The 144,179-nt window shown below is 46.6% G+C and overlaps 3 protein-coding genes across 10 annotated transcripts in view; 1 reads left to right on the top strand and 2 right to left on the bottom strand.

Annotated features, from left to right (window-relative positions):
* WNK1 (WNK lysine deficient protein kinase 1) overlaps window positions 1-5,677 on the bottom strand; it is a 72,677-nt gene extending 67,000 nt beyond the window's left edge. For 6 of the 8 annotated variants that reach the window (XM_077267019.1, XM_077267020.1, XM_077267024.1 and 3 more), the window contains exon 1: window positions 4,870-5,677. In XM_077267019.1, the coding sequence (XP_077123134.1) occupies window positions 4,870-5,403 (534 nt within the window). In that variant the 5' untranslated portion in view covers window positions 5,404-5,677. The remainder of the gene's footprint in view (window positions 1-4,869) is intronic. The other 2 variants (XM_077267025.1, XM_077267029.1) reach the window with 1 other exon arrangement.
* A 28,082-nt stretch (window positions 5,678-33,759) lies between these two features.
* Window positions 33,760-61,445, top strand: NINJ2 (ninjurin 2). Its single transcript, XM_077267031.1, has 4 exons — window positions 33,760-33,908; window positions 58,865-59,102; window positions 59,493-59,675; window positions 60,868-61,445. The coding sequence occupies exons 1-3, from the start codon at window positions 33,876-33,878 to the stop codon at window positions 59,657-59,659; spliced, it is 438 nt and encodes a 145-aa protein (XP_077123146.1). The 5' UTR covers window positions 33,760-33,875; the 3' UTR covers window positions 59,660-59,675; window positions 60,868-61,445.
* A 1,115-nt stretch (window positions 61,446-62,560) lies between these two features.
* Window positions 62,561-132,875, bottom strand: B4GALNT3 (beta-1,4-N-acetyl-galactosaminyltransferase 3). Its single transcript, XM_077267018.1, has 20 exons — window positions 132,560-132,875; window positions 114,404-114,504; window positions 88,429-88,476; window positions 86,940-87,035; window positions 78,670-78,760; window positions 78,447-78,547; window positions 78,164-78,231; window positions 77,742-77,820; window positions 76,291-76,357; window positions 74,479-74,607; window positions 73,965-74,074; window positions 72,472-72,572; window positions 72,010-72,071; window positions 70,009-71,617; window positions 67,411-67,712; window positions 67,149-67,302; window positions 63,949-64,021; window positions 63,652-63,805; window positions 63,429-63,555; window positions 62,561-63,321 (listed from the first exon to the last, which is right to left on the bottom strand). The coding sequence occupies exons 1-20, from the start codon at window positions 132,696-132,698 to the stop codon at window positions 63,201-63,203; spliced, it is 3,732 nt and encodes a 1,243-aa protein (XP_077123133.1). The 5' UTR covers window positions 132,699-132,875; the 3' UTR covers window positions 62,561-63,200.
* Window positions 132,876-144,179: the final 11,304 nt, after the last annotated feature.

Here is a 144,179-nt window from a genome sequence, read left to right as displayed (position 1 = left end):
TTCCTAATGGCTCCATGTTCTCTGTCCACCAGTAATAAAAGGCAATTATCGCTTTTATAAATTATCCTAACGGCGACATAAAGAGGCAAAATGAGGAAGTCGCAGATACAGATCTGAAAGCTTAAAGTTTATGGCGCGAGGAGAGGCCTCCGCTCACCTGAGCGGCACAAGGGGCCGACAGCTATGGGAAAGGTGCGATTCCACGCCTGGAAACCCCCAGGAAGGGGCCAGTGTCCCCCATTCATGGGCCCCAGGACGAAGGTGCTGCCTTTAGATTTTTCTATGCAAATCCGCACGGAGCTGAAGGAGCGAGCGCCCTTGTGGGTCCGGGCCCTGAAGCCGTACTGGTAGTCACCCGGCCGGCGATGCTGCACAAAGCCCCGTCTGTGTGGAGACCGGTCACGCTGGGGGCAGAGCCCCCATTACCTGCGCAGGAAGCCGCCATTATCCCGAGCACACGGATAAGACAGGGCGATCATTGTCAGGGAGGAGGAGAAAACAACCACCATGTCACTGGCATCCGAGGGAGGAAATCTCTGGACTGGCGTTACCCCCCGGGGACCACCAATCCATGATGTGACCCCGCAGGATTCATCGGCACTCGGCCGAACGCCCCGGGATTTGGGGAATCTCTCTGCCCATGTCTCCAATGCGCCCCCCAATGCTGAAGGTGATCGTCATGTGATCGTCTGTATCAGGTCTATGCAGGTTCGCAGAATCAGCGCACACAGCTCTGCTGCACGATATAGCGGAGCCACCGCAGAGTCATCACCGAGCAGAAGTGCTGAGGCTACAAATCCCCAACCACAAGAGGAAGACGACACGAAAAAGCACCGCGGCACAACAGCCCACAGAGGCCGACGTCACAGGACAACGCAGGGTACAAGCACAGATACCCGAGATGCTGGGACTTGAAGTTTCATAACAGATCCTGAGTTATAGCCTGCATTATACCCCAGAGCTGCACTCACTATTCTGCTGGTGCAGTCACTGTGTACATACATTTAGTACTATAGTCATGAAGTACCAGTATATCTTGTAGGGGTGAGCGGTAAAAACCGACTCTCTCTTGGCACCCCACAGGTGCCCTTCTGGGACTACTCCAAACCAATAAATCCACAAAAACACGGAGAATAAACGTCCACTTAAACATGATTAGAAAACAGTATCCAAAATATTTATTAAATTATAACAATCACATATAGACATAAAAATTACAAAGCATGGGTGTATTGTTAGTACAGCCATATGGCAGAAGACACAAAAAGGAGAAAAATGTGGCAATGGACCAAGTTAGGGGAGAGTACACAAATATACCTTTGGGGTAGCAGCATTAATTCAAGCATAGAAAGACATATTTGACCATGTATAATCCCTGGATTCAACTCATGTGACAAGATTACCCTAAGTACATGGTCATATATCTACTCATCTGTATAATTGCTGCTTACCCATTATTGGTCAGGTCTGGTCTCCCCACCTCGCTGGGTCCCAATAATGGATATGACCATGTACTTAGGGTAATCTTGCCACATTTTTCTCCTTTTTGTGTCTTCTGCCATATGGCTGTACTAACAATACACCCATGCTTTGTAATTTTTATGTCTATATGTGATTGTTATAATTTAATAAATATTTTGGATACTGTTTTCTAATCATGTTTAAGTGGACGTTTATTCTCCGTGTTTTTGTGGATTTACTGTGTACATACATTACTGATCCTGAGTTACATCCTGTATATACTCCAAAGCTGCACTCACTATTCTGCTGGTGCAGTCACTGTGTACATACATTACTGATCCTGAGTTACATCCTGTATCATACCCCAGAGCTGCACTCACTATTCTGCTGGTGCAGTCACTGTGTACATACATTACATTACTGATCCTGAGTTACATCCTGTATTATACTCCAGAGCTGCACTCACTATTCTGCTGGTGCAGTCACTGTGTACATACATTACATTACTGATCCTGAGTTACATCCTGTATTATACCCCAGAGCTGCACTCACTATTCTGCTGTCTGGAGACGGACTCAGCGCTCACACAGTTAAGCTGCGGACGGCTCTTACTATAGAATATCACCTTCTAGGAATCAGTGGGGGGGCGGATATATATAGCTCTCGGAGGGCCAGAAGTGGAGCAGTCTGTACGGCCCGTGGAGCAGATTTTTGTGTCTCACCAGTGGGACATGTTCCCCCATCCTCGGTGCGGCCGTATGGGAGCAGTGATCTCATTCTGACCAAAAAGGTCACAAAATACAGTGCGGCTCCTCAGACACAACAGAGCGTCCAGAGCAGGCGCTCACCACGTGCAGAGCGGAGGACATGGCCGCACCCAGCAGAGGAGCGGACGAGGAAACACCGGACCATCAAAAATGATAGCGAGATGTCAGGTCATAACGAGTATTCATCACATCGAGCAAAGGGCCGATAACGACAAACAACAAGGTGTAATCAGAGAACCCCGATCAGTCACAGCAAGCAGAGATCTTAGGTAACTCTGCAGACAGCACAGGATGGCGGCGCAGACCTCAATGTCCGCTCACAGCGCGCAGCAGAGGAAGAATGTGAGAAACGTGCAGCAGCGGAGGGCGTACAATGGGGCGGCATTGTACCACCGGGCCGCACCGCACACGAGACACACATCACAGATACAAAGCCAGGCAGCTCGCCGACATTTTCAACATCACTGATAGCTGTCAGATTAAAAAAAGGCAGATGCACAAAAGTAACGACCCTCCCATTTCACCACGTGCAGCACCACTTATCAGGGTCCAACATCAGCACCACAATCACCACCACAGTCCGCGTCGCCGCCATGTTTTTTCATCATGTAGTGTGGGAATGTGAGCTGCCTCCGGAGGAGAGCGATAATGGAGGTGTCTGTGCCAAGCACCCGATGGAGCAGAGGCCGCGAACGGACGGGCGTCTGTAGAGGACTGGAAACTGTGTGAGGATCAGCGCCGGCCCTGTACGGACTAGGGGCTGCTCGCTGTACCAGGCGCCGCTGATCTCCATGCACCGCGAGATCAGTTGCAGACATACTGTTCCTTTAAGAGGTCTCCCTCTGAGGATGCATCTCGAGCACTGAGACACCGCTGGCTATAAATTGCCTGTTACCTACGATGATGCCCGCTGCTGGCAGTGCACAAGTTAAGTGCACAGTCTGGAGCTCCGCCAGCCAGGTGAGCAGCAGTCACTGGCCCTTTAATTGGTACCCGGTCCGCGCAGCGGGTGATCGCGTCGTGCAATTAGCATAATTACAACCTGCTCTATAATTAGCTGCAGATGAGCAGTGCCAGGCCGAGCCCTCGCCACCCCAGCTCTGCAGGACAGGTATGTGCCACACTCACAGCTGGGAAGACATTAGTCATCGGAAGAGGTTCAGTAGTGTGAGGATGATGAGGGTGGTGATTCCCAGCTACACCAGCACCCTGCACATTGCAACCAGTCCGCAACAGGTTTCCTTATAACACTGTGCCCCACCTGCCCCCATGGCGTCGCCTCACGAGGCATCTGCCTGCAAAGACTTTCCCAGACCAGCGCGTTCCTCCTCGAGGGCCTACTACTACCACCTCATCATCCTCTCCAGGCTCTTCACTTTAATAATGCGGAAACTCAAAAAATGGGAAGCTTACTGACCCCGAGCGAAAGTCACCAAAAACCGGAGGGAGGCCACGACCTGTGCGCCCTCAGATGTGACACTACAACTCCCAGCATGTCACAACTCATACAAGAGATCAGACTGCACAACTACCGCTCCGCGATTACACCTCTGCCCACCAACCCAACCAATCACAGGACCCGGCCTCCTCCATTCTCGCCTCTGTGGCTCTCAGCTGCCCTCTCCAGACCCTCTCCCTGGCCCTGTGTCCCCCCTGTCACCCCTCAGGCCACCAGCCCCTCTCCTGCCCTGTGTCACCCGTTACCCCTCAGGTCACCAGCCCCTCTCTCCGGCCCTGTAGCCCCTCTCCCCGGCCCCCGACACCCCCTCTCTCCCCGGCCCCCATCACCCCCCTGGCCCCCATCACCCCCTCTCTCCCCCGGCCCTGTGGCCCCCATCACCCCCTCTCTCCCCCGGCCCTGTGGCCCCCATCACCCCCTCTCTCCCCCGGCCCTGTGGCCCCCATCACCCCCTCTCTCCCCCGGCCCTGTGGCCCCCATCACCCCCTCTCTCCCGGGCCCTGTGGCCCCCATCACCCCCTCTCTCCCCCGGCCCTGTGGCCCCCATCACCCCCTCTCTCCCCCGGCCCTGTGGCCCCCATCACCCCCTCTCTCCCCCGGCCCTGTGGCCCCCATCACCCCCTCTCTCCCGGGCCCTGTGGCCCCCATCACCCCCTCTCTCCCGGGCCCTGTGGCCCCCATCACCCCCTCTCTCCCGGGCCCTGTGGCCCCCATCACCCCCTCTCTCCCGGGCCCTGTGGCCCCCATCACCCCCTCTCTCCCGGGCCCTGTGGCCCCCATCACCCCCTCTCTCCCGGGCCCTGTGGCCCCCATCACCCCCTCTCTCCTCGGCCCTGTGGGCCCCCATCACCCCCTCTCTCCCGGGCCCTGTGGCCCCCATCACCCCCTCTCTCCCCGGCCCTGTGGCCCCCATCACCCCCTCTCTCCTCGGCCCTGTGGGCCCCCATCACCCCCTCTCTCCCGGGCCCTGTGGCCCCCATCACCCCCTCTCTCCCCGGCCCTGTGGCCCCCATCACCCCCTCTCTCCCGGGCCCTGTGGCCCCCATCACCCCCTCTCTCCCCGGCCCTGTGGCCCCCCATCACCCCCTCTCTCCTCGGCCCTGTGGCCCCCCATCACCCCTCTCTCCCCGGCCCTGTGGCCCCCATCACCCCCTCTCTCCTCGGCCCTGTGGCCCCTCTCACCTGCAGCTCGCACCAGGCCACCTCCACCGTGGTCTCCGTGTCCAGCCCCTTATAAACCGTCTTGAACGATCCTCTCCCGATCTCGATGTCGAACTTGAGGAACCGTCCGTCCGGGGAGAAGCCGACCGCTTTGGTCTCCAGCTCCTCGTTGTCGTCCTGGGCCCTTTCCTCGGGCAGGGAGCGCGGCAGCCGGGAGTCCGGGGCCTCGGGGGGAGCGGGCGGCGGGGCTGCGGCCTCCGCGGTGTCCGGGCCGCTCTCCTCCTCCTCCTCGGGCCGGGAGAGCGCGGGCACGGCCGGGAGGCAGAGCACGGACTCGGGCGGGGAGATGCACTGGTTGGACGGCAGCTCCAGGGCTGTGGCGTTGGAGTCGCAGATGACGCTGCGGCGGAAGAAGCGGTGCTCGGCCTTGTCCTTGTCCATGGTGTGCCGGCGGCGGCGGAACTCCTCGGGCCGCCCGTCCGCCTCCTCCCTGGGGGCCGACAGCGACGTATCCGAGCTGGAGCCATTAGAAGGCCGCGGCGGGGCGAGGGACATGGTCGTGTCCGGTGCGGGAGCGCGGGCGGTGTCCTCAGCGGGGCCGGGGGTCGGGGCCCTGGGCAGGCAGCGGGCTGTGAGTCGGCTCCCACGGCCGGAGCTCACAGGCCATGCTGAGACACGGACATGAGACGAGGCGGCCGCTCTCTGACAGGAACAATCTCTCCCCTCACCCTCCACAGCCTAATGGCGCTCAGCGGCGCCGCGCCGACACACAGCGAGCGCCGGACACGCCCCTCACAGCAGCAGCACGCCCACTAACAAACGAAGCCCCGCCCACCACATGTAACAGACCCGACACGCCTTCGTTTTCAAGCCGTAACCGCTGAAGACAAGGGCAACGCCCATTGTTTAGTTTTGCTTACCGTCGACCACGCCCACACACGTAGTCACGCCCAAAACATTGTACGCATGCGTGTTACCTCTCCCTCGCCTAAGGGGGAAATGACGTCACTGGAGTCCCCAAGGCGTGATGGGAAATGTAGTCTTTGGCATGCTTGGCCTACTAAGTATTGGACTGAAAGGCCCAGTGTGTGCGGGCAGGTAGGACTGAGGCGGAAATTCAGCCCTGGCATCAGAAATCACCCAATGGTGTCCCCGAGCACCAGGTGGGATATAGCACTGATATTACCCTGGATGGAGGAAAGACAGAGTTACCACAAGACCAATATGGCTAATGATACCTCAGTCACAGCTCTTATGGTATGTGTCCACGTTCAGGCTTGCTTCAGGCTTTGGTCAGGATTTTACGCAAGTAAAATCCTGACCAAAACTGCACCTGAGGTCACTGGCAGGTCACCTGCGGTGTTCCTGCGTGTTTTGCTCATTGTGGTAACAAAACCAGGCAACATATATAGGGATATAGAGATACAGAGAGGGGGTGAAAGCACTAAATAGTGCAAGATAACCCCCCACTTTAAAGAAAAACCAACTCCATAAATCACATTCAGGAAAGGAGAAAACTAGGAGCAAATAGGTGTTAATATGATGCAAAATACTTTATTAAATAACACACAAATTACATGCTTAGTAGCAAAAAACATAAACACATTTTAACAGCACATACAATGCCCAAGGATGTAAAAGAGAGAGGGAGACACCCCCGGTGTGCGTTGTCAAAGGAGATCACCAAATACTAATATACAGTGTATAGGGTCTGCTGCTATGAGTACAAAGCTACCTGTGATAGCAAAAAGACGCCATGTGGCTGAAAGATTAAAGAATAGACTAGCAGCGCTTACCAAGAAGAGTCTCCAATGCAGGGCACACCGGGTGGGATCCACAAAACGCAACCCCCGACGCGCGTTTCGCCCGCTGAAAGATGGCTTTCTCAAGGGGAGATAGAGCCGAATGTACAGAAAGCCCCTTAAATACATCCGGTAAGTGCACAAGTAGTGTATCATCCAATAGGTGTCAGCCAACGGTACCGGCACCTGCGGCGCATGCGCGCGCCCCGCACCAAGCCCGGCGCCCCAAGCTGGCGTCACACACCGCGGGTGCATCTGGGAGAGAACCCAGAGCGCACGCGCGGGGTGCCGAGACGCCGCCGAGACGACGGACAAAGGAGAGGGGCACAGCGCAGGCGCACAACCGTGTACCTAGTGGAAATAGGTCAGTAATGGCGGGATGTATGAGCGCATGCGCGCACCCCGGGCCAGGCCAGACGTCACAGCAGGCGTCATGCCAGCAGGCGTCATGCCAGCGGGCGCGCCCGGAGGTGGATAGCCTCAGAGCGCACGCGCACAGCATAGGGGACGCCGCTGCGACGAGTGGCAGGACAGGGCATGCGGCGCATGCGCTCCACCGCGGAATATAAGCCCAGTTAAGGCAGACACTTGATACAGCACCCGGGACGTAAAAGTAAATCAGGTGAGAGCAATAAAAAATACGCCGATGACCACAAATATACGCTATGCCGAGTATAATGTATCATAAAGACAAGAACATTATACATAAATAGATTAAATACCAAATACAAAAAAGTCTGAGCAACTCAGCAAAGCGAAATAAAAACAAACTAATCCGTCAAGTGTTGATTGAGACGGTGATGATACTGTGGTCAATGGTGGAAGAAACTTGGATGAATTCAGATGATGCGAGATAAGGGACATCAGGACATCAGCCCTAATATTGTAATTAGAAAATATACAAAGGGAAAAAGAAAAATATTAAAATGCAATAAAAACAAAATACAAAAGGATCCCAGATGGGTATCCACTCAAGGGGGAAGATGTTATAACTGGAGGGTAAAGAGTGAACAAACGCAGAAGACTACTAAAATATCTTACAATTTATTGCGAGAACAAATAAAAAAGGGACACTAAATCAAAAGGGAGATAATAAAGTATATTAATAAAGAGGAGTATTGAAAAATACACTAGATGGTACCACCACAGGACACCCTTATGGGTATACTTAGAGGAAAGAGGAGAAACTAAGATATTCATTCAAACCCTTTGGTACCATTGTATCAATACGAACAATCCAACCAGCTTCACGCTGGTCGAGCACTTTTTTGTAGTTGCCCCCCCGTACACCGAGATGAATACTTTCGATGCCTCTGATCCGAAGAGTGCCCGCGTCGCAGCCGTGGGATTGTTTGAAATGGCGCGGGATTGTCTTCAGCTCAGAGTCATCGTCTGTGGTTTTGGCAGCCTCTATGTCCCTAACATGTTCACGGACACGTACGCGCAACTCCCTGGACGTCAGTCCGATGTAGATCAGGGAGCATCCACATGTGGCATAATACACCACATTGGACGTACCACATGTGATGCGCTGCCTGATAGAGAATTCTTTTCTACCAACTCCTTTGATTACTTTTCAGCCATGAAGGACCTCCATCTTTTCTCCCGAAAACTTATCCTTAAAAAACTTCACCATAAGAGTCACCTAGCCCAGGGGCCTCTATCTGAGACGGAGAGGGAGGCTCTACAGGCCCTAGAGGACCTCCTGGATGAGCAAACAAGTAACCCTCAAGGTAGGTTTCCACCTGCTTGCATGCCCAGATCTACGAGGTTCCCACCCTTGTCTTTATGCCCTGCCGTAGATATTTTCACTCAGATGGTGTTAGAAGATTTCAAACAATTATCTTCAAGACGGATGTTTGATAATCTTACGTCAAGACAGAGAACGGCCATTAAGGAGTTGCAGTCCTATAAGGACATTGTAATTAAACCGGCAGACAAGGGTGGGAACATCGTGATCTGGCCATGTGTAAAATATGAGAAAGAGGCCTTTTGTCAGCTGAGGGATACAAACACATATACTAAGTTAACTTATAACCCTCTATCTTCCTTTTCGTCTCAGCTACAGGCCATCCTGGGCGGGGCTTTTGAGAAAGGGATTATTGATAAGAAGATCTTGGAGGGTCTGACGGTCAAGTCCCCCAAAGTACCAACCTTTTATTTGCTTCCTAAGGTCCACAAGGACCCCGTCAACCCACCGGGACGTCCGATCGTGTCAGGCATTGAGGGCCTATGTGAGCCGATATGCAAATTCATTGACTTTTACTTAAAACCATTGGTTGAAATATTACCATCATATGTTAAAGACACGACGGACGTCCTTACACGGGTTGACGGTGTCCTTGTGGACCCTGGTGTCCTCTTGGTCACCGCCGATGTGCAAACATTATATACATGCATTGACCATGAAGATGGTCTTGCTGCAGTCCGCCTCTTCCTGGGAGCCTCCGACCTGGGCGGCCCCATGTGTGATCTAATGCTCGAGCTGCTGCGCTTCATTCTTACCCACAATTTTTTTACTTTTAAGGACAAGTTTTTCTTACAAAAACGCGGCACAGCCATGGGTGCGGCCTGTGCCCCCTCGTACGCCAATCTCTTCCTGGGCTCATGGGAGAGACAGATTTTTGGCGATGGGGGGGTGCAGGGGGCAGACCATGTGCTGTGCTGGTTAAGATATATAGACGATGTTCTTTTTTTTTTTTGGGGGGGGGGGTACGGAGCGGCAGCTCGGGGAGTTCATGGGCCAGCTCAATGAAAATTCCCTTAACATTAAATTAACACATAACTGTGACTCGGAGCGCATTGACTTTCTGGACGTCAGACTGGAGATTGACAGCACCCGTCGGGTCCAGACTGACGTTTTCAGAAAGTCCACGGCAGTTAATGCCTTGCTGCATGCTGACTCCGCTCACAACCCGACCACCATTGGGGCTGTCCCGGTCGGACAGTTTTTAAGGGTGAGGCGGATATGCTCTACAGATGATAGATTTTTTGCACAGGCGGCTGATCTCGAAGGGCGCTTTAGAGACCGCGGTTACAGTGGCAGAAGTATCAGGCGGGGCTTTGATAGAGCGAGAAGGACGCCCCGTAGGGATCTTCGGCATACTAGTTCCAATAATCGTAGCAGAAGGATAGATGGAGGCAAAATTAGGTACATTACTACTTACAATCACGAATGGTCCAACATGAGGGGCATATTGAAAAAACACTGGCCTGTTGTGATGACTGAGCCTATATTGGCTCAGACCCTGGGCGAATTTCCACTTATGACGGCCAAAAGATCCCCCAACCTGAGTAATTTGTTAGTTCGCAGCCATTATGTGCCATCTATAACGAACCCTTTCAGTACGAGGGGTCCATTGCTGGGTTCTTACCAGTGTGGTCACTGTATGGCATGTGACAACATCATACGGGCTACCACTTTCAAATCTTCCGATGGTAGAAAAGAATTCTCTATCAGGCAGCGCATCACATGTGGTACGTCCAATGTGGTGTATTATGCCACATGTGGATGCTCCCTGATCTACATCGGACTGACGTCCAGGGAGTTGCGCGTACGTGTCCGTGAACATGTTAGGGACATAGAGGCTGCCAAAACCACAGACGATGACTCTGAGCTGAAGACAATACCGCGCCATTTCAAACAATTCCACGGCTGCGACGCGGGCACTCTTCGGATCAGAGGCATCGAAAGTATTCATCTCGGTGTACGGGGGGGCAACTACAAAAAAGTGCTCGCCCAGCGTGAAGCTGGTTGGATTGTTCGTATTGATACAATGGTACCAAAGGGTTTGAATGAATATCTTAGTTTCTCCTCTTTCCTCTAAGTATACCCATAAGGGTGTCCTGTGGTGGTACCATCTAGTGTATTTTTCAATACTCCTCTTTATTAATATACTTTATTATCTCCCTTTTGATTTAGTGTCCCTTTTTTATTTGTTCTCGCAATAAATTGTAAGATATTTTAGTAGTCTTCTGCGTTTGTTCACTCTTTACCCTCCAGTTATAACATCTTCCCCCTTGAGTGGATACCCATCTGGGATCCTTTTGTATTTTGTTTTTATTGCATTTTAATATTTTTCTTTTTCCCTTTGTATATTTTCTAATTACAATATTAGGGCTGATGTCCTGATGTCCCTTATCTCGCATCATCTGAATTCATCCAAGTTTCTTCCACCATTGACCACAGTATCATCACCGTCTCAATCAACACTTGACGGATTAGTTTGTTTATATTTCGCTTTGCTGAGTTGCTCAGACTTTTTTGTATTTGGTATTTAATCTATTTATGTATAATGTTCTTGTCTTTATGATACATTATACTCGGCATAGCGTATATTTGTGGTCATCGGCGTATTATTTATTGCTCTCACCTGATTTACTTTTACGTCCCGGGTGCTGTATCAAGTGTCTGCCTTAACTGGGCTTATATTTCGCGGTGGAGCGCATGCGCCGCATGCCCTGTCCTGCCACTCGTCGCAGCGGCGTCCCCTATGCTGTGCGCGTACGCTCTGAGGCTATCCACCTCCATGCGCGCCCGCTGGCATGACGCCTGCTGTGACGTCTGGCCTGGCCCGGGGTGCGCGCATGCGCTCATACATCCCGCCATTACTGACCTATTTCCACTAGGTACACGGTTGTGCGCCTGCGCTGTGCCCCTCTCCTTTGTCCGTCGTCTCGGCGGCGTCTCGGCACCCCGCGCGTGCGCTCTGGGTTCTCTCCCAGATGCACCCGCGGTGTGTGACGCCAGCTTGGGGCGCCGGGCTTGGTGCGGGGCGCGCGCATGCGCCGCAGGTGCCGGTACCGTTGGCTGACACCTATTGGATGATACACTACTTGTGCACTTACCGGATGTATTTAAGGGGCTTTCTGTACATTCGGCTCTATCTCCCCTTGAGAAAGCCATCTTTCAGCGGGCGAAACGCGCGTCGGGGGTTGCGTTTTGTGGATCCCACCCGGTGTGCCCTGCATTGGAGACTCTTCTTGGTAAGCGCTGCTAGTCTATTCTTTAATCTTTAAGCCACATGGCGTCTTTTTGCTATCACAGGTAGCTTTGTACTCATAGCAGCAGACCCTATACACTGTATATTAGTATTTGGTGATCTCCTTTGACAACGCACACCGGGGGTGTCTCCCTCTCTCTTTTACATCCTTGGGCATTGTATGTGCTGTTAAAATGTTTTTTGTGTTTTGCTCATTGTAGCAACATGCTGCGTTTTGAAAAAACGCACCGCGCATGCGTTTTCGCGGCAAAAACGCATGCGTTTTTAAACGCATAGTGGAGTCGGGATTTCATGAAATCCCCTCCACTATGCTGTAACATCTGGACGCTGCGTTTTTGACGCTGCGGAAAAACGCAGCGTCAAAAACGCAGCGTTTCCTGAACGTGGAAACATACCCTTACAGTGTGGAGAACACCGATTCTGTTAGAAACGTAGCAGACAAGGCGGCCCGCGACCAGGCCGGCCCGGCGGGCATTAGCCAGAATTGTCAGATGGCCGGTCCGGCCCATAAAGATGGCTGCTCAATAGCTCAGAGACGTGTGTGAGGACTGCGGACAGGACAGAGCAACAACGGCAACATGCAGTAAGATACCACAACAATGTACACATATACAGTGGGGAAAAAAGTATTCAGTCCGCCCCCAATGGTGCAAGTTCTCCCCCTTATAAAGATGAGAGGCCTGTAAGTGACATCATAGGTCGACCACAACTAGGAGAGTCACAATGAGAAAACAAATCCAGAAAATCACCGCGTCTGATGTGGAAGATTTATTTTGCTAATTATGGTGGAAAATAAGTATTTAGTCATTAACAAAAGTTCATCTCAATATTTTGTTATATATCCTTTGTTGGCAATGACAGAGGTCAGACGTTTTCTGTAAGTCTTCACCAGGTTGGCACACACTTGGTGGTATGTTGGCCCATTCCTCCATGCAGATCTCCTCTAGAGCAGTGATGTTTTGGGCCTGTCGCTGGGCAACACGGACTTTCACCTCCCTCCAAAGGTTTTCTATGGGGTTGAGATCTGGAGACTGGCTAGGCCACTCCAGGACCTTCATATGCTTCTTACGGAGCCACTCCTTCGTTGCCCTGGTGGTGTGTTTGGGACCATTATCGTGCTGAAAGACCCATCCATGTTTCATCTTCAAGCCCTTGCTGATGGAAGGAGGTTTGCACTTAAAATCTCACAATACGTGGCCCCATTCATTCTTTCATGTACACGGATCAGTCGTCCTGGTCCATTTGCAGAGAAACAGCCCCAAAGCTTGATGTTGCCACCCCCATGCTTTACAGTAGGTATGGTGTTCTTTGGATGCAACTCTGCATTCTGTCTCCTCCAAACACGACGAGTTTTGTTTCTACCAAACAGTTCTACTTTGGTTTCATCAGACCTTATGACCTTCTCCCAATACTCTTCTGGATAATCCAAATGCTCTCTAGCAAACTTCAGACGGGCTCGGACATGTACTGGGTTAAGCAGTGGGACACGTCTGGCACTGCAGGATCTGAGTCCCTGGTGGCATAGTGTGTTACTGATGGTAGCCTTTGTTGCGGTGGTCCCAGCTCTATGCAGGTCATTCACTAGGTCCCCCCGTGTGGTTCTGGGATTTTTGCTCGCCATTCTTGTGATCATTTTGACCCCACGGGGTTAGACCTTGCGTGGAGCCCCAGATCGAGGGAGATTATCAGTGGTCTTGTATGTCTTCCATTTTCTTATTATTGCTCCCACAGTTGATTTCATCACACCAAGCTGCTCCCTATTGCACATTCAGTCTTCCCAGCCTGGTGCAGGGCTACAATTTTGTTTTTGATGTCCTTCGCCAGCTCTTTGGTCTTCACCATAGTGGAGTTTGGAGTGTGACTGTTTGAGGTTGTGCACAGGTGTCTTTTATACTGATAACGAGGTCAAACAGGAGCCATCACTACAGGTAATGAGTGGAGGACAGAGGAGCCTCTCAAAGAAGAAGTTACAGGTCTGTGAGAGCCAGAAATCTTGCATGTTTTTAGGTGACCAAATACTTATTTCCCACCATAATTTGCAAAATTAATCTTGCCAAATCAGACAAGGTGATTTTCTGGATTTGTTTTCTTATTGTGACTCTCATAGTTGTGGTCGACCTATGACGTCAATTACAGGCCTCGCTCATCTCTTTAAGTGGGAGAACTTGGACAATTGGGGGCTGACTACATACTTTTTTCCCCATTGTATAATGCTGCCATACTGTGCACAGATAATACCACCATACATTACACATATAAATAATACCACCATACTGTGCACAAATAATACCACCATACATTGCACATATAAATAATGCCGCCATACTGTATTCAGATAGTACCATCAGACATTACACATATAAACAATTCTGCCATATTCTACACAGATAATACCACCATACATTCTACATATAAATAATACCACCATACATTATACATATAAATAATACCACCATACTGAACACAGAAAATAATGTCACCATACATTGAACAAATAAATAATGCCACCATACTATACTCAGATAATACCACCATGCATTACACATGAATAATACTGCCATACATTACACATATAAATAATACCGCCATACTAAACACAGATAATACCACCATACATTACACATATAAATAATACCGCCATACTAAACACAGATAATACCACCATACATTACACATAAATAATACCGCCATACTGAACACAGATAATACCAGTTTGCATTGCATACATAAGTGTTGCAGTCATATTGTGCACGGTAATGATACCACCGTACATTGTACATATAAAATGTAATATACCATATGAACATAATATATCTGCTATCTCGCGTCTGTGTCACCGTGGACCTGACGTGTGCCGCAGCTGCCCCCGTATGTCACCGGCATCCTCTGTGCTGTCCAGCTGTCCGCAGTGATCTCTTCTCATCCCCTGATGTCCTGGCAGCGGCACAGAGGCAGGAGTGCGGCCGGGGTCTGCGGCATGTGCTGTAATCAGACCCCCAGAAATTGGCAGATGCCATAACCCCGTAACCCCGATCCCATGTAGACCCTTACTGGATGGCGGTCTTCAATCATCTCTGATTGCTGCTCATCCCTGTGGCCGTGTAATCAGGGGCAGGAGAGGGGTCGTTCCTGGAGAACCACTGATCGCAGCCATGGATGCTGCAGTCACAGCCTCTGCTCATCCTGCGCCTCCTGGTGTGTGAATAGAATGCTAGGTACAGTGCGGACTGACACCATGTAGGATCAATACCTGGGCTGCTGACAAGGGCAGTTTCCTATTGATATTGATATGCTGGCAGCCATCAGACTCCTCCAACGGAGAGTGGGTGATATATAGGACGCAGCGCCGCTCACAACCAGCGACACAACCTGCAGGTCAGGCAGAAGGGACGCTGCACGGGCGGCCAGTGAGCGGGATATAGGGTGACCACTGACCCCATATACGTTCCCACAGCTCCGCTAATGGCTGACAGTATCCACATTCTGTGTCTTATCCCCATAACAGTGTCATCCACAGATCCCCCATAACAGTGCGTCGTCCACAGATCCCCCATAACAGTGTGTCATCTACAGATCCTCCATAACAGTACGTCATCCACAGATCCCCCATAACAGTGCGTCGTCTACAGATCCCCCATAACAGTGCGTCGTCCACAGATCCCCCATAACAGTGTGTCGTCTACAGATCCTCCATAACAGTGCGTCGTCCACAGATCCCCCATAACAGTGTGTCATCTACAGATCCCCCATAACAGTGCGTCCACAGATCCCCATAACAGTGCGTCGTCCACAGATCCCCCATAATAGTGCATCCACAGATCCCCATAACAGTGTGTCGTCTACAGATCCTCCATAACAGTACGTCATCCACAGATCCCCCATAACAGTGCGTCGTCTACAGATCCCCCATAACAATGCGTCATCCACAGATCCCCCATAATAGTGCATCCACAGATCCCCATAACAGTGCGTCGTCCACAGATCCCCCATAACAGTGCGTCATCCACAGATCCTCCATAACAGTGCATCATCCACAGATCCCCCATAACAGTGCGTCATCCACAGAGCCCCCATAACAGGGCGTCATCCACAGAGCCCCCATAACAGTGTCATCCACAGATCCCCCATAACAGTGCGTCATCCACAGATCACCATAACAGTGCGTCATCCACAGGCCCCCATAACAGTGCGTTATCCACAGATCCCCATAACAGTGCGTCATCCACAGATCCCCCATAACAGGGCGTCATCCACAGATCCCCATAATAGTGCAAATTTAGATCTTATGTCATGATCACGCAGCGCTCCTTTAGTTCTCATATGATGACATCACGCAGCGCTCCTTTAGTTCTCATATGATGACATCACGCAGCGCTCCTTTAGTTCTCATATGATGACATCACGCAGCGCTCCTTTAGTTCTCGTATGATGACATCACGCAGGGCTCCTTTAGTTCTCGTATGATGACATCACGCAGGGCTCCTTTAATTATCGTATGATGACATCACGCAGGGCTCCTTTAGTTCTCATGATGACATCACGCAGCGCTCCTTTAATTATCGTATGATGACATCACGCAGGGCTCCTTTAGTTCTCATATGATGACATCACGCAGCGCTCCTTTAGTTCTCGTATGATGACATCACGCAGCGCTCCTTTAGTTCTCATATGATGACATCACGCAGGGCTCCTTTAGTTCTCGTATGATGACATCACGCAGTGCTCCTTTAGTTCTCGTATGATGACATCACGCAGCGCTCCTTTAGTTCTCATATGATGAAATCACGCAGCTCTCCTTTAGTTCTCATGATGACATCACGCAGCGCTCCTTTAGTTCTCATGATGACATCACGCAGCGCTCCATTAGTTCTCATATGATGACATCACGCAGCTCTCCTTTAGTTCTCGTATGATGACATCACGCAGCGCTCCTTTAATTATCGTATGATGACATCACGCAGTGCTCCTTTAGTTCTCATATGATGACATCACGCAGTGCTCCTTTAGTTCTCATATGATGACATCATGCAGCGCTCCTTTAGTTCTCATATGATGAAATCACGCAGTGCTCCTTTAGTTCTCATGATGACATCACGCAGCGCTCCTTTAGTTCTCATATGATGACATCACGCAGTGCTCCTTTAGTTCTCATGATGACATCACGCAGTGCTCCTTTAGTTCTCATGATGACATCACGCAGCGCTCCTTTAGTTCTCGTATGATGACATCACGCAGCACTCCTTTAATTATCGTATGATGACATCACGCAGCACTCCTTTAGTTCTCATATGATGACATCACACAGCGCACCTTTAGTTCTCATATGATGACATCACGCAGCGCTCCATTAGTTCTCATATGATGACATCACGCAGCGCTCCTTTAGTTCTCATATGATGACATCACACAGCGCTCCTTTAGTTCTCGTATGATGACATCACGCAGCGCTCCTTTAGTTCTCGTATGATGACATCACGCAGCGCTCCTTTAGTTCTCATATGATGACATCACGCAGCGCTCCATTAGTTCTCATATGATGACATCATGCAGTGCTCCTTTAGTTCTCATATGATGACATCACGCAGCGCTCCTTTAGTTCTCGTATGATGACATCACGCAGGGCTCCTTTAGTTCTCATGATGACATCACGCAGTGCTCCTTTAGTTCTCATATGATGACATCACGCAGCGCTCCTTTAGTTCTCGTATGATGACATCACGCAGCGCTCCTTTAGTTCTCATATGATGACATCACGCAGTGCTCCTTTAGTTCTCATATGATGACATCACGCAGCACTCCTTTAGTTCTCATATGATGACATCACGCAGCGCTCCTTTAGTTCTCATATGATGACATCACGCAGCACTCCTTTAGTTCTCATATGATGACATCACGCAGCGCTCCTTTAGTTCTCATATGATGACATCACGCAGCACTCCTTTAGTTCTCATATGATGACATCACGCAGCGCTCCTTTAGTTCTCATATGATGACATCACGCAGCGCTCCTTTAGTTCTCATATGATGACATCACGTAGCTCTCCTTTAATTATCGTATGATGACATCACGCAGCGCTCCTTTAGTTCTCATATGATGACATCACGCAGCGCTCCTTTAATTATCGTATGATGACATCACGCAGTGCTCCTTTAGTTCTCATATGATGACATCACGCAGTGCTCCTTTAGTTCTCATGATGACATCACGCAGTGCTCCTTTAGTTCTCGTATGATGACATCACGCAGCGCTCCTTTAGTTCTCATATGATGACATCACGCAGTGCTCCTTTAGTTCTCATGATGACATCACGCAGTGCTCCTTTAGTTCTCATGATGACATCACGCAGTGCTCCTTTAGTTCTCATATGATGACATCACGCAGCTCTCCTTTAATTATCGTATGATGACATCACGCAGCTCTCCTTTAATTATCGTATGATGACATCACGCAGCTCTCCTTTAATTATCGTATGATGACATCACGCAGCGCTCCTTTAGTTCTCGTATGATGACATCACGCTGCGCTCCTTTAGTTCTCGTATGATGACATCACGCAGCTCTCCTTTAGTTCTCATATGATGACATCACGCAGCTCTCCTTTAATTATCGTATGATGACATCACGCAGCGCTCCTTTAGTTCTCATATGATGACATCACGCAGAGCTCCTTTAATTATCGTATGATGACATCACGCAGTGCTCCTTTAGTTCTCATATGATGACATCACGCAGTGCTCCTTTAGTTCTCATGATGACATCACGCAGTGCTCCTTTAGTTCTCGTATGATGACATCACGCAGTGCTCCTTTAGTTCTCATATGATGACATCACGCAGTGCTCCTTTAGTTCTCATATGATGACATCACGCAGTGCTCCTTTAGTTCTCATATGATGACATCACGCAGCGCTCCTTTAGTTCTCGTATGATGACATCACGCAGCACTCTTTTAGTTCTCGTATGATGACATCACGCAGCGCTCCTTTAGTTCTCGTATGATGAAATCACGCAGTGCTCCTTTAGTTCTCATATGATGACTTCACACAGCGCTCCTTTAGTTCTCGTATGGTGACATCACGCAACGCTCCTTTTGTTCTCGTATGATGTCATCGCGCAGCTCTCCTTTAATTATCGTATGATGTCATCACGCAGCGCTCCTTTAATTATCGTATGATGACATCACGCAGCACTCTTTTAGTTCTCGTATGATGACATCACACAGCGCTCCATTAGTTCTCATATGATGACATCACGCAGCACTCCTTTAGTTCTCGTATGACATCACGCAGCGCTCCTTTAGTTCTCGTATGATGACATCACGCAGCGCTCCTTTAGTTATCGTATGATGACATCACGCAGCGCTCCTTTAGTTCTCGTATGATGCCATCACGCAGCGCTCCTTTAGTTCTCGTATGATGACATCACGCAGCGCTCCATTTGTTCTCGTATGATGACATCACACATCGCGCTCCTTTAGTTCTCGTATGATGCCATCACGCAGCGCTCCTTTAGTTCTCATATGATGACATCACACAGCGCTCCTTTAGTTCTCGTATGATGACATCATGCAGCGCTCCATTAGTTCTAGTATGGTGACATCACGCAGCGCTCCTTTAGTTCTCGTATGATGACATCACGCAGCGCTCCTTTAGTTCTCGTATGATGCCATCACGCAGCGCTCCTTTAGTTCTCGTATGATGACATCACGCAGCGCTCCATTTGTTCTCGTATGATGACATCACACATCGCGCTCCTTTAGTTCTCGTATGATGCCATCACGCAGCGCTCCTTTAGTTCTCATATGATGACATCACACAGCGCTCCTTTAGTTCTCGTATGATGACATCATGCAGCGCTCCATTAGTTCTAGTATGGTGACATCACGCAGCGCTCCTTTAGTTCTCGTATGATGACATCACGCAGCGCTCCTTTAGTTATCGTATGATGACATCACGCAGCGCTCCTTTAGTTCTCGTATGATGACATCACGCAGCGCTCCTTTAGTTATCGTATGATGACATCACGCAGCGCTCCTTTAGTTCTCGTATGATGACATCACGCAGCGCTCCTTTAGTTATCGTATGATGACATCACGCAGCGCTCCTTTAGTTCTCGTATGATGACATCACGCAGCGCTCCTTTAGTTCTCGTATGATGACATCACGCAGCGCTCCTTTAGTTCTCGTATGATGACATCACGCAGTGCTCTTTTAGTTCTCGTATGATGACATCACACAGCGCTCCATTAGTTCTCATATGATGACATCACGCAGCACTCCTTTAGTTCTCGTATGATGACATCACGCAGCGCTCCTTTAGTTCTCGTATGATGACATCACGCAGCGCTCCATTAGTTATCGTATGATGCCATCACGCAGCGCTCCTTTAGTTCTCGTATGATGACATCACGCAGCGCTCCATTTGTTCTCGTATGATGACATCACGCAGCGCTCCTTTAGTTCTCGTATGGTGACATCACGCACCGCTCCTTTTGTTCTCGTATGATGTCATCACGCAGCGCTCCTTTAGTTCTCGTATGGTGACATCACGCAGCGCTCCTTTAGTTCTCGTATGATGCCATCACGCAGCTCTCCTTTAGTTCTCGTATGATGACATCACGCAGCGCTCCTTTAGTTCTCATATGATGACATCACGCAGCGCTCCATTAGTTCTCATATGATGACATCACGCAACACTCCTTTAGTTCTCGTATGATGACATCACGCAGCGCTCCTTTAGTTCTCGTATGATGACATCACGCAGCGCTCCTTTAGTTATCGTATGATGCCATCACACAGCGCTCCTTTAGTTCTCGTATGATGCCATCACGCAGCGCTCCTTTAGTTCTCGTATGATGACATCACGCAGCGCTCCTTTAGTTCTCGTATGATGCCATCACGCAGCGCTCCTTTAGTTCTCGTATGATGCCATCACGCAGCGCTCCTTTAGTTCTCATATGATGACATCACACAGCGCTCCTTTAGTTCTCGTATGATGACATCATGCAGCGCTCCATTAGTTCTAGTATGGTGACATCACGCAGCGCTCCTTTAGTTCTCGTATGATGACATCACGCAGCGCTCCTTTAGTTATCGTATGATGACATCACGCAGCGCTCCTTTAGTTCTCGTATGATGACATCACGCAGCGCTCCTTTAGTTCTCGTATGATGACATCACGCAGTGCTCCTTTAGTTCTCGTATGATGCCATCACGCAGCGCTCCTTTAGTTCTCATATGATGACATCACACAGCGCTCCTTTAGTTCTCGTATGATGACATCATGCAGCGCTCCATTAGTTCTAGTATGGTGACATCACGCAGCGCTCCTTTAGTTCTCGTATGATGACATCACGCAGCGCTCCTTTAGTTATCGTATGATGACATCACGCAGCGCTCCTTTAGTTCTCGTATGATGACATCACGCAGCGCTCCTTTAGTTCTAGTATGGTGACATCACGCAGCGCTCTTTTAGTTCTCGTATGATGACATCACGCAGTGCTCTTTTAGTTCTCATATGATGACATCACGCAACACTCCTTTAGTTCTCGTATGATGACATCACGCAGCGCTCCTTTAGTTCTCGTATGATGACATCACGCAGCGCTCCTTTAGTTCTCGTATGATGACATCATGCAGCGCTCCATTAGTTATCGTATGATGCCATCACGCAGCGCTCCTTTAGTTCTCGTATGGTGACATCACGCAGCGCTCCTTTAGTTCTCGTATGATGACATCACGCAGCGCTCCTTTAGTTCTCGTATGATGACATCACGCAGCGCTCCATTTGTTCTCGTATGATGACATCACGCAGCGCTCCTTTAGTTCTCGTATGGTGACATCACGCAGCGCTCCTTTTGTTCTCGTATGATGTCATCACGCAGCGCTCCTTTAGTTCTCGTATGGTGACATCACGCAGCGCTCCTTTAGTTCTCATATGATGACATCACACAGCGCTCCTTTAGTTCTCGTATGATGCCATCACGCAGCGCTCCTTTAGTTCTCATATGATGACATCACGCAGCGCTCCATTAGTTCTCATATGATGACATCACGCAGCGCTCCTTTAGTTCTCATATGATGACATCACGCAGCGCTCCTTTAGTTCTCATGATGACATCACGCAGCGCTCCTTTAGTTCTCGTATGATGACATCACGCAGCGCTCCTTTAGTTCTCGTATGATGAAATCACGCAGCGCTCCTTTAGTTCTCGTATGATGACATCACGCAGCGCTCCTTTAGTTCTCGTATGATGACATCACGCAGCGCTCCTTTAGTTCTCGTATGATGACATCACGCAGCGCTCCTTTAGTTCTAGTATGGTGACATCACGCAGTGCTCCTTTAGTTCTCGTATGATAACATCACGCAGCGCTCCATTAGTTCTCGTATGATGACATCACGCAGCGCTCCTTTAGTTCTCGTATGATGACATCACGCAGCACTCTTTTAGTTCTCGTATGATGACATCACACAGCGCTCCTTTAGTTCTCGTATGATGACATCACGCAGCTCTCCGTTAGTTCTCGTATGATGACATCACGCAGCGCTCCTTTAGTTCTTGTATGATGACATCACGCAGCGCTCCATTAGTTATCGTATGATGACATCATCAACGTATCTTATTTCCTCATTCATTACGTTCATCTTGACAGGACACAGATTTCTTGGATCTTATTATCTTCAGCCTCCACTTATCCCAACAAACAAAGTGTAGGAAGCGAGGAGGAGGCGTCGAGGGGAGCCCAAGTGGTCATGAAACAGACTCGGCTTTCTTCCCTGGGCACAGCTGGTACACATGGAGAGATGCCAGCGAGTAGACACGGTCAACCAAGAAGAGTCAGGCAGAGACAGACGGGGGCTCCAGATAGAGACCCTCTGTCATCCTGTCATCTCTGCTGGTTATCACCCTCCATAATGTAACATTCATAGACGGAGAGATCTCGGGACGTTCTATAAAGCCAGAAAGTCGTCCATGTCTCCTCCAGCTGCTCTATGTGGGTCAGATCTATAATGCGGCTGTATAAGGGATGAATGCAAATATTAATTTTGGAAGTCAGAGCTGGTCACACTTTTGTGTAGGCCCATGGAGAAGCACAGACCCCCTTCCACCACTAGGGGGAGCTCCCTGTATTCAGAGATACATGATAAGGTCCTGTCTGCAGCCACCACTAGGGGGAGCTCCCTGTATACAGAGATACATGATAAGATCCTGTCTGCAGTCACCACTAGGGGGAGCTCCCTGTATTCAGAGATACAAGATAAGATCCTGTCTGCAGTCACCACTAGGGAGAGCTCCCTGTATACAGAGATACATGATAAGATCCTGTCTGCAGCCACCACTAGGGGGAGCTCCCTGTATACAGAGACACATGATAAGATCCTGTCTGCAGCCACCACTAGGGGGAGCTCCCTGTATACAGAGATACATGATAAGATCCTGTCTGCAGCCACCACTAGGGGGAGCTCCCTGTATACAGAGATAATGATAAGATCCTGTCTGCAGTCACCACTAGGGGGAGTGTTATGGTTCTCAATGGCAAGAGAACATAGCCCAGCAAACATAAGTACTAGCTCTTGGAAGGATGGAAACTAAACTGACCATGAACTAAACCTGCCGCACAACTAACAGTAGCCGGGTAGCGTTGCCTACGTTTTTTATCCCTAGACGCCCAGCGCCGGCCGGAGGACTAACTAATCCTGGCAGAGGAAAATATAGTCCTGGCTCACCTCTAGAGAAGTTTCCCCGATAGGCAGACAGAGGCCCCCACATATATTGGCGGTGATTTTAGATGAAATGACAAACGTAGTATGAAAATAGGTTTAGCAAAATTGAGGTCTGCTTACTAGATAGCAGGAAGACAGAAAGGGCACTTTCATGGTCAGCTGAAAACCCTATCAAAATACCATCCTGAAATTACTTTAAGACTCTAGTATTAACTCATAACATCAGAGTGGCAATTTCAGATCACAAGAGCTTTCCAGACACAGAAACGAAACTACAGCAGTGAACTGGAACAAAATGCAAAAACAAACGAGGACTAAAGTCCAACTTAGCTGGGAGTTGTCTAGCAGCAGGAACATGCACAGAAAGGCTTCTGATTACAATGTTGACCGGCATGGAAGTGACAGAGGAGCAAGGCTAAATAGCGACTCCCACATCCTGATGGAAACAGGTGAACAGAGAGGATGATGCACACCAGTTCAATTCCACCAGTGGCCACCGGGGGAGCCCAAAATCCAATTTCACAACAGTACCCCCCCCCTCAAGGAGGGGGCACCGAACCCTCACCAGAACCACCAGGGCGATCAGGATGAGCCCTATGAAAGGCACGGACCAGATCGGAGGCATGAACATCAGAGGCAGTCACCCAAGAATTATCCTCCTGACCGTATCCCTTCCATTTGACCAGATACTGGAGTTTCCGTCTGGAAACACGGGAGTCCAAGATTTTTTCCACAACGTACTCCAACTCGCCCTCAACCAACACCGGAGCAGGAGGCTCAACGGAAGGCACAACCGGTACCTCATACCTGCGCAACAATGACCGATGAAAAACATTATGAATAGAAAAAGATGCAGGGAGGTCCAAACGGAAGGACACAGGGTTAAGAATCTCCAATATCTTAACCCTGTAATAACTTAGGAGAAGAAACCCTCATAGGGACAAAACGAGAAGACAACCACACCAAGTCCCCAACACAAAGCCGAGGACCAACCCGACGCCGGCGGTTGGCAAAAAGCTGAGTCTTCTCCTGGGACAACTTCAAATTGTCCACCACCTGCCCCCAAATCTGATGCAACCTCTCCACCACAGCATCCACTCCAGGACAATCCGAAGATTCCACCTGACCAGAAGAAAATCGAGGATGAAACCCCGAATTACAGAAAAAAGGAGACACCAAGGTGGCAGAGCTGGCCCGATTATTGAGGGCAAACTCCGCTAAAGGCAAAAAAGCAACCCAATCATCCTGATCTGCAGACACAAAACACCTCAAATATGTCTCCAAGGTCTGATTCGTCCGCTCGGTCTGGCCATTAGTCTGAGGATGGAAAGCAGACGAGAAAGACAAATCTATGCCCATCCTAGCACAGAATGCTCGCCAAAATCTAGACACGAATTGGGTTCCTCTGTCAGAAACGATATTCTCCGGAATACCATGCAAACGGACCACATTTTGAAAAAACAGAGGAACCAACTCGGAAGAAGAAGGCAACTTAGGCAGGGGAACCAAATGGACCATCTTAGAGAAACGGTCACACACCACCCAGATGACAGACATCTTCTGAGAAACAGGAAGATCCGAAATAAAATCCATCGAGATGTGCGTCCAGGGCCTCTTCGGGATAGGCAAGGGCAACAACAATCCACTAGCCCGAGAACAACAAGGCTTGGCCCGAGCACAAACGTCACAAGACTGCACAAAGCCTCGCACATCTCGAGACAGGGAAGGCCACCAGAAGGACCTTGCCACCAAATCCCTGGTACCAAAGATTCCAGGATGACCTGTCAACGCAGAAGAATGAACCTCAGAAATGACTTTACTGGTCCAATCATCAGGAACAAACAGTCTACCAGGTGGGCAACGATCAGGTCTATCCGACTGAAACTCCTGCAAGGCCCGCCGCAGGTCTGGAGAAACGGCAGACAATATCACTCCATCCTTAAGGATACCTGTAGGTTCAGAGTTACCAGGGGAGTCAGGCTCAAAACTCCTAGAAAGGGCATCCGCCTTAACATTCTTAGAACCCGGCAGGTAGGACACCACAAAATTAAACCGAGAGAAAAACAACGACCAGCGCGCCTGTCTAGGATTCAGGCGTCTGGCGGACTCAAGATAAATTAGATTTTTGTGGTCAGTCAATACCACCACCTGATGTCTAGCCCCCTCAAGCCAATGACGCCACTCCTCAAAAGCCCACTTCATGGCCAAAAGCTCCCGATTCCCAACATCATAATTCCGCTCGGCGGGCGAAAATTTACGCGAGAAAAAGGCACAAGGTCTCATCACGGAACAATCGGAACTTCTCTGCGACAAAACTGCCCCAGCTCCGATTTCAGAAGCGTCAACCTCAACCTGAAAAGGAAGAGCAACATCAGGCTGACGCAACACAGGGGCGGAAGAAAAGCGGCGCTTAAGCTCCCGAAAGGCCTCCACAGCAGCAGGGGACCAATCAGCAACATCAGCACCCTTCTTAGTCAAATCAGTCAATGGTTTAACAACATCAGAAAAACCAGCAATAAATCGACGATAAAAGTTAGCAAAGCCCAAAAATTTCTGAAGACTCTTAAGAGAAGAGGGTTGCGTCCAATCACAAATAGCCTGAACCTTGACAGGATCCATCTCGATGGAAGAGGGGGAAAAAATATATCCCAAAAAAGAAATCTTTTGAACCCCAAAAACGCACTTAGAACCCTTCACACACAAGGAATTAGACCGCAAAACCTGAAAAACCCTCCTGACCTGCTGGACATGAGAGTCCCAGTCATCCGAAAAAATCAAAATATCATCCAGATACACGATCATAAATTTATCCAAATAATCACGGAAAATGTCATGCATAAAGGACTGAAAGACTGAAGGGGCATTTGAAAGACCAAAAGGCATCACCAAATACTCAAAGTGGCCCTCGGGCGTATTAAATGCGGTTTTCCACTCATCCCCCTGCTTAATTCGCACCAAATTATACGCCCCACGGAGATCAATCTTAGAGAACCACTTGGCCCCCTTTATACGAGCAAACAAATCAGTCAGCAGTGGCAACGGATATTGATATTTAACCGTGATTTTATTCAAAAGCCGATAATCAATACACGGCCTCAAAGAGCCATCTTTCTTAGCCACAAAGAAAAAAACGGCTCCTAAGGGAGATGACGAAGGACGAATATGTCCCTTTTCCAAGGACTCCTTTATATATTCTCGCATAGCAGCATGTTCAGGCACAGATAGATTAAATAAACGACCCTTAGGGTATTTACTACCCGGAATCAAATCTATGGCACAATCGCACTCCCGGTGCGGAGGTAATGAACCAAGCTTAGGTTCTTCAAAAACGTCACGATATTCAGTCAAGAATTCAGGAATCTCAGAGGGAATAGATGATGAAATGGAAACCACAGGTACGTCCCCATGCTTCCCCTTACATCCCCAGCTTAACACAGACATAGCTTTCCAGTCAAGGACTGGGTTATGAGATTGCAGCCATGGCAATCCAAGCACCAACACATCATGTAGGTTATACAGCACAAGAAAGCGAATAATCTCCTGATGATCCGGATTAATCCGCATAGTTACTTGTGTCCAGTATTGTGGTTTATTACTAGCCAATGGGGTGGAGTCAATCCCCTTCAGGGGTATAGGAGTTTCAAGAGGCTCCAAATCATACCCACAGCGTTTGGCAAAGGACCAATCCATAAGACTCAAAGCGGCGCCAGAGTCGACATAGGCATCCGCGGTAATAGATGATAAAGAACAAATCAGAGTCACAGATAGAATAAACTTAGACTGTAAAGTGCCAATTGAAACAGACTTATCAAGCTTCTTAGTACGCTTAGAGCATGCTGATATAACATGAGTTGAATCACCGCAATAGAAGCACAACCCATTTTTTCGTCTTAAATTCTGCCGTTCACTTCTGGACAGAATTCTATCACATTGCATATTCTCTGGCGTCTTCTCAGTAGACACCGCCAAATGGTGCACAGGTTTGCGCTCCCGCAGACGCCTATCGATCTGGATAGCCATTGTCATGGACTCATTCAGACCCGCAGGCACAGGGAACCCCACCATAACATCCTTAATGGCATCAGAGAGACCCTCTCTGAAATTCGCCGCCAGGGCGCACTCATTCCACTGAGTAAGCACAGCCCATTTACGGAATTTCTGGCAGTATATTTCAGCTTCGTCTTGCCCCTGAGATAGGGACATCAAGGCCTTTTCCGCCTGAAGTTCTAACTGAGGTTCCTCATAAAGCAACCCCAAGGCCAGAAAAAACGCATCCACATTGAGCAACGCAGGATCCCCTGGAGCCAATGCAAAAGCCCAATCCTGAGGGTCGCCCCGGAGCAAGGAAATCACAATCCTGACCTGCTGAGCAGGATCTCCAGCAGAGCGAGATTTCAGGGACAAAAACAACTTGCAATTATTTTTGAAATTTTGAAAGCAAGATCTATTCCCCGAGAAAAATTCAGGCAAAGGAATTCTAGGTTCAGATATAGGAACATGAACAACAAAATCTTGTAAATTTTGAACTTTCGTGGTGAGATTATTCAAACCTGCAGCTAAACTCTGAATATCCATTTTAAACAGGTGAACACAGAGCCATTCCAGGATTAGAAGGAGAGAGAGAGAGAGAAAGGCTGCAATATAGGCAGACTTGCAAGAGATTCAATTACAAGCACACTCAGAACTGAAGGGAAGGGGAAAAAAAAAAAAAAAAAAAATCTTCAGCAGACTTCTCTTTTCTCTCCTTTCTCTGTCAATTAATTTAACCCTTTTTTGGCCGGTCAAACTGTTATGGTTCTCAATGGCAAGAGAACATAGCCCAGCAAACATAAGTACTAGCTCTTGGAAGGATGGAAACTAAACTGACCATGAACTAAACCTGCCGCACAACTAACAGTAGCCGGGTAGCGTTGCCTACGTTTTTTATCCCTAGACGCCCAGCGCCGGCCGGAGGACTAACTAATCCTGGCAGAGGAAAATATAGTCCTGGCTCACCTCTAGAGAAGTTTCCCCGATAGGCAGACAGAGGCCCCCACATATATTGGCGGTGATTTTAGATGAAATGACAAACGTAGTATGAAAATAGGTTTAGCAAAATTGAGGTCTGCTTACTAGATAGCAGGAAGACAGAAAGGGCACTTTCATGGTCAGCTGAAAACCCTATCAAAATACCATCCTGAAATTACTTTAAGACTCTAGTATTAACTCATAACATCAGAGTGGCAATTTCAGATCACAAGAGCTTTCCAGACACAGAAACGAAACTACAGCAGTGAACTGGAACAAAATGCAAAAACAAACGAGGACTAAAGTCCAACTTAGCTGGGAGTTGTCTAGCAGCAGGAACATGCACAGAAAGGCTTCTGATTACAATGTTGACCGGCATGGAAGTGACAGAGGAGCAAGGTTAAATAGCGACTCCCACATCCTGATGGAAACAGGTGAACAGAGGGGATGATGCACACCAGTTCAATTCCACCAGTGGCCACCGGGGGAGCCCAAAATCCAATTTCACAACAGGGGAGCTCCCTGTATACAGAGATACATGATAAGATCCTGTCTGCAGCCACCACTAGGGGGAGCTCCCTGTATACAGAGATACATGATAAGATCCTGTCTGCAGCCACCACTAGGGGGAGCTCCCTGTATACAGAGATACATGATAAGATCCTGTCTGCAGTCACCACTAGGGGGAGCTCCCTGTATACAGAGATACATGATAAGATCCTGTCTGCAGCCACCACTAGGGGGAGCTCCCTGTATACAGAGATACATGATAAGATCCTGTCTGCAGCCACCACTAGGGGGAGCTCCCTGTATACAGAGATACATGATAAGATCCTGTCTGCAGCCACCACTAGGGGGAGCTCCCTGTATACAGAGATACATGATAAGATCCTGTCTGCAGTCACCACTAGGGGGAGCTCCCTGTATACAGAGATACATGATAAGATCCTGTCTGCAGCCACCACTAGGGGGAGCTCCCTGTATACAGAGATACATGATAAGATCCTGTCTGCAGCCACCACTAGGGGGAGCTCCCTGTATACAGAGATACACGATAAGATCCTGTCTGCAGCCACCACTAGGGGGAGCTCCCTGTATACAGAGATACACGATAAGATCCTGTCTGCAGCCACCACTAGGGGGAGCTCCCTGTATACAGAGATACATAAGATCCTGTCTGCAGCCACCACTAGGGGGAGCTCCCTGTATACAGAGATACATAAGATCCTGTCTGCAGCCACCACTAGGGGGAGCTCCCTGTATACAGAGATACATGATAAGATCCTGTCTGCAGCCACCACTAGGGGGAGCTCCTGTATACAGAGATACATGATAAGATCCTGTCTGCAGCCACCACTAGGGGGAGCTCCCTGTATACACAGATACATGATAAGATCCTGTCTGCAGCCACCACTAGGGGGAGCTGTGTGTATACATTGATACATGGGGCATTATGTAGCCGTAGGCAATGTTGGGGTAGATTCTTTCTGAGACATGTCCTAGCTCAGCGGTAGATTTGCTCTGTTCCCGTTCGCTCAGTGATAATCTTTCTACATGTAAAGTATTTTCGGCTTCGTCCCCCTGCAGCGAGGACTCTCCCCGTGATCTCACCTGTCCTCCTTCTCGCCTATGACTTTTCTAGGGCTCCTGTGAGTCACATCCTGCTCTCTTCAGGATTGTTAGGTACAGCGTAGCCCGGGGGGCAGCAGTGGGGTCACAGGGAAAATTCGAGGCTTTCATGTCCTTGTCACAGCGTTCACATGGGCACAGTCAGGAGGTAAGGCTACGTTCACATTTGCGTTGTGCGCCGCAGCGTCGGCGCCGCAGCGCACAACGCAAACAAAAACGCAGCAAAACGCATGCACAACGCTGCGTTTTGCGCCGCATGCGTCGTTTTTTTCATTGAATTTGGACGCAGCAAAAATGCAACTTGCTGTGTCCTCTGCGCCCCGACGCGGGCGCCGCAGCGACGCATGCGGCGCAAAACGCAAGTGCGCCGCATGTCCATGCGCCCCCATGTTAAATATAGGGGCGCATGACGCATGCGGCGCCGCTGCGGCGCCCGACGCTGCGGCGCTGGCCGCAAATGTGAACGTAGCCTAAAACATCCAGAGGTTCAGACACGTATGTGGAAGCCGTCAGCAGGCCGGTCAGTCCCACCTGATGGATCTGGCTTGTGCTCCTATCGGCCTCTCCATCTGCAGATGAACAAGTCTTGTCAGTGTCGGCCCAATGTAACATTGAAGATAAACTTCAAAATGAAGATACAAATGAAATACCAAGTCCGTCATCATCAGCTGCTGACAGTTTCCCAGAAAGTCACTTCTATTCTGTACAGATAAAAAAAAAAGATCCATCAAAAATAAGAGAAAACAGAAAAAAAACAGTCCCTTAATTCTCCCTCACTGACGCCTGACAGACAGCAGAGATCCTGACAATGGGGGGCAGCCCCATCCAGATATGTGCCCCCTGCCACCCTCCGGGGGTCTCAGGACCACCACATGTCAATATCCCACCAGCTTTGTTACATACCAACCTGCGTGCGTAATGTGGCCTAACACATGAAATACCCAAACCACAGTCTATCTACAGGGGGCGCTATTCTTGTTCCTCTCAGACTAATGTCATTCAAACATTTTACCTTATCACGGCGGCCGATACAGCAGCTCTAAACTATATAGTGTTACTGTCACTTTAAGATTATGGCACCATTATGGGCACTATTATTATGGCACTATAATGGGCACTATTATTATGGCACCATTATGGGCACTATTATTATGGCACCATTATGGGCACTATTATTATGGCACCATTATGGGCACTATTATGACAATATTATGGGCACTGTTATGACACTATTCTGGGCACTGCTATCACAGCATTATGGGCACTATTATGACAATATTATGAGCACTATTATTATGATACTATTATGGGCACTGTTATGGCAGCATTATCTTCACTAATATTATATTACTAATAGGCACTGTAATGGCAGCAATATTGGGCACTATTATAATACTATTATGGGCAGTGTTATGGACCATTATGGGCACTATTATTATTATACTATTATGGGCACTGTTATGCCACCATTATGGGTACTATTATGGCAACATGTGCACTTTTATGGCACCATTATGAGCAACATTATTATGATACTATTATGGGCACTGCATTGGCACCATTATCAGCACTGTTATGACACTATAATGGGCACTTTTAAGGTACCACTATGGGTACTATTGTGGTACCATTATGGGCACTGTTATGACACCGTTATGGGCATTTTTATGACACTATTATGGTCACTGTTTTGGCACTATTATGGGTATTACTATGGCTCCATTATGGGCACTATAATGATAGTTTTAGGGGCACTATTATGGCACCATTATGGGCTCTGTTATTATGTAACTATTATAGGAATTATTATGGCACTACTATAAGTACTATCATGGCACCATTATGGGCACTATTATGGGCACCGTTATGAGCACTATTATGAAACTATTATGGGCACTATTATGACACTATTCTGGGCACCGTTATGGGCACCATTATGACACTATTATGGGCACTATTATGGCCACTATTATGACGCTATTATGGGCACTATTATGACGCTATTATGGGCTCCATTATGGGCATTATTATTATGGGCACCATTTTGGGCACTGTTATGACACTATTCTGGGCACCATTATGGGCACTATTATGACAATATTATGGGCACTGTTATGACACTATTCTGGGCACTGTTATTATGACACTGTTCTGAGCATTGTTATGGGCACTATTATGACACCATTCTGGACACTATTATAGGCACCATTATGGGCATTGTTATTATGGGCACCATTATGGGCACTGTTATGACACTATTATGGGCACTATTATGACAATATTATGGGCACCGTTATGGGCACTATTATGACACCATTATGGGCACTGTTATTATGACACTATTCTGGGCACCATTATGGGCACTGTTATGACAATATTCTGGGCACCGTTATGGGCACTATTATGACAATATTATGGGCACTATTATGACACTATTCTGGTCACCATTATGGGCACTATTATGACACTATTATGGACACTTATTATGACACTATCATGGCACAGTTATGGGCACTATTATGATACTATTCTGGGCACCGTTATGGGCACTATTATGACACCATTATGGGCACTGTTATTATGACACTATTCTGGGCACCATTATGGGCACTGTTATGACAATATTCTGGGCACCGTTATGGGCACTATTATGACAATATTATGGGCACTATTATGACACTATTCTGGTCACCATTATGGGCACTATTATGACACTATTATGGACACTTATTATGACACTATCATGGCACCGTTATGGGCACTATTATGATACTATTCTGGGCACCATTATGGGCACTATTATGACACTATTATGGACACTTATTATGACACTATCATGGCACCGTTATGGGCACTATTATGATACTATTCTGGGCACCGTTATGGGCACTATTATGACACCATTCTGGGCACTGTTATTATGACACTATTCTGGGCACCATTATGGGCACTGTTATGACAATATTCTGGGCACCGTTATGGGCACTATTGTGACACCATTCTGGGCACTGTTATTATGACACTATTCTGGGCACCGTTATGGGCACTGTTATGACACCATTCTGGGCACTGTTATTATGACACTATTCTGGGCACCGTTATCAGCACTATTATTTCCCAATTTAGCCACACAGTGACAATTATGTGTCCTTGTATCTCAGGCGCCTTTTCACCTCACAGGGTCACCCCGTCTCTCCCAGCTCTGGCTCTGAAGGCCACTGTCCATCTGCACCGAATCCCCTGCGGTACCATCCGGTCGGCTGTATCTCGGCAGAAGAGCACCGTCCCCTCATCCTCCAGAGCAGCGCTCCGCGGCCTCTGTCACATGGGCGCCACATTCTTGCTGACACCATATTTAGCATTTCCAGGGTCCTGCTCATATTTACCGTGAGCCGAGTACGGACCCGTCACAGAAAAATCCTCCAATTGGCCTCAATTGTTTTTTCATCGTTGACCTGTTTTGGAGCATGCTGGGAGTAGTAGTTGCAAACCTTGAGAGTAACAATGTGCACATCAATTCTGCCTTAATTATACAACTACAACTCCCATCATCACCACCACTTTCAGCAGCCCTAGAAAATTTAGCACTACAACTCCCAACCTTCTTTATGGTCAGGGACTGCTGGGAGTTGTAGTAATATCCACGTTATCGGCTGACGCTTGCGGGGAACGTGTTAAATATCTGGCCTCATGCACAATGAGGAATCTGTGCTCTTCCTGCTCCGTGGATTGCGCCCCAGTCCAGCTGGATCAATGGCACATGTGTGCATCCAGCTGTGCCCACGCCCAGAGATCGGCCCCCCGCCTCCGACTGCAGCCACCACAGCAGCAGAAGTAGAACGTATCCACCGGAGCACAGAGAATGGGCACCGAGGGGGAGAGAATCAGCATGGAGGTGAGTACACAAGAGGGAGCGACTCCTTTCACCCCGACCCCGGTATTTGGGACATTGGTGTAGAATGTATCAGATCTGGGAAAGAAATTAGTTACATAATAGCAACAGGTTCATACCACTAAGGAGGCCCCAACACGGCCCCAGACAACGATGGGCACGAATGTCACCCCCAAAGATCCGGAGCCCAAGACTAGAGCCCAAGTCCTAGACAAATAGCAGTTAAGGACGCCTAAATTCGCCAGAAAAAGGAAACCCTGGACCCTCCAAAAGTGAGATCTAAGTACGTAGTCAAGGACCAGAAGATCTCTAGGAGGACCTCGTATTGGACTCATAAAGAAGAGACATCCCCTCTGGCGAGGGCAGTTGGAACCCTCGCTCCACTAACACAGCTCATCAAAGATAACACTAAGCCTTTAATTCACGGTCCGTCAAGGAGAGATGCAGACCCCTAGTTAAAAACTCAAAAGTTTAAGGATTCTGACTATGTTCTCCCTCTATTCCAAAAACTTTATAAAAGAACAGTCAAAAGTTTCCCAGTGAAGGATCCTAAGACAAGTGTTAGTGGGGAGTCTCTCATTAAGGGTCTTAAAGGAGTCCAAAGAATTCCTCTGAGACAAGCAGAGATATAACTTGAAGATTCTGGGCATTATTGGGCCCCATGGTTTGGGAACGACTCCAACCTCTGCACCCCCACAACTACACCTCCAGAAGACCTTCTGAAAAGAGTCCCAGTTCTGGACTCTTTGGGATAGTGGGATGTGATTGCGGAGGGATCTCTTGGTATCATCTAGTTCCTCAGTGGCCGGCCTAATGGGAAAATCCCGGCCAATGTGGACTACCATTTGAAGACTCAGAAGAGTCCCAATGAAAAGAGTCCTCCGGGGTTCGTGACCGTTTAGGGGTCCTATTATCAATGACCTTCCATTCAAGAGAGATGATGTGTTGTGCCCCCAAGGACCCACCTGGAATATAGACCCATTATTAGACCTGAGATTTAATATGGGAAATGAGAGACTGTGACATCACTCAGGCTGAAAAGTCTTGAGTTCTACAGCCCCTGGGATGGACACCTCTGGACAAAACCCCTCAGGGGCTCAGTATGTCCGATTTGGGGAAGGTTGGGGGGCTCAGCATCTCCAGTCCTGTGAAGGTCAGGGGCTCAGTATCTCCAGTCCTGTGAAAGTCATTGGCTCCCTATCTCCAGTCATGTGAAGGTAAGGGCCTCAGTATCTCCAGTCCTGTGAAGATCAGGGGCTCAGTATCTCCAGTCCAGTGAAGGTCAGGGGCTCAGTATCTCCAGTCATGTGAAGGTCAGGGGCTCAGTATCTCCAGTCCAGTGAAGGTCAGGGGCTCAGTATCTCCGGTCCTGTGAAGGTCAGGTGCTCAGTATCTCCAGTCATGTGAAGGTCAGGGGCTCAGTATCTCCAGTCCAGTGAAGGTCAGGGGCTCAGCATGTCCAGTCCTGTTAAGGTCAGGGGCTCAGTATCTCCAGTCCTGTGAAGGTCAGGGGCTCAGTATTTCAGGTCCGGTGAAGGTCGGTGGCTTAGTATCTCCGGTCCATTAAAGGTCATGGGCTCAGTATCTCCAGTCCGGTGAAGGTCGGGGGCTCAGTGTCTCCGGTCCATTAAAGGTCGGAGGCTCAGTATCTTCGGTCCGGTGAAGGTCAGGGGCCCAGTATCTACGGTCCAGTGAAGGTCGGAGGCTCGGTGTCTCAGGTCCGTTGAAAGTCGGAGGGTCAGTATCTTCGTCCGGTCCGGTGAAGGTCGGGGGCTCAGTATCTCCAGTCTGGTGAAGATCAGGGGGTTCAGTATCTCCAGTCCTGTGAAGGTCAGGGGGCTCAGTATCTCCAGTCCTGAGAAGATCAGGGGGCTCAGTATCTCCAGTCCTGAGAAGGTCAGGGGGTTCAGTATCTCCAGTCCTGTGAAGATCAGGGGGCTCAGTATCTCCAGTCCTGAGAAGGTCAGGGGGTTCAGTATCTCCGCTACAGTGAAGGTCAGGAGCTCAGTGGGTCTGGTCCAGTGAAGATCGGGGGCTCAGTATCTCTGGTACAGTGAAGGTTGGGGGGCTTAGTATCTCCAACACAGTGAAAGTTGGGGGCTCAGTATCTCTGGTACAGTGAAGGTCAGGGGCTCAGTATCTTCGGTCCTGTGAAGCGCCGTGTGGCTCTATGTGAGCTCTGTGTAGCACTATGTGAGCTCTCTATGGCACTATGTGAGCTCTGTATGACACTATGCGAGCACTGTATGGCGCTGTGCGCTCTGTTAGGCACTATGCGAGCTCTGTAGCAATATGTGAGCACTGTATGGCACTATGTGAGCTCTGTATGGCACTATGTGAGCACTGTATAGCACTATGTGAGCACTGTATGGCACTATGTGAGCACTGTATGGCACTCTGTGACCACTGTATGGCACTATGTGAACACTGTATGGCACTATGTGAGCACTGTATGGCACTATGTGAGCACTGTATGGCACTCTGTGACCACTGTATGGCACTATGTGAACACTGTATGGCACTATGTGAGCACTGTATGGCACTATGTGAGCACTGTATGGCACTATGTGAGCACTGTATGGCACTCTGTGACCACTGTATGGCATTATGTGAGCTCTGTATGGCACTATGAGCACTGTGTAGCAGACTTGTGTATACTGCACTTTGATTCCTCTATATGTGAATTGTGTCGCCATATATCTGTGTCCTAATCACTGTTTACAGAAGATGCTGCTACATGTGGAGCAGTCACTAGAGGGGATTGTACTTGTGCGGACATATCCCAGTATTTATATCACAGTTATCATAGTAATTAGTCTGTGATAGATGACTCCGCACCGCACCCCCTCCTGGCAGCTGTCCAGTACCTCTGATCAGATCAGAGTAATCAGGATCCATCACTACTCATGTCACAGTATTTACCTGTGTACCAGCGATCCATGAACTCTCACCTCTGTGCAGTATTATAGTAGTTATATTCTTGTACATAGGGGCATTATTATAGTAGTTATATTCTTGTACATGGGAGCAGTATTATAGTAGTTATATTCTTGTATATAGGAGCAGTATTATAGTAGTTATATTCTTGTATATAGGAGCAGTATTATAGTAGTTATATTCTTGTACATAGGGGCAGTATTATAGTAGTTATATTCTTGTATATAGGGGCAGTATTATAGTAGTTATATTCTTGTACATAGGGACAGTATTATAGTAGTTATATTCTTGTACATAGGAGCAGTATTATAGTAGTTATATTCTTGTACATAGGGGGCAGTATTATAGTAGCTATATTCTTGTACATAGGGGCAGTATTATAGTATTTATATTCTTGTACATAGGGGCAGTAATATAGTAGTTATATTCTTGTACATAGGAGCAGTATTACAGTAGTTATATTCTTGTACATAGGGGCAGTATTATAGTAGTTATATTCTTGTACATAAAGCAGTATTACAGTAGTTATATTCTTGTACATAGGGGCAGTATTATAGTAGTTATATTCTTGTACATAAAGCAGTATTATAGTAGTTATATTCTTGTACATAGGAGCAGTATTATAGGAGTTACATTCTTGCACATAGGGAGCAGTATTATAGTAGTTATATTCTTGTACATAGGGGCAGTATTATAGTAGTTATATTCTTGTACATAGGGGGCAGTATTATAGTAGTTATATTCCTGTACATAGGGGCAGTATTACAGTAGTTATATTCTTGTACATAGGAGCAGTATTATAGTAGTTATATTCTTGTATATAGGGAGCAGCATTATAGTAGTTATATTCTTGTACATAGGGGGCAGTATTATAGTAGTTATATTCTTGTAGATAGGGGCAGTATTATAGTAGTTATATTCTTGTACATAGGAGCAGTATTATAGTAGTTATATTCTTGTACATAGGGGCAGTATTATAGTAGTTATATTCTTGTACATAGGAGCAGTATTATAGCAGTTATATTGTTGTACATAGGGGCAGTATTATAGTAGTTATATTCTTGTACATAGGAGCAGTATTATAGTAGTTATATTCTTGTACATAGGAGCAGTATTATTGTAGTTATATTCTTGTACATAGGGGGCAGTATTATAGTAGTTATATTCTTGTACATAGGAGCAGTATTATAGTAGTTATATTCTTGTACATAGGGGCAGTATTATTGTAGTTATATTCTTGTACATAGGGGGCAGTATTATAGTAGTTATATTCTTGTACATAGGAGCAGTATTATTGTAGTTATATTCTTGTACATAGGGGGCAGTATTATAGTAGTTATATTCTTGTACATAGGAGCAGTATTATAGTAGTTATATTCTTGTACATAGGGGCAGTATTATAGTTTTTATTTTCCTGTACATGGAACAGGAAAAATATATGTCTTTGTACCATGTTAGCCAGTAGATAGAAAAATATTTAGACGTGAGAGTCCTCAGTGGTTGATAGGCTATGTGCACACGTCAGGATTTCTTGCAGAAATTTTCCTGACAAAAACTGGACATTTCTGCCAGAAATCCGCATGCGGTTTTTTTCGCGTTTTTTCATGCGTTTTTGATGCTTTTTTGTGCATTTTTTTTCCAAATGCATAGAATTGCGGAAAAGGTATCAACCACTGTGGACTCTCGTCTAAATATTTTTGTACATGGAAAAGTGAGCCCAACACATAATACATTCATTAATTTTGAATAGCAACACTGCCACCTAAAGCTTAAAGGAGATTCTTCACATTTTGTCTAAAATTAATGCAAAACCAAGACAGGCACAATAGACAAACCATTGAATGGAGGAAAATAGAAAAAAACGACCAGGAAAGGAAAACGGTGCTTTGCAGTGTATATACAGGAGGAGCGGTACTGTGCAGTGTATATATACAGGAGGAGTGGTACTGTGCAGTGTATATATACAAGAGGAGTGGTACTGTGCAGTGTATATATACAGGAGGAGTGGTACTGTGCAGTGTATATATACAGGAGGAGTGGTACTGTGCAGTGTATATATACAGGAGGAGTGGTACTGTGCAGTGTATATATACAGGAGGAGTGGTACTGTGCAGTGTATATATACAGGAGGAGCGGTACTGTGCAGTGTATATATACAAGAGGAGTGGTACTGTGCAGTGTATATATACAGGAGGAGTGGTACTGTGCAGTGTATATATACAGGAGGAGTGGTACTGTGCAGTGTATATATACAGGAGGAGTGGTACTGTGCAGTGTATATATACAGGAGGAGTGGTACTGTGCAGTGTATATATACAGGAGGAGCGGTACTGTGCAGTGTATATATACAAGAGGAGTGGTACTGTGCAGTGTATATATACAGGAGGAGTGGTACTGTGCAGTGTATATATACAGGAGGAGTGGTACTGTGCAGTGTATATATACAGGAGGAGTGGTACTGTGCAGTGTATATATACAGGAGGAGTGGTACTGTGCAGTGTATATATACAGGAGGAGCGGTACTGTGCAGTGTATATATACAAGAGGAGTGGTACTGTGCAGTGTATATATACAGGAGGAGGGGTACTGTGCAGTGTATATATACAGGAGGAGTGGCACTGTGCAGTGTATATATACAGGAGGAGTGGTACTGTGCAGTGTATATATACAGGAGGAGTGGTACTGTGCAGTGTATATATACAGGAGGAGTGGTACTGTGCAGTATATACAGGTCCTTCTCAAAAAATTAGCATATAGTGTTAAATTTCATTATTTACCATAATGTAATGATTACAATTAAACTTTCATATATTATAGATTCATTATCCACCAACTGAAATTTGTCAGGTCTTTTATTGTTTTAATACTGATGATTTTGGCCTACAACTCCTGATAACCCAAAAAACCTGTCTCAATAAATTAGCATATTTCACCCGTCCAATCAAATTAAAAGTGTTTTTTAATACCAAACAAAAAAAACCATCAAATAATAATGTTCAGTTATGCACTCAATACTTGGTCGGGAATCCTTTGGCAGAAATGACTGCTTCAATGCGGCGTGGCATGGAGGCAATCAGCCTGTGACACTGCTGAGATGTTATGGAGGCCCAGGATGCTTCAATAGCGGCCTTAAGCTCATCCAGAGTGTTGGGTCTTGCGTCTCTCAACTTTCTCTTCACAATATCCCACAGATTCTCTATGGGGTTCAGGTCAGGAGAGTTGGCAGGCCAATTGAGCACAGTAATACCATGGTCAGTAAACCATTTACCAGTGGTTTTGGCACTGTGAGCAGGTGCCAGGTCGTGCTGAAAAATGAAATCTTCATGTCCATAAAGCATTTCAGCCGATGGAAGCATGAAGTGCTCCAAAATCTCCTGATAGCTAGCTGCATTGACCCTGCCCTTGATGAAACACAGTGGACCAACACCAGCAGCTGACATGGCACCCCACACCATCACTGACTGTGGGTACTTGACACTGGACTTCAGGCATTTTGGCATTTCCTTCTCCCCAGTCTTCCTCCAGACTCTGGCACCTTGATTTCCGAATGACATGCAAAATTTGCTTTCATCAGAAAAAAGTCCTTGGGACCACTTAGCAACAGTCCAGTGCTGCTTCTCTGTAGCCCAGGTCAGGCGCTTCTGCCGCTGTTTACCTGGGGAATGCGGCACCTGTAGCCCATTTCCTGCACACGCCTGTGCACGGTGGCTCTGGATGTTTCCACACCAGACTCAGTCCACTGCTTCCTCAGGTTCCCCAAGGTCTGGAATCGGTCCTTCTCCACAATCTTCCTCAGGGTCCGGTCACCTCTTCTCGTTGTACAGCGTTTTCTGCCACATTGTTTCCTTCCAACAGACTTACCATTGAGGTGCCTTGATACAGCACTCTGGGAACAGCCTATTTGTTGAGAAATTTCTTTCTGGGTCTTACCCTCTTGCTTGAGGGTGTCAATGATGGCCTTCTTGACATCTGTCAGGTCGCTAGTCTTACCCATGATGGGGGTTTTGAGTAATGAACCAGGCAGGGAGTTTTTAAAAGCCTCAGGTATCTTTTGCATGTGTTTAGAGTTAATTAGTTGATTCAGAAGATTAGGGGAATAGGTCGTTTAGAGAACCTTTTCTTGATATGCTAATTTTTTGAGAAGGACCTGTATACAGGAGGAGTGGTACTGTGCAGTGTATATATACAGGAGGAGTGGTACTGTGCAGTGTATATATACAGGAGGAGTGGTACTGTGCAGTGTATATATACAGGAGGAGTGGTACTGTGCAGTGTATATATACAGGAGGAGTGGTACTGTGCAGTGTATATATACAGGAGGAGTGGTACTGTGCAGTGTATATATACAGGAGGAGTGGTACTGTGCAGTGTATATATACAGGAGGAGACGTACTGTGCAGTGTATATATATACAGGAGGAGTGGTGCTGTGCAGTGTATATATACAGGAGGAGTGGTACTGTGCAGTGTATATATACAGGAGGAGTGCTATGTGCAGTGTATATATACAGGAGGAGTGGTACTGTGCAGTGTATATATACAGGAGGAGTGGTACTGTGCAGTGTATATATACAAGAGGAGTGGTACTGTGCAGTGTATATATACAGGAGGAGTGGTGCTGTGCAGTGTATATATACAGGAGGAGTGGTACTGTGCAGTGTATATATACAGGAGCAGTGGTACTGTGCAGTGTATATATACAGGAGGAGTGGTACTGTGCAGTGTATATATACAGGAGGAGTGGTACTGTGCGGTGTATATATACAGGAGGAGTGGTACTGTGCAGTGTATATATACAGGGGGAGTGGTACTGTGCAGTGTATATATACAGGAGGAGTGGTACTGTGCAGTGTATATATACAGGAGGAGTGGTACTGTGCAGTGTATATAAACAGGAGGAGTGGTACTGTGCAGTGTATATATACAGGGGGAGTGGTACTGTGCAGTGTATATATACAGGAGGAGTGGTACTGTGCAGTGTATATATACAGGAGTGGTACTGTGCAGTGTATATATACAGGAGGAGAGGTACTGTGCAGTGTATATATACAGGAGGAGTGGTGCTGTGCAGTGTATATATACAGGAGGAGTGGTACTGTGCAGTGTATATATACAGGAGGAGTGGTACTGTGCAGTGTATATATACAGGAGGAGTGCTATGTGCAGTGTATATATACAGGAGGAGTGGTACTGTGCAGTGTATATATACAGGAGGAGTGATACTGTGCAGTGTATATATACAGGAGGAGTGGTCCTGTGCAGTGTATATATGCAGGAGGAGTGGTACTGTGCAGTGTATATATACAGGAGGAGTGGTGCTGTGCAGTGTATATATACAGGAGGAGTGGTACTGTGCAGTGTATATATACAGGAGGAGTGGTACTGTGCAGTGTATATATACAGGAGGAGTGGTACTGTGCGGTGTATATATACAGGAGGAGTGGTACTGTGCAGTGTATATATACAGGGGGAGTGGTACTGTGCAGTGTATATATACAGGAGGAGTGGTACTGTGCAGTGTATATATACAGGAGGAGTGGTGCTGTGCAGTGTATATATACAGGAGGAGTGGTACTGTGCAGTGTATATATACAGGAGGAGTGGTACTGTGCAGTGTATATATACAGGGGGAGTGGTACTGTGCAGTGTATATATACAGGAGGAGTGGTACTGTGCAGTGTATATATACAGGAGTGGTACTGTGCAGTGTATATATACAGGAGTGGTACTGTGCAGTGTATATATACAGGAGTGGTACTGTGCAGTGTATATATACAGGAGGAGTGGTACTGTGCAGTGTATATATACAGGAGGAGCGGTACTGTGCAGTGTATATATACAGGAGGAGTGGTGCTGTGCAGTGTATATATACAGGAGGAGTGGTACTGTGCAGTGTATATATACAGGAGGAGCGGTACTGTGCAGTGTATATATACAGGAGGAGTGGTACTGTGCAGTGTATATATACAGGAGTGGTACTGTGCAGTGTATATATACAGGAGTGGTACTGTGCAGTGTATATATACAGGAGGAGTGGTACTGTGCAGTGTATATATACAGGAGGAGTGGTACTGTGCAGTGTATATATACAGGAGGAGTGGTACTGTGCAGTGTATATATACAGGAGGAGTGGTGCTGTGCAGTGTATATATACAGGAAGAGTGGTACTGTGCAGCGTATATATACAGGAGGAGTGGTACTGTGCAGTGTATATATACAGTAGGAGTGGTACTGTGTAGTGTATATATACAGGAGGAGTGGTACTGTGCAGTGTATATATACAGGAGGAGTGGTACTGTGCAGTGTATATATACAGGAGGAGTGGTACTGTGCAGTGTATATAAACAGGAGGAGTGGTACTGTGCAGTGTATATATACAGGGGGAGTGGTAGTGTGCAGTGTATATATACAGGAGGAGTGGTACTGTGCAGTGTATATATACAGGAGTGGTACTGTGCAGTGTATATATACAGGAGGAGAGGTACTGTGCAGTGTATATATACAGGAGGAGTGCTATGTGCAGTGTATATATACAGGAGGAGTGGTACTGTGCAGTGTATATATACAGGAGGAGTGATACTGTGCAGTGTATATATACAGGAGGAGTGGTACTGTGCAGTGTATATATGCAGGAGGAGTGGTACTGTGCAGTGTATATATACAGGAGGAGTGGTACTGTGCAGTGTATATATACAGGGGAGAGGTACTGTGCAGTGTATATATACAGGAGGAGTGCTATGTGCAGTGTATATATACAGGAGGAGTGGTACTGTGCAGTGTATATATACAGGAGGAGTGGTACTGTGCAGTGTATATATACAGGAGGAGAGGTACTGTGCAGTGTATATATACAGGAGGAGTGCTATGTGCAGTGTATATATACAGGAGGAGTGGTACTGTGCAGTGTATATATACAGGAGGAGTGATACTGTGCAGTGTATATATACAGGAGGAGTGGTACTGTGCAGTGTATATATACAGGAGGAGTGGTACTGTGCAGTGTATATATGCAGGAGGAGTGGTACTGTGCAGTGTATATATACAGGAGGAGTGGTACTGTGCAGTGTATATATACAGGGGGAGTGGTACTGTGCAGTGTATATATACAGGAGGAGTGGTGCTGTGCAGTGTATATATACAGGAGGAGTGGTACTGTGCAGTGTATATATACAGGAGGAGTGGTACTGTGCAGTGTATATATACAGGAGGAGTGGTACTGTGCGGTGTATATATACAGGAGGAGTGGTACTGTGCAGTGTATATATACAGGGGGAGTGGTACTGTGCAGTGTATATATACAGGAGGAGTGGTACTGTGCAGTGTATATATACAGGAGGAGTGGTGCTGTGCAGTGTATATATACAGGAGGAGTGGTACTGTGCAGTGTATATATACAGGAGGAGTGGTACTGTGCAGTGTATATATACAGGGGGAGTGGTACTGTGCAGTGTATATATACAGGAGGAGTGGTACTGTGCAGTGTATATATACAGGAGTGGTACTGTGCAGTGTATATATACAGGAGTGGTACTGTGCAGTGTATATATACAGGAGGAGTGGTACTGTGCAGTGTATATATACAGGGGGAGTGGTACTGTGCAGTGTATATATACAGGAGGAGTGGTACTGTGCAGTGTATATATACAGGAGTGGTACTGTGCAGTGTATATATACAGGAGTGGTACTGTGCAGTGTATATATACAGGAGGAGTGGTACTGTGCAGTGTATATATACAGGAGGAGCGGTACTGTGCAGTGTATATATACAGGAGGAGTGGTGCTGTGCAGTGTATATATACAGGAGGAGTGGTACTGTGCAGTGTATATATACAGGAGGAGCGGTACTGTGCAGTGTATATATACAGGAGGAGTGGTACTGTGCAGTGTATATATACAGGAGTGGTACTGTGCAGTGTATATATACAGGAGTGGTACTGTGCAGTGTATATATACAGGAGGAGTGGTACTGTGCAGTGTATATATACAGGAGGAGTGGTACTGTGCAGTGTATATATACAGGAGGAGTGGTACTGTGCAGTGTATATATACAGGAGGAGTGGTGCTGTGCAGTGTATATATACAGGAGGAGTGGTACTGTGCAGCGTATATATACAGGAGGAGTGGTACTGTGCAGTGTATATATACAGTAGGAGTGGTACTGTGTAGTGTATATATACAGGAGGAGTGGTACTGTGCAGTGTATATATACAGGAGGAGTGGTACTGTGCGGTGTATATATACAGGAGGAGTGGTACTGTGCAGTGTATATATACAGGGGGAGTGGTACTGTGCAGTGTATATATACAGGACAGGAGGAGTGGTACTGTGCAGTGTATATATACAGGAGGAGTGGTACTGTGCAGTGTATATATACAGGAGGAGTGGTACTGTGCAGTGTATATATACAGGACAGGAGGAGTGGTACTGTGCAGTGTATATATACAGGAGGAGTGGTACTGTGCAGTGTATATATACAGGAGGAGTGGTACTGTGCAGTGTATATATACAGGAGGAGTGGTACTGTGCAGTGTATATATACAGGACAGGAGGAGTGGTACTGTGCAGTGTATATATACAGGAGGAGTGGTGCTGTGCAGTGTATATATACAGGGGGAGTGGTACTGTGCAGTGTATATATACAGGAGGAGTGGTACTGTGCAGTGTATATATACAGGAGGAGTGGTACTGTGTAGTGTATATATACAGGAGGAGTGGTACTGTGCAGTGTATATATACAGGAGGAGTGGTACTGTGCAGTGTATATATACAGGAGAGGAGGAGTGGTGCTGTGCAGTGTATATATACACAGGAGGAGTGGTGCTGTGCAGTGTATATATACAGGAGGAGTGGTGCTGTGCAGTGTATATATACAGGAGGAGTGGTACTGTGCAGTGTATATATACAGGAGGAGTGGTACTGTGCAGTGTATATATACAGGAGGAGTGGTACTGTGCAGTGTATATATACAGGAGGAGTGGTACTGTGCAGTGTATATATACAGGAGGAGTGGTACTGTGCAGTGTATATATACAGGAGGAGTGGTGCTGTGCAGTGTATATATACAGGGGGAGTGGTACTGTGCAGTGTATATATACAGGAGGAGTGGTACTGTGCAGTGTATATATACAGGAGGAGTGGTACTGTGTAGTGTATATATACAGGAGGAGTGGTACTGTGCAGTGTATATATACAGGAGGAGTGGTACTGTGCAGTGTATATATACAGGAGAGGAGGAGTGGTACTGTGCAGTGTATATATACACAGGAGGAGTGGTGCTGTGCAGTGTATATATACAGGAGGAGTGGTGCTGTGCAGTGTATATATACAGGAGGAGTGGTACTGTGCAGTGTATATATACAGGAGGAGTGGTACTGTGCAGTGTATATATACAGGAGGAGTGGTACTGTGCAGTGTATATATACAGGATGAGTGCTATGTGCAGTGTCCCTTCGTACAGTATTGTACTTGTGTGAACCCTCATTAGGACATTTGCTCGGATCTTTAGATTTGACTCTAGAATCTATAGTTACAATCTTTAGTGAATTCTCTGCCATTTTGTCATCTTGTATATGATGATGTAACTGAAGAAAACCTTGATAATCGCTGAGTTCCATGATTTTCGCCCGTCATTCTGGACTCTGTGACTCAGCCATGACATAGTGTCTGGGTTGTAGGGAGCGGTAGGGAGGCTGCTGGTGGCACTTTGTCAATCAGGCAGTGATTAATTACTAATATCCAAGGACATCCCACAAGAAGACAGAAGTTACCCATCTGGTCCAATTACACTTCCTGACCCACAAGGTCACATCCGCTGAGAAACACTGGTCAAACGGGAAAAACGGGGTGCAACATGCCAGTCATCAAGGCCAAGACACATCAGCAAAACTTATATGCCAAAAATATAGAATAAAAAAGATATCTAAAAGCATATATGTATGAAACTGTGATTAATACTGCTAATAAGCACAGAAACTTAACTACTATAATACTGCCCCTATGTACAAGAATATAACTACTATAATACTGCCCCTATGTACAGGAATATAACTACTATAATACTGCTCCTATGTACAAGAATATAACTACTATAATACTGCTCCTATGTACAAGAATATAACTACTATAATACTGCTCCTATGTACAAGAATATAACTACTATTATACTGCTCCTATGTACAAGAATATAACTACTATAATACTGCTCCTATGTACAAGAATATAACTACTATAATACTGCCCCTATGTACAAGAATATAACTACTATAATACTGCCCCTATGTACAAGAATATAACCACTATAATACTGCTCCTATGTACAAGAATATAACTACTATAATACTGCCCCTATGTACAGGAATATAACTACTATAATACTGCTCCTATGTACAAGAATATAACTACTATTATACTGCCCCTATGTACAAGAATATAGCTACTATAATACTGCTTCTATGTACAAGAATATAACTACTATAATACTGCTCCTATGTACAAGAATATAACTACTATAATACTGCTCCTATGTACAAGAATATAACTACTATAATACTGCTCCTATGTACAAGAATATAACTACTATAATACTGCTCCTATGTACAAGAATATAACTACTATAATACTGCCCTATATACAAGAATATAACTACTATAATACTGCTCCTATGTACAAGAATATAACTACTATAATACTGCTCCTATGTACAAGAATATAACTACTATAATACTGCTCCTATATACAAGAATATAACTACTATAATACTGCCCCTATGTACAAGAATATAACCACTATAATACTGCTCCTATGTACAAGAATATAACTACTATAATACTGCCCCTATGTACAGGAATATAACTACTATAATACTGCTCCTATGTACAAGAATATAACTACTATTATACTGCTCCTATGTACAAGAATATAACTACTATAATACTGCTCCTATGTACAAGAATATAACTACTATAATACTGCTCCTATGTACAAGAATATAACTACTATACTACTGCTCCTATGTACAGGAATATAACTACTATAATACTGCTCCTATGTACAAGAATATAACTACTATTATACTGCTCCTATGTACAAGAATATAACTACTATAATACTGCTCCTATGTACAAGAATATAACTACTATAATACTGCTCCTATATACAAAAATATAACTACTATAATACTGCTCCTATATACAAGAATATAACTACTATAATACTGCCCCTATGTACAAGAATATAACTACTATAATACTGCTCCTATGTACAAGAATATAACTACTATAATACTGCTCCTATGTACAAGAATATAACTACTATAATACTGCCCCTATGTACAAGAATATAACTTCTATAATACTGCTCCTATGTACAAGAATATAACTACTATAATACTGCTCCTATGTACAAGAATATAACTACTATAATACTGCTCCTATATACAAGAATATAACTACTATAATACTGCTCCTATGTACAAGAATATAACTACTATAATACTGCCCCTATGTACAAGAATATAACTACTATAATACTGCCTCCTATGTACAAGAATATAACTACTATAATACTGCCCCTATGTACAAGAATATAACTTCTATAATACTGCTCCTATGTACAAGAATATAACTACTATAATACTGCTCCTATGTACAAGAATATAACTACTATAATACTGCTCCTACGTACAAGAATATAACTACTATAATACTGCTCCTATATACAAGAATATAACTACTATAATACTGCTCCTATGTACAAGAATATAACTACTATAATACTGCTCCTACGTACAAGAATATAACTACTATAATACTGCTCCTATATACAAGAATATAACTACTATAATACTGCCCCTATGTACAAGAATATAACCACTATGATACTGCCCCTATGTACAAGAATATAACTACTATAATACTGCCTCCTATGTACAAGAATATAACTACTATAATACTGCCCCTATGTACAAGAATATAACCACTATAATACTGCCCCCCTATATACAAGAATATAACTACTATAATACTGCCCCTATGTACAAGAATATAACTACTATAATACTGCCCCTATGTACAAGAATATAACTACTATAATACTGCCCCTATGTACAAGAATATAACTACTATAATACTGCCCCCTATGTACAAGAATATAACTACTATAATACTGCCCCCTATGTACAAGAATATAACTACTATAATACTGCCCCTATGTACAAGAATATAACTACTATAATACTGCCCCCTATGTACAAGAATATAACTGCTAGAATACTGCTCCTATGTACAAGAATATAACTACTATAATAATGCCCCTATGTACAAGAATATAACTACTATAATACTGCCCCTATGTACAAGAATATAACTACTATAATACTGCCCCCTATGTACAAGAATATAACCACTATAATACTGCCCCTATGTACAAGAATATAACTACTATAAAACTGCCCCTATGTACAAGAATATAACTACTATAATACTGCCCCTATGTACAAGAATATAACTACTATAATACTGCCCCTATGTACAAGAATATAACTACTATAATACTGCCCCCTATGTACAAGAATATAACTACTATAATACTGCCCCTATGTACAAGAATATAACTGCTAGAATACTGCTCCTATGTACAAGAATATAACTACTATAATAATGCCCCTATGTACAAGAATATAACTACTATAATACTGCTCCTATGTACAGGAATATAACTACTATAATACTGCTCCTATGTACAAGAATATAACTACTATAATACTGCCTCCTATGTACAAGAATATAACTACTATAATACTGCCCCTATGTACAAGAATATAACTACTAGAATACTGCTCCTATGTACAAGAATATAACTACTATAATAATGCCCCTATGTACAAGAATATAACTACTATAATACTGCTCCTATGTACAGGAATATAACTACTATAATACTGCTCCTATGTACAAGAATATAACTACTATAATACTGCCCCCTATGTACAAGAATATAACTACCATAATACTGCCCCTATATACAAGAATATAACTACTATAATACTGCCCCCTATGTACAAGAATATAACTACTATAATACTGCTCCTATGTACAAGAATATAACTACTATAATACTGCCTCCTATGTACAAGAATATAACTACTATAATACTGCCCCCTATGTACAAGAATATAACTACTATAATACTGCCCCTATGTACAAGAATATAACTGCTAGAATACTGCTCCTATGTACAAGAATATAACTACTATAATAATGCCCCTATGTACAAGAATATAACTACTATAATACTGCCCCTATGTACAAGAATATAACTACTATAATACTGCTCCTATGTACAAGAATATAACTACTATAATACTGCCTCCTATGTACAAGAATATAACTACTATAATACTGCCTCCTATGTACAAGAATATAACTACTATAATACTGCCCCCTATGTACAAGAATATAACTACCATAATACTGCCCCTATATACAAGAATATAACTACTATAATACTGCCCCCTATGTACAAGAATATAACTACTATAATACTGCTCCTATGTACAAGAATATAACTACTATAATACTGCCTCCTATGTACAAGAATATAACTACTATAATACTGCCCCTATGTACAAGAATATAACTACTATAATACTGCTCCTATGTACAAGAATATAACTACTATAATACTGCCTCCTATGTACAAGAATATAACTACTATAATACTGCCTCCTATGTACAAGAATATAACTACTATAATACTGCCCCCTATGTACAAGAATATAACTACCATAATACTGCCCCTATATACAAGAATATAACTACTATAATACTGCCCCCTATGTACAAGAATATAACTACTATAATACTGCTCCTATGTACAAGAATATAACTACTATAATACTGCCTCCTATGTACAAGAATATAACTACTTTAATACTGCCTCCTATGTACAAGAATATAACTACTATAATACTGCCCCTATGTACAAGAATATAACTACTATAATACTGCCCCCTATGTACAAGAATATAACTACCATAATACTGCCCCTATGTACAGGAATATAACTACTATAATACTCCCCCTATGTACAAGAATATAACTACAATAATACTGCCTCCTACGTACAAGAATATAACTACTATAATACTGCCCCCTATGTACAAGAATATAACTACTATAATGCTGCCCCTATGTACAAGAATATAACTACTATAATACTGCTCCTATGTACAAGAATATAACTACTATAATACTGCTCCTATGTACAAGAATATAACTACTATAATACTGCTCCTATGTACAAGAATATACCTACTATAATACTGCCACTGTGTACAAGAATATACCTACTATAATACTGCCCCCTATATACAAGAATATAATTACTATAATACTGCTCCTATGTACAAGAAAATAACTACTATAATACTGCCCCTATAAACAAGAATATAACTACTATAATACTGCCTCCTATGTACAAGAATATAACTACTATAATACTGCCTCCTATGTACAAGAATATAACTACTATAATACTGCCCCCTATATACAAGAATATAACTACTATAATACTGCCCCTATGTACAAGAATATAACTACTATAATACTGCCCCTATGTACAAGAATATAACTACTATAATACTGCTCCTATGTACAAGAATATAACTACTATAATACTGCCCCTATGTACAAGAATATAACTACCATAATACTGCCCCCTATGTACAAGAATATAACTATTATAATACTGCTCCTATGTACAAGAATATAACTACTATAATACTGCCCCTATGTACAAGAATATAACTACTATAATACTGCTCATATGTACAAGAATATAACTACTATAATACTGCTCCTGTGTACAAGAATATAACTACTATAATACTGCCCCTATAAACAAGAATATAACTACTATAATACTGCTCCTGTGTACAAGAATATAACTACTATAATACTACCCCTATGTACAAGAATATAACTACTATAATACTGCTCCTGTGTACAAGAATATAACTACTATAATACTGCCCCTATGTACAAGAATATAACTACTATAATACTGCTCCTATGTACAGGAATATAACTACTATAATACTGCTCCTGTGTACAAGAATATAACTACTATAATACTACCCCTATGTACAAGAATATAACTACTATAATACTGCTCCTGTGTACAAGAATATAACTACTATAATACTGCTCCTATGTACAAGAATATAACTACTATAATACTGCCTCCTATGTACAAGAATATAACTACTATAATACTGCCTCCTATGTACAAGAATATAACTACTATAATACTGCCCCTATGTACAAGAATATAACTACTATAATACTGCCCCCTATGTACAAGAATATAACTACCATAATACTGCCCCTATGTACAGGAATATAACTACTATAATACTCCCCCTATGTACAAGAATATAACTACAATAATACTGCCTCCTATGTACAAGAATATAACTACTATAATACTGCCCCCTATGTACAAGAATATAACTACTATAATACTGCCCCTATGTACAAGAATATAACTACTATAATACTGCTCCTATGTACAAGAATATAACTACTATAATACTGCTCCTATGTACAAGAATATAACTACTATAATACTGCTCCTATGTACAAGAATATACCTACTATAATACTGCCCCCTATATACAAGAATATAACTACTATAATACTGCTCCTATGTACAAGAAAATAACTACTATAATACTGCCCCTATAAACAAGAATATAACTACTATAATACTGCTCCTATGTACAAGAATATAACTACTATAATACTGCCCCCTATATACAAGAATATAACTACTATAATACTGCCCCTATGTACAAGAATATAACTACTATAATACTGCTCCTATGTACAAGAATATAACTACTATAATACTGCCCCTATGTACAAGAATATAACTACCATAATACTGCCCCCTATGTACAAGAATATAACTACTATAATACTGCTCCTATGTACAAGAATATAACTTCTATAATACTGCCCCTATGTACAGGAATATAACTACTATAATACTGCTCCTATGTACAAGAATATAACTACTATAATACTGCTCCTATGTACAAGAATATAACTACTATAATACTGCTCCTGTGTACAAGAATATAACTACTATAATACTGCCCCTATAAACAAGAATATAACTACTATAATACTGCTCCTGTGTACAAGAATATAACTACTATAATACTACCCCCTATGTACAAGAATATAACTACCATAATACTGCCCCCTATGTACAAGAATATAACTACTATAATACTGCTCCTATGTACAAGAATATAACTACTATAATACTGCTCCTATGTACAAGAATATAACTACTATAATACTGCTCCTATGTACAAGAATATAACTACTATAATACTGCTCCTATGTACAAGAATATAACTACTATAATACTGCTCCTATGTACAAGAATATAACTACTATAATACTGCTCCTGTGTACAAGAATATAACTACTATAATACTGCCCCTATAAACAAGAATATAACTACTATAATACTGCTCCTATGTACAAGAATATAACTACTATAATACTGCCCCTATGTACAAGAATATAACTACCATAATACTGCCCCCTATGTACAAGAATATAACTACTATAATACTGCTCCTATGTACAAGAATATAACTACTATAATACTGCTCCTATGTACAAGAATATAACTACTATAATACTGCTCCTATGTACAAGAATATAACTACTATAATACTGCTCCTGTGTACAAGAATATAACTACTATAATACTGCCCCTATAAACAAGAATATAACTACTATAATACTGCTCCTGTGTACAAGAATATAACTACTATAATACTGCTCCTATGTACAAGAATATAACTACTATAATACTGCCCCTATGTACATGAATATAACTACTATAATACTGCCCCTATGTACAAGAATATAACTACTATAATACTACCCCTATGTACAAGAATATAACTACTATAATACTGCCCCTATATACAAGAATATAACTACTATAATACTGCTCCTATGTACAAGAAAATAACTACTATAATACTGCCCTCAATGTACAGAATATAGCTACTATAATACTGCCCCTGTGTCAGAAGTGTATTTAGGTTTTCCAGCACCCGGGGCAATAATTCAATTTGCCCCCAGCACATATGTGATTTTCACACTTAGTCACATGTCGACGAGCTGGTCTCCCTATATCTCTCAATGTTCAGTGAACAACTGAGAGAAGCAGGAAGAGAATCTGTTGGTCACCTGACCGTGTGAATATAGCATATGAGTGAAGTCTTGTGATGACTGGTGGAATCTTCAGAGCTGACTCCTGACAGTGAGGAAATTACACGCTATTAGTATTGGCTACAGGTCTTCATTTTGTAATTAAAGGGCTTGTCCTGATCTGAAGTGAAAGTCTGCAGTAACTATAGGCGACTGCAGCTTCTGATTTCTTACAGCGCATGCGCTGCACACTTTTAGGATTCTCCCTTGCCGGTGGGAAGAATGGAGGATCATGTCAGCACAAGCATGTGATTTGGATACTTCTGGCCACATTCCAACTAGACATGTCCGGCTTGTCTCCGTTCATTTTCATTGAGTGAGGCCGTGCATGTCTGGTCATCATGTGACTGCATGTAGGCAAATCACCGGCACCAGATGATCCTGACAGCGTGCAGTGTGCACTGTGAGAATTCAGAAGTCTGCAGTCACATAAAATAACTGCAGACTCATCACACACTTGGACGATGCTACAACATAACAATACGAGAATTAGTATCACAAAAAACATTTACGTCTCAGAGTCTTATAGATGACTAGATGGTGGCCCGATTCTAACGCATCGGGTATTCTAGAATATGCATGTCCACGTAGTATATTGCCCAGTGACGTAGTATATTGCCCAGCCACGTAGTATATTGCCCAGCCACGTAGTATATTGCCCAGTTACGTAGTATATTGCCCAGTTACGTAGTATATTGCCCAGTGACGTAGTATATTGCCCAGCCACGTAGTATATTGCCCAGTTACGTAGTATATAGCTTAGTTACGTAGTATATTGCCCAGTCACGTAGTATATTGCCCAGTTACGTAGTATATAGCTTAGTTACGTAGTATATTGCCCAGTGACGTAGTATATTGCCCAGTGACGTAGTATATTGCCCCGTGACATAGTATATTGCCCAGTTACGTAGTATATTGCCCAGTTACGTAGTATATTGCCCAGCCACGTAGTATATTGCCCAGTTACGTAGTATATAGCTTAGTTACGTAGTATATTGCCCAGCCACGTAGTATATTGCCCAGTTACGTAGTATATTGCCCAGCCACGTAGTATATTGCCCAGCCACGTAGTATATTGCCCAGTGACATAGTATATTGCCCAGCCACGTAGTATATTGCCCAGCCACATAGTACATTGCCCAGTGACGTAGTATATTGCCCAGTTACGTAGTATATTGCCCAGTTACGTAGTATATTGCCCAGCCACGTAGTATATTGCCCAGCCACGTAGTATATTGCCCAGTTACGTAGTATATTGCCCAGCCACATAGTATATTGCCCAGTTACGTAGTATATTGCCCAGCCACGTAGTATATTGCCCAGCCACGTAGTATATTGCCCAGTGACATAGTATATTGCCCAGCCACGTAGTATATTGCCCAGCCACATAGTATATTGCCCAGTGACGTAGTATATTGCCCAGTGACGTAGTATATTGCCCAGTGACGTAGTATATTGCCCAGTTACGTAGTATATTGCCCAGCCACGTAGTATATTGCCCAGCCACGTAGTATATTGCCCAGTTACGTAGTATATTGCCCAGCCACGTAGTATATTGCCCAGCCACGTAGTATATTGCCCAGTTACATAGTATATTGCCCAGTGACGTAGTATATTGCCCAGTTACGTAGTATATTGCCCAGCCACGTAGTATATTGCCCAGCCACGTAGTATATTGCCCAGTGACGTAGTATATTGCCCAGTTACGTAGTATATTGCCCAGCCACGTAGTATATTGCCCAGCCACGTAGTATATTGCCCAGTTACATAGTATATTGCCCAGTGACGTAGTATATTGCCCAGTTACGTAGTATATTGCCCAGCCACGTAGTATATTGCCCAGCCACATAGTATATTGCCCAGTGACGTAGTATATTGCCCAGTTACGTAGTATATTGCCCAGCCACGTAGTATATTGCCCAGTTACGTAGTATATTGCCCAGGCACGTAGTATATTGCCCAGTTACATAGTATATTGCCCAGTGACGTAGTATATTGCCCAGTTACATAGTATATTGCCCAGTGACGTAGTATACAGCACAGAGCCACGTAGTATATTGGCCAGTCACGTAGTATATTGGCCAGCTACATAGTATATTGCCCAGCCACGTATGTCACAGGTTAAAATATAAACATATACTCACCTTCCGAGGGCCTCTTGTAGCCCTGTCGCCTGTGTGCGGTGCAGGCGGCAGCTTCTGGTCCCAGGGTTGGTATGAGCGCAGGACCTGTGATGACATCGTGGTCACATGACAGGTCCTTCTCGCATAGCATCCTTAGCACCGGAACCTGCAGGCGCGAGCGCATCGTCGGACTACGGAAGGTGTGAATAGCAGTTTTTTTTTTTTTTAATTATTGTTAACATTAGATCTATTTACTATTGATGTTGCATAGGCAGCATCAATAGTAAAAACTTGGTCACACAGGGTTAATAGCGGCGGTAACGAAGTGCGTTACACCTCGGCATAAAGCGGTCCGTTACTGCTGCCATTAACCCTGTGTGAGCGCTGACTGGAGGGGAGTATGCGGGCGCCGGGCACTGACTGCAGGGGAGTAGGGAGGGACTAATCGGACTGTGCCCGTCGCTGATTGGTCGCGGCAGCCATGACAGGCAGCTGGCGAGACCAATCAGCGACGCGGGATTTCCGTGACGGAAGTTGCCGACAGAAAGACGGAAGTACCCCTTAGACAATTATATATATAGATGTTGTATCTGGAGTCGTTCTCTTTCTTTTCTTCATCTTGTCCAGACCCCATATTGAGTTTACTCATCCATAGCTCGTCTCTGCAGACTTCCATCTTCTCCGGTCTTCTGCAGCACATCCCCGCACGGTGCCTTTAAAGATCCCTGTGTCATCATATTGCTCCTGAATAAAAATATCTGTAATACACTGAGTCCCCGAAAAAATAATTGACCCTCACTATATACCCTGCACAAAATATAACCCTCACATTGTCCCTCTTATGGTACATGTTCTCCACACTCCCCTCTCCTTTCCATATTGGGCCCCCTGTTCACACTATCCTCTCACACTGTCTCCCCTATAGGACCCAGTGTCTATGCTGTGCCCCATCATCACACTCTCCCTCCACGGCATGCTACCCCATCCTGGCTGTGCCCTTACACTGTCTCCCAATGCTAACCCCCTCCCCACACTACTCAGTCTTTATTCTGTGCCCACTCACACTTTTCTCCCCCCATACTGTCTTCACACACTATTCCCCTCAATAGCCTCACACATTTCCCCCTCCCTCCTCATACTGTCTCCTCTCACATCCCCTGCTAACCCTACTGTCTCTACATATATTTATCCACTCGCTCACCGTACTGGTTCCTCACACATCCCCTGACTCCCCATACTGTGTCTGCACCCATCGCGTCACCCTCGCTCCCCATACTGTGTCCACACACATCCCATCACCCTCACTCCCCATACTGTATCTGCACCCAGCCCATCACCCTCACTCCCCATACTGGGTCCATACCCATCCCATCACTCTGGCTCTTTATACTGTGTTGCCACCCATTCCATCACCCTATTTCCATATGCTGTGTCTGTACTCATCCCATCACCCTCGCTTCCCATACTGTGTCCGCACCCATCCCATCACCCTCGCTCCCCATACTGTGTGTGCACCCATCACCCTCGCTCCTCATACTGTGTCCGCACCCATCCCATCACCCTTGCTCCCCCTACTGTGTCCACACCCATCCCATCCCATCACCATCGCTCCCCATACTGTGTCCGCACCCATCCCAACACACTTGCCCCCCTACTGTATCCGCAAACATCCCATCACCCTTGCTTCCCATACCCCATACTGTGTCCATACCCATCCCATCACCTTCGCTCCCCAAACTGTGTCTGCACCTATCCCATCACCCTCGCTCTCAATACTGTCTATTTCCATCCCATCACCATTGCTCCCCATACTGTGTCCGCACCCATCCCGTCACCCTTGCTCCCCATACTATGTCCGCACCCATTCCGTCACCCTCGCTCCCCATAATGTGTCTGCACCATCCCATCATCCTCGCTCCCCATACTGTGTCTGTACCCATCCCATTACCCTCGCTCTCTATACTGTGTCCACACCCATCCCATCACCCTCTCTCCCCCTACTGTATCCGCAAACATCCCATCACCCTTGCTTCCCATACCCCATACTGTGTCTGTACCCATCCCATCACCCTTGCTCTCTATACTGTGTTTTTACCCATCCCATCACCCTCGCTCTCTATACTGTGTCCGTACTCATCCTGTCATCCTTGCTCCCCATACTGTGCCTGTACCCATCCTGTCACCCTTGCTCCCCATACTGTGTCTGCACCCATCCCGTTACCCTTGCTCCCCATACTGTGTCTGCACCCATCCCATCATCCGTGTTCTGGCTGTTAAAAAACATGGATAAAACACACATAACTGACGTAGGTTGGAATGAGTACAACCTGATTTTGCTAGTGTCACTACGAGGCCCGCTCAGGATACACAGGTAGTCCGGCTCCTCAAGGATCCAAGGAAAAAGGGCCACAAATAGTGATGAGCGAACGTGCTTGGATAAGGTGTTATCATGTTTGGGAGATAACCAAGTATCTCCGATGTGCTTGAATAATTTGAGTCCCCGCGGCCGCACGTTGCGAGACTGTTAGACGGCCACAACACGTGCAGAGATCCATTCTCCGCACAATCTGACATATATATATATTCTCTGATTTGTAATCCAGGCAGCTGGTAATCCTATTGGTCGCGGAGTCCGATCTGCCATCAATATTAACCATTATGCCACCAAGAAGAGCCTGGCAGAGAGCATGCTGGACGTGGCGCTCTTCATGGCGAATGCTGCGCAGCTGAAGGCGGTTTTGGAGCAAGGTCCGAGCTTCACCTACTACGTCACGCTCATCACTCTCATCAGCCTGTCTCTGGCTCTGCAGGTCGTTATTGGGATCCTGCTGATTATTATCGGTAAGTCACTGCATGGAGAAAAGTCCTCGACGCAAGAAAACTTAGTATGTGCTGCGCGATTATAATAAAGAACGCTTGTCACCCTCTCTATAGCCTGGGAGCCTGAAGAGGCTGATAACTGGGAGCAATAGACTTAATTTTCCTTCCCTGCAATATCCATGTCCGAGTTTAATGTGGATGATAACAGGGAGTCATAGATTGCATTGAGAGTCCCTGGAGTTTAAGTAGCTGTAGTGACACTCTTGGCCACAAGGTGGCGAGATATCCACAATTTTATTGCATGTAGTACCACAGTCTGACCTGCAGGTGGCAGTGTTGTTATTGCTTCCTGGCTATTTCAGGTATTGATATTTCTGGAGATTTAACCCCTCATGTCCCTTCTATCTACAGCTCGCAAAAATCTTAATGACGTTTCCAAGCAGCCACGTCTGGATGTGATGAATAATGTGGCCACAGCCCTCGTGTTTGTCACCGTCCTCATCAATATCTTTATTACAGCATTTGGGGTACAAAAATCAGGTCTTTACCCATCACGGGGGCCGCGGGGGCTGCACTGAGTGGGAACCATTGAAGGTATAATCTGGGAACAAAACGACATTTCTGTTGGCTTCGTTGTATCTAAATTTACCAAGTGTGGTACGGTCTGCTAATTCAACGTATCCAAGTCTTTCATGTGTGATACTTTCTGCTTATCCGTGTATCTAATCCTACCATATGTGATACTGCCTTCTAAAGTGCTGTATCTAATCCTATTACATGTGATACTATATACTAAACTGTGTATCTAATCACAATGTGTGATACTGTCTGGTGAGCCGTGTATCTAATCCTCCCCGGTGTGATACTGTTTGCTGAGCCGTGTACCTAATCCTCTCCGGTGTGAAACTGTCTGGTGAGCCGTGTATCTAATCCTCTCCTGGGTGATACTGACTGCTGAGCCGTGTATCTAATCCTATCCTGTGTGATACTGACTGCTGAGCCGTGTACCTAATCCTATCCAGTGTGATACTGTCTGCTGAGCTGTGTATCTAATCCTATCCTGTGTGATACTGACTGCTGAGCCGTGTATCTAATCCTATCCTGTGTGATACTGACTGCTGAGCTGTGTATCTAATCCTATCCTGTGTGATACTGACTGCTGAGCCGTGTATCTAATCCTATCCTGTGTGATACTGACTGCTGAGCCGTGTATCTAATCCTATCCTGTGTGGTACTGTCTGCTGAGCTGTGTATCTAATCCTCTCCTGTGTGATACTGACTGCTGAGCTGTGTATCTAATCCTATCCTGTGTGATACTGACTGCTGAGCCGTGTATCTAATCCTATCCTGTGTGATACTGTCTGCTGAGCTGTGTATCTAATCCTCTCCTGTGTGATACTGTCTGCTGAGCTGTGTATCTAATCATATCCTGTGTGATACTGTCTGCTGAGCTGTGTATCTAATCCTCTCCTGTGTGATACTGACTGCTGAGCTGTGTATCTAATCCTATCCTGTGTGATACTGACTGCTGAGCCGTGTATCTAATCCTCTCCTGTGTGATACTGACCGCTGAGCCGTGTATCTAATCCTCTCCTGTGTGATACTGACTGCTGAGCCGTGTATCTAATCCTCTCCTGTGTGATACTGTCTGCTGAGCCGTGTATCTAATCCCCTCCTGTGTGATACCGTCTGCTGACTACATGTATCTAAGCCCCCTCCGGTGTGATGCCTGAGCCCAGCTCTGAGTACAGACATAAGATTGACCTTGCTCTCCTTCTTTCCGCAGCCCCTCCCCCGCGGTGCAGACTGTTGGATCCTCCTCGGTTCTTCTCACCTTTTTTCTTTGGACTAAACTTTCTGTGATTCTGGATATTAATAATTATTATTAGTCGTTATTTCCAGTGTTCTCGCCTGTTTATGATTTTTTGCACATTTATTAATTTATTTTCTATAGTTTTACTTCTGCATCGTGCATTTAAATATAAAAGATAATATATTCTGTGTAGATCTGTGAACTGCGGGGGATGGGGTCTGGGACAAAATGGACGCATTCTTCCCTGCCAACACGTACTACACACAGGCGTTTGTAGAGAGGATAATGAAGGGAAGTGGTGAGGGTTAACCATGGTGTTTTCCCATCCTTACAGTAATTGTGTGTGTTGCCCTTTAAATTTCTCTATTTCAGGGTTCCCCACTTTTAGGATACACCTATGTACCATCCTGTGATAAAAATACCTCTGAGTCGCTTTATAGAGCAGCAAAAACGGCCAAAAAACAATTCACTGCTTATTTCCCCTAGGGGGTGGAGTCAAGGGTCAGACCCGCCCACGCGGAGCTCAGTGTTAGTGCTAATGAGTTTTATGGCACTTAGGCCTCTTTCACACGTCAGTGTCTCCGGTACGTGTAGTGACATTTTTCTCACGTACCGGAGACACTGACACACGTAGACCCATAAAAATCAATGCATCTGTGCAGATGTCATTGATTTTTTGTGGACCGTGTCTCCGTGTGCCAAACACGGAGACATGTCAGTGTTCGTGGGAGCGCACGTTTTACACGGACCCAATAGAGTCAATGGGTCCGCGTAAAACACGGACCTCACACGGACATTCTCCGTCTGGGGTCCGTGTGCGTGCAGGAGACAGCGCTACAGTAAGCGCTGTCCCCCCCACATGGTGCTGAAGCCGCCATTCATATCTTCCCTGCAGCAGCGTTTGCTATAGAGAAAATATGAAGAATAGTGTTCAAAATAAAGATCCATGTGTCCGCCGCCCCCCCACCCCCTGTGCGCCCCCCCGCTGGTCAGAAAATACTTACCCGCTCCCTCGCTCCTTCCTGGTCTGGCCGCGGCGGGCTTACTGTATGCGGTCACGTGGGGCCGATCATTTACAATCATGAATAGTCGGCTCCGCCCCTATGGGAGGTGGAGCCACATATTCATGACTGTAAATGATCGGCCCCACGTGACCGCATGCAGGAGAAGCCGCGGCCAGACCAGGAAGGAGCGACAGCCGACGGGGGACCCGGGTAAGTATTTTCTGACCAGCGGGGGGGGCGCACAGGGGGTGGGGGGGCGGCGGACACATGGATCTTTATTTTAAACACTATTCTTCATATTTTCTCTACAGCAAACGTTGCTGCAGGGAAGATATGAATCGCAGCTTCAGCACCATGCAGAGTGGGTACCACACGCTCCGTGTGGTACCCACTCGCCATACGGGCGGCACACGTGTGCCGCACGTATGGCCTCCGTGAGTTCCCAGGCACACGGACACGGATAACTCCGGTACCGATTTATTCCGGTACCGGAATTATCTGGACGTGTGGGACAGCCCTTACAAGGGTCTTCTCATCACTGCTTGGGTGGGGTGAAGTAACGAGCAGTAACGAGCAGTCTATCAGGCCCCTTGTAATAAACCAGGGGGTACGCTGGTACCTATAATCTGCGCATCAGAGGCTGACAGTCTGCTACAAATACATCTAAACAAAAGAAACATTTTATTAAAACAAAAAAATTAAATAAAAACAATTTTGTAAGAAAAATCTAAATATATATAAAAATAGTAATAATTACACCAGTTTTATCTATGGCTTCATGGCGCCTCCGAATCGACTTTGCTTCCCAAAACCGAGATTTCCTTCCAGTAATGGCGCCAGCTTTGGTCTTACACCGCAGCCCTGTTTTGATGGATGTGTGTTAGCCATGTTATGTGAGCAGTATGGTGGCAGGATGGTGCAGTGCGTGGCGGTGTTTTCTACAATATTTTCTATTATGGAAAGAATAAATAAAGAAGGCACAACACAGACGTTCCCGCAGCCCCATTATGCTACAGCAGGGAGCGCTATTCTATGGACAGGGTAAAGTCCTTATCCCCCATAAGGCACTAACCGCTCCGACCCGACCACCCAGTATGTCCGATCTCTTATGTAGTGAACGGCCCTGGCGATGGGTCTACATCAGACATACCACAACGTTTATCTGGCATTTACCCCCTGGGGTAAACCATATCTAGGTTGAGCAAGGTTCCTCCGCTCCACCATGATCTCATCATGGAGTTGAGAAGGGTATTGGGGTCTCTCGGGCATCTCCCATACTTGTCCTAGATATTTCAGACTTTTTCAGACGTTCTCTTGAGTCTTTGGCGCTGTCCGGCGGTTCCACATGCCACGCTTGGAGTGAAAATGGTGGTAAAAGTTCCTGACTGCCACCCGCTCTACCTCCAGCCCAGCAAAGAGGATCCTATTGGGAAATCAATAAATAATTTCATGTAACAGTGATTTTTGATGATCCTCTGGGGCGGTCCTTTCTTAGTACACGCCCCCTGGTCCACCCCTGACTATTATCACCTGTCCAGCAGCTCCCAGTCTTCTCCTCCCCATCGGTCCCGAAATTCCTCAGTGTTCATTCCTCCGATAAGATCCAGGTCTGACTTGTAAATTCCCAACAGGCCAAATCCATTCACTTCCCAATATCCTACAGAACATCATCACCTGATTAATATCCCCCGGACCGGAGGAATAGACTGGGGGGCACAGAGACAATCTTACAATAATCAGGGCGAGGTCTCACCATCGGGCCACTGAGGAGAAGATCCGCAGTTCAGCCTCATCACCATGGGGGCGAACACCGTCTTACCCTCCACCGTGTGAGTCCGCAGCGAGTCAATGATTGACGGGGGAAAGTGCATGTGGAGGTCACACAGGAAGAGGATACTGTGAGGGTTCTGGAGGGGTCAACAAAAGGGTTAATAATATATAGGGCAAAATTTCTTCTAAAATTAACAAGATTGCATTCAGCTTTCCGGAAGCCTTGACCGTCCCCTTAATTTACACTGCAGAGCAAGGACCAAGCACTTGTCAGACTGACCTTAACCAGGTCTATTCCAGCCTGTAAACCTGCAGATCGCTCAAAGTTTCCATCAAGTTGTACAAATTGGTATCTGCAAATAGGAGAGAGGAAAAGTATTCATCAAAGTGCGTCTTCTCTTATCAGCAACCCGACCTGTCACAGAGATAAATAATAAGATCCTGTCCGCAGCCACCACTAGGGGGAGCTCCCGGTATACAGAGATAAATAATAAGATCCTGTCTGCAGCCACCACTAGGGGGAGCTCCCTGTATACAGAGATACATGGTAAGATTCTGTCTGCAGCCACCACTAGGGGGAGCTCCCTGTATACAGAGATAAATAATAAGATCCTGTCTGCAGCCACCACTAGGGGGAGCTCCCTGTATACAGAGATACATGGTAAGATTCTGTCTGCAGCCACCACTAGGGGGAGCTCCCGGTATACAGAGATAAATAATAAGATCCTGTCTGCAGCCACCACTAGGGGGAGCTCCCTGTATATAGAGATAAATAATAAGATCCTGTCCGCAGCCTCCACTAGGGGGAGCTCCCTGTATACAGAGATACATGGTAAGATTCTGTCTGCAGCCACCACTAGGGGGAGCTCCCTGTATACAGAGATACATGATAACATCCTGTCTGCAGCCACCACTAGGGGAGCTCTCTGTATACAGAGATACATGATAAGATCCTGTCTGCAGCCTCCACTAGGGGGAGCTCCCTGTATACAGAGATACATGATAAGGTCCTGTCTGCAGCCACCACTAGGGGGAGCTCCCGGTATACAGAGATAAATAATAAGATCCTGTCTGCAGCCACCACTAGGGGGAGCTCCCTGTATATAGAGATAAATAATAAGATCCTGTCCGCAGCCTCCACTAGGGGGAGCTCCCTGTATACAGAGACACATGATAAGATCCTGTCTGCAGCCACCACTAGGGGGAGCTCCCTGTATACAGAGATAAATAATAAGATCCTGTCTGCAGCCACCACTAGGGGGAGCTCCCTGTATACAGAGACACATGATAAGATCCTGTCTGCAGCCACCACTAGGGGGAGCTCCCTGTATACAGAGACACATGATAAGATCCTGTCTGCAGCCACCACTAGGGGGAGCTCCCTGTATACAGAGAGACATGGTAAGATCCTGTCTGCAGCCACCACTAGGGGGAGCTCCCTGTATACAGAGATACATGGTAAGATCCTGTCTGCAGCCACCACTAGGGGGAGCTCCCTGTATACAGAGATACATGATAAGATCCTGTCTGCAGCCACCACTAGGGGGAGCTCCCTGTATATAGAGATAAATAATAAGATCCTGTCCGCAGCCTCCACTAGGGGGAGCTCCCTGTATACAGAGATACATGGTAAGATTCTGTCTGCAGCCACCACTAGGGGGAGCTCCCTGTATACAGAGATACATGATAAGATCCTGTCTGCAGCCACCACTAGGGGGAGCTCCCTGTATACAGAGATACATGATAAGATCCTGTCTGCAGCCACCACTAGGGGGAGCTCCCTGTATACAGAGATACATGGTAAGATTCTGTCTGCAGCCACCACTAGGGGGAGCTCCCTGTATACAGAGATACATGATAAGATCCTGTCTGCAGCCACCACTAGGGGAGCTCTCTGTATACAGAGATACATGATAAGATCCTGTCTGCAGCCACCACTAGGGGGAGCTCCCTGTATACAGAGATACGTGATAAGATCCTGTCTGCAGCCACCACTAGGGGGAGCTCCCTGTATACAGAGATACATGATAACATCCTGTCTGCAGCCACCACTAGGGGAGCTCTCTGTATACAGAGATACATGATAAGATCCTGTCTGCAGCCTCCACTAGGGGGAGCTCCCTGTATACAGAGATACATGATAAGATCCTGTCTGCAGCCACCACTAGGGGGAGCTCCCTGTATACAGAGATACATGATACGATCCTGTCTGCAGCCACCACTAGGGGGAGCTCCCTGTATACAGAGATACATGATAAGATCCTGTCTGCAGTCACCACTAGGGGGAGCTCCCTGTATACAGAGATACATGATAAGATCCTGTCTGCAGTCACCACTAGGGGGAGCTCCCTGTATACAGAGATACATGATAAGATCCTGTCTGCAGCCACCACTAGGGGGAGCTCCCTGTATACAGAGATACATGATACGATTCTGTCTGCAGCCACCACTAGGGGGAGCTCCCTGTATACAGAGATACATGATAACATCCTGTCTGCAGCCACCACTAGGGGGAGCTCCCTGTATACAGAGATACATGATAAGATCCTGTCTGCTGTCACCACTAGGGGGAGCTCCCTGTATACAGAGATACGTGATAAGATCCTGTCTGCAGCCACCACTAGGGGAGCTCTCTGTATACAGAGATACATGATAAGATCCTGTCTGCAGCCACCACTAGGGGGAGCTCCCTGTATACAGAGATACATGATAAGATCCTGTCTGCAGCCACCACTAGAGGGAGCTCCCTGTATACAGAGATACATGATAAGATCCTTTCTGCAGTCACCACTAGGGGGAGCTCCCTGTATACAGAGATACATGATAAGATCCTGTCTGCAGCCACCACTAGGGGGAGCTCCCTGTATACAGAGATACATGATAAGATCCTGTCTGCAGTCACCACTAGGGGGAGCTCCCTGTATACAGAGATACATGATAAGATCCTGTCTGCAGCCACCACTAGGGGGAGCTCCCTGTATACACAGATACATGATAAGATACTGTCTGCAGCCACCACTAGGGGGAGCTCCCTGTATACAGAGATACATGATAAGATCCTGTCTGCAGCCACCACTAGGGGGAGCTCCCTGTATACAGAGATACGTGATAAGATCCTGTCTGCAGCCACCACTAGGGGGAGCTCCCTGTATACAGAGATACATGATAAGATCCTGTCTGCTGTCACCACTAGGGGGAGCTCCCTGTATACAGAGATACGTGATAAGATCCTGTCTGCAGTCACCACTAGAGGGAGCTCCCTGTATACAGAGATACATGATAACATCCTGTCTGCAGCCACCACTAGGGGAGCTCTCTGTATACAGAGATACATGATAAAATCCTGTCTGCAGTCACCACTAGGGGGAGCTCCCTGTATACAGAGATAAATAAGATTCTGTCTGCAGCCACCACTAGGGGGAGCTCCCTGTAAGTGATCCTATGCAGAAAAATTGGATCCATGAGAACTATGATACTTACCTGGGTAAGTTTGACCGTTTCAGGGCGTCTCGAACATCCAGGTCAGTGCTGTTAAAGTCCACAATGATGACACAGAATTTGGGGTCCGCTGTGGCCTTGTGTAATGACTCCATGTCCTGGATAAACTTCTGCACCCAGCGAGCTTGGTTTTTCACTACAAAGAATTGCAAGCTCTACACACGTTGCTTCATACCCACTCAATGACCATTTACCCCTAAATCCCCCGCTGCGCCTCACACTCCCGCTGCCTTACGCCACTTACCTGGCACTATAAAATAGACCATAGCCTGTGGGTTCCAGACGAGGCCGGTGGGCCAGCACAGCTCAATCACATTTTCCTTCTCCATCAGTCTCCGGTGTGGCCCCCACATCTTACTCCTCATGTCCCTTTCCTGCTCCCGCACTTCCTGGGTCAGTCCGGTCCAGCCGGGGGCGAACACATAATGAGCAAATCTCACAGGATGGTTGAATCGGTCTCTGAGCTCCAGATCTAGGAAATACCGGCTCCCACGTGAGTAGTCCAGGCGCTTCTCAATATTAACGATCCTCTGGAGCTTGTACATCCTGCCACCGAGAAGAAGACGTTCACACATTATCCTCTACTACGTCAGTGCACCGGTTCTCATGATCGTACGCTAGTTCTGATATTCTAGGTATGTAGATTTGTTCCCTTGGTCTAGATCGGTGGACTGGCTCTCAAAGTCTTGGTTCCTATGTTCTAGATTTGTACTATATAAATTAATTCAAATGGTCATTTGGTTCTCATCTTATGTTCTAGATGTTTTCATGGTCATGATTCTTATGTAAAAGATAAAGGTAAATTACTTACATGGCCTTAGTTCTCATGTTCTAGATACGTAATCTTACTGCCTTGGTCTCATGTTCTAGATATATGTATGCAGTCATGGCCGAAAGTGTTGGCATCCTTAAAATTGTTCCAAAAAATGAACTATTTATCTCAGAAACTTATTGTAATTACACATTTTGCTATTCACATGATGTTTATTTCCTTTGTGTTTATTGGAATAACACAAAAAAACGGCAAATTGAAAATAATTTCTCACAAAACCCCAAAAATGGGCTGGACAAAATTGTTCTCACCTTTCCTAAATTGCGGGTAAACAACTTAGTTTCAAGCATGTGATGCTCGTTCAAACTCACCTGTGGCAAGTAACAGGTGTGAGCAATGTGAAAATCACACTGGAAACAAGTTAAAAAGGGGAGAAATTGAGTCAATCTTTGCATTGTGTATTTGTGTGTGTCACACTAAGCATGGAGAACAGTAAGAGGAGAACGGTCTGAGGACTTGAGAAGCAAAATTGTTGAAAAATATTAACAACCTCAAGGTTACAAGTCCATCTCCAGAGATCTTGATGCTCCTAGTCCACAGTGTGCAACATAATTAAGAAGATTACAACCCATGGCCCTGTAGCTAATCTCCCTGTACGTGGATGGCAGAGAAAAATTAATGAAAGGTTGTAACACAGGATAGTCCAGATGGTGGATAAGCCTCAATCAAGTGCTAAAGAAATTCAAGCTGTCCTTCAGGCTCAGGGTGCATCAGTGTCAGCGTGACCTATCTGTTGACATTTGTATGAAATGATACGCTATGGCAGGAGACCCAGGAGGTCACCTCAGACACATAAAAATCTAGACTGCAGGATAACAAAATGTACGTGAGTAAGCCAATATCCTTCTGGGAAAGCATCATGTGGACAGAATAGACAAAGATAGAGCCTTTTGGTGAAGGACATCATTCTAGTGTTTACTGAAAATGGAATGAGGCCTACAGAGAAAATAACATAATACCTACAGTCAGATATGGAGGAGGATCACAGATGTTTTGGGGTTGTTTTGCTGCCTCTGGCACTCGGTGCCTTGACTGTGTGCAAGGCATCATGAAATTTGAGGATTACCAAAGGATTTTGGGTCGCAAAGGTAGTGCCCTATGTCAGAAAGGTGGGTTTGCTTCCTAGGTAATGGGTCTTCCAGCAGGACAATCACCCCAAATAATTATCGAGAAGTCCCCAGATATGGCTGGAAACAAAGTGCTGGAGAGGTCTGAAGTGGCAGCAATGAGTCCGGATCTAAATCCCATTGATCCCCTGTGGAGAGATCTTACAATCACTGTGGGGAGAAGACGCCTTCAAATATGAGAGACCTGGAGCAGTTTGCAAAAAAACAGTTGTTCGAAATACAAGCTGAGAGGTGTAAGAAGCTTGTGGATGGTTATAGTACATGATTGATTGCAGTTATTTGTTCCAAAGGGTGCAACTTAATATTAAGTTGAGGGTGCCAACAATTTTGTGTGGCCCATTTTGGGGGTTTTGTGAGAAATTATGTCTGATTTGCATTCTTTTCTCTCTGTTTTTTTTGTGTTGTTCTAATAAACACAAAGCAAATAAACATAATGTGCATAACAAAAAAAAGTGCAATTGCAATAATTTTCTGGGAGAAATACTTCATTTTGCAGAAGAATTTCAAGGGTGCCAACACTCTCGGCCATGACTGTAGATCACCTCTCAGTCTCATAAATATACATGGATTCTCATGGCCTTGTTCTAGATAAGTAATATTACGGGTCTGGTCTCCTGTAGAGTAGTTCTCATGGCTATGTACTTGGTTTTCATGGTCTAGATATTTAGGTGGGTTTTCATGGTCTACATATACATACTGGTTTTGGCACCCTTGGTCTGGTTTTCCAGATTGCTCTGATGGTTGATATTCTCTATGTTGTCTTAGACCCTGTTGACCTCCTCTCCTATATTATAACTCTCCATGTCCACATTTTATCTATTTGTTGCCCAAATTCCATTGTCTACTTCAGGATGAACTTTCGTGACTTGCCCCACATTCTCACCCTCTCTGCCACTGGTTGAGCTTCTTCATAAAAGTTCCAACTATGAGCAGCGCTTCACTTTCTTTCAGCTGGAGATTCCCAGACGTATTACACTGTAGATCAATGTAGTCTGACCTCAGAATCTGGAAATCGGTCTGACTCACATGGAAAGTCCGATTCCAGAACACAGGTTCCTCAAAAATAAAAGGATATTCCAGATCCTCCTCTTCCTCATCTTCTTCCTCTGGATCCTCCTCCACCAGATCATCACCAATGTTATTGTCTGGATCCTCTCTGGCATACTTATTAGAGTTGGCATGTTGTCGTATTTGTTTTTCTCCCATTGCAGCTTCTTTCTGATCGTCCATCATTTTGTGTTGACGTTGAGCTTCTCCTTGGTTGACTTCTCCATTATGGTTCCTCACACCAATTCCATTTATGTCTTTGTTTTCAGCAAGTGTCACATAGTTCTTCCTTTCTACATGTTCAAGCCTTTGATTCCCATCCCAAGAGTCAATGATTGGTGGATTTACTACTCTATGCTCCATTTTCTGTCTTTCAAGCTGAACTGGTTCCAGGTTTTCGATTTCCTCCACATTTTCTTTTAACCCCTTCTGCTGTCCTTGATCTTTTTCTTCACTATGATCTTCATTCTTCTCCTCAGTTCTCTGAAGACCTGGTATGGTCAATGCAAAGTTTTGAGACTTCTGCTCTATTTCCTTACGAAGTTGTTGCCTTTTTGGAGCATGAGTGGCATTGTCATTGAGATAAATAATAGACTGATTAAATCCGGGATTCTGTTCCATCCTAGTATTTCTTTTTAGCATCGAACTGTCATCTGCAAAATTGAGTTTCTCCCTTCTGTCCTCTTCTCCTTTTCTATGGTTCATTTGAGAATCCTGAATCTTATCATTCTCTGGTTTAATAGTTTCATCTATCTTCAGCTCGAGTCTACTCTCCTCAACCCAACTTGTTTGTTGTATGTCATATTGTATCCTCCTTCCATCAAGATCAAGACCTTGCCTGACTTTAGGCCTTTGTTTTAACTTTGCTGTCGGTGGATGCTCCTCCATGTTGATTCTAATTAGTTCTTGATCCAACACCTTCTTTTGATTCCTCTCATGTTGGGCCACCCCTTGGGGAGTGTTTCTTTGTCTATCATTATGTTGCACCTTTTTGTATTTTCTTTGAAGAACTTGGTTTTGTTTTTCCTTCTTCCTTGAGGTCCTAGACCCGTTTCTCTCTACCTCAAGAGGACCTTGGGCTTCGATCTCATCGCCTGCATTTCGGAGGTTTGTATGCTTCCTCTTTCGAGGTCTAGAATCACCAGGGACAGGGGTATTCCAGTTGTCTAGCTCCATTTTAGGGAGTTGAGTTAGGTGACCGTTGGATTCTTTTGGATCCGGAATTTTTAGATTTTCCATGTTTCTGATGTTCTCCTGGGGTCGCCCTCGTCTTCGGTGCTTAGGTCTCACGGGATTTGGTTGTAGGCTTTCATCTGCCACAAAAAAAAGTTCCCTCTGCCTTATCACATCATCTTCTCTCGGTTCTTCCTGATCTTCCCTATCAATTAAATCATCTTCGTTGTCCTCATACTGGAAATCAGAAGGGTTGTAGTCCTCAGGCCAACCTGTTATATGAACAGAAGATTACGTTTATAAGGTAGAAAAAAAATCCCCAAATTTAACATATCAAGATATGACAATCAGTGACATCTCCGTGATCAAAACAATGACCCAGAGAGCTGGTGGCAAATGTGGGGTAACTCTTCACTGAGACCAATGAGAGAAATTTAAAGAGGTTGCTGGGTTTAGTAGAAGAGTGACTTTTTGGGGACCGCCAGCTCCTGGGATGACCAGTCGTTATTTCATTACACTAAGCTACATTTTTCCTTTCCCTTTATTACTGACCCAAAAAAGGAGAAACTCATGCAGTTATATGCACACTAAAAAAAAAGGTATGTAAGCTCTAATTGCTGATATAGCACTATCTACAATCTATAAAAGCAGCATAAAGTATTACCCGGGTGCTCAGAAGGTCCAAAGTGCGATTGGTCCACCTTCATATATTTATTATATTTCAGCCTGCGGGATAAAGATAAGAGTCAATGCAAAATCCATCGATGGTGCTGCTTTAGGTGCCAGCGCCCCTTCTAATGCCAGTCTAGGAGGACGGTGGGGCAAGGCAACAATGTTATGGGCAGTTGGAATTTTATTTCTCAGGCCCAATAGCATAGCACTGGTTTTTGGTGAAATCCAAAATAAAATTTTTAAAAAATAATATATTTTTATCCTTTTTTTTTAACTTTTTTATTACATTTTTATGTGTTATTTTTTTTTACCCTAGCCTCATTCCTAATGCCACTGAATTTGTTGCCCGCCCCTGAGACCTACCCCAGGCTATGCCCCATGGCGGTACCCACATGCCCAATCCCTCATCGAGCCGTGGGCCTGCTTGTCTGGGATGGTGGCGAGGCTCCGGTACCTGTGTCTGTACGGCAGGTTCTCCTGGTACATGCACTCGTTGTCCTTCTCCATGTGACTGAGCCGTGTGTAGTCATTAGGGTACACGTATGTGAGGTGAACCTGGGGGGGGCAGAATACGTCATAAGTAGGCGGTAATGGACGCCGTATACACTGCTATGATGTACAGCGCTGCTCCCCTCATGAATATCCATGTCACGGCTGCCTCCACGGTATTCCTACAAAAACAGCCCGGAATGGCCGAGATAAGTGAATCTCCCAAAATTCATATCGGGCAGACCTACTCGATTCGGCCAGTCGCAGGCTCAATTTGGTCCGAATCAAAAGTGTCCCAAAAAGACAGATCGGACAGTTAAAAGAAAAAAAAATGGACTCTGCGGACTCGTCTACTGCCTCCGCAGCTCCCTGACCGATCCTCCGCAGCTCCCTGACCGATCCTCCGCAGCTCCCTGACCGATCCTCCGCTCACTCCCTCTTGTTTTAGTGGCACTTAATAGGCTTCGAGCAATCAGAAGAACCCAACTGTCTGACATTTTGCTGGAAATATGTAAATAGAATTACCGGTACCAAAAATTTCGGTTACACTAGAATACAATATTTTGTGGGAAATTTATTACTAAACCTATTTGTCAATTAATCAATTTGATCTTCTCTACACAGAGAGCTAAATATGTACTCTCCTGTGCTATAGACAGAAATGGCTGATAACAGGGAGCAGACGACTGTATTCGCTTCTCTTAGGGGCAGCCTGAAGTGGCTGATAACAGGGAGCAGACGACTGCATTCGCTTCTCTTAGAGGCAGCCTGAAGTGGCTGATAACAGGGAGCAGACGACTGCATTCGCTTCTCTTAGGGGCAGCCTGAAGTGGCTGATAACAGGGAGCAGACGACTGCATTCGCTTCTCCTAAAGGCAGCCTGAAACGGCTGATAACAGGGAGCAGACGACTGCATTCGCTACTCGTAAAGGCAGCCTGAAGTGGCTGATAACAGGGAGCAGACGACTGCATTCGCTTCTCTTAGGGGCAGCCTGAAATGGCTGATAACAGGGAGCAGATGACTGCATTCGCTTCTCCTAAAGGCAGCCTGAAACGGCTGATAACAGGGAGCAGATGACTGCATTCGCTACTCGTAAAGGCAGCCTGAAGTGGCTGATAACAGGGAGCAGATGACTGCATTCGCTACTCGTAAAGGCAGCCTGAAGTGGCTGATAACAGGGAGCAGACGACTGCATTCACTTCTCTTAGGGGCAGCCTGAAATGGCTGATAACAGGGAGCAGACGACTGCATTCACTTCTCTTAGGGGCAGCCTGAAATGGCTGATAACAGGGAGCAGATGACTGCATTCGCTTCTCCTAAAGGCAGCCTGAAGTGGCTGATAACAGGGAGCAGACGACTGCATTCACTTCTTAGAGGCAGCCTGAAACGGCTGATAACAGGGAGCAATAGACAGTACACCAGCCGCATTTGCGTTTCCTGCCATCCTCCACACTTACAAACTGTAGCCCCTGGTATCGCTGCAGTGGGTATCCCTCCACCAGGTAACTGGGTCTATACTGGCAGCTGGGAAGGACGCTGTGCACCCGGTTCATGGGCAGAAGACGGACTGAAAGCGATAAAGAGGATATGTCAGAATATTGGACACAAGTGTAACAAACACTCTGCTGTGAGAACTATCAGGTACGGGCGTTCAGTCCATGGATATAAATAAGAAACGTCTTATTCAGTCACAGCAAGCAGTTTGTAGGCCTCATTGATAAAACTGTCTTGGTTGCCCATAGCGACCAATCAGAGAACAGCTTTCATTTTCTAAGGGCAGTTTAAGAAATGAAAGCTGAGCTCTGATTGGTTGCTAGTGAAAAATGAAAGCTCATCTCTGATTTGTTGGTTTAATAAAAGCTGAGATACAAGTAATGTCATACAGTTTTCATCAACAAGGGCCTTTCAATATGAAAGCTTTATCGACAGTAAGACGTCTTTAATGTGTTACGAGCCAGTAATGGGTGTCACCTTTATAGACGTTGTCTCTGGGATCTTCTTTGAGCATGTCCGCCGGGTGTTGCTCGAGCTGCTCCTTGTAATAACTTGCTTTACTTACTGGTATCAGTGACGTGTTTCCCAGTGGCAGGTTTACGTCATCTATAGTTAGCAAGGAAAAAAAATGTAGTGTAGGAGCCGCCATCACACTGACAGCATAATGATCAATGGGAGGAGCATTTATAAAACAGGTGTGGTCTAAGACAAAGGAGGCTAAAGTGGGTGTGGTCAAAGACAAAGGCTAGTGGGTGTGGTCTAAGACAAAGGAGGCTACAGTGGGTGTGGACAAAGGCTAGTGGGTGTGGTCTAAGACAAAGGAGGCTACGGCGGGTGTGGTCTAAGACAAAGGCTGCAGTGAGTGTGGTCTAAGACAAAGGAGGCTACAGCGGGTGTGGTCTAAGACAAAGGCTACAGTGGGTGTGGTCTAAGACAAAGGAGGCTACAGCGGGTGTGGTCTAAGACAAAGGCTACAGTGGGTGTGGTCTAAGACAAAGGAGGCTAAAGTGGGTGTGGTCTAAGACAAAGGCTACAGTGAGTGTGGTCTAAGACAAAGGCTACAGTGGGTGTGTTCTAAGACAAAGGAGGCTACAGTGGGTGTGGTCAAAGACAAAGGCTAGTGGGTGTGGTCTAAGACAAAGGAGGCTAAAGTGGGTCTGGTCTAAGACAAAGGAGGCTAAAGTGAGTGTGGTCTAAGAAAAAGGAGGCTAAAGTGGGAGTTGACAAAGGAGGCTAAAGTGGGAGTTGTCAAAGACAAAGGAGGCTAAAGTGGGAGTGGTCTTAGGCTGGGTTCACATTGCGTTAGCAGCAGCCTATTCAGCACATACGCTAACGGGCTGCTGTTAACGCAAGTGCCGACGTTACATACCGCTAGCGCAGATAGAGCATCTGCTAGCTCTATCTGCGCTAGCAGTGACGGACCCGGAAACGCTGCAGCCCGAGTCTCAGGGTCCGTCGCTCAATGACGGAACATCCCTAGCACACGCCCATTGTGGGCGTGCGCTAGCGATGCGTCCGACATTGCAGTCATTGGCGGCCGTAAAGGACTACGTTACACCGCAATTATGCCGCGGTGTAACGTAGTCCGTTAGACGGACTGCCAGGACGCAGTGTGAACCTACCCTAAGACAAAGGAGGCTAAAGTGGGTGTGGTCTAAGACAAAGGAGGCTAAAGTGGTATGGTCTAGGACAAAGGTTACAGTGGGTGTGGTCTAAGACAAAGGCTACAGTGGGTGTGGTCTAAGACAAAGGAGGCTAAAGTGTGTGTGGTCTAAGACAAAGAAGTCTAAAGTGAGTGTGGTCTAAGACAATGTAGGCTAAGGTGGATGTGGTCTAGGATAATGGTGGCTAAAGTGGAAAAGACAAGAAAGACTAAAGTGGGTGTAGTCTAAGACAATAGAGGTATAGAGTGGATATGGTCTAATAAAATGGAGGCTAAAGTGGACATGGTCTAAGACAATATACAATAACATGGGTGTGGTCTAAGACAATAGAGGCTAAAGTGGGTGTAGGTTAAGAGAGTGGACACTAAAGTGGGTTTGGTCTAAGACAATAGAGGCCAAAGTAAGTGTGGTCTAAGAATTAAGGCTAAAGTGAATGTGGTATAAGAGAATAGAAAGTGGGTGTGGTCTAAAACAATGGAGGCTAAATTGGGTGTGGTCTAAGACAACAGAGTCAATTGTGGGTGTGGTCTAAAATAATAACATGGGTATGTCTAAAACAATGGACAATTCTGAAGATATTTACTATGTCATCACTAATATCAGGTATGTGCTAAAAGGAACTTACCAGAGAAAAGAGACAGGAACTGCGAGTCTATGAGCGAGAACTGAGAACTGATTGAAGATGGCCGCCACTGCGGAGGAAGACGAGCAAAGTGAGCGAAGGATACTGACTGCAACTATTACTATATACATAGCTACACAGAGGATGCCCAGGTTATACCAGCTGTATATATATAATTATATACAGGAGATACCCAGGTTATACCAACTGTACATATATAATTATATACAGGAGATGCCCGGGTTATACCAGCTGTACATATATAATTCTATAGGTTAGGATATGGGTTGAACTAGTAGGACTTAAAGTTTTCCTTCAACCTTAATAACTATGTTACTATGTTATAATTATATACAGAAGGTTATCATATACAGGAGATGCCCAGGTTATACCAGCTGTACATATATAGTTATATACAGGAGATGCCCAGGTTATGCCAGCCGTACATATATAATATATACAGGAGATACCCAGGTTATACCAGCCGTACATATATCATATATACAGGAGATGCCCAGGTTATACCAGCTGTACATATATAATTATATACAGAGATGCCCAGGTTATACCAGCCTTACATATATAATATATAGAGGAGATGCCCAGGTTATACCAGCTGTACATATATAGTTATATACAGGAGATGCCCAGGTTATACCAGCCGTACATATATAATATATACAGGAGATGCCCAGGTTATACCAGCTGTACATATATAATTATATACAGGAGATGCCCAGGTTATACCAGCCGTACATATATAATATATACAGGAGATGCCCAGGTTATACCAGCCGTACATATATAATATATACAGGAGATGCCCAGGTTATACCAGCTGTACATATATAATTATATACAGAGATGCCCAGGTTATACTAGCTGTACATATATAGTTATATACAGGAGATGCCCAGGTTATACCAGCCGTACATATATAATATATACAGGAGATGCCCAGGTTATACCAGCTGTACATATATAATATATACAGGAGATGCCCAGGTTATACCAGCTGTACATATATAATTATATACAGAGATGCCCAGGTTATACTAGCTGTACATATATAGTTATATACAGGATATGCCCGGGTTATACCGGCTGTACATATATAGTTATATACAGGAGATGCCCAGGTTATACCAGCTGTACATATATAATTATATACAGAGATGCCCAGGTTATACTAGCTGTACATATATAGTTATATACAGGATATGCCCGGGTTATACCGGCTGTACATATATAATATATACAGGAGATGCTCAGGTTATACCAGCTGTACATATATAGTTATATACAGGATATGCCCGGGTTATACCGGCTGTACATATATAGTTATATACAGGAGATGCCCAGGTTATACCAGCTGTACATATATAATTATATAGAGGAGATGCCCAGGTTATACCAGCTGTACATACAGTATATAGTTATATACTGCCACTCACCGCCAGCTCCACATGATCTGTCCCTTTGTCATCCTGTTTATGTAGCAGTTCAAAGTAATATCGCTTGGATGCCAACAACCTGCAATATGTAGACACGTGTATGTGAAGACGGGCACGGTGTGACTGTCATGGAGCCTGGCAGGGGGCAAACTGCTAATTCCACTGTCACTACTGACGCTTGGGTGAGGGGCGCTCGGTCTCCCCTCCTATCTGTTGTAGTACAATCTCTGTTATGGCCGATGATCTTGGGCGGGGGCGGGGTTTGTTTTCTTCCCACCCACGCAGAGCCCCAGGAATAGTTGAATGGGAAAAAGGAGATTCAGAGAATCAATGTGAAGGGTTGGCTTATCCTTCGATTATTGGGGCGCTCCCTCCACAGCACAGGCCTCTTTGGGGTACAGACATTTATCTCTGCGTCTTACCTGACTGACGCCGAAATTTGACCTTGAAATTTCCCATACTCCCCGGGGGCAGTCCAATGTTTCTCTGCCTGCAGTACAGAAAATAAAGCGTTAAGATGCTTTTTGGATGAGGCGAGATAGTTGTGTGCGCAGACCTCTCACAGCTGAGGGTTTGTTACAATGTATCAGTGCAGCACAGTAGTGTAGTCAGTAGATTCGGGGCCCCCTTTATTCTCTCTATATCTATGAGCCCGGCGGTGGAGTGATGGCTATGTGCACATGCAGAGGGATCGCCTATCCTTACCGGTCCTACTCGGCACAGGAGCCGCAGCTTCGCCACCGTCTGATCGTCGCTGAGCCAGAACTCGGAGTTGTCATCGGAAGAAACCGCGAACTGGAAATCATCTGCCGGAAAGAACATCCGCGTGTTACATTATAACCCACTGTCGTAGATTGGCTATGACCCTATGATAACACTTCATGTCCTGGAGGAAGACATGACATAAGACGAGACCCTCAGACCTTACCATCCGTAGCCGGGTGGAGGAACCCAAACATGCGGACCCCGTAGTTGGTCCACTGTGGGGTTATTGCCAGTTTACTGACTGTTGTGCGAATCTGGGGAAACAGAAAAATCGGAAATAGTCAAAGAATCTCAAAGAAAGCCCTTAAACCTGGCTGACGCGTTTCACGCCAGAGATTTGTGCTCATTGTATTGTGATGAATCTTTACAAGCACAAACATGGCTGACGAGTCTCAACCTCAGAATGTGGTGCCCAGGTAGGTTCCAACACCTCAGTAGTATATAACAAAACCTGGCACTCAACTTATATGCATTTTTTCACGGTCAGATTCCACCTCCTTCTACACATCTTACTCTGTATTACAGAAATGCCACAATACCTGCTTAATACTATAAGCTTTCCATAAATACCACCAACAAAACGGTATGTGACCCTTTCTATACCACCTCATCACTAGTGTTGAGCATTCCAATACTGCAAGTATCGGGTATCGGCTGATATTCGCTGTATCGGAATTCCGATACCGAGTTCCGATATTTTTGTGATATCGGAAATCGGAATCGGAAGTTCCTATAAGCTCCCAGGCGTGTGCGGTGCGTATGGTTCCCAGGGTCTGGAGGAGAGGAGACTCTCCTTCAGGCCCTGGGATCCATATTCATGTAAAAAATAAAGAATAAAAATAAACAATATGGATATACTCACCCCTCCGACGGCCCCTGGCTGTCACCGCTGCAAGCGTCTGCCTCCATTCCTAAGAATGCAGTGAGTGTAGGACCTGCGATGACGTCGCGGCTTGTGATTGGTCGCGTGAGCGGTCACGCGACCAATCACAAGCCGCGACGTCATCGAAGGTCCTTCACTCTGCATTCTTAGGAATGGAGGCAGACGCTTGCAGCGGTGACAGCCAGGGTTCGTCGGAGGGGTGAGTATATCCATATTTTTTATTTTTATTCTTTATTTTTTACATGAATATGGATCCCAGGGCCTGAAGGAGAGTCTCCTCTCCTCCAGACCCTGGGAACCATCCAGGATCACTTCCGATATTTGTGTCCCATTGACTTGCATTGGTATCGGGTATCGGTATCGGCGATATCCGATATTTTTTTGATATCGGCCGATCCAATCCGATACCGATACTTTCAAATATTGGAAGGTATCGCTCAACACTACTCATCACCCTTCTATACTCTATTCCTAATTTTGTGCCATGATCAGTCGGTTCTTCCATTCTCTTTGTATTATTGACAGTGCATTAATACGTTATGCCATATATTTGCCATATGCCTACCAGCTAGTCTATTTTGTATATACTTTATTTTTTATTTTTTTACCTTTTCTTTGTATATTATATTCTGTTCACAGTAACTGATGAAGGTCAAAATTTGTGACCGAAACGTTTTTGTTGCTGTAAAATAAAACCACTTGCATATATTGTAAGTTGAGTGCCAGGTTTTGTTATATAAGTCTCAAAGCAAGACTCCTAATGAGAAGTCGTACCTAAGGAAAAGGCCTCGTGGATGTGTGCCGACGCGTTTCACACAAGAAACTCTTCCTGGTGGCTGATACTTCTTGATACATATCTCTTACTGCACAAAAACTGCTGACACTTTTCACATTTAAAGATTATTATTCATAAATCAAAGCAAAAAAGATCCCTAACAGCACAAGCATGGCCGACGCGTTTTGAGTCAAGAATTCTTACCCACAAGTATTGTAAAGGATCCCTCAAAGCACCGATGTGGCTGATACTTTCTGACATGAAACATTCTTACCCGTAATGCTTAGATATCAGAAAAGATCTTCAGGAACTGACAAGTGGCTGACGCGTTTCACATCACAGATTTTACTCCCAACTCATTGTATTGTACTGTAGCTTTAAAAAGCACAAACTTGGTTAATGTGTTTCCAATCAAGGTTTCTATTAACAAGGTCACCCATATCGTAAAAACCCATAAATGTATCCCTGACGCATTTCACATAAATTCTTCCTTCTATCCTTTACTTCTTGTAAAGCGTCTATAAATTGGCCATTATGACTAAACATAACTTGTACACAGTGAAATAGACGTATAGAAGCAGAAGCAGGGCTGAATCAGGACAAAGGTTCTCACCATCATTGTACTAATGAAAGTGAAATCCTAAAAGCACCATGGGTGCATCACACGTAATATGCCGACAACTGGGGCTATGCTAGACTCACACCACCTGTTGTTTGGTGGAATTCACATGTACATTAGTAGCAACAGACCAACTATGGAAGCAGCTAATGAGCGTGTGTAAAAGATACCGTGAAGGAAGGAGGAGGAGGTGAGCTGTGACATCACCTATTGTGAATAGTGGATCCTGTGTTATCTACTGTATATAGAGGTGTTATCAGTCATTGTACAGGAGGAGGAGGTGAGCTGTAACATCACCTATTGTGAAGGGTGCATCCTGTGCTATTTACTGTATATAGAGGTGTTATCAGTCATTGTACAGGAGGAGGAGGCGAGCTGTAACATCACCTATTGTGAATGGTGGATCCTGTGCTATCTACTGTATATAGAGGTGTTATCAGTCACTGTACAGGAGGAGGAGGTGAGCTGTGACATCACCTATTGTGAATGATGGATCCTGGGTTATCTACTGTATATAGAGGTGTTATCAGTCATTGTACAGGAGGAGGTGAGCTGTGACATCACCTATTGTGAATGGTTGATCCTGTGTTATCTACTGTATATAGAGGTGTTATCACTCATTGTACAGGAGGAGGTGAGCTGTGACATCACCTATTGTGAATGGTTGATCCTGTGTTATCTACTGTATATAGAGGTGTTATCACTCATTGTACAGGAGGAGGTGAGCTGTGACATCACCTATTGTGAATGGTGGATCCTGTGTTATCTACTGTATATAGAGGTGTTATCAGTCATTGTACAGGAGGAGGAGGTGAGCTGTGACATCACCTATTGTGAATGGTGGATCCTGTGTTATCTACTGTATATAGAGGTGTTATCAGTCATTGTACAGGAGGAGGAGGTGAGCTGTGACATCACCTATTGTGAATGGTGGATCCTGTGTTATCTACTGTATATAGAGGTGCTATCAGTCATTGTACAGGAGGGGGAGGTGAGCTGTGACTTCACCTATTGTGAATGGTGGATCCCGTGTTATCTACTGTATATAGAGGTGTTATCAGTCATTGTACAGGAGGAGGTGAGCTGTGACATCACCTATTGTGAATGGTGGATCCCGTGTTATCTACTGTATATAGAGGTGTTATCACTCATTGTACAGGAGGAGGAGGTGAGCTGTGACATCACCTATTGTGAATGGTGGATCCTGTGTTATCTACTGTATATAGAGGTGTTATCAGTCATTGTACAGGAGGGGGAGGTGAGCTGTGACTTCACCTATTGTGAATGGTGGATCCCGTGTTATCTACTGTATATAGAGGTGTTATCAGTCATTGTACAGGAGGAGGTGAGCTGTGACATCACCTATTGTGAATGGTGGATCCCGTGTTATCTACTGTATATAGAGGTGTTATCACTCATTGTACAGGAGGAGGAGGTGAGCTGTGACATCACCTATTGTGAATGGTGGATCCTGTGTTATCTACTGTATATAGAGGTGTTATCAGTCATTGTACAGGAGGAGGTGAGCTGTGACATCACCTATTGTGAATGGTGGATCCCGTGTTATCTACTGTATATAGAGGTGCTATCAGACATTGTACAGGAGGAGGAGGTGAGCTGTGACATCACCTATTGTGAATGGTGGATCCTGTGTTATCTACTGTATATAGAGGTGCTATCAGACATTGTACAGGAGGGGGAGGTGAGCTGTGACTTCACCTATTGTGAATGGTGGATCCCGTGTTATCTACTGTATATAGAGGTGTTATCAGTCATTGTACAGGAGGAGGAGGCGAGCTGTAACATCACCTATTGTGAATGGTGGATCCTGTGTTATCTACTGTATATAGAGGTGCTATCAGACATTGTACAGGAGGGGGAGGTGAGCTGTGACTTCACCTATTGTGAATGGTGGATCCCGTGTTATCTACTGTATATAGAGGTGTTATCAGTCATTGTACAGGAGGAGGAGGCGAGCTGTAACATCACCTATTGTGAATGGTGGATCCTGTGTTATCTACTGTATATAGAGGTGCTATCAGACATTGTACAGGAGGGGGAGGTGAGCTGTGACTTCACCTATTGTGAATGGTGGATCCCGTGTTATCTACTGTATATAGAGGTGTTATCAGTCATTGTACAGGAGGAGGAGGCGAGCTGTAACATCACCTATTGTGAATGGTGGATCCTGTGTTATCTACTGTATATAGAGGTGTTATCAGTCATGATAAGGTGACAAGCCATAGTAGCAGTTCAACATGCTCCAAGGACTGAGATATTACTAACGGATGCTGCACTACTAGGCTCACCAGCCACTGAACAAATGTAAAGTACATTCAGCCGCTAAGGAAAGACGTAAACTACCGTGATTGACCATGAAACTAAGATCTAAACAATGTTCAGACACTAAAGTAGGGCCTAAAATACCAGTAACTAAAGAGACACCTAAGGTGTCCAGAAAACCTGTCTCCAAACCGTCCGAGCAGCAGCCGAGCACATCTGTAGAAGCTGTAAATCTGACCACAGTGTCCAGTGTGGATGTGGACGGGTATGTGACTGTAGGAAGAAAAAAAGCCTTTGTGGATTCCTTCAGAAAAGTCATAGCAGCACAGAAAACCTCTGAGCCTCCAGTGCTGGAGACAAGTCCCGGAAGTTATAATTTACTGGGAGAAGACAAAGAAGAAGAGGCACAAATGGAGCAGGGTGCTTCATACACCATAGAAAATGTCTGATGAGGTGGATCCTGACCCTCCTGTGTCCACGAAGAGGTGGGGCGCTGCAGGCGACAGCAGTGGAAGGAGGAAGAAGACCACAAAGTCTAAGTGACCAGGATGTGGCTGAGAATAAGCTCCAGTAATGTGAACAGTGAGACGTGTCTGAAGGGCAATGCCCATGTGACTGCAGCCAGGAGACACTGGAGGCTGGGTCCGTCATTGTGGTCCTTCAGTCTGGAGAGAAATGACGGTGGGGATTCTGTGTAACACCATGGAAGTCCAGGTGGACGGAGTCCTGGAGATCTGTCCGGCCGCTGTCTGATGCTGGACTTTATAATGGACTCCATCCATTATAGAGAAACATTTATGTTCCATAGATCAGGAAAAAGCGGAGGGAACTGTTGGGATTTGGCAATGTTTTCTAATGTTATTGTTTATGTGATGTAACAACGCAAGATTTATTCCCTTTATTATGTTGCGATTTCAATGTAAATATTCTGTAATATATCGTTGTGAGTTTTTAAATAAAAAGATCATTTATAGTAGTTATATTCTTGTACATAGGGGCAGTATTATAGTAATTATATTCTTGTATATAGGAGCAGTATTATAGTAGTTATATTCTTGTACATAGGAGCAGTATTATAGTAGTTATATTCTTGTATATAGGGGGCAGTATTATAGTAGTTATATTCTTGTACATAGGGGCAGTATTATAGTAGTTATATTCCTGTACATAGGGGCAGTATTATAGTAGTTATATTCTTGTATATAGGAGCAGTATTATAGTAGTTATATTCTTGTACATAGGGGCGGTATTATAGTACTTATATTCCTGTACATAGGGGCAGTATTATAGTAGTTATATTCTTGTACATAGGGGCAGTATTATAGTACTTATATTCCTGTACATAGGGGCAGTATTATAGTACTTATATTCTTGTACATAGGGGCAGTATTATAGTAGTTATATTCTTGTATATAGGAGGCAGTATTATAGTAGTTATATTCTTGTACATAGGGGCAGTATTATAGTAGTTATATTCTTGTACATAGGGAGCAGTATTATAGTAGTTATATTCTTGTATATAGGAGGCAGTATTATAGTAGTTATATTCTTGTACATAGGGGCAGTATTATAGTAGTTATATTCTTGTACATAGGAGCAGTATTATAGTAGTTATATTCCTGTACATAGGGGCAGTATTATAGTAGTTATATTCTTGTACATAGGGGCAGTATTATAGTACTTATATTCCTGTACATAGGGGCAGTATTATAGTAGTTATATTCTTGTACATAGGGGCAGTATTATAGTACTTATATTCTTGTACATAGGGGCAGTATTATAGTAGTTATATTCTTGTACATAGGAGCAGTATTATAGTACTTATATTCTTGTACATAGGGGCAGTATTATAGTAGTTATATTCTTGTACATAGGAGCAGTATTATAGTAGTTATATTCCTGTACATAGGGGCAGTATTATAGTAGTTATATTATTGTACATAGGAGCAGTATTATAGTAGTTATATTCTTGTATATAGGAGGCAGTATTATAGTAGTTATATTCTTGTACATAGGGGCAGTATTATAGTAGTTATATTCTTGTACATAGGGAGCAGTATTATAGTAGTTATATTCTTGTATATAGGAGGCAGTATTATAGTAGTTATATTCTTGTACATAGGGGCAGTATTATAGTAGTTATATTCTTGTACATAGGGGCAGTATTATAGTAGTTATATTCTTGTACATAGGAGCAGTATTATAGTAGTTATATTCCTGTACATAGGGGCGGTATTATAGTAGTTATATTATTGTACATAGGAGCAGTATTATAGTAGTTATATTCTTGTATATAGGAGGCAGTATTATAGTAGTTATATTCTTGTACATAGGGGCAGTATTATAGTAGTTATATTCTTGTATATAGGAGGCAGTATTATAGTAGTTATATTCTTGTACATAGGGGCAGTATTATAGTAGTTATATTCTTGTACATAGGGGCAGTATTATAGTAGTTATATTCTTGTACATAGGAGCAGTATTATAGTAGTTATATTCCTGTACATAGGGGCGGTATTATAGTAGTTATATTATTGTACATAGGAGCAGTATTATAGTAGTTATATTCTTGTATATAGGAGGCAGTATTATAGTAGTTATATTCTTGTACATAGGGGCAGTATTATAGTAGTTATATTCTTGTATATAGGAGGCAGTATTATAGTAGTTATATTCTTGTACATAGGGAGCAGTATTATAGTAGTTATATTCTTGTATATAGGAGGCAGTATTATAGTAGTTATATTCTTGTACATAGGGGCAGTATTATAGTAGTTATATTCTTGTACATAGGGGCAGTATTATAGTAGTTATATTCCTGTACATAGGGGCAGTATTATAGTAGTTATATTCTTGTACATAGGAGCAGTATTATAGTAGTTATATTCTTGTACATAGGGGCAGTATTATAGTAGTTATATTCTTGTACATAGGAGCAGTATTATAGTAGTAATATTCTTTTACATAGGAGCAGTATTATAGTAGTTATATTCTTGTACATAGGGGCAGTATTATAGTACTTATATTCTTGTACATAGGACCAGTATTATAGTAGTTATATTCTTGTACATAGGGGACAGTATTATAGTAGTTATATTCTTGTACATAGGGGGCAGTATTATAGTAGTAATATTCTTTTACATAGGAGCAGTATTATAGTAGTTATATTCTTGTACATAGGGGACAGTATTATAGTAGTTATATTCTTGTACATAGGGGGCAGTATTATAGTAGTTATATTCTTGTACATAGGAGCAGTATTATAGTAGTTATATTCTTGTACATAGGAGCAGTATTATAGTAGCTATATTCTTGTACACAGGGGCAGTATTATAGTAGTTATATTCTTGTACATAGGAGCAGTATTATAGTAGTTATATTCTTGTACATAGGGGCAGTATTATAGTAATTATATTCTGTACATAGGAGCAGTATTATAGTAGTTATATTCTTGTACATAGGGGCAGTATTATAGTAGTTATATTCTTGTACATAGGAGCAGTATTATAGTAGTTATATTCTTGTACATAGGAGCAGTATTATAGTAGTTATATTCTTGTACATAGGAGCAGTATTATAGTAGTTATATTCTTGTACATAGGAGGCAGTATTATAGTAGTTATATTCCTGTACATAGGAGCAGTATTATAGTAGTTATATTCTTGTACATAGGAGCAGTATTATAGTAGTTATATTCTTGTACATAGGAGCATTATTATAGTAGTTATATTCTTGTACATAGGGGCAGTATTATAGTAGTTATATTCTTGTCCATAGGAGCAGTATTATAGTAGTTATATTCTTGCACATATATGTTTTGGTCACTATATTAATACTTTTACTGTAGGTAAATTATAAGTGAAATTTTCTTACATGAGGGAAAAGTGGAAAGTGAAGGTTTCGTCGGAGTTGCTGGATGCTGCTTCCACACCAATCTTCAAATATGTGGAGATTGACCCTACCGGCAAACTGAAGGAGACACAGAAATATAAAGGCAGATTGGAATCTATTATCTATCTATCCACAGTGGCATGTAAAAGTTTGTACACCCCTGGTCAAAATTACTGTAATTGTTAACAGTTGAGCAAGTTGAAGATTAAATAATCTCTAAAGGCCTAAAGATACAGATACATTCCCTTTGTATTTTAGGTAAATAGTTTTCTTTTTTTACATTTGAAAAATTACAAAATGGAAAATGGATCAATGGAAAAGTTTGGGCACCCTGCATGGTTAGTACCTAGTAGCACCCCCTTTTGAAAGTATCACAGCTTGTAAATGCTTTTTGAGCCAGCCAAGGATCTTTCAATTCTGCTATTTTGAGGTCTCGCCACAGATTTTCAATAATGTTCAGATCAGGGGACTGTGAGGGCCATTGTAAAACCTTCATCTTGCGCCTGTTGAGGTCTTCTTTTGTGGATTGTGACTTGTGTTTAGGATCTTTCTCCATGTATAGCAGCCATCCTATTCCTCTTCTCACCTTCAGCTTTTTTACATATGTTTTATGTTTGCATCGAGAATTTGTTGAATTCTCATTGAATCCAGTCTTCCCTCTACCCGTGAAATGTTCTCTGTGCCATTGGCTGCAACACAACTCCAAAGTATGATTGATCCCCCATGCTTAATGGTTGGGGGATGTTCTTTCCCAAAAATTCTGTCCCCTTTTTTCTCCACACATAACTTTTTGATCATTATGGCCACAGAGTTCTATTTTAACCTCATCTGTCAACAGGACTTCTTTCCATAATGCATCAGGCTTGTTTAGATGTTGTTTTGCATAGTTATGATGCTGAATTCTATGGTGAGGACGCAGGAGAGGTTTTTTTGATGACTCTTCCATGAAGGCCATATTTGTACAGGTGTCTCTGAACAGTAGTACAATGTACAATACCAGAGTCTGCTAGATCTTTCTGAAAGTCTTTTGCAATCAAGTGGGGGTTCTGATTTGCTTCTCCAGCCCTCCTATGAGCAGCTCTCACTGAAATTTTGCTTGGTCTTGCAGACCTCCACTGTTCCTGGTAACGACCATTTCTTAATTACATTTCGAACTGGGTAAAGGGCAACTTGAAAACACTTTTCTATCTTCTTATAGCCTTCTCCTGCTTTGTGGGCCTCGACCATTCTGAGAGTGCTAGGCAGCTGCTTACAAGATCTCATGGCTGCTGGTTTTGGCACAAGGTTAGAGGAGGCTGGGTTTTTATAAACTTGGGAAATTTGCATCTCCCGGCCTTTCCTAATGATGATAGTGAACAAGTCATAACCCTAACGGGCTAATTAAGGTCTGAAAATAAAAGTAATTTTGACCAGGGGTGCCCAAACTTTTGCATGCGCCTCTATTTATCTGGTCCTTCTATATATTTCTTACCTCAGGCTTCCATGGGACGGACAGATTGCAGGTGCTGGATTCTTGAAGCTGCAGAGATGAGACGATTTCAGTGAGTGCCATAAATCAGATCAGACGCAGTCTTGGCGACGTCACTCTCATCAGCCTTGTCACTCTCGGCACTGTCACTCTCATCAGCCTTGTCACTCTCAGCACTGTCACTCTCAGCACTGTCACTCTAGGCCCTGTCACTCTCAGCACTGTCACTCTAGGCCCTGTCACTCTCAGCACTGTCACTCTCAGCACTGTCACTCTCAGCACTGTCACTCTAGGCCCTGTCACTCTCAGCACTGTCACTCTAGGCCCTGTCACTCTCAGCACTGTCACTCTAGGCCCTGTCACTCTCAGCACTGTCACTCTCAGCACTGTCACTCTCAGCACTGTCACTCTAGGCCCTGTCACTCTCAGCACTGTCACTCTCATCAGCCTTGTCACTCTCAGCGCTGTCACTCTCATCAGCCTTGTCACTCTCAGCACTGTCACTCTCAGCACTGTCACTCTAGGCCCTGTCACTCTCAGCACTGTCACTCTAGGCCCTGTCACTCTCAGCACTGTCACTCTAGGCCCTGTCACTCTCAGCACTGTCACTCTCATCAGCCTTGTCACTCTCGGCCCTGTCACTCTCATCAGCCTTGTCACTCTCAGCACTGTCACTCTAGGCTCTGTCACTCTCAGCACTGTCACTCTAGGCGCTGTCACTCTCAGCACTGTCACTCTCATCAGCCTTGTCACTCTCAGCGCTGTCACTCTAAGCGCTGTCACTCTCAGCACTGTCACTCTAGGCTCTGTCACTCTCAGCACTGTCACTCTAGGCCCTGTCACTCTCAGCACTGTCACTCTCATCAGCCTTGTCACTCTCAGCACTGTCACTCTAGGCCCTGTCACTCTCAGCACTGTCACTCTTGGCCCTGTCACTCTCAGTGCTGTCACTCTAGGCCCTGTCACTCTCAGCACTGTCACTCTTGGCCCTGTCACTCTAGGCCCTGTCACTCTCAGCCCTGTCTCTCTCGGCCCTGTCACTCTCGGCCCTGTCCCTCTAGGCCCTGTCACTCTCAGTGCTGTCACTCTAGGCCCTGTCCCTCTAGGCCCTGTCACTATCAGTGCTGTCACTTTAGGCCACTGTCACTCTCAGTCCTGTCACTCTAGGCCCTGTCACTCTCAGTGCTGTCACTCTCGGCCACGTCACTCTCAGTGCTGTCACTCTCGGCCACTGTCACTCTCAGCACTGTCACTCTAGGCCCTGTCACTCTAGGCCCTGTCACTCTCAGCGCTGTCACTCTCGGCCCTGTCCCTCTAGTCCCTGTCACTCTAGTCCCTGTCACTCTAGTCCCTGTCACTGTAGTCCCAGTCACTCTAGGCCACTGTCACTCTAGGCCCTGTCACTCTCAGTTCTGCCACTCTAGGCCCTGTCACTCTCAGTGCTGTCACTCTCGGCCCTGTCACTCTAGGCCCTGTCACTCTAGGCCCTGTCAATCTAGGCCACTGTCACTCTAGGCCACTGTCACTCTAGGCCCTGTCACTCTCAGTGCTGTCACTCTAGGCCCTGTCAATCTAGGCCACTGTCACTCTAGGCCACTGTCACTCTAGGCCCTGTCACTCTCAGCGCTGTCACTCACGGCCCTGTCACTCTCAATGCTGTCACTCTAGGCCCTGTCACTCTCAGCGCTGTCACTCTAGGCCCTGTCACTCTCAGCGCTGTCACTCTAGGCCCTCACACTCTCGGCCCTGTCACTCCCAGCACTGTCATTCTAGGCCCTGTCACTCTCAGCACTGTCACTCTCGGCCCTGTCACTCTAGGCCGTCACTCTCAGCACTGTCACTCTTGCCGCTGTCACTCTCAGCGCTGTCACTCTAGGCCCTGTCACTCTCAGCGCTGTCACTCACGGCCCTGTCACTCTCAGTGCTGTCACTCTCGGCCCTGTCACTCTCAGTGCTGTCACTCTAGGCCCTCACACTCTCGGCCCTGTCACTCCCAGCACTGTCATTCTAGGCCCTGTCACTCTCAGCGCTGTCACTCTAGGCCCTGTCACTCTCAGCACTGTCACTCTCGGCCCTGTCACTCTCAGTGCTGTCACTCTAGGCCCTGTCACTCTCAGTGCAGTCACTCTTGCCGCTGTCACTCTCAGCGCTGTCACTCTAGGCCCGGTCACTCTCAGTGCTGTCACTCTCGGCCCTGTCACTCTCAGCGCTGTCACTCTAGGCCCTGTCACTCTCAGCACTGTCACTCTCGGCCCTGTCACTCTCAGTGCTGTCACTCTAGGCCCTGTCACTCTCAGTGCAGTCACTCTTGCCGCTGTCACTCTCAGCACTGTCACTCTCGGCCCTGTCACTCTCAGTGCTGTCACTCTAGGCCCTGTCACTCTCAGTGCAGTCACTCTTGCCGCTGTCACTCTCAGCGCTGTCACTCTAGGCCCTGTCACTCTCAGCGCTGTCACTCTAGGCCCTGTCACTCTCAGCACTGTCACTCTCGGCCCTGTCACTCTCAGTGCTGTCACTCTAGGCCCTGTCACTCTCAGTGCAGTCACTCTTGCCGCTGTCACTCTCAGCGCTGTCACTCTAGGCCCGGTCACTCTCAGTGCTGTCACTCTAGGCCCTCACACTCTCAGTGCTGTCACTCTAGGCCCTCACACTCTCGGCCCTGTCACTCCCAGCACTGTCACTCTAGGCCCTGTCACTCTCAGCGCTGTCACTCTAGGCCCGGTCACTCTCAGTGCTGTCACTCTAGGCCCTCACACTCTCGGCCCTGTCACTCCCAGCACTGTCATTCTAGGCCCTGTCACTCTCTGCACTGTCACTCTCAGTGATGTCACTCTTGCCGCTATCACTCTCAGCGCTGTCACTCTAGGCCCTGTCACTCTCAGTGCTGTCACTCTAGGCCGTCACTCTCAGCACTGTCACTCTTGCCGCTGTCACTCTCAGCGCTGTCACTCTAGGCCCTGACACTCGGCCCTGTCACTCTCAGAGCTGTCATTCTCGCCGCTGTCACTCTCGGCGCCGTCACTCTCATTACCATTGCCTGCTTTCTGCACCCTTTTCTCCCCCATTGTTTTGCCTTCTGGGGAGGAGACATAAACAAGTCTGTGCAGCACAGAGGAGCAGCCGCTTCTACAGCAGCCAGTTGTGGGATATGTAAGTGACCAGAGCTGAGGATCCTGGAGGCTGTTTAGTTGTACTTATGAGTTTGTCTGCGCAGGTGACTCATGCTGAGAGTTGTAGTGCGATGGAATAATGCTAGGGTAAAATGTCCGGCGTTCACATGACATCATGGAGGGGATTAGCAGCAGATGGCGGATCACCAGCACAAATGCTTCAGCACAGGAAGGTTACCTGGGAAGGACGAGAACTGACGCCCACGGCACGATCACGCTATGTGGTCACCCATAAGGATAATGTGCAGGTCACTGAACACAGAGAAAAGCTCCAATGTATTCCCCACTGGTGTTAACCCCATAAATACCTTATTATGATGGGATGTAAGGTGCTCTAGTCCTGTGTGCCACCTTGTATGATGGGATGGAAGGTGCTCTAGTCCTATGTGCCACCTTGTATGATGGGATGTAAGGTGCTCTAGTCCTATGTACCACCTTGTATGATGGGATATAAAGTGCTCTAGTCCTATGTGCCACCTTGTATGATGGGATGTAAGGTGCTCTAGTCCTATGTGCCACCTTGTATGATGGGATGTAAGGTGCTCTAGTCCTATGTGCCACCTTGTATGATGGGATGTAAGGTGCTCTAGTCCTATGTGCCACCTTGTATGATGGGATGTAAGGTGCTCTAGTCCTATGTGCCACCTTGTATGATGGGATGTAAGGTGCTCTAGTCCTATGTGCCACCTTGTATGATGGGATGGAAGGTGCTCTAGTCCTATGTACCACCTTGTATGATGGGATGTAAGGTGCTCTAGTCCTATGTGCCACCTTGTAGGATGGGATGTAAGGTGCTCTAGTCCTATGTGCCACCTTGTATGATGGGATGTAAGGTGCTCTAGTCCTATGTACCACCTTGTATGGTGGGATGTAAGGTGCTCTAGTCCTATGTACCACCTTGTATGATGGGATGTAAGGTGCTCTAGTCCTATGTGCCACCTTGTATGGTGGGATGTAAGGTGCTCTAGTCCTATGTACCACCTTGTATGATGGGATGTAAGGTGCTCTAGTCCTATGTGCCACCTTGTATGGTGGGATGTAAGGTGCTCTAGTCCTATGTACCACCTTGTAGGATGGGATATAAGGTGCTCTAGTCCTATGTGCCACCTTGTATGGTGGGATGTAAGGTGCTCTAGTCCTATGTACCACCTTGTATGATGGGATGTAAGGTGCTCTAGTCCTATGTGCCACCTTGTAGGATGGGATGTAAGGTGCTCTAGTCCTATGTGCCACCTTGTATGATGGGATGTAAGGTGCTCTAGTCCTATGTACCACCTTGTATGGTGGGATGTAAGGTGCTCTAGTCCTATGTGCCACCTTGTATGATGGGATGTAAGGTGCTCTAGTCCTATGTGCCACCTTGTATGGTGGGATGTAAGGTGCTCTAGTCCTATGTGCCACCTTGTATGGTGGGATGTAAGGTGCTCTAGTCCTCTGTGCCACCTTGTATGATGGGATGGAAGGTGCTCTAGTCCTCTGTGCCACCTTGTATGGTGGGATGTAAGGTGCTCTAGTCCTATGTGCCACCTTGTATGATGGGATGGAAGGTGCTCTAGTCCTCTGTGCCACCTTGTATGATGGGATGGAAGGTGCTCTAGTCCTATGTGCCACCTTGTATGATGGGATGTAAGGTGCTCTAGTCCTATGTGCCACCTTGTAGGATGGGATATAAGTTGCTCTAGTCCTATGTACCACCTTGTATGATGGGATATAAAGTGCTCTAGTCCTATGTGCCACCTTGTATGATGGGATGGAAGGTGCTCTAGTCCTATGTGCCACCTTGTATGATGGGATGGAAGGTGCTCTAGTCCTCTGTGCCACCTTGTACGATGGGATGTAAGGTGCTCTAGTCCTATGTGCCACCTTGTATGATGGGATGGAAGGTGCTCTAGTCCTATGTACCACCTTGTATGGTGGGATGTAAGGTGCTCTAGTCCTATGTGCCACCTTGTATGATGGGATGTAAGGTGCTCTAGTCCTATGTGCCACCTTGTATGATGGGATGTAAGGTGCTCTAGTCCTATGTACCACCTTGTATGATGGGATATAAAGTGCTCTAGTCCTATGTGCCACCTTGTATGATGGGATGTAAGGTGCTCTAGTCCTATGTACCACCTTGTATGGTGGGATGTAAGGTGCTCTAGTCCTCTGTGCCACCTTGTATGATGGGATGTAAGGTGCTCTAGTCCTATGTGCCACCTTGTAGGATGGGATGTAAGGTGCTCTAGTCCTATGTGCCACCTTGTATGATGGGATGTAAGGTGCTCTAGTCCTATGTGCCACCTTGTAGGATGGGATATAAGTTGCTCTAGTCCTATGTGCCACCTTGTATGGTGGGATGTAAGGTGCTCTAGTCCTATGTGCCACCTTGTATGATGGGATGTAAGGTGCTCTAGTCCTATGTGCCACCTTGTATGATGGGATGGAAGGTGCTCTAGTCCTATGTGCCACCTTGTAGGATGGGATATAAGTTGCTCTAGTCCTATGTGCCACCTTGTATGATGGGATATAAAGTGCTCTAGTCCTATGTGCCACCTTGTATGGTGGGATGTAAGGTGCTCTAGTCCTATGTGCCACCTTGTATGATGGGATGGAAGGTGCTCTAGTCCTATGTGCCACCTTGTATGATGGGATGTAAGGTGCTCTAGTCCTATGTGCCACCTTGTATGATGGGATGTAAGGTGCTCTAGTCCTATGTGCCACCTTGTATGATGGGATGTAAGGTGCTCTAGTCCTATGTGCCACCTTGTATGATGGGATGTAAGGTGCTCTAGTCCTCTGTGCCACCTTGTATGATGGGATGTAAGGTGCTCTAGTCCTCTGTGCCACCTTGTATGATGGGATGGAAGGTGCTCTAGTCCTATGTGCCACCTTGTATGATGGGATGTAAGGTGCTCTAGTCCTATGTGCCACCTTGTACGATGGGATGTAAGGTGCTCTAGTCCTATGTGCCACCTTGTACGATGGGATGTAAGGTGCTCTAGTCCTATGTGCCACCTTGTATGATGGGATGTAAGGTGCTCTAGTCCTCTGTGCCACCTTGTATGATGGGATGGAAGGTGCTCTAGTCCTATGTGCCACCTTGTATGATGGGATGTAAGGTGCTCTAGTCCTATGTGCCACCTTGTATGATGGGATGTAAGGTGCTCTAGTCCTATGTGCCACCTTGTACGATGGGATGTAAGGTGCTCTAGTCCTATGTACCACCTTGTATGATGGGATGTAAGGTGCTCTAGTCCTATGTACCACCTTGTATGATGGGATGTAAGGTGCTCTAGTCCTATGTGCCACCTTGTACGATGGGATGCAAGGTGCTCTAGTCCTATGTACCACCTTGTATGATGGGATGTAAGGTGCTCTAGTCCTATGTACCACCTTGTATGATGGGATGTAAGGTGCTCTAGTCCTATGTACCACCTTGTATGATGGGATGTAAGGTGCTCTAGTCCTATGTGCCACCTTGTATGATGGGATGTAAGGTGCTCTAGTCCTATGTGCCACCTTGTACGATGGGATGTAAGGTGCTCTAGTCCTATGTACCACCTTGTATGATGGGATGTAAGGTGCTCTAGTCCTATGTACCACCTTGTATGGTGGGATGTAAGGTGCTCTAGTCCTATGTGCCACCTTGTACGATGGGATGTAAGGTGCTCTAGTCCTATGTGCCACCTTGTATGGTGGGATGTAAGGTGCTCTAGTCCTATGTGCCACCTTGTATGATGGGATGGAAGGTGCTCTAGTCCTATGTGCCACCTTGTAGGATGGGATATAAAGTGCTCTAGTCCTATGTGCCACCTTGTATGATGGGATGGAAGGTGCTCTAGTCCTATGTGCCACCTTGTATGATGGGATGGAAGGTGCTCTAGTCCTCTGTGCCACCTTGTATGATGGGATATAAAGTGCTCCAGTCCTATGTGCCACCTTGTATGATGGGATGTAAGGTGCTCTAGTCCTATGTGCCACCTTGTATGATGGGATGTAAGGTGCTCTAGTCCTATGTGCCACCTTGTATGATGGGATGTAAGGTGCTCTAGTCCTATGTGCCACCTTGTATGATGGGATGTAAGGTGCTCTAGTCCTATGTGCCACCTTGTATGATGGGATGGAAGGTGCTCTAGTCCTATGTGCCACCTTGTATGATGGGATGTAAGGTGCTCTAGTCCTATGTACCACCTTGTATGGTGGGATGTAAGGTGCTCTAGTCCTATGTGCCACCTTGTACGATGGGATGTAAGGTGCTCTAGTCCTATGTACCACCTTGTATGGTGGGATGTAAGGTGCTCTAGTCCTATGTGCCACCTTGTATGATGGGATGTAAGGTGCTCTAGTCCTATGTGCCACCTTGTATGGTGGGATGTAAGGTGCTCTAGTCCTCTGTGCCACCTTGTATGATGGGATGGAAGGTGCTCTAGTCCTATGTGCCACCTTGTATGATGGGATGTAAGGTGCTCTAGTCCTATGTGCCACCTTGTATGGTGGGATGGAAGGTGCTCTAGTCCTATGTGCCACCTTGTATGATGGGATGTAAGGTGCTCTAGTCCTATGTACCACCTTGTATGATGGGATATAAAGTGCTCTAGTCCTATGTGCCACCTTGTATGATGGGATGGAAGGTGCTCTAGTCCTATGTGCCACCTTGTAGGATGGGATATAAGTTGCTCTAGTCCTATGTACCACCTTGTATGATGGGATATAAAGTGCTCTAGTCCTATGTGCCACCTTGTATGATGGGATGGAAGGTGCTCTAGTCCTATGTGCCACCTTGTATGATGGGATGGAAGGTGCTCTAGTCCTATGTGCCACCTTGTATGATGGGATGTAAGGTGCTCTAGTCCTATGTACCACCTTGTATGATGGGATATAAAGTGCTCTAGTCCTATGTGCCACCTTGTATGATGGGATGTAAGGTGCTCTAGTCCTATGTGCCACCTTGTATGATGGGATGTAAGGTGCTCTAGTCCTATGTGCCACCTTGTATGATGGGATGTAAGGTGCTCTAGTCCTATGTGCCACCTTGTATGATGGGATGTAAGGTGCTCTAGTCCTGTGTGCCACCTTGTAGGATGGGATGTAAGGTGCTCTAGTCCTGTGTGCCACCTTGTATGATGGGATGTAAGGTGCTCTAGTCCTATGTGCCACCTTGTATGATGGGATGTAAGGTGCTCTAGTCCTATGTACCACCTTGTATGATGGGATATAAAGTGCTCTAGTCCTATGTGCCACCTTGTATGATGGGATGTAAGGTGCTCTAGTCCTATGTGCCACCTTGTATGATGGGATGTAAGGTGCTCTAGTCCTATGTGCCACCTTGTATGATGGGATGTAAGGTGCTCTAGTCCTATGTGCCACCTTGTATGATGGGATGTAAGGTGCTCTAGTCCTATGTGCCACCTTGTATGATGGGATGTAAGGTGCTCTAGTCCTATGTGCCACCTTGTATGATGGGATGTAAGGTGCTCTAGTCCTATGTGCCACCTTGTATGATGGGATGTAAGGTGCTCTAGTCCTATGTGCCACCTTGTATGATGGGATGTAAGGTGCTCTAGTCCTATGTACCACCTTGTATGGTGGGATGTAAGGTGCTCTAGTCCTATGTGCCACCTTGTACGATGGGATGTAAGGTGCTCTAGTCCTATGTACCACCTTGTATGGTGGGATGTAAGGTGCTCTAGTCCTATGTGCCACCTTGTATGATGGGATGTAAGGTGCTCTAGTCCTATGTGCCACCTTGTATGGTGGGATGTAAGGTGCTCTAGTCCTATGTGCCACCTTGTATGGTGGGATGTAAGGTGCTCTAGTCCTCTGTGCCACCTTGTATGATGGGATGGAAGGTGCTCTAGTCCTCTGTGCCACCTTGTATGGTGGGATGTAAGGTGCTCTAGTCCTATGTGCCACCTTGTATGATGGGATGGAAGGTGCTCTAGTCCTCTGTGCCACCTTGTATGATGGGATGGAAGGTGCTCTAGTCCTATGTGCCACCTTGTATGATGGGATGTAAGGTGCTCTAGTCCTATGTGCCACCTTGTAGGATGGGATATAAGTTGCTCTAGTCCTATGTACCACCTTGTATGATGGGATATAAAGTGCTCTAGTCCTATGTGCCACCTTGTATGATGGGATGGAAGGTGCTCTAGTCCTATGTGCCACCTTGTATGATGGGATGGAAGGTGCTCTAGTCCTCTGTGCCACCTTGTACGATGGGATGTAAGGTGCTCTAGTCCTATGTGCCACCTTGTATGATGGGATGGAAGGTGCTCTAGTCCTATGTACCACCTTGTATGGTGGGATGTAAGGTGCTCTAGTCCTATGTGCCACCTTGTATGATGGGATGTAAGGTGCTCTAGTCCTATGTGCCACCTTGTATGATGGGATGTAAGGTGCTCTAGTCCTATGTACCACCTTGTATGATGGGATATAAAGTGCTCTAGTCCTATGTGCCACCTTGTATGATGGGATGTAAGGTGCTCTAGTCCTATGTACCACCTTGTATGGTGGGATGTAAGGTGCTCTAGTCCTCTGTGCCACCTTGTATGATGGGATGTAAGGTGCTCTAGTCCTATGTGCCACCTTGTAGGATGGGATGTAAGGTGCTCTAGTCCTATGTGCCACCTTGTATGATGGGATGTAAGGTGCTCTAGTCCTATGTGCCACCTTGTAGGATGGGATATAAGTTGCTCTAGTCCTATGTGCCACCTTGTATGGTGGGATGTAAGGTGCTCTAGTCCTATGTGCCACCTTGTATGATGGGATGTAAGGTGCTCTAGTCCTATGTGCCACCTTGTATGATGGGATGGAAGGTGCTCTAGTCCTATGTGCCACCTTGTAGGATGGGATATAAGTTGCTCTAGTCCTATGTGCCACCTTGTATGATGGGATATAAAGTGCTCTAGTCCTATGTGCCACCTTGTATGGTGGGATGTAAGGTGCTCTAGTCCTATGTGCCACCTTGTATGATGGGATGGAAGGTGCTCTAGTCCTATGTGCCACCTTGTATGATGGGATGTAAGGTGCTCTAGTCCTATGTGCCACCTTGTATGATGGGATGTAAGGTGCTCTAGTCCTATGTGCCACCTTGTATGATGGGATGTAAGGTGCTCTAGTCCTATGTGCCACCTTGTATGATGGGATGTAAGGTGCTCTAGTCCTCTGTGCCACCTTGTATGATGGGATGTAAGGTGCTCTAGTCCTCTGTGCCACCTTGTATGATGGGATGGAAGGTGCTCTAGTCCTATGTGCCACCTTGTATGATGGGATGTAAGGTGCTCTAGTCCTATGTGCCACCTTGTACGATGGGATGTAAGGTGCTCTAGTCCTATGTGCCACCTTGTACGATGGGATGTAAGGTGCTCTAGTCCTATGTGCCACCTTGTATGATGGGATGTAAGGTGCTCTAGTCCTCTGTGCCACCTTGTATGATGGGATGGAAGGTGCTCTAGTCCTATGTGCCACCTTGTATGATGGGATGGAAGGTGCTCTAGTCCTATGTGCCACCTTGTATGATGGGATGTAAGGTGCTCTAGTCCTATGTACCACCTTGTATGATGGGATATAAAGTGCTCTAGTCCTATGTGCCACCTTGTATGATGGGATGTAAGGTGCTCTAGTCCTATGTGCCACCTTGTATGATGGGATGTAAGGTGCTCTAGTCCTATGTGCCACCTTGTATGATGGGATGTAAGGTGCTCTAGTCCTATGTGCCACCTTGTATGATGGGATGTAAGGTGCTCTAGTCCTGTGTGCCACCTTGTAGGATGGGATGTAAGGTGCTCTAGTCCTGTGTGCCACCTTGTATGATGGGATGTAAGGTGCTCTAGTCCTATGTGCCACCTTGTATGATGGGATGTAAGGTGCTCTAGTCCTATGTACCACCTTGTATGATGGGATATAAAGTGCTCTAGTCCTATGTGCCACCTTGTATGATGGGATGTAAGGTGCTCTAGTCCTATGTGCCACCTTGTATGATGGGATGTAAGGTGCTCTAGTCCTATGTGCCACCTTGTATGATGGGATGTAAGGTGCTCTAGTCCTATGTGCCACCTTGTATGATGGGATGTAAGGTGCTCTAGTCCTATGTGCCACCTTGTATGATGGGATGTAAGGTGCTCTAGTCCTATGTGCCACCTTGTATGATGGGATGTAAGGTGCTCTAGTCCTATGTGCCACCTTGTATGATGGGATGTAAGGTGCTCTAGTCCTATGTGCCACCTTGTATGATGGGATGTAAGGTGCTCTAGTCCTATGTACCACCTTGTATGGTGGGATGTAAGGTGCTCTAGTCCTATGTGCCACCTTGTACGATGGGATGTAAGGTGCTCTAGTCCTATGTACCACCTTGTATGGTGGGATGTAAGGTGCTCTAGTCCTATGTGCCACCTTGTATGATGGGATGTAAGGTGCTCTAGTCCTATGTGCCACCTTGTATGGTGGGATGTAAGGTGCTCTAGTCCTATGTGCCACCTTGTATGGTGGGATGTAAGGTGCTCTAGTCCTCTGTGCCACCTTGTATGATGGGATGGAAGGTGCTCTAGTCCTCTGTGCCACCTTGTATGGTGGGATGTAAGGTGCTCTAGTCCTATGTGCCACCTTGTATGATGGGATGGAAGGTGCTCTAGTCCTCTGTGCCACCTTGTATGATGGGATGGAAGGTGCTCTAGTCCTATGTGCCACCTTGTATGATGGGATGTAAGGTGCTCTAGTCCTATGTGCCACCTTGTAGGATGGGATATAAGTTGCTCTAGTCCTATGTACCACCTTGTATGATGGGATATAAAGTGCTCTAGTCCTATGTGCCACCTTGTATGATGGGATGGAAGGTGCTCTAGTCCTATGTGCCACCTTGTATGATGGGATGGAAGGTGCTCTAGTCCTCTGTGCCACCTTGTACGATGGGATGTAAGGTGCTCTAGTCCTATGTGCCACCTTGTATGATGGGATGGAAGGTGCTCTAGTCCTATGTACCACCTTGTATGGTGGGATGTAAGGTGCTCTAGTCCTATGTGCCACCTTGTATGATGGGATGTAAGGTGCTCTAGTCCTATGTGCCACCTTGTATGATGGGATGTAAGGTGCTCTAGTCCTATGTACCACCTTGTATGATGGGATATAAAGTGCTCTAGTCCTATGTGCCACCTTGTATGATGGGATGTAAGGTGCTCTAGTCCTATGTACCACCTTGTATGGTGGGATGTAAGGTGCTCTAGTCCTCTGTGCCACCTTGTATGATGGGATGTAAGGTGCTCTAGTCCTATGTGCCACCTTGTAGGATGGGATGTAAGGTGCTCTAGTCCTATGTGCCACCTTGTATGATGGGATGTAAGGTGCTCTAGTCCTATGTGCCACCTTGTAGGATGGGATATAAGTTGCTCTAGTCCTATGTGCCACCTTGTATGGTGGGATGTAAGGTGCTCTAGTCCTATGTGCCACCTTGTATGATGGGATGTAAGGTGCTCTAGTCCTATGTGCCACCTTGTATGATGGGATGGAAGGTGCTCTAGTCCTATGTGCCACCTTGTAGGATGGGATATAAGTTGCTCTAGTCCTATGTGCCACCTTGTATGATGGGATATAAAGTGCTCTAGTCCTATGTGCCACCTTGTATGGTGGGATGTAAGGTGCTCTAGTCCTATGTGCCACCTTGTATGATGGGATGGAAGGTGCTCTAGTCCTATGTGCCACCTTGTATGATGGGATGTAAGGTGCTCTAGTCCTATGTGCCACCTTGTATGATGGGATGTAAGGTGCTCTAGTCCTATGTGCCACCTTGTATGATGGGATGTAAGGTGCTCTAGTCCTATGTGCCACCTTGTATGATGGGATGTAAGGTGCTCTAGTCCTCTGTGCCACCTTGTATGATGGGATGTAAGGTGCTCTAGTCCTCTGTGCCACCTTGTATGATGGGATGGAAGGTGCTCTAGTCCTATGTGCCACCTTGTATGATGGGATGTAAGGTGCTCTAGTCCTATGTGCCACCTTGTACGATGGGATGTAAGGTGCTCTAGTCCTATGTGCCACCTTGTACGATGGGATGTAAGGTGCTCTAGTCCTATGTGCCACCTTGTATGATGGGATGTAAGGTGCTCTAGTCCTCTGTGCCACCTTGTATGATGGGATGGAAGGTGCTCTAGTCCTATGTGCCACCTTGTATGATGGGATGTAAGGTGCTCTAGTCCTATGTGCCACCTTGTATGATGGGATGTAAGGTGCTCTAGTCCTATGTGCCACCTTGTACGATGGGATGTAAGGTGCTCTAGTCCTATGTACCACCTTGTATGATGGGATGTAAGGTGCTCTAGTCCTATGTACCACCTTGTATGATGGGATGTAAGGTGCTCTAGTCCTATGTGCCACCTTGTACGATGGGATGCAAGGTGCTCTAGTCCTATGTACCACCTTGTATGATGGGATGTAAGGTGCTCTAGTCCTATGTACCACCTTGTATGATGGGATGTAAGGTGCTCTAGTCCTATGTACCACCTTGTATGATGGGATGTAAGGTGCTCTAGTCCTATGTGCCACCTTGTATGATGGGATGTAAGGTGCTCTAGTCCTATGTGCCACCTTGTACGATGGGATGTAAGGTGCTCTAGTCCTATGTACCACCTTGTATGATGGGATGTAAGGTGCTCTAGTCCTATGTACCACCTTGTATGGTGGGATGTAAGGTGCTCTAGTCCTATGTGCCACCTTGTACGATGGGATGTAAGGTGCTCTAGTCCTATGTGCCACCTTGTATGGTGGGATGTAAGGTGCTCTAGTCCTATGTGCCACCTTGTATGATGGGATGGAAGGTGCTCTAGTCCTATGTGCCACCTTGTAGGATGGGATATAAAGTGCTCTAGTCCTATGTGCCACCTTGTATGATGGGATGGAAGGTGCTCTAGTCCTATGTGCCACCTTGTATGATGGGATGGAAGGTGCTCTAGTCCTCTGTGCCACCTTGTATGATGGGATATAAAGTGCTCTAGTCCTATGTGCCACCTTGTATGATGGGATGTAAGGTGCTCTAGTCCTATGTGCCACCTTGTATGATGGGATGTAAGGTGCTCTAGTCCTATGTGCCACCTTGTATGATGGGATGTAAGGTGCTCTAGTCCTATGTGCCACCTTGTATGATGGGATGTAAGGTGCTCTAGTCCTATGTGCCACCTTGTATGATGGGATGGAAGGTGCTCTAGTCCTATGTGCCACCTTGTATGATGGGATGTAAGGTGCTCTAGTCCTATGTACCACCTTGTATGGTGGGATGTAAGGTGCTCTAGTCCTATGTGCCACCTTGTACGATGGGATGTAAGGTGCTCTAGTCCTATGTACCACCTTGTATGGTGGGATGTAAGGTGCTCTAGTCCTATGTGCCACCTTGTATGATGGGATGTAAGGTGCTCTAGTCCTATGTGCCACCTTGTATGGTGGGATGTAAGGTGCTCTAGTCCTATGTGCCACCTTGTATGGTGGGATGTAAGGTGCTCTAGTCCTCTGTGCCACCTTGTATGATGGGATGGAAGGTGCTCTAGTCCTATGTGCCACCTTGTATGGTGGGATGTAAGGTGCTCTAGTCCTATGTGCCACCTTGTATGGTGGGATGTAAGGTGCTCTAGTCCTATGTGCCACCTTGTATGGTGGGATGTAAGGTGCTCTAGTCCTCTGTACCACCTTGTATGATGGGATATAAAGTGCTCTAGTCCTATGTGCCACCTTGTATGATGGGATGGAAGGTGCTCTAGTCCTATGTGCCACCTTGTATGATGGGATGGAAGGTGCTCTAGTCCTATGTGCCACCTTGTATGATGGGATGTAAGGTGCTCTAGTCCTCTGTGCCACCTTGTACGATGGGATGTAAGGTGCTCTAGTCCTATGTGCCACCTTGTATGATGGGATGGAAGGTGCTCTAGTCCTATGTACCACCTTGTATGGTGGGATGTAAGGTGCTCTAGTCCTATGTGCCACCTTGTATGATGGGATGTAAGGTGCTCTAGTCCTATGTGCCACCTTGTATGATGGGATGTAAGGTGCTCTAGTCCTATGTACCACCTTGTATGATGGGATATAAAGTGCTCTAGTCCTATGTGCCACCTTGTATGATGGGATGTAAGGTGCTCTAGTCCTATGTACCACCTTGTATGGTGGGATGTAAGGTGCTCTAGTCCTCTGTGCCACCTTGTATGATGGGATGTAAGGTGCTCTAGTCCTATGTGCCACCTTGTAGGATGGGATGTAAGGTGCTCTAGTCCTATGTGCCACCTTGTATGATGGGATGTAAGGTGCTCTAGTCCTATGTGCCACCTTGTAGGATGGGATATAAGTTGCTCTAGTCCTATGTGCCACCTTGTATGGTGGGATGTAAGGTGCTCTAGTCCTATGTGCCACCTTGTATGATGGGATGTAAGGTGCTCTAGTCCTATGTGCCACCTTGTATGATGGGATGGAAGGTGCTCTAGTCCTATGTGCCACCTTGTAGGATGGGATATAAGTTGCTCTAGTCCTATGTGCCACCTTGTATGATGGGATATAAAGTGCTCTAGTCCTATGTGCCACCTTGTATGGTGGGATGTAAGGTGCTCTAGTCCTATGTGCCACCTTGTATGATGGGATGGAAGGTGCTCTAGTCCTATGTGCCACCTTGTATGATGGGATGGAAGGTGCTCTAGTCCTCTGTGCCACCTTGTATGATGGGATATAAAGTGCTCTAGTCCTATGTGCCACCTTGTATGATGGGATGTAAGGTGCTCTAGTCCTATGTGCCACCTTGTATGATGGGATGTAAGGTGCTCTAGTCCTATGTGCCACCTTGTATGATGAGATGTAAGGTGCTCTAGTCCTATGTGCCACCTTGTATGATGGGATGTAAGGTGCTCTAGTCCTATGTGCCACCTTGTATGATGGGATGTAAGGTGCTCTAGTCCTATGTGCCACCTTGTATGATGGGATGTAAGGTGCTCTAGTCCTATGTACCACCTTGTATGGTGGGATGTAAGGTGCTCTAGTCCTATGTGCCACCTTGTACGATGGGATGTAAGGTGCTCTAGTCCTATGTACCACCTTGTATGGTGGGATGTAAGGTGCTCTAGTCCTATGTGCCACCTTGTATGATGGGATGTAAGGTGCTCTAGTCCTATGTGCCACCTTGTATGGTGGGATGTAAGGTGCTCTAGTCCTATGTGCCACCTTGTATGGTGGGATGTAAGGTGCTCTAGTCCTCTGTGCCACCTTGTATGATGGGATGGAAGGTGCTCTAGTCCTATGTGCCACCTTGTATGATGGGATGTAAGGTGCTCTAGTCCTATGTGCCACCTTGTAGGATGGGATATAAGTTGCTCTAGTCCTATGTACCACCTTGTATGATGGGATATAAAGTGCTCTAGTCCTATGTGCCACCTTGTACGATGGGATGTAAGGTGCTCTAGTCCTATGTACCACCTTGTATGATGGGATGTAAGGTGCTCTAGTCCTCTGTGCCACCTTGTATGATGGGATGGAAGGTGCTCTAGTCCTATGTGCCACCTTGTATGATGGGATGTAAGGTGCTCTAGTCCTATGTGCCACCTTGTAGGATGGGATATAAGTTGCTCTAGTCCTATGTGCCACCTTGTATGGTGGGATGTAAGGTGCTCTAGTCCTATGTGCCACCTTGTATGATGGGATGTAAGGTGCTCTAGTCCTATGTGCCACCTTGTATGATGGGATGGAAGGTGCTCTAGTCCTATGTGCCACCTTGTAGGATGGGATATAAGTTGCTCTAGTCCTATGTGCCACCTTGTATGATGGGATATAAAGTGCTCTAGTCCTATGTGCCACCTTGTATGGTGGGATGTAAGGTGCTCTAGTCCTATGTGCCACCTTGTATGATGGGATGGAAGGTGCTCTAGTCCTATGTGCCACCTTGTATGATGGGATGGAAGGTGCTCTAGTCCTCTGTGCCACCTTGTATGATGGGATATAAAGTGCTCTAGTCCTATGTGCCACCTTGTATGATGGGATGTAAGGTGCTCTAGTCCTATGTGCCACCTTGTATGATGGGATGTAAGGTGCTCTAGTCCTATGTGCCACCTTGTATGATGAGATGTAAGGTGCTCTAGTCCTATGTGCCACCTTGTATGATGGGATGTAAGGTGCTCTAGTCCTATGTGCCACCTTGTATGATGGGATGTAAGGTGCTCTAGTCCTATGTGCCACCTTGTATGATGGGATGTAAGGTGCTCTAGTCCTATGTACCACCTTGTATGGTGGGATGTAAGGTGCTCTAGTCCTATGTGCCACCTTGTACGATGGGATGTAAGGTGCTCTAGTCCTATGTACCACCTTGTATGGTGGGATGTAAGGTGCTCTAGTCCTATGTGCCACCTTGTATGATGGGATGTAAGGTGCTCTAGTCCTATGTGCCACCTTGTATGGTGGGATGTAAGGTGCTCTAGTCCTATGTGCCACCTTGTATGGTGGGATGTAAGGTGCTCTAGTCCTCTGTGCCACCTTGTATGATGGGATGGAAGGTGCTCTAGTCCTATGTGCCACCTTGTATGATGGGATGTAAGGTGCTCTAGTCCTATGTGCCACCTTGTAGGATGGGATATAAGTTGCTCTAGTCCTATGTACCACCTTGTATGATGGGATATAAAGTGCTCTAGTCCTATGTGCCACCTTGTACGATGGGATGTAAGGTGCTCTAGTCCTATGTACCACCTTGTATGATGGGATGTAAGGTGCTCTAGTCCTCTGTGCCACCTTGTATGATGGGATGGAAGGTGCTCTAGTCCTATGTGCCACCTTGTATGATGGGATGTAAGGTGCTCTAGTCCTATGTGCCACCTTGTAGGATGGGATATAAGTTGCTCTAGTCCTATGTACCACCTTGTATGAAGCACCTTTTTTTTGGGAATGATACCCCTATCGTGAGCATCTGTCAGAATATTCTCCAACTCATGAGTGAATTTAGTCACTGGATTGGAGTCTAATTTTTTATGTCTCTCTATCTCTGAGATGTTTGGACGCTTCTTTCTCATAGAGAGCACTCGGCCAAAGAACCACATTTCCCCCCTTGTCCGCTGGTTTTATTACTATATCATCATAATTCTTTAGTTGTTCAAGAGCCAATCTTTGATTGGCTGTTAAGTTATCAAATTTCCGTCTAGTGGATATCTTTTGAAAATCCGGAATGACCATTTTGGTAAAGATCTCCATATGTCCATACCACGTTCGATGTTGGGAGTAGGCATGAGGGAGAATGCAATATGGAAGAATCTAAATAATGTTTCAGGATGAGGAGAACATCTAAGGATTGGAGTGGACTACCTTTGGGAGGATTTCAATTAATGGACCCTCAGTATTGCTCATCACCACCATATATCTAAATGTAATCTAGAGAACCCAATCCCCCTATACAATGCCCCCATGCCGAATATGTATGTTCACTTCTTTAGCATATTTTAGTGTTTTGTCTTTGTTGTTGATATTATGTATTGCATCATATTTATAGTATGTAATTCAATTATAATTATTTTTCTATATATTTATTGCACTCACGATGTATGATGTGTTTACTGCGCGGCCCTCTTCTTACAATGTTCGGATTTATTGGATGTTGTTCGGTAGTAATATTGGGCTATGACGCATTGGTATTATGCATTCTGTGATATACCTATGCGCAGTAATCACCTAGCACTTACTTCACTTTATTTAGTATTTCCCGGATGGAAATTTCTTTTCTCTGCACAAAGCACTTGTCACTTTATGCGCCGGTATACGCCATTCGCTGTTCCTGGCTTGTCTCCTGGTGTCGGTTCCCTGTTGCGTGATGTGGCCGTGGCGCCGACCCGCTCACGTGACGGGGACCTGGACGCTGGGAGGGAGGCTTGGAGTTCAGTGATGACGTCTCTCTGCGGTTCACTTCAGCGCACCGGTCACTAATATAAATGTCACATGACCGGATCGAGCCACTATATATGATGGACTGTGATTCCTTATTAGCCACACCCCCTGAGGAAGCGGTTACACACCAACGCGAAACGCGCGTCGGGGCACATATCCAGGACCTGGACGGACCATTACGGACACTTATGGGTAATTTATTCCCTTAGTAATATTATTTACAAGCTTAACATTGCGGGAGGTTGGTATACGATGTGTTTTATAGTAAGCGATGGTGCATCATCATGATACATATACTAATACACATCGGAACCAAGTGCTGATGCAGCGCCCCAGAGTCCTGGTCGTTGCAGTACTGTGGCTCCGCCACTATGGGGAGCTATGGTGCGTCTGATGGCACTGAAGGAGTTCATCTGATCAGGTATCACAGACACCAATACATTTCACAGTCGGGCCTCCGGGGGGAGCTAAGGGTTCTATTCACTAGGCCACTCCCCACCATTGTGGGTAAACTGGGGGTCAGGCAGGAAGTTAGATCAGAAAGCTGACTGGGTTGGAACCAGGCAACACCTTGTGGCAGAGGGTGTTGTGGGGGAAGATACAGTAGGGTCTCTGTCAGGGGTGGGATCCTGACAGAGGCTTGGCAACTTGAACGAACGTAACGGGACCGTGCCTGCTCCGGGTAGCGGCGGTGCCCAAGGAAGGATTAGAAGCGAGATAGATTGTGCTGAGTGAGAAACGAGATCAAGCAAAAGGAGAAATACCAGTAGGAGTCGTGCTGTAAGACCGAAGCAACATCCTACTGAGGCGCACTACCGGTGGCCGGAACGCCGAGGGAGTATTATAATATTCAGCTTCAAGCAATACTCTAAACAGCGGCAGGACAGTCAGTCTAAGGCGGGCTGTCTAACTTATATCACCTATGCAGTCTTGGGGGGCAACTTGTGGAGAGGGGCGACTCTAGGGTCCCGGAAGAGCTCCGAGCCTACCCGTCAAACGGGTGCCGTCCTAACCGCAACATCAGGGAGGGACGGAGGATTAGCAGAACATCATCTAATCGAGTTGTGAGGGAACTTAAGAAACAGACACAACAGTTGTGGGGACTTTCTGTAAGCACGGCAGGGAAGGACTACAACACATAGCGCTAGAAGGAAGGTGTAACAACTCTGCTGGCATCACGGCATGGCCTCGCATTTCTCACACTATCTTACCCACTGCTCCAGGCCATGATGTGGTTTCTGTTTCTTGCCAGCTACATGTTCTATGTCTCTGCTCTCTGCATGCTTCATGGTTCTGTGTATAGAGGGCCGGCGCCTGAACTCTCTGGTTCTTATAGGAATCAGGTGCATCTGTCCAATCTGTTCCTGACCAATTGCCAGGAGACCTCCAGTATTTAGTTCAGCTCCACCCACTGGTCTGGGCCTGTGCAATGTGTTAGCTCAGTTAGTGTCTTGCTTCTGAGTTTGCCTGGCCTTTCTCTGAGTTACTCCCTCTCTGGAGGATTCTCTGTGTTATTTCCTTGGTCTTGTTGTCCGCCCACCAGGAGGCAGTATATCCTGGTCCCAGTGTCTTTGTCCTTGTGTCTTGTTCCAGTGCCTTGTCTGTACTTAGTCTTACCTCGGTCTCCTAGTCTTTGGCTTCCTTCCCTGTTGTCTTTCCTTGTATTCTCAGTCTGCTTACACTCCGCACTCTTGGAGCTCTGCCTGCTCTGAACCTTTGTGACTTTACCTCTGCTCCTCACTTCTGCGTTTCTGCTCCTTTCTACTCAGCTTATCTTCTGCTGTTGCAGTTATCCCTTGCTGCAGCTTCTCTCCACATTCTTTGTGGCTCTGCTCAGCTTTGCTGCAGAGACCCCTCCCGCAGCTCCTCTCCGCTCCTTGCGGTTCTACCTGGCTCCGCTCCTTGCGGTTCTACCTGGCTCCGCTCCTTGCGGTTCTACCTGGCTCCGCTCCTTGCGGTTCTACCTCTCCTGCACTTGGCTCCGCCTCCTGCGGTTTTGCACTTGGCTCCGCCTCCAGCTCTTGGCTCCGCCTCCTGCGGTTTTGCACTTGGCTCCGCCTCCAGCTCTTGGCTCCGCCTCCTGCATTTCTGTTCTTGGCTCTAGCTCCTGTGCTTTCGCTCTGCATCCGCTCTTGCGGTCTTTATCTATTTATTCCTAGGTCCTCGTGTCTGAACAGGTTCTTACCCGTTCTACTTACCTGCCTGCAGACCGGTCCCTACCAGTTCTTCCAGTGTACCAGTCTTGTCTACCAGTCCTGCCAGAGAGCCAGCCGTGCCCGCCTGCCTACCAGAGAGCCAGCCGTGCCCGCCTGCCTGACAGTGTTCCTGTTGTACCCGTCTGCCTGCCTATGTGCCAGCCGTGCCCGCTTGCTTGTCTATGTTCCGTTCCCCGGTGGGATCACCAGCCACAACCAGACTCCACCCTGGAGTGGTACCTGGTAGCTTCCTATTGCACAAGTCTGACCTCACCATCAGAGGCTCCAGCGAACACCTAGGAAGCTACTTAGTTACGCCCCTTCCAGGGAGGTTTGGTCTGTGGTCCAGTGGGGCCACTCCCCCGCACGCCCGCGCCAACCAGTCTGGGCGCGAGCATGACAGATTTTTTTTTTTTTTTTTTTTTGGAGCGGTGCTTGCGTTATTTCAAGGGGCATGCTCCCCAATTCCCCACTGACTGGTTGAAAGTAGGTTTCTTAATGGCCTACCTAAGAGGAGATGCTTTGATGTGGTGCGACCCCCTTTGGGAAGCAGGGGACCCCATTATCTTGAATCTGCCGGCCTTCCTGGTGGCCTTCTGTAAAGCCTTCGATGAGCCAAGTACTGCATCTCCTGAAAAGTCTTCCCCTCCAAGCTCACAGAGATGGTCCAGACGAAAGAAACCTGTAGGTACTCCGTCGCTTCCGTCCATGACCGTCCAAGACTCACCTGTTCCACAACCTGCCAAAGCGGCCACCCGAGCAAGATCCAAGAGGTCTAATAAGAGGGGGCTGGCAAATCTGCAGCCTGAATCTGGTGCTGAGATTGAAATATGGTATCCCTGTGGTTGTAAAGAACATTCAGGTGGTCTTTGCCCTGTGAAGCCTGTACTCCAAAACCCTGGGCCAGTAGGAGAGGCTGCCCCTGGGGAGAGTACTCCCTCTCCATCTAAGTTAATGACTGTTTCTCTGCCTTCTGGGAGCTTTGGTGTGTCTAAGCCGCCTGTCATACGGAGTCGGTGTATGGCCTCCGTTCTACAGTTCCAGAACCCGGTGTGGGCATTGCCTGATAATGGTCGAGCCCTGCTAAAGAGCAGTCTAGTCCTGCAAGGACAACTACAGCTCCAAGTTGGAGCCTTATACACGAAGAAGTTTGTTTTCCGTATGCTGTCTGTTATGCCCTTGGGTCATTCTAAGCCAAGGACTCTACCACCCGCTCTGGTCAAGAGTTGCAGTAAGGTGCTTCGTTTGAACTTACCCAGTCTTGAGAAGTGTCTGGTTCCCATGTGTCAAAGACACTCAGCAGTGACATCTTGTTCTGCTGGTCTGCTAGTCGTCGAGTCAAGTTGTGCTGACGTCACCGAAGATGGGGAAACGGTGACTATGTCTCCACACATCTCCAGCGACTATACCAAGATGTGCTAATGTCACCGAAGATGGGGAAGCGGTGACTATCTCTCCACACGTCTCCAACGACTTTTCCTGTATTCCGTTCCTAGGAACATCCCCGCCGCTTGGACGATTTCTTCTGGATAACGGGCAGAAGATTGTTCCTATGTTTATACCTTCTGCGTCCTTATGGCCGGCTGGTGAAGATTTCAAAACTGAAGTTTGTTCACCTCAATTTTTCTCTGACCCGGTGGAGCTGATGCTCTCCACACTCATCACTAGTGACTTTTCCTGTGTTCAGTATCCGGGAGCTTCTCTAATACCTGTTGGGCAAAATTTGAATCCTATGAGACGGTTTCCAGTTTCCAAGTGTCTGGCTGGTGAAGATATTAAGATGGCAGCATTCAAGTCCCTGTTACCTATGTACCTGGAGGAGATGGTCCAGTCCATAGAGAAAGCTAACCCCATTGGGTACAATGAGACTTTGCTACCTGAGATTTCCGATGAAGTTAATCCTACAGAGCACAAAGAGACTTTGTTTTCTGAGATTCCTGGTGACCCTCCTGCCACCTTCTACCCTGAAGATGTCATGTTGGCCTGGACTATGTGTGCTCCCATCCTTCTTCTACAAGTTATTCTGGCGGGCTTGAAGAAGAGGGGCCGTAAAGGGGGGGGTACTGTAACAACTCTGCTGGCATCACGGCATGGCCTCGCATTTCTCACACTATCTTACCCACTGCTCCAGGCCATGATGTGGTTTCTGTTTCTTGCCAGCTCCATGTTCTATGTCTCTGCTCTCTGCATGCTTCATGGTTCTGTGTATAGAGGGGCGGCGCCTGAACTCTCTGGTTCTTATAGGAATCAGGTGCATCTGTCCAATCTGTTCCTGACTAATTGCCAGGAGACCTCCAGTATTTAGTTCAGCTCCACCCAGTGTTCTGCGCCTGTGCAATGTGATAGCTCAGTTAGTGTCTTGCTTCTGAGTTTGCCTGGCCTTTCTCTGAGTTACTCCCTCTCTGGAGGATTCTCTGTGTTATTTCCTTGGTCTTGTTGTCCGCCCACCAGGAGGCAGTATATCCTGGTCCCAGTGTCTTTGTCCTTGTGTCTTGTTCCATTGCCTTGTCTGCACTTAGTCTTACCTCGGTCTCCTAGTCTTTGGCTTCCTTCCCTGTTGTCTTTCCTTGTATTCTCAGTCTGCTTTCACTCCGCACTCTTGCAGCTCTGCCTGCTCTGTACCTTTGTGACTTTACCTCTGCTCCTCTCTTCTGCGTTTCTGCTCCTTTCTACTCAGCTTATCTTCTGCTGTTGCAGTTATCCCTTGCTGCAGCTTCTCTCCACATTCCTTGTGGCTCTGCTCAGCTTTGCTGCAGAGACCTCTCCCGCAGCTCCGCTCCGCTCCTTGCGGTTCTACCTGGCTCCGCTCCTTGCGGTTCTACCTGGCTCCGCTCCTTGCGGTTCTACCTGGCTCCGCTCCTTGCGGTTCTACCTGGCTCCGCTCCTTGCGGTTCTACCTCTCCTGCACTTGGCTCCGCCTCCTGCGGTTTTGCACTTGGCTCCGCCTCCAGCTCTTGGCTCCGCCTCCTGCGGTTTTGCACTTGGCTCCGTCTCCAGCTCTTGGCTCCGCCTCCTGCATTTCTGTTCTTGGCTCTAGCTCCTGTGCTTTCGCTCTGCATCCGCTCTTGCGGTCTTTATCTACTTATTCCTAGGTCCTCGTGTCTGAACAGGTTCTTACCCGTTCTACTTACCTGCCTGCAGACCGGTCCCTACCAGTTCTTCCAGTGTACCAGTCTTGTCTACCAGTCCTGCCAGAGAGCCAGCCGTGCCCACCTGCCTACCAGAGAGCCAGCCGTGCCCGCCTGCCTGACAGTGTTCCTGTTGTACCCGTCTGCCTGCCTATGTGCCAGCCGTGCCCGCTTGCTTGTCTATGTTCCGTTCCCCGGTGGGATCAGCAGCCACAACCAGACTCCACCCTGGAGTGGTACCTGGTAGCTTCCTATTGCACAAGTCTGACCTCACCATCAGAGGCTCCAGCGAACACCTAGGAAGCTACTTAGTTACGCCCCTTCCAGGGAGGTTTGGTCTGTGGTCCAGTGGGGCCACTCCCCCGCACGCCCGCGCCAACCAGTCTGGGCGCAAGCATGACAGAAGGCACAGATTTCCACCTGTGAAGAGAACTCTGGAGGTGCCATTGGACCGGCCGGACTTGCGTAGCCTGGTTATCCGGATTCCGGACTGAGGACCCAGAGATCTTCAGTAAAGAGGTAAAGAGACTGCAACCTGGTGTCCTCGTTATTTACCGTGACCTGCACCACTACAGCTTCACCACCATCATCCGTCATACTTATTTACTGTACGCCCCTCGGCAGGGTCACGGACCGGGCCTAGCCACCGTGACAACCCCAGAGCAGAGACTCACAGGCCCGGTACCGGGTACCCCTCGGCCCTGCGGCAGTGGGGGGGGGGGGGCGCTACACTGATATGCACGTACATGGAGGTTATAGGTTACAAATTACCGCAGTAATATGTAATTTAGTGTTCCGTCCTGTGAACCTGGAATACTAGTCGCACTTTGGACTCAATCACTAATTATAATTGTTGTACTATTATATATGATGATTTTTAGTGGATTCTATATTTCCAATAAACGCACTTTTATGGTACTTCTTTTGTTCAGCTTTTTTTGACTCTTGTTTCTCCTATATTAGTTAGGATGGGATATAAGGTGCTCTAGTCCTCTGTGCCACCTTGTATGATGGGATGTAAGGTGCTCTAGTCCTATGTGCCACCTTATAGGATGGGATGTAAGGTGCTCTAGTCCTCTGTGCCACCTTGTATGATGGGATGTAAGGTGCTCTAGTCCTATGTGCCACCTTGTATGATGGGATGTAAGGTGCTCTAGTCCTATGTGCCACCTTGTATGATGGGATATAAGGTGCTCTAGTCCTCTGTGCCACCTTGTATGATGGGATGGAAGGTGCTCTAGTCCTATGTACCACCTTGTATGATGGGATATAAGGTGCTCTAGTCCTATGTGCCACCTTATAGGATGGGATGGAAGGTGCTCTAGTCCTATGTGCCACCTTGTATGATGGGATGTAAGGTGCTCTAGTCCTGTGTGCCACCTTGTATGATGGGATGGAAGGTGCCATCTTTTATGGTGGGATGTGTAAGACCCCGAAGGACACTTCTTTTGGAACATTTGATCCATTTCCAAACTTTTCATTACGGGCATAAAGAAAGTTATTCCTGTGCGTCAACTTTGTACTGTGGGTATTAAACTCTCCTATTGCACTTGTACAGAAGCGGAATCCCCTTCCATGAAACCCATGACAGAACAAAGTGCAGGAACTTGCACAGTGCCGTCCTCACCTCCTGCTGCCTCTCCGGTTGGTAGAACTGAAGATTCGGGTCCACAGCCGGAATATTATTGTGGGCCAGCGCTTTGCCCAATTCCCTCCAGTTGCTGTACCCTGAAAAAAAGTAGTAACATAATTCTGTTTTAATGGGATTATTATACTTTCTAAAGATTCATTATTGATGTAATGGTGAAAGCAGCAGTGACAGAGCCGTCCATCCACTGCTGCTAAATAATAGGGTAAGAGATCAGAGCGACAAACAGGGAGCACAGGGGCGAGGGGAGCGAGACCGACAGATGGGCACCTACAGGTGACAGTGGGTGATGGCTTTCATCTGCAGAAAAAGGATTTTCTTTTCAGCCCCCTCCTCCTGTGACCTTATCCTGCTGGCACAATTAGAATGGGCCACATAGAGGGAAGGAGGAGAGCAGGAATCCCAGAAACATAGAGCAGGGCTCATCCGGGGCTTCCTGGTTCATGAGCAGTGTATATATACAGGACAGGAGGAGTGGTACTGTGCAGTGTATATATACAGGAGGAGTGGTACTGTGCAGTGTATATATACAGGAGGAGCGGTACTGTGTAGTGTATATATACAGGAGGAGTGGTGCTGTGCAGTGTATATATACAGGAGGAGTGATACTGTGCAGTGTATATATACAGGACAGGAGGAGTGGTACTGTGCAGTGTATATATACAGGAGGAGTGGTACTGTGCAGTGTATATATACAGGAGGAGTGGTACTGTGCAGTGTGTATATACAGGAGGAGTGGTACTGTGCAGTGTATATATACAGGAGGAGTGGTACTGTGCAGTGTGTATATACAGGAGGAGTGGTACTGTGCAGTGTATATATACAGGAGGAGTGGTACTGTGCAGTGTATATATACAGGAGGAGCGGTACTGTGCAGTGTATATATACAGGAGGAGCGGTACTGTGCAGTGTGTATATACAGGAGGAGTGGTACTGTGCAGTGTATATATACAGGAGGAGTGGTACTGTGCAGTGTATATGTACAGGAGGAGTGGTACTGTGCAGTGTATATATACAGGAGGAGTGGTACTGTGCAGTGTATATATACAGGAGGAGTGGTACTGTGCAGTGTATATATACAGGAGGAGTGGTACTGTGCAGTGTATATATACAGGAGGAGTGGTACTGTGCAGTGTATATATATAGGAGTGGTACTGTGCAGTGTATATATACAGGAGGAGTGGTACTGTGCAGGGTATATATACAGGAGGAGCGGTACTGTGCAGGGTATATATACAGGAGGAGCGGTACTGTGCAGGGTATATATACAGGAGGAGCGGTACTGTGCAGGGTATATATACAGGAGGAGCGGTACTGTGCAGTGTATATATACAGGAGGAGCGGTACTGTGCAGTGTATATATACAGGAGGAGCGGTACTGTGCAGTGTATATATACAGGAGGAGTGGTACTGTGCAGTGTATATATACAGGAGGAGTGGTACTGTGCAGTGTATATATACAGGAGGAGTGGTACTGTGCAGTGTATATATACAGGAGGAGCGGTACTGTGCAGGGTATATATACAGGAGGAGTGGTACTGTGCAGTGTATATATACAGGAGTGGTACTGTGCAGTGTATATATACAGGAGGAGTGGTACTGTGCAGGGTATATATACAGGAGGAGTGGTACTGTGCAGTGTATATATACAGGAGGAGTGGTACTGTGCAGTGTATATATACAGGAGGAGTGGTACTGTGCAGTGTATATATACAGGAGTGGTACTGTGCAGTGTATATATACAGGAGTGGTACTGTGCAGTGTATATATACAGGAGTGGTACTGTGCAGTGTATATATATACAGGAGTGGTACTGTGCAGTGTATATATACGGGAGGAGTGGTACTGTGCACTGTGTCTTCCTCGGTGACTCTATGTGATGTATTCTGGGTCTCACGGACAGAAGATTGGGATTTCTCCCCTTTATAGTGTCCGGTTACCCCGTTTTGCCGCGATAGGAGCCGCTATCTTCTGCCTGGAAGGTTCCGGCACTTTTGATGTGCTGCAGGTAATAGTGTGGCCGATCATATCTGATGGACAGATTCACATGCGGGTCCCCGGGGTCTCGCGCAGAGATATAAGATGACAATAGGGGCTCAGTTGCAGTCAGACAGGCTGTAACGAGAATACTCGACTATTTGTGGAGACGCCGCTAAATAAGTGGTGGAGGCCGTGAAGGTCAACGCTAATGGTATAGACACCGAGACGCACAAAACACTCATGGCCACCAGTAAAGGGCCCATTGTTCACTGCTCCATTGCTCAGACTTTCCCTTCTGATTCTTCGTAGTCATTCAGTTATAATGGAGCAGGTGATGGTTTATTAATGGACGTAAGAACCAGGATAAGATCAGCTCTGGGGCACAACTATGGCGGCAGCTACATTAAACCATAAGATGCTGTTACTGATGACTATGTATGATGACTACTCTCCTCCACACTTATTCGCTCCTCACACAACCGCCTCCAAGATTTCTCCCAAATATTCCCCGTCCTCAGGAATTCCACGCCTCAACACATCAGATTATCCACCACCCTCGGATCCTTCAGATGGAACCTGAATACCCATCTTTTCAGGAAAGCCTACAGCGTGCAATAACCATTCTGCCGCCTCACCACCACCCGAGCTGTCGCCTCACCACCACCCGAGCTGTCGCCTCACCACCACCCGAGCTGTCGCCCCACCACCACCCGAGCTGCTGCCTCACCACCACCCGAGCTGCTGCCTCACCACCACCCGAGCTGTCGCCCCACCACCACTCGAGCTGCTGCCTCACCACTACTCGTGCTGCCTCTTCACCATCACCGGAGCTACCGCCTCACCACTACCGGAGCTGCCGCGTCACCACCACCGGAGCTGCGCCTCACCATGACCAAAGCTGCCGCCTCACCACCACCGGAGCTGTCGCCTCACCAGCACCCGAGCTGCCGCCTCACCACCACCCGAGCTGTCGCCTCACCACCACCTGAGCTGCCGCCTCACCACCACCTGAGCTGCTGCCTCACTAGCACCAGAGCTGCTGCCTCACCACCAGAGCTGCCGCCTCACCACCACCGGAGCTGCCGCCTCACCAGCCCTCGACCTGCCGCCTCACCACCACCCGAGCTGCTGCCTCACCACCACTCCTGCTGCTGCCTCACCATCACCGGAGCTGCCGCCTCACCACCACCCGAGCTGCCGCCTCACCACCACCCGAGCTGCCGCCTCACCACTACCCGAGCTGCCGCTTCACCACCACCTGAGCTGCCGCCTCACTAGCACCAAAGCTGCTGCCTCACCACCAGAGCTGCCGCCTCACCAGCCCTCGACCTGCTGCCTCACCACCACTCCTGCTGCTGCCTCACCACCACTCCTGCTGCCGCCTCACCATCACCGGAGCTGCCGCCTCACCACCACCCGGGCTGCTGCCTCACCACCACCCGAGCTGCCGCTTCACCACCACCTGAGCTGCCGCCTCACTAGCACCAGAGCTGCTGCCTCACCACCAGAGCTGCCGCCTCACCACCACCGGAGCTGCCGCCTCACCAGCCCTCGACCTGCTGTCTCACCACCACCCGAGCTGCTGCCTCACCACCACTCGTGCTGCCGCCTCACCACCACCGGAGCTGCCGCCTCACCACCACCCGAGCTGATGCCTCACCACCCGAGCTACCGCCTCACCACCACCAGAGCTGCTGCACCCCCGACCTTCTGTCTCTTCCCCATTATCCCGTAGAATGTTAGGCCGCACGGACAGGGTCCTCTCCCCTCTGTACCAGTCTGTCATCGTAAAATTTGTTTACTGTAAGGCTAGTTTCACACTAGTGTTTAGCTAGGCTTCGGAGGGATGCGGACTTCCTCCGTGAAGCTCTGCCCACTGCCGCACCTCTTCATTCAGCTCCGCCTACGGCTGCATGCGCACCCTATCTTTAACATTGGGTACGCAGGCCATGCCGCTGTATGCGGACGCCTCCGCATGCATCGTTTTGATGGTGTGATGACCTGCGCCGAACGCAATGAGTTGCAATTTCGTGCAGATGCCGCACTGTCAAAACGACGCATGCGGAGGCGTCCGCATACAGGGGCATGGCCTGCGTACCCAATGTTAAAGATAGGGTGCGCATGCCACATGCAGCCGTAGGCAGAGCTGATTGAAGAGGCGCAGCAGTGGGCGTGGCTTCACGGAGGAAGTCCGCAGCCCGACTAAATGCTAGTGTGAAACTAGCCTAAGTGATATCTGTAACTTGTATGTAACCCTTCTCATGTGCAGCACCATGGAATCAACGGTGCTATATAAATAATAATATTAATGGAGGAAGGGACCTACGGTAAATGTTCTTATTGAGTCTCATAGTTACCTTTCCTGTTACACTACTATAGGCGTTATACCTGCACTGTGACATCACTGTGTGCATTATCCCTGTACTGTGACATCACTGTGTGCATTATCCCTGTACTGTGACATCACTGTGTGCATTATCCCTGTACTGTGACATCACTGTGTGCATTATCCCTGTACTGTGACATCACTGTGTGCATTATCCCTGTACTGTGACATCACTGTGTGCATTATCCCTGTACTGTGACATCACTGTGTGCATTATCCCTGTACTGTGACATCACTGTGTATTATCCCTGTACTGTGACATCACTATGTGCATTATCCCTGTACTGTGACATCACTGTGCGCATTATCCCTGTACTGTGACATCACTGTGTTATCCCTGTACTGTGACATTACTGTGTGCATTATCCCTGTACAGTGACACAACTGTGCAACTGCGTGCATTATACCTGTATTGTGACATCACTGTGTGCATTATCCCTGTACTGTGACATCACTATGTGCATTATCCCTGTACTGTGACATCACTGTGCGCATTATCCCTGTACTGTGACATCACTGTGTTATCCCTGTACTGTGACATTACTGTGTGCATTATCCCTGTACAGTGACACAACTGTGCAACTGCGTGCATTATACCTGTATTGTGACATCACTGTGTGCATTATCCCTGTACTGTGACATCACTGTGTGCATGATCCCTGTACTGTGACGTTGCAGCAGTAAAGGTGAGGATTCCGTTGGAAAACTGGGCAAAGGGGCAAACTGGAGAGGTCCTGAAGCACGGGCGTCGCTGGCATCGGGTGAGGGGCACACGGCGTGTCTATTTAGCGGAGCGTCAGAGCTTATTTGTCGCCGCTGCCATCTTTAGTGTCTTTCTATTTGCAGAGTCAGATGGATCATTATTATTTTAGGCCAGAGGATACGATTTTTATAATGCCAAGTGGCTGGCAGCCAAAATAAACAGGTCTTTCAATAAGTGAGCAAACACCGACGGGCACAGAGACAGACGGTCACAGAGACAGACGGTCACAGAGACAGAGGGGCACAGAGACAGATGGGCACAGAGACAGATGGGCACAGAGGCAGACGGGCACAGAGGCAGACGGGCACAGAGACAGACGGGCACAGAGACAGACGGGCACAGAGACAGACGGACACAGAGACAGAGGGGCACAGACACAGACGGTCACAGAGACAGACGGACACAGAGACAGACGATCACAGAGACAGACAGACACAGAGACAGAGGGGCACAGACACAGACGGGCACAGAGACAGACGAGCACAGAGACAGATGGTCACAGAGACAGACAGACACAGAGACAGAGGGGCACAGACACAGACGGGCACAGAGACAGACGAGCACAGAGACAGACGAGCACAGAGACAGACGAGCACAGAGACAGACGGTCACAGAGACAGACGGACACAGAGACAGACGGGCACAGAGACAGACGGGCACAGAGACAGACGGACACAGAGACAGACGGACACAGAGACAGACGGGCACAGAGACAGACGGTCACAGAGACAGACGGTCACAGAGACAGACGGGCACAGAGACAGACGGGCCCAGTGACAGACGGGCACAGAGACAGACGGGCCCAGTGACAGACGGGCACAGAGACAGACAGGCAGAGACAGACGGGCACAGAGACAGACGGGCACAGAGACAGACGGGCCCAGTGACAGACGGTCAAAGAGACAGAAGGGCACAGACATAGATGGACACAGAGACAGACGGGCACAGAGACAGACTGGCCCAGTGACAGACGGTCACAGAGACAGATGGGCACAGAGACAGACGGGCACAGAGACAGACGGACACAGAAACAGACGGGCACAGAGACAGATGGGCACAGAGACAGACGGTCACAGAGACAGACGGGCACAGAGACAGACGGGCACAGAGACAGACGGTCACAGAGACAGACGGGCACAGAGACAGACGGGCCCAGTGACAGACGGGCACAGAGACAGACGGGCACAGAGACAGACGGGCCCAGTGACAGACGGGCCCAGTGACAGACGGGCACAGAGACAGACGGGCCCAGTGACAGACGGTCAAAGAGACAGAAGGGCACAGACATAGATGGACACAGAGACAGACGGGCACAGAGACAGACTGGCCCAGTGACAGACGGTCACAGAGACAGATGGGCACAGAGACAGATGGGCACAGAGACAGATGGGCACAGAGACAGACGGGCACAGAGACAGACGGGCACAGACACAGATGGGCACAGAGACAGATGGGCACAGAGACAGACGGGCACAGAGACAGACGGGCCCAGTGACAGACGGTCAAAGAGACAGAAGGGCACAGACATAGATGGACACAGAGACAGACGGGCACAGAGACAGACTGGCCCAGTGACAGACGGTCACAGAGACAGATGGGCACAGAGACAGATGGGCACAGACACAGATGGGCACAGAGACAGATGGGCACAGACACAGACGGGCACAGACACAGACGGGCACAGAGACAGACGGGCACAGAGACAGACTGGCCCAGTGACAGACGGTCACAGAGACAGATGGGCACAGACACAGATGGGCACAGAGACAGACGGGCACAGACACAGATGGGCACAGAGACAGACAGGCACAGACACAGATGGGCACAGACACAGATGGGCACAGAGACAGACGGGCACAGACACAGATGGGCACAGACACAGATGGGCACAGAGACAGACGGGCACAGACACAGATGGGCACAGAGACAGACGGGCACAGACACAGATGGGCACAGACACAGATGGGCACAGAGACAGATGGGCACCTCCTCACCTGGTGAAGGTGAGGAAGCTCCGCCAAGAAACATTAGGAGACGATGCATATATTGATACAATGTTTCTTTGTATTGACACATTTTGGCTTCTTAGAGACACCGTACATAGTGTGCAGCTGAGAATCTCCCGATCCCTCATACATGCACGCTCGCACAGCTGAGCGTGCATTTTTTTTTTTCAATAGGAAGACTGGAGAAAACTGCCGCCAATCTCTCCCAAGAACACAATGATCGGACATAGTAATTCAACATGCTCGATCCTCTAACTTCCACGTTCATCTTGTTATCAGCCATTTTAGATGGGAGAAGCTGGGATTCTTCATAAATCCTGCACTGGCTGAATAATACTAGAACGAGTGATTACTAGTTGAGCAGTTTCCCCTCCGTTCTGCACACAGGACTCGTCTATGGCGGCCGTTCCTGCCGCTCGCTGCCATGTTCCAGGACTGTGATGTTTCCTCCCATTTAAGATACAAAGCCCAAAGGGATCAATTATAAAGAGCAGCTGGTCCATGAGGCGCAGAGGAGGATGCTCCAGTGCTCATGTTATACCTGCCACAGCTGCTGCCAGAACCACCCCTGACCCCGGGACTCGGCCGCACACTGGTAAACAACTACTGGAACCAGCAGCAACTGGGAGGAAAAACACAGAGCTAGAACCTGGTACATAATGTAAAGCTGGTATAACCTGGGCACCTTCTGTATATAATTATATATGTACAGCCGGTATAACCTGGGCATCTCCTGTATATAACTATATATGTACAGCCGGTATAACCTGGGCATCTCCTCTATATAATTATATATGTACAGCCAGTATAACCTGGGCATCTCCTGTATATAATTATATATGTACAGCCGGTATAACCTGGGCATCTCCTGTATATAATTATATATGTACAGCCGGTATAACCTGGGCATCTCCTCTATATAATTATATATGTACAGCCAGTATAACCTGGGCATCTCCTGTATATAATTATATATGTACAGCTGGTATAACCTGGGCATCTCCTGTATATAATTATATATGTACAGCCGGTATAACCTGGGCATCTCCTGTATATAATTATATATGTACAGCTGGTATAACCTGGGTATCTCCTGTATATAATTATATATGTACAGCTGGTATAACCTGGGCATCTCCTATATATAATTATATATGTACAGCTGGTATAACCTGGGTATCTCCTGTATATAATTATATATGTACAGCCGGTATAACCTGGGCATCTCCTGTATATAATTATATATGTACAGCTGGTATAACCTGGGCATCTCCTGTATATAATTATATATGTACAGCTGGTATAACCTGGGCATCTCCTATTATATATATATATAATAATATATTGTAAGGTGGCTGTCAGCCACCTAGTGTATGGGAGATAAGCCTGGAGTAATGCTTTAGTACATATAGGACTAAAAGGGGTTAATCGGCCATGACAGATCTATTCTGAGCAGCTGAGCAGTTGGGAGAGAGGGCTGCTCACATATCCCCACCACTGGTTATTGTTCATTTTGTAAAATGAGACCTGTTTGTCTCACATGTCTGTGTATGGAGGCGTGCAGATCTCCTGGACTGAGTGCCTTTGCAAAAGGACTAAGTAGCACGACTCTAAGCCAGACAGGCTAACCAGCACTATTATTGTATGGACTTTTTGCTTTATGCTTTACTTTGTGCCAGACAACGGCTCTATTTGAGTTTCCTGTGATTTAGTTTACAAGGATTGAAATAAACCAGCTGGACTTTTCAATAGAAACAGTTCCTGGGATATCTCACATGACTCCAAAGTGAGTAGCATTGTTACATTTGGTGGAGAATGTGGGCAGCGTTCCCAGGGAATACGTGTGACTGCTACAGAAGTACTGCATGTCATGGGTGAAGGCGGCTATGGGCCAGGCAGCAGCGACAGAAAGCATGGAGGACCTGATTAAAACACCTGCTGCAAGCCCAACAGCAGCACCAGCAGCAGCCACAGCAGCAACAGCTGGCACAACAGGAGACAAGTAAGCTGCTTATACAACAGCAGCATCAGCAACAGGTCCGACAACAGCAGCAGATTGAATTACCCACAGAGGCACAGCGGCAGCTCTGACTCCAAAGTCAGCTGGTTTTTCTATCTGGAAGGCAGTGAGGAGAGCATTGCAGACAATGATCCCAGATGACCATATAGAGATCTTTTTAACCATTTTTGAAAGGGTCGTCGAAAGGGAGAAACTCCCACCAGAGCACTGGGCGGAAATTCTGGCGCCATACTTAACAGGGGAGCCACAAAAGGCCTACTATGATTTAACCTTTCAGGACACCAAAGAATATGCAAAATTGAAAACAGAAATTTTGGTACGCTTGTGGGCGACAATGTCTGTCAGGGCACAACGGATCTACCTCTGGACATATCACCCCTGACAAACCCCCTTGTCCCCAAATGTTTGATCTGCAGCACCTCGTTCAAAAGTGGTTGCAGCTGGAGTGCTCTACCCCAGCACAGATGGTAGAGCGAGTTTTAATGGACCAATTTTTGCACTCCCTTCCGAGCCTGATGCAAGCTTTGGTTGCCCAGAGAGATCCCCGAAATGCGATGACTTGGTCGGACTGGTCGAAAGGTGCCAGGGGGTCGACAGTTCCTTGGGGAGGCATCCCACTCCATACTGGGGGTCCCATCAGGGGGCGGAAGCTAAAAAGGGAGTGGAGTGTCCAAAGTCCAAGGGGGTGGCGGAGATCATGCTGAGGGTCCTATCAGGGAATATAATTTGCTGGAGATGTCAAGGCCCAGGTTATGTAGTCACCAGTTGTCCCCTGACCACCGAGCAAATGGACTGTGTAGCATGGGACGCCGGTGTTCATTCTACGCATATCCGGCCAGCAGTGTGGACTGCCCACCCGTCGAGGAGCCCCAAGCTTGTCTTGTACAAGGGAATGGTCTGCAAATAACTGGACTACTACGCTCAGGGAGTCTGGTGATCCTCATGAGGGCCACGCTCCCTCTCAAGTTGATCCCTGGGAAGAAGATGGGCTAAAGACTATCTGGTGGCCAGAGTGGTTATTGAGATGGCCCAAGGTACTGAGTCCCAGAAGGTCAATGTGGCCCTGGATTTACTGCACCCAATTATCATAGGCCGAGATTTTGTGTTGTTTTGGGACTGTTTTGGAAGGGGCGGAGACCTCGAATGCTCGGATAAGAGATGGGTTGGCCCTAAAGAAGTATCCCCACCTGAAGAGTCTGACGGGTTTCCCTTCTGTGTAATGGTGGGAAATGAGGAGGTAGTATTCCGTGAGGCCAACATTCCTGGGAAAGGGATGACCGCTACCCATCAAGGCATAGCAAGAAAGGGACCCTGTAGAAACTCCATATCAGCTGGTTAAGCCAAAAGAGAACACGGAAGATGTCACAATAGCCAAGAAGCTGTCAAGGGCCCCAAAACAGCAATGTCAAGAATTGCTGCAGCAGAACTGGGACCTGTTCTCAGAATTGTCGGGGTGCACAGATGTCACAGAACACGAGGTTCTGATGGAACCCCCAAGTGCAGGTGAATTTGAAGCCCTACCAAATTCCACAGGACCACCGAAAACTGAACTTCATGGAAGTGAAACGTATGCTGAATCTTGTAGTCCTTGAGGAATCTAAGGGCGGGTGGTCTAACACGATTGTTCTTGTTCCAAAACGCGATGGAGAATGGAGATTCTGTAATATCGGAAGCTGAACAAAGTCTCCAAGTTTGACGCATATCTGATGCCACATGTTGATGAGCTGATGAGAGACTTGGGTCGGCAAGGAACATAACCACCTCGGATCTAACAAAAGAATATTGGAAAATCTCCATGTCACAGGAAGCCAAGGAGAAGATGGCTTTCTCTACGCCCGACGGTTGCTTCTAATATGTCTGGATGCCTTTCGGACTGCATGGACCAGTTCCTCACCCCCCACAAAAATTACGCTACGGCATACCGAGATGATATTGTAATCTTCATCCCAGATTAGGGAAGTCATCTGGGAAAGGTCCAAGCAGTGTTTGAGGCTCTCAGGAAGGTGGGGTTCTCTATAAATCCAAAAAAATGTGCCCTGGGGAAAGAGGAGGCCAAATACCTTGGATACGTGGTAGATTGGGGCAAAATCAACCCCCAGATGAATAATGTGGACGCAATCCAGAACTGACCGAAACCACTCTCAAAAAATCAAGTTGGGGCCTTTCTGGGAATAGTTGGGTACTACAGGAGGTTCATTCCAAACTTTGCCTCGGTGGCCGCAGCCCTGACCAACCTCCTGAAGGGGACAAAATTAGTCCTGGACAAATGGATGTCGGAGGCGGAGATGGCCTTTCAAGAATTGAAAATAGCTCTGTGTAAGCAGCCGGTCATGACTGAGTATAAGTTCCTTCTTAAAGTTGGAGGCAAATGGAGACCTTAGAAGTCAGATTAGGAGCGGTCATTTCTAAGGCGATACACAGACAGGAACATCTTGTTCTCTACCTGAGTAGGAAATATGTCGGCATGTGACAAACATTATTCCACTGTGGAAAAAGAATGTTTGGCCATAAAGTGGGCGGTGGACACATTGCGATACTGTCTCTAAGGGCAAAAATTTAAATTAGTGTTAGACCATGTCCCACTCAAGTGGATGAGGGACAAAAGAGGGAAAATGCTCAGGTTACCCACTGATTTCTAGACCTGCAGGATTCCCGCTTCTATGTAGAACATAGAACCGGCAGTTACATGATAATGTCGATGCCCTCTCGCGAATCCCATGTCTAGTGGAAGAAGGTACCAAGCCCACAACATTAGGCAGAGAGGGGAGATATGTAGGGTGGCTGTCAGTGACCTAGTGGATGGGAGATAAACCTGGAGTAATGCTTTAGCACATATAGGACTAAAAGGGGTTAATCGGCCATGACAGATTGATTTTGAGCAGCTGATGAGTTGGGAGCGATGGCTGCTCACCATATCTCCACCCTTGGTTATGGTTTATTGTGCAAAATGAGAATTGTTTATCCCACATGTCTGTGTCAATGGAGGTGTGCAGATCTCCTGGATTGAGTGTCTTTGCTAAAGGACTAAGAAGCACGACTCTAAGCTACGCGGGCTAACCAGCACTGTTTGGACTTTTTGTTTTGTTTTATTTTGTGCTGGACAACGGCTGCATTTGAGTTTCCTGTGATATCGTATATGAGGGCTGAAATAAACCAGCTGGACTTTTACATAGAAATGGTTCCTGAGATATCTCACATCACTCCCAAGTGAGTAGCAATGTTACAATATGTACAGCTGGTATAACCTGGGCAGCTTCTATATATACACCGTAATTATATATGTACAGCTGGTATAACCTGAGCATCTTCTGTATATAATTATGTATATTAGGCTGGTATAACCTGGGCATCTCCTGTATATAATTATATACGGTATGTACAGCTGGTATAACCTGACATCTCCTGTGTATAATTATATATGTACAGCTGGTATAACCTGGACATCTCCTGTATATAATTATATATGTACAGCTGGTATAACCTGGGCATCTCCTGTATATAATTATATATGTACAGCTGGTATAAGCTGGACATCTCCTGTATATAATTATATATGTACAGCCGGTATAACCTGGGTATCTCCTGTATATAATTATATATGTACAGCTGGTATAACCTGGGTATCTCCTGTATGTAATTATATATGTACAGCTGGTATAACCTGGGCATCTCCTGTATATAATTATATATGTACAGCTGGTATAACCTGGGTATCTCCTGTATATAATTATATATGTACAGCTGGTATAACCTGGGCATCTCCTGTATATAATTATATATGTACAGCTGGTATAACCTGGACATCTCCTGTATATAATTATATATGTACAGCTGGTATAACCTGCACATCTCCTGTATATAATTATATATGTACAGCTGGTATAACCTGGGCATCTCCTGTATATAATTATATATGTACAGCCGGTATAACGTGGGCATCTCCTGTATATAATTATATATGTACAGCTGGTATAACCTGGACATCTCCTGTATATAATTATATATGTACAGCTGGTATAACCTGGGCATCTCCTGTATATAATTATATATGTACAGCTGGTATAACCTGGGCATCTCCTGTACATAATTATATATGTACAGCTGGTATAACGTGGGCATCTCCTGTATATAATTATTTATGTAAAGATGGTATAACTTGGGCATCTCCCAAGGGTGGTATAACCTGGACATCTCCTGTATATAATTATAAACGTACAGCTGATATATAACGACATATAGGAGATACCCAGGTTGTATCAGCTGTATGTTTATAATTATATACAGGAGATGCCCAGGTTATACCAGCTGTACATATATAATTATATACAGGAGATACCCAGGTTATACCAGCTGTACATATATAATTATATAAAGGAGAAGCCCAGGTTATACCAGCTGAACATATAGAACTATATACAGGAGATACCCAGGTTATACCAGCTGTTCATATATAATTATATGCAGGAGATCCCCAGGTTATACCAGCTGTACATATATAATTATATACAGGAGATGCCCAGGCTATACCAGCTGTACATATATAATTATATACAGAAGAAACCCAGGTTATACCATCTGTACATATATAATTATATACAGGAGATTCACAGGTTATACCAGCTGTACATATATAATTATATATAGAAGATACTCAGGTTATACCAGCTGTACATATATAATTATATACAGGAGATTCCCAGGTTATAGCAGCTGTACATATATAATTATATACAGAATATACCCAGGTTATACTAGCTGTACATATAAATTATATACAGGAGATTCCCAGGTTATACCAGCTGTACAATATAATTATATACAGGAGATGCCCAGGTTATACTAGCTGTGCATATAAAATTATACACAGGATATTCCCAGGTTATACCAGCTGTACATATATAATTATATACAAATGATACCCAGATTATACCAGCTGTACATATATAATTATATACAGGAGATGCCCAGGTTATACCAGCTGTACATATATAATTATATACAGGAAATGCCCAGGTTATACCAGCTATACATATATAATTATATACAGGAGATGCCCAGGTTATACCAGCTGTACATAAATAATTATCGTATATAAAGGAGAAATTTTGTATTTTTTTTCTGAAAAGGAGAAATGGTCAAAATTAAAAAACCCAGTGCTTCAGACCTCAAATAATGCAAAGAAAACAAGTTCATAATCATTTAGAAACAACAATACTAATGTTTTAACTCAGGAAGAGTTCAGAAATCCATATTTTGTGGAATAACCATGATTTTTAATCCCAGCTTTACTGCGTCTTGACATGCTTTCCACCAGTCTTTCACACTGCTTCTGGCGCAAAAAAATGTTTTACGCAGTTCTTGTTTGTTGGCCTGTGACTATCCATCATCCTCCTGATTACATTCCAGAAGTTTCCAAAGGGGTTCAGGTCTGGAGATTGGGCGTCCATGATAGGGATTTGATGTGGTGGTCTCTTAATTTTTGCCACAGCTGTATAATTATAAAAAATGCCCAGGTTATACCAGCTGTACATATATAAATTTACACAGGAGATGCCCAGGTTATACCAGCTGTACATATATAAATTTACACAGGAGATGCCCAGGTTATATGTACAGCTGGTGTAACCTGGGCATATTCAGTATATACAGTGAGGGAAGTCTTGTTTGCCAGAGGGATCAAATACTTATTTCTCACTGCAAAATGCAAATAAATGTATATAATTTATACAATGTGATTTTCTGGATTTTATATTTGATATTCTATCTCTCAATGTTAAAATTTACAGACCCTTAAAATTATTGACTGTTCATGTCTTTGTCAGTAAGGGATCAAATACTTATTTCCCCCACTGTAACTATATACATACATCTGGTATAACCTGGGCACCTCCTGTATATAATATAGTACAGTAATAGTTGCAGTCAGTATCCTTCTCTCACATAGCTCGTCTTCCTCCGCAGTGGCGGTCTTCTTCAGTCTTTTCTCTGGTAAGTTCCTTTTAGCACATACCTGATATTAGTGGTGACGTAGTAAATATCTTCAGAATTGTCCATTGTCTCAGACCAAACTCAAGTTATTGTTTGAGGCCACACCCACGCTGGCCTCTATTGTCTTAGACCACAGTGGACAAACTTACAAAATCAGCAAAGGATCAAATTCTTATTTCCACCACTGTAATTATATATGTACAGCTGGTATAACCTGGGCATCTCCTGTATATAATTATATATGTACAGCTGGTATAACCTGGGCATCTCCTGTATATAATTATATATGTACAGCTGGTATAACCTGGGCATCTCCTAGATATATTATATATGTACAGCTGGTATAACCTGGGCATCTCCTGTATATAATTATATATGTACAGCCGGTATAACCTGGGCATCTCCTGTATATAATTATATATGTACAGCCGGTATAACCTGGGCATTTCCTGTATATAATTATATATGTACAGCTGGTATAACCTGGGCATCTCCTGTATATAATTATATATGTACAGCCGGTATAACCTGGGCATCTCCTGTATATAATTATATATGTACAGCTGGTATAACCTGGGCATCTCCTGTATATAATTATATATGTACAGCTGGTATAACCTGGGCATCTCCTGTATATAATTATATATGTACAGCTGGTATAACCTGGGCATCTCCTGTATATAATTATATATGTACAGCCGGTATAACCTGGGCATCTCCTGTATATAATTATATATGTACAGCTGGTATAACCTGGGCATCTCCTGTATATAATTATATATGTACAGCTGGTATAACCTGGGCATCTCCTGTATATAATTATATATGTACAGCTGGTATAACCTGGGCATCTCCTAGATATATTATATATGTACAGCTGGTATAACCTGGGCATCTCCTGTATATAATTATATATGTACAGCCGGTATAACCTGGGCATCTCCTGTATATAATTATATATGTACAGCCGGTATAACCTGGGCATTTCCTGTATATAATTATATATGTACAGCCGGTATAACCTGGGCATCTCCTGTATATAATTATATATGTACAGCCGGTATAACCTGGGCATCTCCTGTATATAATTATATATGTACAGCCGGTATAACCTGGGCATTTCCTGTATATAATTATATATGTACAGCCGGTATAACCTGGGCATCTCCTGTATATAATTATATATGTACAGCCGGTATAACCTGGGCATCTCCTGTATATAATTATATATGTACAGCTGGTATAACCTGGGTATCTCCTGTATATAATTATATATGTACAGCTGGTATAACCTGGGCATCTCCTGTATATAATTATATATGTACAGCCGGTATAACCTGGGCATCTCCTGTATATAATTATATATGTACAGCCGGTATAACCTGGGCATTTCCTGTATATAATTATATATGTACAGCCGGTATAACCTGGGCATCTCCTGTATACAATTATATATGTACAGCCGGTATAACCTGGGCATTTCCTGTATATAATTATATATGTACAGCTGGTATAACCTGGGCATCTCCTGTATATAATTATATATGTATAGCTGGTATAACCTGGGCATCTCCTGTATATAATTATATATGTACAGCTGGTATAACGTGGGCATCTCCTGTATATAATTATATATATACAGCTGGTATAACGTGGGCATCTCCTGTATATATTTATATATGTACAGCCGGCATAACCTGGGCATTTCCTGTATATATTTATATATGTACAGCCGGTATAACCTGGGCATCTCCTGTATATATTTATATATGTACAGCTGGTATAACCTGGGTATCTCCTGTATATAATTATATATGTACAGCCGGTATAACCTGGGCATCTCCTGTATATATTTATATATGTACAGCCGGCATAACCTGGGCATCTCCTGTATATAATTATATATGTACAGCCGGTATAACCTGGGTATCTCCTATATATAATTATATATGTACAGCTGGTATAACCTGGGCATCTCCTGTATATAATTATATATGTACAGCTGGTATAACCTGGGCTTCTCCTGTATATATTTATATATGTACAGCTGGTATAACCTGGGTATCTCCTGTATATAATTATATATGTACAGCTGGTATAACCTGGGCATCTCCTGTATATAATTATATATGTACAGCCGGTATAACCTGGGCATCTCCTGTATATAATTATATATGTACAGCCGGTATAACCTGGGTATCTCCTATATATAATTATATATGTACAGCTGGTATAACCTGGGCATCTCCTGTATATATTTATATATGTACAGCCGGCATAACCTGGGCATCTCCTGTATATAATTATATATGTACAGCCGGTATAACCTGGGTATCTCCTATATATAATTATATATGTACAGCTGGTATAACCTGGGCATCTCCTGTATATATTTATATATGTACAGCCGGCATAACCTGGGCATCTCCTGTATATAATTATATATGTACAGCCGGTATAACCTGGGTATCTCCTATATATAATTATATATGTACAGCTGGTATAACCTGGGCATCTCCTGTATATAATTATATATGTACAGCTGGTATAACCTGGGCATCTCCGGTATATAATTATATATGTACAGCTGGTATAACCTGGGCATCTCCTGTATATATTTATATATGTACAGCTGGTATAACCTGGGCATCTCCTGTATATAATTATATATGTACAGCTGGTATAACCTGGGTATCTCCTATATATATTTGCTGCTATATGCCGTTATCTGAGGTCTGTTCATGTTGGGAGTTGTAGTTCTCTAGTGTAGTAGAATGGGAGGATGCTAGTAATATTTCTCCTTCTTGCGGGTAGAGGTTGGATGATATCCTCCTCCTGGTTCTTACAGTTGGAGCCTCCTGCACTTTCAGCCCCATCTTGTGTCAGTCCTCACTGCTGCACTGGCATTATAGTCGGAGCAGGAGGGCTGGAATAAGATGGTTCTGTGACTTGCCGGACGGCACAATGATGGGGGTTATTGTCAGCCACTTACTGCGATTGATGGGGTTCCCGCTGGAATACGTCTCCATCTGCAGATACACCGTCCAGACCCCCAGCAGCAGGATGGCGAACAGCAGGAACAGCCAGAAGTTTCTCTGCAACTTCTTCAAAGGCAGCGGGCGACCCCACATCCTGGCCGCCCGCCTCCCGCGCACCCGTCTCTGCAGCGTGGCTCCGGGGTCCGCTCTCTCCTGCGGCTCGGGGGCGCTCTGGCCGATGGCTGCCAGCTCATCCCCACTGCTCCTCCATTAGAACCCTGCCAACTGTGAAAGAATTGGGGTGTAAGGTGTGGTGAGGAGCGGCGGCCGCCCCCGGTGAGAGGACCCGGGGAGCAGGTGCCCTCTTACCTGGTGCCCCCTTACCTGGTGTCCTCTTACCTGGTGCCCTCTTACCTGTGTCCTCTTACCTGGTGTCCTCTTACCTGGTGCCCCCTTACCTGGTGCCCTCTTACCTGTGTCCTCTTACCTGGTGCCCTCTTACCTGGTGCCCTCTTACCTGTGTCCTCTTACCTGGTGTCCTCTTACCTGTGTCCTCTTACCTGGTGCCCTCTTACCTGTGTCCTCTTACCTGGTGTCCTCTTACCTGTGTCCTCTTACCTGGTGCCCTCTTACCTGTGTCCTCTTACCTGGTGCCCTCTTACCTGTGTCCTCTTACCTGGTGTCCTCTTACCTGGTGTCCTCTTACCTGTGTCCTCTTACCTGTGTCCTCTTACCTGGTGCCCTCTTACCTGTGTCCTCTTACCTGGTGCCCTCTTACCTGTGTCCTCTTACCTGTGTCCTCTTACCTGGTGTCCTCTTACCTGGTGTCCTCTTACCTGTGTCCTCTTACCTGGTGTCCTCTTACCTGGTGCCCTCTTACCTGGTGCCCTCTTACCTGTGTCCTCTTACCTGGTGCCCTCTTACCTGTGTCCTCTTACCTGTGTCCTCTTACCTGGTGTCCTCTTACCTGGTGCCCTCTTACCTGGTGCCCTCTTACCTGTGTCCTCTTACCTGGTGTCCTCTTACCTGTGTCCTCTTACCTGGTGTCCTCTTACCTGTGCCCTCTTACCTGGTGCCCCCTTACCTGGTGCCCTCTTACCTGGTGCCCTCTTACCTGTGTCCTCTTACCTGGTGTCCTCTTACCTGTGTCCTCAGGACGGCGCTCAGCTGGAAGCCGTGTCACCTTTCATGGTGATCCCGGGGGTCGCAGACGGCAGAGGACTCGCGGTGGGGTCTGCAGAGCTGCGCTCCTTTGTGCTCAGCCCGGGCTCTTCCTGATTGTACCTATGTCGCACCGGGCGGCCGGCTCTCCCCTCCCTGTAACCTGCTGCTTCCCTCCCTCTCCTGTCATTATCTCGGTGGCATCGCCACTCCTGGGACCTGCAAGACGCACCTGGGGAGGGGAACCTCCGACCCCCGGCTCCTCCCTGTCAGGTCATGGCCTGTGACAACGGGCGGCACCTGTCACTCACCCCGGGGTCACCTACCAGCACCTGCTCTTACCTGCGAGGTCAGGTTATGCCCCATTTCACCACTCCTGCTTGCTGTCAGTGAACTGGAAGCTCCATTGTTTACTGTCTGTCGGGGTCACATGATGGGGGCACAGGTGCAGGTACCAGGATTGGGGCAGTATTATGGGGGGACAGGTGCAGGGCTCGTGACAGCGCAGGTATCAGCTCACACCTGTGCGATGGTCACCTGACCGGGTATTGGGGATGCACAGGTGCAGGTACGAGGATTGGGTCAGTATTATGGGGCACAGGTGCAGGTACGAGGTTTGGGGCAGTATTATGGGGGGGACAGGTGCAGGTACGAGGTTTGGGGCAGTATTATGGGGGCACAGGTGCAGGTAGAAGGATTGGGACAGTATTATGGGGCACAGGTGCAGGTACAAGGATTGGGTCAGTATTATGGGGCACGGGTGCAGGTGCGAGGATTGGGGCAGTATTATGGGGGGACAGGTGCAGGTACGAGGATTGGGTCAGTATTATGGGGCACAGGTGCAGGTACAAGGATTGGGTCAGTATTATGGGGGCACAGGTGCAGATACAAGGATTGGGTCAGTATTATGGGGGACAGGTGCTGGTACGAGGATTGGGTCAGTATTATGGGGCACAGGTGCAGGTGCGAGGATTGGGGCAGTATTATGGGGGGACAGGTGCAGGTACGAGGATTGGGACAGTATTATGGGGCACAGGTGCAGGTACGAGGATTGGGTCAGTATTATGGGGGCACAGGTGCAGATACAAGGATTGGGTCAGTATTATGGGGGACAGGTGCTGGTACGAGGATTGGGACAGTATTATGGTGGTACAGGTGCAGGTACGAGGATTGGGGCAGTATTATGGGGGCACAGGTGCAAGTACGAGGATTGGGACAGTATTATGGGGGGACAGGTGAAGGTACGAGGATTGGGACAGTATTATAGGGGCACAGGTGCAGGTACGAGGATTGGGACAGTATTATGGGGGCACAGGTGCAGGTACGAGGATTGGGGCAGTATTATGGGGGCACAGGTGCAGGTACGAGGACTGGGGCAGTATTATGGGGGCACAGGTGCAGGTACGAGGATTGGGAAAGTATTATGGGGCACATGTGCAGGTACGAGGATTGGGGCAGTATTATGGGGCACAGGTGCAGGTACGAGGATTGGGACATTATGGGGGCACAGGTGCAGGTACGAAGATTGGGACAGTATTATGGGGCACAGATGCAGGTACGAGGATTGGGTCAGTATTATGGGGGCACAGGTGCAGATACGAGGATTGGGTCAGTATTATGGGGGACAGGTGCTGGTACGAGGATTGGGACAGTATTATGGTGGTACAGGTGCAGGTACGAGGATTGGGGCAGTATTATGGGGGCACAGGTGCAAGTACGAGGATTGGGACAGTATTATGGGGGGACAGGTGAAAGTACGAGGATTGGGACAGTATTATAGGGGCACAGGTGCAGGTACGAGGATTGGGACAGTATTATGGGGCACAGGTGCAGGTACGAGGATTGGGGAAGTATTATGGGGGCACAGGTGCAGGTACGAGGATTGGGGCAGTATTATGGGGGCACAGGTGCAGGTACGAGGATTGGGAAAGTATTATGGGGCACATGTGCAGGTACGAGGATTGGGGCAGTATTATGGGGCACAGGTGCAGGTACGAGGATTGGGACATTATGGGGGCACAGGTGCAGGTACGAAGATTGGGACAGTATTATAGGGGCACAGGTGCAGGTACGAGGATTGGGGCAGTATTATGGGGGGACAGGTGCAGGTACGAGGATTGGGACAGTATTATGGGGACAGGTGCAGGTACGAGGATTGGGACAATATTATGGGGGCACAGGTGCAAGTACGAGGATTGGGTCAGTATTATGGGGGCACAGGTACGAGGATTGGATCGGTATTATTGGGGGACAGTTGCAGGTACAAGGATTTGGACAGTATTATGGGGCACAGGTGCTGGTACGAGGATTGGGACAGAATTATGGGGGACAGGTGCAGGTACGATGATTGGGTCAGTATTATGGGGGGACAGGTGAAGGTACGAGGATTGGGACAGTATTGTGGGGGCACAGGTGCAGATACGAGGATTGGGTCAGTATTATGGGGGGGACAGGTGCTGGTACGAGGATTGGGACAGTATTATGGGGGCACAGGTGCAGGTACGAGGGTTGGGGCAGTATTATGGGGGGACAGGTGCAGGTACGAGGATTGGGACAGTATTATCGGGGGCACAGGTGCAGGTACAAGGATTGGGACAGTATTATGGGGGCACAGGTGCACGTACGAGGATTGGGACAGTATTATGGGGGCACAGGTGCAGGTACGAGGATTGAGGCAGTATTATGGGGCACAGGTGCAGGTACGAGGATTGGGGCAGTATTATGGGGGACAGGTGCAGGTACGACGATTGGGGCAGTATTATGGGGCACAGGTGCAGGTACGAGGATTCGGACAGTATTATGGAGGCACAGGTGCAGGTACGAGGATTGGGACAGTATTATGGGGACACAGGTGCACGTACGAGGATTGTGGCACGTATTATGGGGGCACAGGTGCAGATACGAGGATTGGGTCAGTATTATGGGGCACAGGTGCAGGTACGAGGATTGGGACAGTATTATGGGGGCACAGGTGCACGTACGAGGATTGTGGCACGTATTATGGGGGCACAGGTGCAGATACGAGGATTGGGACAGTATTATGGGGGCACAGGTGCTGGTACGAGGATTGGGACAGTATTATGGGGTACAGGTAGGAGGATTGGGGCAGAATTATGGGGCACAGGTGCAGGTACGAGGATTGGGGCAGTATTATGGGGGGACAGGTGCAGGTACGAGGATTGGGACAGTATTATGGGGACAGGTGCAGGTACGAGGATTGGGACAATATTATGGGGGCACAGGTGCAAGTACGAGGATTGGGTCAGTATTATGGGGGCACAGGTACGAGGATTGGATCGGTATTATTGGGGGACAGTTGCAGGTACAAGGATTTGGACAGTATTATGGGGCACAGGTGCTGGTACGAGGATTGGGACAGAATTATGGGGGACAGGTGCAGGTACGATGATTGGGTCAGTATTATGGGGGGACAGGTGAAGGTACGAGGATTGGGACAGTATTGTGGGGGCACAGGTGCAGATACGAGGATTGGGTCAGTATTATGGGGGGGACAGGTGCTGGTACGAGGATTGGGACAGTATTATGGGGGCACAGGTGCAGGTACGAGGGTTGGGGCAGTATTATGGGGGGACAGGTGCAGGTACGAGGATTGGGACAGTATTATCGGGGGCACAGGTGCAGGTACAAGGATTGGGACAGTATTATGGGGGCACAGGTGCACGTACGAGGATTGGGACAGTATTATGGGGGCACAGGTGCAGGTACGAGGATTGAGGCAGTATTATGGGGCACAGGTGCAGGTACGAGGATTGGGGCAGTATTATGGGGGATAGGTGCAGGTACGACGATTGGGGCAGTATTATGGGGCACAGGTGCAGGTACGAGGATTCGGACAGTATTATGGAGGCACAGGTGCAGGTACGAGGATTGGGACAGTATTATGGGGACACAGGTGCACGTACGAGGATTGTGGCACGTATTATGGGGGCACAGGTGCAGATACGAGGATTGGGTCAGTATTATGGGGCACAGGTGCAGGTACGAGGATTGGGACAGTATTATGGGGGCACAGGTGCACGTACGAGGATTGTGGCACGTATTATGGGGGCACAGGTGCAGATACGAGGATTGGGACAGTATTATGGGGGCACAGGTGCTGGTACGAGGATTGGGACAGTATTATGGGGTACAGGTAGGAGGATTGGGGCAGAATTATGGGGCACAGGTGCAGGTACGAGGATTGGGGCAGTATTATGGGGGGAAAGGTGCAGGTATGAGGATTGGAGCAGTATTATGGGGGGACAGGTGCAGGTACGAGGATTGGGGCAGTATTATGGGGAAAGGTGCAGGTACGAGGATTGGGGCAGTATTATGGGGGCACAGGTGCGAGGATTAGCGCAGTATTATGGTGTCACAGGATTGGGGCAGTATTATGAAGGGACAGGTGCAGGTACGAGGATTGGGACAGTATTATGGGGGGCACAGGTGCAGGTACAAAGATTGGGGCAGAATTATGGGGGCACAGGTACGAGGATTGAGTCAGTATTATGGGGCACAGGAGCACGTACGAAGATTGGGACAGTATTATGGGGGCACAGGTGCGAGGATTAGGGCAGTATTATGGGGTCACAGGATTGGGGCAGTATTATGAAGGGACAGGTGCAGGTACGAGGATTGGGGCAGTATTATGGGGGCACAGGAGCACGTACGAGGATTGGGGCAGTATTATGGGGGGAAAGGTGCAGGTATGAGGATTGGAGCAGTATTATGGGGGGACAGGTGCAGGTACGAGGATTGGGGCAGTATTATGGGGAAAGGTGCAGGTACGAGGATTGGGGCAGTATTATGGGGGCACAGGTGCGAGGATTAGCGCAGTATTATGGGGTCACAGGATTGGGGCAGTATTATGAAGGGACAGGTGCAGGTACGAGGATTGGGGCAGTATTATGGGGGCACAGGTGCAGATACGAGGATTGGGTCAGTATCATGGGGGCACAGGTGCAGGTACGAGGATTGAGTCAGTATTATGGGGGCACAGGAGCACGTACGAAGATTGGGGCAGTATTATGGGGGGACAGGTGCAGGGCTTGTGACCGTGCAGGTATCAGCTCCTGTAATCTGCGCACCTGTGCTATGGTCACCTGACAGGGTATTGGGGCATTATTATGGGGGCAAGGGACCAGGTACCGGTAATGGGTCATTATGATAGGGGCACAAGAGCAGGGACCAGTATTGGGGCCTTATTATGGAGACACGGGAGCAGGTACTGGGATTGAGAAAGTATTATGGGGTCCACCAGCTGGTACTTTTACTGGGGCACACTAGCAGTTTCCATTATTGGGCCACAGTTGCATGTTTTTATGGAGAGGCGCAGCTTCTTTCGGGAGGGGGGGGGGGCAGCTTTCCTTTATGCTTCAGCCCTGTACTCACCACAGCGAGCTGCTGCTGAACCCTATGAAGCCCCTAAGAATTTCTGATGGAGGAAACGAAGCTGATAAAAATCACAGAAAAGCCGAGAACAAAGTACAACCTGGAAATAGAGACGAATAATCCGTATCTGTGACATCACCGATAGTAATTATATAGCCGGCAATTACCCCAGATATCATTACTGCAGCTGATCTCACAGGCGTCGCTCACACTGGTGTATAAAAAACAATAACCGATCCTGTTCCCACCAGAACAGCGGACGAGGATTCCTCACTTGTCCTTCGTGTACAATCCGATTCCTCCTCAGTTATTAATCAGATTCCTGCTCCAGGACTGTGACGTATCAGTGATGATGGATCTTACACCGAGGCCCCGTGTGACGTATCAGTGATGGTGGATCTTACACCGAGGCCACGTGTGATGTATCAGTGATGATGGATCTTACACCGAGGCTCCGTGTGACGTATCAGTGATGATGGATCTTACACCGAGGCCCCGTGTGATGTATCAGTGATGATGGATCTTACACCGAGGCCCCGTGTGATGTATCAGTGATGATGGGATCTTACACCGAGGCCCCGTGTGATGTATCAGTGATGATGGATCTTATACCGAGGCCCCGTGTGACGTATCAGTGATGATGGATCTTACACCGAGGCTCCGTGTGACGTATCAGTGATGATGGATCTTACACCGAGGCCCCGTGTGATGTATCAGTGATGATGGATCTTACACCGAGGCCCCGTGTGATGTATCAGTGATGATGGGATCTTACACCGAGGCCCCGTGTGATGTATCAGTGATGATGGATCTTACACCGAGGCCCCGTGTGATGTATCAGTGATGGTGGATCTTACACCGAGGCCCCGTGTGATGTATCAGTGATGATGGATCTTACACCGAGGCTCCGTGTGATGTATCAGTGATGATGGATCTTACACCGAGGCCCCGTGTGATGTATCAGTGATGATGGATCTTACACCGAGGCCCCGTGTGATGTATCAGTGATGATGGATCTTACACCGAGGCCCCGTGTGATGTATCAGTGATGATGGGATCTTACACCGAGGCTCCGTGTGATGTATCAGTGATGATGGATCTTACACCGAGGCCCCGTGTGATGTATCAGTGATGGTGGATCTTACACCGAGGCTCCGTGTGATGTATCAGTGATGATGGATCTTACACCGAGGCCCCGTGTGATGTATCAGTGATGATTGGATCTTACACCGAGGCCCCGTGTGATGTATCAGTGATGATGGGATCTTACACCGAGGCTCCGTGTGATGTATCAGTGATGATGGATCTTACACCGAGGCCCCGTGTGATGTATCAGTGATGGTGGATCTTACACCGAGGCCCCGTGTGATGTATCAGTGATGATGGATCTTACACCGAGGCCCCGTGTGATGTATCAGTGATGATGGGATCTTACACCGAGGCCCCGTGTGATGTATCAGTGATGATGGGATCTTACACCGAGGCCCCGTGTGATGTATCAGTGATGGTGGATCTTACACCGAGGCCCCGTGTGATGTATCAGTGATGATGGATCTTACACCGAGGCCCCGTGTGATGTATCAGTGATGATGGATCTTACACCGAGGCCCCGTGTGATGTATCAGTGATGATGGATCTTACACCGAGGCCCCGTGTGATGTATCAGTGATGATGGATCTTACACCGAGGCCCCGTGTGATGTATCAGTGATGATGGGATCTTACACCGAGGCCCCGTGTGATGTATCAGTGATGATGGATCTTACACCGAGGCCCCGTGTGATGTATCAGTGATGATGGATCTTACACCGAGGCCCCGTGTGATGTATCAGTGATGATGGGATCTTACACCGAGGCCCCGTGTGATGTATCAGTGATGGTGGATCTTACACCGAGGCCCCGTGTGATGTATCAGTGATGATGGGATCTTACACCGAGGCCCCGTGTGATGTATCAGTGATGATGGGATCTTACACCGAGGCCCCGTGTGATGTATCAGTGATGGTGGATCTTACACCGAGGCCCCGTGTGATGTATCAGTGATGATGGATCTTACACCGAGGCCCCGTGTGATGTATCAGTGATGATGGATCTTACACCGAGGCCCCGTGTGATGTATCAGTGATGATGGGATCTTACACCGAGGCCCCTTGTGATGTATCAGTGATGATGGATCTTACACCGAGGCCCCGTGTGATGTATCAGTGATGATGAGATCTTACACCGAGGCCCCGTGTGATGTATCAGTGATGATGGATCTTACACCGAGGCCCCGTGTGATGTATCAGTGATGATGGATCTTACACCGAGGCCCCGTGTGATGTATCAGTGATGATGGGATCTTACACCGAGGCCCCTTGTGATGTATCAGTGATGATGGATCTTACACCGAGGCCCCGTGTGATGTATCAGTGATGATGGGATCTTACACCGAGGCCCCTTGTGATGTATCAGTGATGATGGATCTTACACCGAGGCCCCGTGTGATGTATCAGTGATGATGGATCTTACACCGAGGCCCCGTGTGATGTATCAGTGATGATGGATCTTACACCGAGGCCCCGTGTGATGTATCAGTGATGGTGGATCTTACACCGAGGCCCCGTGTGATGTATCAGTGATGATGGATCTTACACCGAGGCCCCGTGTGATGTATCAGTGATGATGGATCTTACACCGAGGCCCCGTGTGATGTATCAGTGATGGTGGATCTTACACCGAGGCCCCGTGTGATGTATCAGTGATGATGGATCTTACACCGAGGCCCCGTGTGATGTATCAGTGATGATGGATCTTACACCGAGGCTCCGTGTGATGTATCAGTGATGATGGATCTTACACCGAGGCCCCGTGTGATGTATCAGTGATGATGGATCTTACACCGAGGCCCCGTGTGATGTATCAGTGATGATGGATCTTACACCGAGGCCCCGTGTGATGTATCAGTGATGAAGGATCTTACACCGAGGCCCCGTGTGATGTATCAGTGATGATGGATCTTACACCGAGGCCCCGTGTGATGTATCAGTGATGATGGATCTTACACCGAGGCCACGTGTGATGTATCAGTGATGATGGATCTTACACCGAGGCCCCGTGTGATGTATCAGTGATGAAGGATCTTACACCGAGGCCCCGTGTGATGTATCAGTGATGAAGGATCTTACACCGAGGCCCCGTGTGATGTATCAGTGATGATGGATCTTACACCGAGGCCCCGTGTGATGTATCAGTGATGATGGATCTTACACCGAGGCCCCGTGTGATGTATCAGTGATGATGGATCTTACACCGAGGCCCCGTGTGATGTATCAGTGATGATGGATCTTACACCGAGGCCCCGTGTGATGTATCAGTGATGATGGATCTTACACCGAGGCCCCGTGTGATGTATCAGTGATGATGGATCTTACACCGAGGCCCCGTGTGATGTATCAGTGATCGGATCTTACACCGAGGCCCCGTGTGATGTATCAGTGATGATGGATCTTACACCGAGGCCCCGTGTGATGTATCAGTGATGATGGATCTTACACCGAGGCTCCGTGTGATGTATCAGTGATGATGGATCTTACACCGAGGCCCCGTGTGATGTATCAGTGATGATGGATCTTACACCGAGGCTCCGTGTGATGTATCAGTGATGATGGGATCTTACACCGAGGCCCCGTGTGATGTATCAGTGATGGTGGATCTTACACCGAGGCCCCGTGTGATGTATCAGTGATGATGGGATCTTACACCGAGGCCCCGTGTGATGTATCAGTGATGATGGATCTTACACCGAGGCCCCGTGTGATGTATCAGTGATGATGGATCTTACACCGAGGCCCCGTGTGATGTATCAGTGATGATGGGATCTTACACCGAGGCCCCTTGTGATGTATCAGTGATGATGGATCTTACACCGAGGCTCCGTGTGATGTATCAGTGATGATGGATCTTACACCGAGGCTCCGTGCGATGTATCAGTGATGATGGATCTTACACCGAGGCTCCGTGTGATGTATCAGTGATGATGGATCTTACACCGAGGCCCCGTGTGATGTATCAGTGATGATGGGATCTTACACCGAGGCCCCGTGTGATGTATCAGTGATGATGGATCTTACACCGAGGCTCCGTGTGATGTATCAGTGATGATGGATCTTACACCGAGGCCCCGTGTGATGTATCAGTGATGATGGGTCTTACACCGAGGCCCCTTGTGATGTATCAGTGATCGGATCTTACACCGAGGCTCCGTGTGATGTATCAGTGATGATGGATCTTACACCGAGGCCCCTTGTGATGTATCAGTGATCGGATCTTACACCGAGGCCCCGTGTGATGTATCAGTGATGATGGATCTTACACCGAGGCCCCTTGTGATGTATCAGTGATCGGATCTTACACCGAGGCTCCGTGTGATGTATCAGTGATGATGGATCTTACACCGAGGCCCCTTGTGATGTATCAGTGATCGGATCTTACACCGAGGCTCCGTGTGATGTATCAGTGATGATGGATCTTACACCGAGGCCCCGTGTGATGTATCAGTGATGATGGATCTTACACCGAGGCCCCTTGTGATGTATCAGTGATGATGGATCTTACACCGAGGCCCCGTGTGATGTATCAGTGATGATGGATCTTACACCGAGGCTCCGTGTGATGTATCAGTGATCGGATCTTACACCGAGGCCCCGTGTGATGTATCAGTGATGATGGATCTTACACCGAGGCCACGTGTGATGTATCAGTGATGATGGATCTTACACCGAGGCCCCGTGTGATGTATCAGTGATGATGGGATCTTACACCGAGGCCCCGTGTGATGTATCAGTGATGGTGGATCTTACACCGAGGCTCCGTGTGATGTATCAGTGATGATGGATCTTACACCGAGGCCCCGTGTGATGTATCAGTGATCGGATCTTACACCGAGGCCCCGTGTGATGTATCAGTGATGATGGATCTTACACCGAGGCCACGTGTGATGTATCAGTGATGATGGATCTTACACCGAGGCCCCGTGTGATGTATCAGTGATGATGGGATCTTACACCGAGGCCCCGTGTGATGTATCAGTGATGGTGGATCT

The sequence above is a fragment of the Ranitomeya variabilis genome, chromosome 5 (genome assembly GCF_051348905.1).
Source record: "Ranitomeya variabilis isolate aRanVar5 chromosome 5, aRanVar5.hap1, whole genome shotgun sequence".
NCBI classification, from domain to species: domain Eukaryota; kingdom Metazoa; phylum Chordata; class Amphibia; order Anura; family Dendrobatidae; genus Ranitomeya; species Ranitomeya variabilis.
This window is presented reverse-complemented; position numbering and strand designations above follow the sequence as displayed.

What these genes read in the sequence shown, in the direction of transcription:
- NINJ2 (XM_077267031.1), top strand. Translation starts at nt 33,876, where the DNA reads ATGGGCACCGAGGGGGAGAGAATCAGCATGGAG. An exon ending in GGGAGAGAATCAGCATGGAG is followed by an intron (nt 33,909 to 58,864) that starts GTGAGTACACAA and finishes TTTGTAATCCAG; the next exon opens with GCAGCTGGTAATCCTATTGG. An exon ending in GATCCTGCTGATTATTATCG is followed by an intron (nt 59,103 to 59,492) that starts GTAAGTCACTGC and finishes TTCTATCTACAG; the next exon opens with CTCGCAAAAATCTTAATGAC.
- B4GALNT3 (XM_077267018.1), bottom strand. Translation starts at nt 132,698, where the DNA reads ATGTGGGGTCGCCCGCTGCCTTTGAAGAAGTTGCAGAGAAACTTCTGG. An exon ending in CGGGAACCCCATCAATCGCA is followed by an intron (nt 114,505 to 132,559) that starts GTAAGTGGCTGA and finishes ACTTTTTTTCAG; the next exon opens with GGTACAGCAACTGGAGGGAA. An exon ending in ACTTTCCACTTTTCCCTCAT is followed by an intron (nt 78,761 to 86,939) that starts GTAAGAAAATTT and finishes CTGTTTCCCCAG; the next exon opens with ATTCGCACAACAGTCAGTAA.